This window comes from Quercus lobata, chromosome 2 (genome assembly GCF_001633185.2).
Source record: "Quercus lobata isolate SW786 chromosome 2, ValleyOak3.0 Primary Assembly, whole genome shotgun sequence".
NCBI lineage: Eukaryota > Viridiplantae > Streptophyta > Magnoliopsida > Fagales > Fagaceae > Quercus > Quercus lobata.
In genome coordinates this window covers 2277753-2421931 of record NC_044905.1, presented here as the reverse complement: position 1 = coordinate 2421931, position 144179 = coordinate 2277753, and the positions used below count along the sequence as shown (strand labels likewise).

General features: G+C 35.1%; 9 protein-coding genes across 15 annotated transcripts; 5 read left to right on the top strand and 4 right to left on the bottom strand.

Moving 5' to 3' along the window:
* Window positions 1–164: 164 nt before the first annotated feature.
* On the bottom strand, window positions 165–1175 carry LOC115977890 (uncharacterized protein DDB_G0290301-like). Its single transcript, XM_031099917.1, has one exon. It carries the CDS (start codon window positions 1173–1175, stop codon window positions 165–167), a length of 1011 nt encoding a protein of 336 aa, XP_030955777.1.
* A 46000-nt stretch (window positions 1176–47175) lies between these two features.
* LOC115973843 (homeobox-leucine zipper protein ATHB-6-like) lies at window positions 47176–49721 on the bottom strand. The gene is made up of 3 exons (XM_031094085.1): window positions 49178–49721; window positions 48307–48668; window positions 47176–47791 (listed from the first exon to the last, which is right to left on the bottom strand). The coding sequence occupies exons 1-3, from the start codon at window positions 49236–49238 to the stop codon at window positions 47378–47380; spliced, it is 837 nt and encodes a 278-aa protein (XP_030949945.1). The 5' UTR covers window positions 49239–49721; the 3' UTR covers window positions 47176–47377.
* A 4035-nt stretch (window positions 49722–53756) lies between these two features.
* LOC115973839 (queuine tRNA-ribosyltransferase catalytic subunit 1-like) lies at window positions 53757–63592 on the bottom strand. 2 transcript variants are annotated; one of them, XM_031094082.1, is made up of 15 exons: window positions 63216–63592; window positions 62720–62813; window positions 61597–61775; window positions 60149–60199; window positions 59316–59372; window positions 58317–58437; window positions 57772–57838; window positions 57617–57658; window positions 56616–56721; window positions 56383–56493; window positions 55964–56035; window positions 55763–55864; window positions 55632–55678; window positions 55415–55442; window positions 53757–54080 (listed from the first exon to the last, which is right to left on the bottom strand). In XM_031094082.1, the coding sequence occupies exons 1-15, from the start codon at window positions 63231–63233 to the stop codon at window positions 53979–53981; spliced, it is 1197 nt and encodes a 398-aa protein (XP_030949942.1). In that variant the 5' UTR covers window positions 63234–63592; the 3' UTR covers window positions 53757–53978. The 2 variants fall into 2 exon arrangements, with proteins under 2 accessions (XP_030949942.1, XP_030949941.1); XM_031094081.1 differs by having other exon boundaries at window positions 53987–55442.
* A 7997-nt stretch (window positions 63593–71589) lies between these two features.
* Window positions 71590–85757, top strand: LOC115973832 (protein FAM91A1). Of its 4 annotated transcripts, none has more exons than XR_004087823.1 (12): window positions 71590–71763; window positions 72024–72195; window positions 73416–73533; window positions 73947–74043; window positions 74968–75074; window positions 76035–76157; window positions 76335–76488; window positions 77456–77516; window positions 77653–78032; window positions 81418–83011; window positions 84045–84405; window positions 85333–85757. XR_004087823.1 is itself a non-coding variant. In XM_031094074.1 (11 exons), exons 2-11 carry the CDS (start codon window positions 72068–72070, stop codon window positions 84289–84291), a joined length of 3009 nt encoding a protein of 1002 aa, XP_030949934.1. In that variant the 5' UTR covers window positions 71590–71763; window positions 72024–72067; the 3' UTR covers window positions 84292–84970. The 4 variants fall into 4 exon arrangements, 1 of the variants encoding a protein (XP_030949934.1); XR_004087824.1 differs by having other exon boundaries at window positions 85316–85757; XM_031094074.1 differs by lacking the exon at window positions 85333–85757 and having other exon boundaries at window positions 84045–84970.
* Window positions 85758–93978: 8221 nt separating this feature from the next.
* Window positions 93979–95892, top strand: LOC115973823 (histone-lysine N-methyltransferase ASHR2). The gene is made up of 2 exons (XM_031094064.1): window positions 93979–94129; window positions 94372–95892. Exon 2 carries the CDS (start codon window positions 94483–94485, stop codon window positions 95698–95700), a length of 1218 nt encoding a protein of 405 aa, XP_030949924.1. The 5' UTR covers window positions 93979–94129; window positions 94372–94482; the 3' UTR covers window positions 95701–95892.
* A 3436-nt stretch (window positions 95893–99328) lies between these two features.
* On the top strand, window positions 99329–117863 carry LOC115973814 (isoamylase 3, chloroplastic). Of its 2 annotated transcripts, none has more exons than XM_031094051.1 (24): window positions 99329–99675; window positions 100592–100649; window positions 100905–100973; window positions 101547–101704; window positions 102968–103046; window positions 103897–104133; window positions 104397–104501; window positions 105982–106086; window positions 107369–107503; window positions 107648–107734; window positions 108339–108396; window positions 108760–108823; window positions 109457–109556; window positions 110273–110373; window positions 111910–111961; window positions 113446–113508; window positions 114582–114671; window positions 114759–114831; window positions 115536–115615; window positions 115858–115962; window positions 116044–116142; window positions 116242–116303; window positions 116466–116574; window positions 117237–117863. In XM_031094051.1, exons 1-24 carry the CDS (start codon window positions 99539–99541, stop codon window positions 117348–117350), a joined length of 2340 nt encoding a protein of 779 aa, XP_030949911.1. In that variant the 5' UTR covers window positions 99329–99538; the 3' UTR covers window positions 117351–117863. The 2 variants fall into 2 exon arrangements, with proteins under 2 accessions (XP_030949911.1, XP_030949913.1); XM_031094053.1 differs by having other exon boundaries at window positions 99330–99675; window positions 100595–100649.
* A 1597-nt stretch (window positions 117864–119460) lies between these two features.
* On the top strand, window positions 119461–122748 carry LOC115977943 (BTB/POZ domain-containing protein At5g17580). 2 transcript variants are annotated; one of them, XM_031099975.1, is made up of 5 exons: window positions 119461–119624; window positions 119728–119799; window positions 120005–120157; window positions 120708–120780; window positions 120899–122748. In XM_031099975.1, exons 3-5 carry the CDS (start codon window positions 120123–120125, stop codon window positions 122492–122494), a joined length of 1704 nt encoding a protein of 567 aa, XP_030955835.1. In that variant the 5' UTR covers window positions 119461–119624; window positions 119728–119799; window positions 120005–120122; the 3' UTR covers window positions 122495–122748. The 2 variants fall into 2 exon arrangements, with proteins under 2 accessions (XP_030955835.1, XP_030955837.1); XM_031099977.1 differs by lacking the exon at window positions 119728–119799.
* Window positions 122749–130392: 7644 nt separating this feature from the next.
* LOC115977726 (lysine-rich arabinogalactan protein 19-like) lies at window positions 130393–131187 on the top strand. Its single transcript, XM_031099745.1, has one exon. It carries the CDS (start codon window positions 130483–130485, stop codon window positions 130921–130923), a length of 441 nt encoding a protein of 146 aa, XP_030955605.1. The 5' UTR covers window positions 130393–130482; the 3' UTR covers window positions 130924–131187.
* Window positions 131188–136005: 4818 nt separating this feature from the next.
* Window positions 136006–137518, bottom strand: LOC115973803 (blue copper protein). Its single transcript, XM_031094040.1, has 2 exons — window positions 137270–137518; window positions 136006–136605 (listed from the first exon to the last, which is right to left on the bottom strand). The coding sequence occupies exons 1-2, from the start codon at window positions 137433–137435 to the stop codon at window positions 136214–136216; spliced, it is 558 nt and encodes a 185-aa protein (XP_030949900.1). The 5' UTR covers window positions 137436–137518; the 3' UTR covers window positions 136006–136213.
* Window positions 137519–144179: the final 6661 nt, after the last annotated feature.

Genomic DNA, 144179 nt, shown 5'->3' with positions numbered 1-144179 from the left:
GAAAATATGAGGAAACTACTAGAGCCCAAGGTTGGTTGAAACAAAGAACCACTCTTTAGACTCTGACAGTGAACCACTCCTTACAGCAAAGAAAGAACTGTCCTAAGAAATCCAATGGATTCTGAATCTTCAGACTTCAGAAGGTAACCCTACATTTATAATCATTACAATTTACGACTTGAAGATTCAGAATATTTTACTGTCGACCATGGCCCCTCTTCACTGAAGAAAGAACCTGGTTGAAATTTCATGAGTTGTTGTTCTCCATTATCATCGTTATTGGTATCAATAGGTTCGGTATTGACATTACCTGAAGTGTCGTTGCTATTGGTATTTGCATTGGCACTAGGGTCCCAATTCCACGGAGAAAGAAACGAATTATCAACTTTTAAGAACGATGTCAAACGCATGTAATGTTGCTTCTCTCTAGAAAGTTGAAGGGCCCGTTCTTGTATGACTGCATCATCAAAATGTTCTTTTGACGAGCAAGCCTGTTCTTGTTCTTGCGTTACAGCATCATCAGATTGTTTATTCGACGAGCAAGCCCGTTCTTGTTCTTGCATGACTGTATCTGAATGTTCTTTCGACGAGCAAGTCTGTTCCTGTTCTTCTTGTATGACTGCATCATCAGAATGTCCTTTCGACGAGCAAGCCTGTTCTTGTTCTTGCATGACTGTATCATCAGAATGTTCTTTCGACGAGCAAGCCTGTTCTTGTTCTTCTTGCGTTACAGCATCATCAGAATGTTTATTCGACAAGCAATCATCTTCTTGATCTTGCGTGACTGTATCTGAATGTTCTTTCGACGAGCAAGCCTGTTCTTGTTCTTCTTGCATGACTGCATCATCAGAATGTTCTTTCGACGAGCAAACCTGGTCTTGTTCTTCTTGCGTTACAGCATCATCAGAATGTTTATTCGACGAGCAATCCTCTTCTTGATCTTGCGTGACTGTATCTGAATGTTCTTTCGACGAGCGAGCCTGTTCTTGTTCTTCTTGCATGACTGCATCATCTGAATGTTCTTTCGACGAGCAAGCCTGTTCTTGTTCTTCTTGCATGACTGCATCATCTAAATGTTTTTTTGGCGAGCCCACCATTAGATGAATTGGAAACGTAATCCCAGAAAAAAATCGCGCAGTTAATAGTTCGAAAACTCCATCATTGAGCTTTGTCATTGTGCGGCACAATTAATCAAAGCAATAAACTGTATTATATATTGTTTACGGATAGAGCTTGTGTTTGAGAGCAAACCAAAAGATGAGTAACATACACAACCCACGTGTGTGTGTGTGTGTATATATATATATATATATATATATATTCTTTTAGGAGTTTTAACCAGTCTACTAAAAGAAAAAAAAAATGTACTAGTTTTTTTTTTTGCATTCTAATTTCCATGTGGATAAGATAAAAGCCAACTATCACGGCTTTTCTATTGGACTTTAGATTATTGTGTTCAATGGGTTAGATTAGGTCCATATTGAGGGGATTTTGCGGAGATGGACTTGTAATTATTTAATGATATGGGCCCAATATATTTATGGTATGTTTGGAATGGATCGGAGGAAGATGCTTTATTAAAGTTCTTTGCTATTGCCTTGCTCTTTTTGCTTTATTTTGTTGCGGGTTTCTTCGTAAATTGTGTAAAGCCACAGCAGGCTTAGTGCAGCTGATGGTGGTTCTGCAGAAAGCACTCTGGTGGTGCAGCAATAGAGCACACGACCTGCAGCTGGTCTAAGGAAATTGAGTCACACGACATGTAGTTTAGTAAGGGATGATTAGTGTCAATTCTGGTATGGTTGAGATGCCACGTGTCCTGTGATGATTAGTGATTAGAAATTCTGTTATTCCAAAAGCATTTCCCGCTGAGTTAGAGTTTGTTAGGAAGTTCTCATTTATAAATATCTCATTACTTGTGATCTTATTAGAGGGTGAATCAATAATACAATTCAGAGATACATTAAATTTAGACTTTTCTCTCTAAAATAGCTTGCTTTTCAAATTGCACAAATTCAATTCCTTTTCCTTTTCCTTTTTCTTTTCTTTTTATTTTTCTGACAAAAAAGAAAGAATTAGTATTTTTATAACCTTATATGAACAATGAATTTTCAATTTTTCAATTTTGTCTAGTTTTTGAATCTCTAGTGGGAAAGAATCTTGTAATTTATAGCGGACAAAAGGAATATTAAGAAATTACAATTTTCTTCCCAAACATTTAAAAGGAATTTAAGCACTTTTTTGGCTACAACAAAATCTCATAACATTTTCGTAATAAGCTAATATATCAGCTAACCAAAAGTCAAAATAAATAAATTAATAATAAAAAGATTACACTAGAACTCATCATAGCTAAAAATAATATTGTTGTGAGATTTTGTTGCATTTATATTTCATAAAATTTCTATATCTCAAACGGTTTCACAGGCAATACAGATTTATTTCTTAGACGTATAAAATTATCAATATTATTATTCAAAATTTCTAATAACTTGCATTCCTTTTTAGACTCCAAAATGCAAACCTTTGTAAATAGGGGTGTACATTCAACCCACCAATCTAACAAAATTGGTCCAACTCGATATAACTTTGGAATATGATTTGAGAATATTAAGATAATTGTATTAATTTATTGAAGAAGGGGACTCAACCCACCTACCTAATTATTCCAACCCAACCCGAGTTGTGTTGGTTTCTACAAATTTGATGGGTTTGGTTGGGTTAATTTAAAGAACCCTCCAACTTGATACATGCAAACCCTTGTTTATGAGTATGTAATTTGATTAACTTGCAATTCTTTCCCAAATAGTAATCTCGTGGGCCTTGTTTAGATGAAATAATGGGCTTGGCAGCCTAGGCCTATGACCCCGAAACAACACCTTTAAGTCCTTAGTAGGATTTAGAGAATTGCAGTCATTGTTATTGTCTCTTCTTTCTCTTTCTCTTTTTTATTTTTTTATTTTTTATTATTTAATTTTTTTTTAAAACTAACTAAAATGGTTGGGATTAAGTAGATTCTAATTAGCTAAAATGGAAAAAAAAAAAAAAAATTTATTGACAAATAAGTAATCAAGGATTGAATCCCACTCTATCATATCTATTAAAAAAATTGGTTGAGATCAAAGATAGTAAAGTTTATATTGAAAAGCTTTTACAGCATATTTAGTGATGAAAGATAAATTAGAACAAAAGAACTTTTTCAATGTTCACTCAGCATGCTTACATGATGGATATTCAGTCAAGAACTCGTTTATCCGATGTTTTCTCAAGATAAAGATATGTCGGGTTCCAAACTGCCTCAATTAATAAGCAGATTTTGGCAAAATAAAGGAATTAAAATGTAAGCGAAATGTACAGAAAAGATAATCGAAAGACAGATAAAAAAACTTTTGAATGAAATCAATCAACTTATTTGAATTAATTGAGTTGTTTTTACAATTGATTTTGAGCCCCAAGCCTCATGAATAACTTGGAGATAGTTTTACACTAAAGATTATATGAAATTGTAAGAAAAATATGAGGAAACTACTAGAGCCCAAGGTTGGTTGAAACAAAGAACCACCTTTTGGACTTTGACAGTGAACCACTCCTTATAGCAAAGAAAAACTGTCCTAAGAAATCCAATGGATTCTAAATCTTCAGACTTCAGAAGGTAAGCATATTGCTATCAATTGTATACCATATGGACATATATTGTAAAAACTTCTTGTAAAAAATGGAAGAAAATAAAAAGATGGTTATAATCTATATTTATATAATATTTAAAAGTTGAAGCATAATATTTATTGATTTCATGCTCAGTTTTGTCAATTCGGTCTATTTTGGTCCATTCAATTTATTTCAATCCATTTCAGTTTATTTAATCCAATTCAATCTACTTTGGTCCTTTTGGTCTATTTCAGTTCACTTTGGAGCTTTCTTGTCATGACAATAGAAGTAATACAATTTTATTTGTGTTTCTATACATTTTATTTTATTTTATTTTTTTGAGAAACTCTAGTTACTTGCTGAGATATATCATTCTTATTCTAGTTCTTCATAAAAGCCAAAAGTTAATAGCTTCTACTTAGCATTATTAGTTCTTTTGCAACCCCACACGATGAATGAACCAAGTTAAAAATTACATTGTTGTGGTCCTCCATTACTTGAAGTATTAATGTCATTGCTGGGGTCACAATATATATGCTGATGGGGATCAACACTAAGTATTACTCGTCCTTTAGTCACCGTCTAAAGCGCAACCAAAATTATATCAACTCATCCAATAATACTCGTCCATTGATGACTAGGTTATATAGCATAGGGAGTTCTCTATAGATGAGATGATCTACAGACGACTAGTACATGGACGACCAAATTATATTTGGTGAGTTTTGTGGAAAATTCTCCATTAGATTCACATAAGCAAGATATGACACGTTGCATGATATGTGGAAGGAATTCCACATACAATGCTCCATATAGCCCATTTTCTTTATCAACCGCCAACATTACCCATGATGGTGGTGGATCCAAACAAGTAGACCTACATCTAACTCTCTATAAAAGGATTAAATCCTATTCACCCAAGGTAAGTCCAGACCATTCAATATTTTCTTTCCTTGTGTCTTAGAGAGAAAATTGACTTAACCGTCGGAAGGTCCTTGGCCGGATCACACCGATCACATTTGACAGTTCTTTCTTTCTTTTCAGGATTCATAGCCATTACCATAGCCTGAAGTATTTCAGCCTACTGATTTTTGTGCTTCATCAGTTGGCGCCGTTTGTGGGAAAAGAGAGCGTTTCTATTAACTTTTCTGTTTTCCAAGACAAAAAGGCTGCATGGTTCGAATTAAGTCAATGGCTACTAGTCCAGGACACCAGGAAAGTGGAAACACATCCAGTAACCCAAATTGCACACCACTACCCCCCATGAACGTCCAGCTACGGTTACAGTCCATGACGACAGCAATGGTAGAATTGACGCAACAAAACCAAGAGTTAACTAGAGAAGTTAACAAGCAACGTCAACAACATGGTGGAGAACGAGGCCAAAATTCAGGATGCGAAGGTGTTGAGAACAATGCAGAAGGGGACCAGTCCAGGGGCACCATCACTCGAAGAGTACCACATTTGGAGAGAGAGATGGACCAAATGAAGAGAGCTATGGAAGAAATGAAGGATTCCATGAGAAAAGTAAACCATATGGATGATCTCGTCCAAAGGACAGAATCCGCCTTTGTTGCGTCCATCACTAGTCATCCTTTGCCTTCCAAGTTCAAAATGCCAGCCCTGGATTCGTATGACCGGATGCGTGACCCTTGTGATCACATTACCACGTTCAATACAACCATGCATCTTCAAGGTGTTCCAGATGAAATTATGTGCAGAGCCTTTCCTACAATTTTGAAAAGTCTAGCTAGAGTATGGTTTAGTAAACTACTACCAAACACCATAACTTCCTTCCAAGAGTTAAGTAAATTGTTCGTCAACAACTTTGTAGGGGAACAAAGGTAGAAGCGTTCCTCATCTAGCCTGTTGAATGTAAAGCAAGGATAAAATGAGAGTTTATGCACTTTTATTAGTTGTTTTAACAGAGAATCCTTATTGGTGGACGAGATGGATGACAAGATCCTCTTGACAGCTTTCTACAATGGAGTCAATTCGAGCTTATGAATTACGATCAGGAGCCACAGACGATGGCTGAGTTGATACATTCAACCCAAAGTTTCATGAACGTAGAAGATGCCATTATTGCCAAGAAGAAAAAGAAAGGGGAAAGGTTAGAAAGTGGTTATGTGCACCATTCAAAGCAGGGTCCTTGTCCAAAGAAAGCCAAAGTTGGAGAGAAAAGAGATCTCGATGGCAAGAAGGTAGGGTCATCTTTAAGACGATGCTCTAACTACACTCCTCTGAACACTTCACTTGATCAGGTGTTGATGCAAATAAAAGATGATCCATCTTTGAAGTGGCCAAAAAGAATGAAGGGGAATCCTAGCAAGCGGAATAAAAACACGTATTGTCGCTTTTATCGCGACCATGAGCATGATACAAATGAGTGTTATGACTTGAAGCAACAAATTGAAGTTCTTATCAAACAAGGAAAATTGAAAAATTTCCTTGGACTAGATCATAAGGACGAGAGACAGCCAATGAAAGGCAAGGCAGAGGAATCGATACATCCATCGTTTGGAGAAATAAAGATTATTGTAGAGAGCATGACAACAGGAAGCTCGTCCAGAGCTAGGAAGACCTATCTACGGGAAGTTCAAAATGTTTAGATATCCGGACGACCACAAAGGATGATCAAAGAAGATGAGCTGACCATTGTTTTCACGGACGAAAATGCTAGACGATTGCACCATCCTCATGACGATGCGATTGTCATCACTTTGGCAATTGTAAATTATACGACCAGAAGAGTGTTAATAGATAACGGGAGCTCAGCAGACATCCTTTATTATCCAACCTTTCAACAAATAAGGATTAACAAAGAGATACTTTGTCAAGTGAATGTACCATTGATTGGCTTTAGAGGAATGAAGGTTCTACCAGTAGGTATGATCTTCCTACCAGTTGTAGTAGGCTCTTACTCATGACAAATCAATAAAGAAGTAAATTTCCTTATTGTGGATTGTTCGTCTTCATACAATGCCATCATTGGACGATCAACTCTGAATAGTTAGAGAGTTGCAATGTCCACTTACCACTTGTCTGTCAAGTTCCCAACAGAGTATGGCATTGGAGAAGTACAAGGAGATCAGTTAGCTGCTAGAGAGTGTTACTTAGCAATGCTTGCCATGGACAAACAAATGCAGATGATGAACATTGAAGAAAGAAGAATGTTAGTTGAACCAATTGAAGTATTAGAAGATGTGTTGCTATACGAGTCCAACCTGGAGAAGTTTACCAGGATTGGGACAAGTATGGAGGAGAAGACAAAGCGGGATCTTGTTAGATTCCTCAAGAGAAGCACAAATGTTTTCGCCTGGACCCATGAAGATATGTCTGGGATAGACCTAAACTTGGTTACCCATCGTCTAAATGTATCTTCATCTTACCAACCTGTTCATCAAAAGAAAAGAGTGTTTGCCTCAAGAAGAGATAATGCCATCAAAGAAGAAGTTCATAAATTAATCATTGCTGGATTCATTCGCGAAGTCTACTACCCTGACTGGTTAGCTAATGTAGTGATGGTCAAGAAGGCTAATGGCAAATGGAGGATGTGTGTAGATTTCACAAATTTAAACAAGGCATGCCCCAAAGATAGTTATCCTCTTCCACGCATTGATCAGTTGGTGGATTCAACAGCTAGACACCAACTATTGAGTTTTATGGATGCATTCTCAAGGTACAGCTAGATCAAGATGGACGAGGCAAACTAGGAGAAAGCATCCTTCATCACAAGCCAAGGTTTATTTTGTTATAAAGTTATGCCATTCGAGTTGAAAAATGTAGATCTACCTACCAAAGGTTAGTAAACCATATATTTTGTCCACAGATTGGGCGAAATGTTAAAGTATATGTGGATGATATGCTGGTGAAGAGTGCAAAAGAATCGTAGCATCTGGATGATCTTCAAGAGACCTTTGATACACTTAGACGATATAAGATGAAACTGAACCCAAGCAAATGTGCTTTCGGGGTTGCATCAGGAAAATTCCTTAGCTTTATGGTTTCACAAAGTGGGATTGAGTCAAATCCTGATAAGATCCATGCAATCTTGAAATGGAACCTCTGAAGAATATTAAAGACGTCCAGAGCCTCACTGGACGAGTGGCGGCCCTTAACAAGTTTGTTTCAAAAGCTGCTGACAAGTGTTTGCTATTTTTCAGAGTATTAAGGAAATCGTTCGAATGGACGGATGAGTGTCAATGAGCCTTTGAAGACTTGAAGACTTATCTTGCTTCAACCTCGCTGCTTAGCTCGTCCAAACTAGGAGAGGAGTTGTATCTCTATTTATCAGTTTCTCCCTATGTAGTAAGCTCAGCCTTGATTAGGGAAGAGAGGAAGATACAAAAGTCTGTCTATTACACTAGCAAAGTTTTAAGAGGAGCTGAAGGACAGTATCCACCAATGGAGAAGTTAGCATTCTCATTAGTGATAGCAGTAAGAAAGCTTAGACCTTATTTCCAAGTCCATTTAATCAATGTCTTGACAGATCATTCGTTGAAGAAAGCTATGAATAAGTTGGAGGCCGTTAGACGATTGATCTAGTGGGCAGTGGAACTCAACAAGTTCAATGTGCAGTATAAGCCAAGGGAAGTAATAAAAGCACAAGTCCTTGGAAACTTCATTGTTGAATTTACTCCTGCTAATAATCAGCAAGATGGAGACCAGGGGGCAAAGCCGTGGGTTGTCCATGTTGATGGATCATTCGCACAGCATGTAGGAGGAATTGGGATCATCTTAGAATCACTAGAAGGAGATCATTTGGAGTATGTCGTCTGTCTACAATTCCAAGGGAAGAGAATACAAAAGCTGATGTCTTAGCCAAGACGGCGTCCTTGGACAAGACGGTAGGTGATCAGGTTAAAGTCCAATATGTTCCAAGCATAGATGTTCTGGAAGTAAATCAGGTAGATGGATTTGCTAACTGGACCACCCCAATTGTGTCTTATCTCAAAGATAGAGTGCTCTCTGAAGACGCAGAAGAGGCAAGGAAGTTGAGAATAAGAGCTGCGAAATTTGTCCTCATGGACGAGTTGTTATATAAAAGGGATTTTTCTCAGCCTTACTTGAGGTGTCTGACTCTAGACGAGTCCCATTATGTTTTGAGGGACGTCTATGAAGGAGCTTGTGGAAACCAATCAGGGGTTAGATCACTAGTCCATAAGATAGTTCGTGCAGGGTATTATTGTCCAACCATACAAGTAGATGCAAGGCTTATGTCAAAGCATGTGATAAAATGTCAACGCTACAGCAACATCCCTAGACGACCATCAGAATACCTCACCCCAATGGTGGCTCCTTGTCCCTTTGCCTAATGGGGACTTGACATCCTTAGTCACTTTCCTATAAGGACGAGATAAATGAAGTTCTTAGTAGTAGGGATTGATTATTTCACCAAATGGGTGGAAGCAAAGCCCTTGGCAAAAATCACTCAGCAGAATGTCAAAAGCTTCATCTAGAAGAATATTATTTTACATTTTGGGATCCTTAAGGCAGTCATATCAGACAATGGACGACAATTTGACAACACACATTTTAGGGAATTCTGTGAGTAAGGCTGCGTTTGAATCGACTTCAAAGTGATTCCGGAAATGATTTTCTGGAAAATGCATGCGTTTGGCTGTCACGGAAAAAATTATTTTCCGGAAAATGATTTTCGGTTGACCACGAATTTTCCCTTTGACCACGGAAATCCATTTCTGCCTTCATTTTCACTTCAATTCACTTCCGAGAGAGAGAGAGAGAGAGAGAGAGAGAGAGAGAGAGAGAGAGAGAGAGAGAGAGAGAAGAGAGAGCCCAGATCAGAGAGAGAGAGGGACGATCGCGCCGACGAGCGGCACGATCGACGATCGCGCCGCTCGTCCGACGATCGCATCGCGCCGACGAGCGGCGCGGTGCACGATCGCGCTCGTCTCTCGTCGATCGACGAGAGACGAGCGCGTTCGTCCGAGCGATCGACGATCGACGAGCGCGCTCGTCGGACGAGCGCGCTCGTCGGACGAGCGTTTCGCCGGATTTGATGCATTTTCTAGTAAAATGATTAAATGAACCAAACACCAAAATTAATTTTCCGTAAAATGAATTTTGTGACAGCCAAACACATGAAAACGTTTTCCTTTCCGGAAAATAGAATATTTTCCGGAAATGATTTTACGTGAACCAAACACAGCCTAATTAGGAATTAGAAATCACTATTCATCACCCACCCACCCATAGGCCAACAGACAGGCTGAAGTTACAAACCGATCCTTACTGAAGATCATCAAAACTGGCTTGAGGGGGCAAAAGGGATATGACCAGATGAATTACCCAGTGTACTTTTGGCATATAGGGCGATAGTAAGGACTCCTACTAGAGATACTCGCTTTAAGCTATCATATGGAAGCGATGCAGTGATATCAGCAAAGGTTGGATTAACTAGCTACAGGGTGGCCCATTATAAGGAGGAGGAAAATGAAAAACGGCTCTGTCTAAACCTCGATCTCATTGACGAGATAAGGATGGACACAGAGCAGAGGGTGGCGCGTTACAAGAACCTGATGACAAAGTACCATGATGCATTGGTAAAGCCAAGACAGTTCAATATTAAGGACCTCGTCCTAAAAAGGGTATCCTTAGCCACTAAGGACCCTGCTCGTGGGTCCAATTGGAAAGGACCATACAAAGTTATCAATTCCAAAAGGCGAGGTTCATACTACTTGGAGGCCCTAGATGGACGGAAGCTGGAACACCCATGGAACGTGGAGCATTTGAAAAAGTACTACCAGTGAAAGTAACTTGTCAGGAAGGTCAGCATGGACGAGGTTAGTTAAGAAGTTTGTTTATATTATGTTTCAGTATTTATGTTTTAGAACAGTATGTTATGTTTTTAAGTATTTGAATTCCCTAAAAAGCACTAGCTACTAGCATGTGCTATGGACGGTGTCATGAACTAAGTCCTTTTGTACATAAAGTAATTTAAATTCCCTAAAAAGGACTAAGTATTAGCATGGATGAACTATTTGGATGATGCTATATACTATGTCCTTAACGTCCACGAACGATGTTGTGTGTAAAGCAGCTTGAATTTCCTAATTTGAGTGTTTATGATTTTGTAAAATCAATATCCAAATGAAATGACAGACGTTTAAATCTTTGGACGTAGAGATATCTCATCATAAGCTATCCTTAAGAAAAAGGAAGCAAATTTTCATAAGAAACAATGACCAAGGGAAAGAACAAACTTCCCAATAAAACTCACCCAAAGAAAATTAAAGACGAAAGAAGAGCATGCATGCGACATTTTTCATAGACAACACGTCTAACCAATCCAAATTATGGATAACATAACCAAGTGAAATTCTAAAGATAAGTCTAAGGACGAGAAATATAGACGGAAAATACTTGGAAATCAACAATATGGATAAAGACATTCATAAATAAAAGGATAGAGACTATCGCCCAAAAACCCTTAAGTTAAGCCTTAAAAAGGCAATTGTATCAAAACTTGTCTAAAAGCAAAGACGAGCCAATGTACTTAGTTAAATGAAAATGGTCCAAAACAACGGACCTCATTAACAAAAAAAAAAAAAAACACTATTACAATGAAACAAATAAAAGCTTTAAAATTCCTTCATTAGCTACTAGCATGTGCTATGGAAGATGTTAACTGCAAAGTTCTTCAGTTCATCAACAATGAAGATCGAGAAGCTCCTTGGTCACAAAATCCTTGGTATAAAGACGCAGTAGTTTCTACAGAGAGAATAATGAACTAGAGCAAATTTTGCTTCCGATCACAATATGCATGTATTCTATTTTCAACACCTTGCATCACTTGTGACGGCTCTTAAAATAATCCTTGTATATGTTTATGGTTGTGAAAAAGAAACCCTACACAAATACTCAAGGATATGCATGTAATCAGATTTGGAAAATCTGATTTCGTAATTCTTGACAGATACAGCTTGTGTTGAGCTTCAGCAGTAATTCTCGATAGAAAGGATTCTGTCGAGTTTTAATGAGCAACACATTCTTCACTTGTTTCTTGGTCAGATTTGCATGGCTTCAGTACTTAACTTGAACACTTGTTTCTTGAAGTACTAAACTCATCCTAGATTTACCCAATTACAAGTAAAGTGCGTTTTGTCAAAAGATTAACTAATTACATAAATATGTCCCTAACAGGGGGATTTTCTCCTGAATTAGGGTCATCATGAGCAGGCTAGGTGGTGGCATCATCTTCAATATTAACATCCTCAGAACTCATCTGGAGGAGAGAGCTTGCAGCGCCAATGTTGAGCTTAATAAAGTTGAAATCAACCTCAGGGAAACGTTATACGGCGTCCATTGCAAAAGTCCTCAAAACCAATAGCGTAGTTTTTATCTAAAAGATCAGTGAACTTGTTGAACGCCTTGAAATCCTTGATGGCATCTCCCTGGGCCTTCTCAAGAAGGATGTGAAGCTCGTCATTCCTCTTTTGTAGGTGATCAAGACAAGTGTCTTTTTCAACAGCATTCGCCTTAAGCTCTTCGACGAGGTTCTTTAGCTCCTTCACCTCGTCCATGGCCTTGGCCGCCAACTTAGCTCAACTCCTACAGTCTGCCTACACTTCATGAACCCTTGCTTCTAGCCTAACCCTTTCATGGTCCATCTTAGTAGCCTGCTTGGACGCTGCCATGAACTTTGACATGGCCTATATATACAATTGGTTGGAAAAAATGATTAGACGAGAAATATGAAGTACGATATACGATAAAATAATGACAAATACATAAAAACATAACTTGAAGAGATCATGAACTGCAGTGTGTTCAAATTATTTCAAGGACATGTCATAGCATACAGCAATGTCCTCGTTGATCACAGCCTGTTGAAACCTTTCCCAAGTGAGATTCTCATTTTCAAGCAGATTCATAGGAGCACTTTTGGGAGGCTGAGACGAAGTGGTTACAGCAGGCTAGGACGGAGTAGCTCTAGTAGGGATGGACGAGTCAAAGTCGAGTATTTGTACAAATGGCTGTTTAAAAGCAGGAGAGACAACAAAACCAGGCTTGACGACTTCAGACTTAGACGACCTGTGTTTTGCCTTCTTGTGGCTTCGATGACTTGGAAGATTTCCCAGGTCAATCGTCTTGGACAAGGTCTTCCTCTTATCTACAGCAGCTAGATGAGGTTAAGAATAGGTCTTTTGCATGGTCTCCTCGTTTGCCAAGCCCTTCCCCTTGTTTTCTTTCATAGTTGCTATCCCTACAAAGAAAAAGGATATTAGAGCTTGGGTAAAACAAGTAAGGAAAAATTTTCAAGCAAAAAAGCTTACGTCTACACGTAGTGAGTTCATGAGCTAAGAATTTAGCAGACGGTTCAGGCCCAAGTCCCCAAGTGGCAAGATGCTGAAGAGTGACTAAAGAATGGAAGCTTCCGTCAGTGAATAGTCGATCCTGTTGGACACGCTCAAGATAGAATCTGCTAAGAATCTAGGGTTAAGCTCGTCTGGAATTTGGTAGCAACTTCTAAAGGAAGTAAGTCTTTTTTCATCAATCTTAGAAGGGACACCTACAACACAGCTATAGATGGTTTCTACTTCATCTGGGGTGGTGGACGAAGGAGCGCTGGTGGAGGGACCAGCATGTGACCCAGAAGCAACTCTTGTCCTTAGCTCCTCTTAAAGGACTTCTAAAGGAACCCCAGGAACTCCGAGCATATATTGCTCGTCCGTAGTATTCCCTCCGTTACTACTGTTACCACTACTTCTGCTACTATTACTACTACTAGAGCCACTATCACTAGAGCTATCATGATACTTGTCTCTCTCCCTATTATCACTATTGCTAGATGAAGATATTATGATATCAGACATCTTGAAAAACTAAAGGAAAACCTAAAGACGAGATGGAGAAGATACTTGGCTCTAAACAAAGAAGGCCTAAGGACACAGGAAGACTTCTAGATGAGACGCTAGACGACAAATGCCAAAGAAGAAAATATTGGAAATGTGAAAGGGTAAGAGAGGAATTCTACTATTTATAGGCAACGAAACTAGTCATAGGAAACCACGCGACCAACCAGAAGAAAACATGTGGCGCTTTTCTTATAGGATGAAATGACATGATTGATAAACCTTGGGATCGCGCCGCGTGTCGACACTCGAATATGAAATTCGAAAATTTGAAAATTTGAAATTAAAAAAAAAAAAAATTGATTGACAAACAACATGAGGACATAGGGGCAACTGATGAGGATCAACACAAGTATTACTCGTCCTTGTGTCGTCGTCCAAAGCGCAGCCAAAATTATATCAACTCATCCAATAATATTCATCCATTGATGACTAGGTTATATAGCGAAGTGAATTCTCTATAGACGAGATGATCTACGGACGACAAGTACATGGACAACCAAATTATACTTGGTGAGTTTTGTGGAAAATCCTCCATTAGATTCACATAACCAAAATACAACACATTGCATGATACGTGGAAGGAATTCCACATACAACGCTTCATATAACCCATTTTCTTTATCAACCTCCAACATCACCCACAATGGTGGTGGATCCAAACAAGTAGACCCACGTCTAACTCTCTATAAAAGGAGTAAATCCTATTCACCCAAGGTAAGTCTAGACTATTCACTATTTTCTTTCCTTGTGTTCAAGAGAGAAAACTGATTTAACCGTCGAAGTCCTTGGCTAGGTCACACCGGTCACCTTTGACATTCTTTCTTTCTTTTCAGGATTCTCAGCCATTACCGTAGCCCGAAGTATTTCAGCCTACTAATTTTTGTGCTTCATCGAAGTCAATCAACTTATTTGCATTAATTGAGTTGTTTTGACAATTTATTTTGGGCCCCAAGCCTCATGAATAACTTGGAGACAATTTTACACTAAAGATTACAAGAAAATTGCAAGAAAAATATGAGGAAACTACTAGAGGTTTGTTGAAACAAAGAACCACTCTTTGTACTTTGACAATGAACCACTCCTTATAACAAAGAAAGAACTGTCCTAAGAAATCCAATGGATTCTGAATCTTCAGCAAAAGGTAAGCATCTTGCTATCAATTGCATACCATATGGACGTATATCGTAAAAACGTCTTGTAAAAAATGGAAGAGAATAAAAAGTTGGTTACAATTTATATTTATATAATATTTAAAAGTTGAAGTATAACATTTATTGATTCCATGCTTAGTTTTGACTATTTGGTCTATTCAGTTTATTTCAATCATTTCAATTTATTTAATCTGATTTAACCTACTTTGGTCTGATAGGTCTATTCCAGTTCACTTTGGAGATTTCTTGTCATGACAATAGAAGTAATACAATTTTTTTTGTGTTTCCACTCATTTTATTTATTTATTTATTTTTTTAGGGGAGGGGGGGGGGGGGGGGGAAGCTCTAGTTACTCACTAAGATGTATATCATTCTTATTCTAGTTCTTCATAAAAGCAAAAAGTTAATAGCTTCTACTTAGCACTCTTAATGCATCTGCAACCCCACACGAAGAATGAACCAGGTTAAAAATTACATTGTTATGGTCCTCCATTACTTGAAGTATTAATATCATCATTGGGGTCACTATATACATGCCACAGTGAAAAAAAACAAAATGTTAACATTTAAGAATGATTTATGTAAATTGCATGTAATATCGTTCTTCTTGAGAAGAATTAGAAGAGTCTTTTATCTCTGTGGTCAAGAAATAGGCTTTCATTCCACTCTAAAAAATAGTTTTTTCTTCCACTCCAAGAAAACCAAAAAAATATCCTAATTAACATTTTTTTATTATTAAATAAGAAAATTCAAATTTCTTTCCAAGTCACAATTAGAATTAGAATTTGAGGTAATTTTTCAAATTCCAGCCATGAAAACCAGGTCCATGACAGTGGGGATTCTTTCTTCCTTAAACATAAAACTTTCTTTTATATTTATAAAGAACAATACCACATAAAGGTAAAACTTGAATAAAGAAGTTGTCTTTGGTAATCCAATGGATTGAGGGTTCGTCTGAATCTTTCCGTAAATACATTTCTATCAATCATCATAATTCATACTATATATACAACAGAAAAACTAAAAAAAAAAAAGGTAAATTACAAAATTGGTCCCTATCATTTATAGCATATCTCAATTTGGTCCCTAACCTTTCAATTGCGTCAATTTAGTCCCTAATATTTTTAGTGTCGTGTCAATTTGGTCCCTACTATTATCTCTTTGATGGAAAAAATGACATGTTAAACAAAATAATAAAAAATTATTTTCCTTACCACATCAACTGCCAACTATATCGCCACATTAGATTATTTTATAATAAAAAAATCTAAATTAAAATATGCACACAGTATCATCTCACTAAAATATATTTCTCTCTCATTAGTCCTAGTCAATATCATCTCCATCTCTTTACCCAAGAAAAATCAACTTACAATGTATATATAATTTTTCTTTCAGTTTCTTGGCTGCCAAACACATCTAAAACTACTTATAATAGCTGGCCGCCATGATCTACTTAAAAAACTACACATCTAAAACCCAAATCAAAGCACAAAGGACTTCTTAATTTTTGTGTTTCCAGGTTTGTTTCATGTATAGCTCGGCTAGGATAAGAGCCTCTGAATTGGAAAAAATCAACAAGAAAAGAGCAAGAGAAAAAGGAGAACAAAGGCAAAAAACCGTAAAAGGTTGATATTATTGGTAATCCCATGGCTCTTTTTATAAAATTTCACCTAGGTTTTTTTCCCAGAAGAGCCTCTAAATTGAAAAATAGCAAGAAAAGAGCAAATGAAAAAGGACAACAAGAGCAAAAAACTCAAAAGTTTGAATTTTCTGCTCAAAGAAACAAATCCCAATAAAATTTCCACACCTCATGGCTCCTCGTTAAATTTCAAATGCGTTTTTGTATAGAATTAGGGAAGAGCCTTTAATTTGAAAAATAATGAATAAGAAATAGGCATTAGAACAAAGAGAAAGCCAAAACAGAACCATGAAAAGGCCATGATTTCTTCACCAATAACGATTGGATCTTTGTAAACTAGTTTCTTTCATAAATAGAAACTCGGTTGCTCTCAATTCTAATTCTACAAGAAAAAACATTGAATTGGGAAAGAACCTTAACAAATCTTAAAAACCTTCAGGTCTATCAAACCCAAAACCAACCCAAAGGACTTCTTAATGAGAGAGAGAGTGTGTGTGTGTTAGGGATTTTAGTAAGATGATACTGATTTCAAGTGTTTAAATTTTAATTTGGGTTTTATTTTTAATAATTTGATGTGGTGAATGGTGATATAATTAGCATTTGATGTGGCATGATAATTAGTAATTTTTTATTATTCCATTTGACACATCGGATTTTTTCATCCAATAATAATAATAGGGACTAAATTGAAACGGTATTGAAAAAGTTAGGGACCAAATTGACACAATTGAAATGTTAAGGACCAATGGCAGCTTCAGGAATTTTTTTTAGGGTGTTCCTCAAGAAGCATAAATTACACAATCTAATAAAAAGAAAATTTTATATATTGACAACAACAACAACAACAACAACAACAAAAAACACACACACACACACACACACACACACAAATACATAAAGTAAAACTTGTAGAGTTCAACAACATAAAACTTGTAGAGTTCAGTTATGGTTATTGTTAGTGTTGTTGAATACAGATGGACGACAATGGTTGGGGAGAGTAAGTGAGTTTCTTATTTCCTTTTAGCCTTTAGGTTTGATTTAGTTTTAGTTTAAATTGTTTAATGACTTGTGAATCCGCGAAGCACTAAGGCAATGAGGATTTTTTTTTTTAAATATTTGTTGAATTAAAAATGTAATCATGTTGGTGTTGGAGTGGTGATAGTCTTAGTTTGAGATGAGATTGATCTTTTATTGGGCTTTTCTATTGGCATATGGTTTGGGCTTCATTAGTGGTTTTATTTTTATTTTTTTCTAGATTTTCGTTCAATTTTTTTTTTTTTTGGTTTTTTCCATGGTTTTATAAACTAGTATGGTGAAAAACCGGAAAGGGGACTGGTTACTGGTTTTTTGTTCGAATCGAGATCCGACCTTGATCAGTGACGTCATAAATAATATAATTAATAACATTTTAATTTATATAAATAAAAATATAATAAGTTTATTACTAATAATATGATATCAAAATGTAAAAAAATAATATTTAGTGACACTTTTTGTGTAAATTTAATCAAATTTCCATAGAATGGACAATCACATGTTTAATTATAATTGTAGGGGTATTAGGCCCAAGAGCTCATTATTTATGTATATATTGGGCCTGGGGCCCAATTCGAGGATGAAAGATCATTCGAGGAGGAGTAAACACTGTCAAGGGAGTTCGTGTTAGTAAATGAGAAAGTTAGTTTTGGTCATAAGGGACCAAGAGGGTGGGCCGAGGATGAATGCCTCTTTGGCTGACCAAAGCCGAGGTCTGAAGAGATGGTTTGCCGTTCAGGGGAACATTCTAGAAAATTTTGTTGGTACGGATAAACATTACAAGAACATAGGACAGGGGGGAGTCCTAAAATATCTAAGGAGAAAGCTGCTACCACTGCATTAAATGCTCTGCAACTAACTTTCTTACCGCATTAATGTGGAGGTGATACCTGAACAATGATTTTCAGCCTTACAGCTACTACATAAAGATTTCAGGAAGGTACTGATGGGACAAGTATCAACACCAACCATCTGGCCTACACGTGAAGGGTAAAGACCAAAGGGGAAGAGAGTATAAAAGAAAGAAGAGGCAATGAGAGAGGGGGATCGAGAAACTAAGAGAAAAACATTGTAGCAGTCAAGAACTAAATTTGTAATCTAACGTAAGAGAAATATATAAAAATTGATATCCTCGGACTTTGCTAATGACAATTTTTTTTAGTTTAGATCAGTTTATTTTCCTTTTCTTGTCATCTGAATTCATTTTACTTGTCATTCAACTCATTAAAGATCAGTTTTCTAACCCACCCTCTACAAATTCATTGTATTAGGCTTTTTGGGCCTAAGTCGTCCATCACTTGAGCTAGGGATCCAAATTGCGTCCTTACAATTGACACCGTCTGTGGGAAATTACTGGTGTTATAGTGAGTCTAACGTTCAACGATGGTAGGTTCAAGTCCAAACCAAGCAGAATCTATGGGGTCTCAGCGTCAAGATCACTTCCATGATCTTGAACAAAGAAGGGACCGGGAAGGGAGTATGCATATTACCCATACTAGTAGGAGCCATTCTCGGGGTGGTAGCCACCTCTCTCATGAGAAAAATACCAAAGCTATGCAACTGGAGATTGATCACTTGAAGATAAGCTTACACCATGAACAGCGAAAGCGAGGTCCTTCCAATTCTGACTTCTCTTCCGACGATGAAGAGGATGGTAGCTATAGGCGCAGATCAAGGACCCCTCTTAGTGAGTCTTTCTCGTATGATGAGGACTACCATCATGAGCGCAAAAACAAAAATTCATCTTCGAGAGGCCTGGGAAATGATGCTATGAGTAAAGCACTCAATCAAATTTTCAAATCATATTTCATGCGCAGAATTGAAGGAGGAAGACTTCCTGGTGGTTCACTCAACTCACGTTCACCATGTATAATGGTCGAATAGACCCTGTGGAGTATGTTAGCCACTTCCATCAAAGAATGGTTGTGCACTCCAAGAACGAGGCCTTGATGTGCAAGGTACTCCCATCTAACTTAGGGCCTGTGGCGATGAGGTAGTTTGATGGTTTGGGAGCAGGTTCCATTGATTCCTTTAAAGAACTCACTTAGGCATTTGGATCCCGCTTTAGTATGTGTAGCAGGGTTCCTCAGCCTTTAGATTCCTTGTTGTCCTTGTCCATGAAAGAAGGGGAGACCCTGAAAACGGATTCGGACAGATACTGGGAGATATTTAATGAGATAGATGGTGACTTTGACGACGTAGCCATCAGGATTTTTTAGGTTGGCCTACCTACCAAGCATGGCTTAAGGAAGTCTTTGACTAGGAAACCTGTTACTAGCGTACGCCAACTCATGGATCGATTGATAAGTATAAGAGGGTTAAAGAGGACCAACAACAAGGTAAGGGAAAATGTAAGGTTATCCCTTAGGAGAGGAGGGATTTCAGGTCGGACCACTACAACAATAACAGATCCTGGAGGGATTTTGCTGGGCAATCTGGGCCTACAACTCCTCAAGTAGTAAACACGGTGTACCAGGAGCTAGTACATCAAGTTCTAGAGAAGATCAAGAATGAGCCATACTTCAAATGGCCAAACAAAATGGGAGGAGACCCCATGAGGCGTAATCAAAATCTTCATTGTCAATACCACTAGGAGCGAGGGCATACCACCGAGGACTGCAGAACTCTGTGGAACCATCTGGAGCAGCTGGTCAGAGAGGGGAAGGTTACAGCAGTTTTTGTATCGGCCCAACGGACAAGGAAACCAAGCAAGATCAGGGGCTCAGGGAAATGCTTCTTCAAGGCTCCCGTTAGGCACAATTAATGTCATCTTTGCTACACCCGGGAGAACTGGTTCCCATCCTTCCAGGGTGATGTTTGTAGCTCGACTACCCGCCGAGAACCCTAATTCTGAGCCGAAGAGGGCTAGAGTGGAGATCCGATCGACGCTGAGTTTTTCGAACGAGGATAAGATTAGAACTATCCAGCCACATGATGATGCTTTGGTGGTCACCCTCAGGATAGGAGGGTATGATGTAAAGAGGGTAATGGTAGACCTGGGTAATGGTGCAGAGATTATGTAACCTGACTTGTACAGAGGGCTGAACTTAAAGTCTGAGGATCTGACAGCCTATGATTCACCTTTGGTAAGTTTTGATGGGAAAGTTGTTATCCCAAGAGGTTAGATTAAATTGTCTGTGCAAGCAGGTTCAGAGGTGGTAGAGGTTGACTTTATTATGATGGATGCTTATTTCCCCTACATGGTCATCGTGGCAAAACCCTGGCTTCATGCCTTGGGGGCTGTTTCCTCCACTCTACATTTGAAGGTGAAATACCCGTCCGGGGACCAGATCGAAAAGCTTGTTGGGAGTCAATCCATAGATAGGTAAGGCTTGGTGGCCATAATTTTGCATCAGTCTGAGGCTGAGTCCTCGACCCCTACTGAGAAGGGCTTATAGCAATTAAAGACCCTAGTGTTATCTGTCAATGGGCTGGCCGAGGAGGCGAAATGTGAGGATTTGGAGAAAATTGTTGTGGGTGATGATCCGGAGAAGTTTTTTTAGGTTGGAGCTCAACTGCTTCCTCAGGATAAGGAAAAGCTGATAGAATTTCTCAAGAGGAATATTGATGTGTTCTCGTGAAGTGCTTACGAAGCTCCGGGAGTGAATCCGAGCTTCATCTGCCATTATTTGAATGTCAATCCATCTGTCACCCCCAAAAAGCAACCACCTCGGCGCTCATCTAAGGATCATTCTGATGCTATTAAAGACGAGGTGATGAAGCTCAAGCAGGCTAGGGCTATTAAGGAGGTTTTTTACCCTGAGTGGTTGGCCAATACCGTAGTGGTGAAGAAGAAAAGTGGGAAGTGGCGAGTGTGTGTAGATGTCATAGATTTAAATAAGGCTTGTCCAAAAGACCCCTTCCCCATGCCTCGGATCGGTCAACTAGTGGACGCAACTGTAGGCCATCATCGGATGAGCTTTTTGGATGCCTTTCAAGGGTACCATCAAATACCTTTAGCCTTGGATAACCGGGAGAAAACAGTTTTTGTCACTCCCATTGGAAATTACCACTACAAGGTGATGGCCTTTGGTCTAAAGAACGCGGGATCTATTTATCAGAGGATGATGACTAGAATGTTTGAGCCATAGCTAGGGAAGAACATTGAGATTTATATAGACGACATAGTGGTCAAGAGTAAGTTGGAATCTGAGCACGTTAACGACCTCGGAAATATCTTTGAGATCTTGAGAAGGCATAAGCTACGACTCAATACTTCTAAGTGTTCTTTTGGGGTTGGATCAAGGAAGTTCTTGGGGTACATGGTTACACAATGTGAAATTGAAGTTAACCCTGACCAGATTAAAGCAATCAACAATCTGCAACCACCTCAGAATCCCAAAAAGGTCTAGAAGCTAACAGGGATGACCGCTGCTCTAAATCGATTCATCTCCTGGTCAACGGACAGGTGTAGACCTTTCTTTTAATTGTTGAACAAGTAGAAGAGATTTGAATGGACCGAGAAATGTGTCTTGACTTTCTAGAAGTTGAAGGAATATCTTTCTTGGCCACCCATTATGTCCAGACCCGAGGTGGATGAGGTTTTGTTTGCCTATATTGTTGTGGCTTCCCATGCGGTAAGCTTGGTACTTGTACGGGTTTATAGTGGTGTATAGAGGCTAGTCCATTATGTAAGCAAGTCACTCCATGAGGTCGAGGTCAGTTACCTACCCCTAGAGAATGCCATTTTGGCAGTTGTGTATGCTACGAGCAAGCTCCCCCACTACTTCTAATCACACACAGTTGTTGTCCTGACCTATCTTCCGCTTAGATCTCTACTTTGGAGTGCTGATTACATAGGGAGGATTGCCAAGTAGGGTACGATCCTAGGGGCTTTTGATATCAAGTACATGCCTCGCACCTCTGTCAAGGGTCAGGTCCTCGCCGATTTGGTGGCCGAGTTTGCTAAAATCCCATTAAAAGAAAGAGTAGAAAAGAAAATATGGATGGAAAATTGGTTGGTGCAATCTCCTTATAGGAGCCTTTGTCCTGGAAGGTATACGTTGATGGTGCTGTGAACCACAGAGGATCTGGAATGAGGCTAGTTCTGATATCTTTCGAGAGGATTACAATTGAGAAATCCTTGAAATTGGGCTTCTCGGCCACAAACAATGAGGCTAAGTACGAAACTTTATTAGTAGGGATGGCCATGGTTCAAAAAATGGGTGGAAAAGCAGTGGAGATTTTCTCTGATTCAAGGCTGGTGGTGGGCTAAGTTCGGAAGAGCTGGAAGCTAGAGATCTCAGAATGCAGGAGTATTTGAACCAGGTTAGACACTTGTAGTCAGAATTTGAGTCTTTTAATTTATCGCAAATCCCTAAAAGTAGAAATATACATGCCAGCTCTCTTGCCACGCTGACAATGGGGCTTGGACATTGTAGGTCCTTTCCCTAAGACAGTAGGGAATAAGAGATATTTGTTGGTCGACATGGATTACTTCACCAAGTGGGTTGAACCTGAACCATTGGCGAATATTAGGGACATGGATGCCAAGAGATTTATTTGGAAAAATATTGTCACTCGATTTGGAATCCTTCGTACCCTCATCTCGGACAACAGTCTTCAGTTTGATAGCAAAGCTTTTAGGAGGTATTGCTGTGACCTAGGCATAACGAACAGATATTCCACCCCGGCATATCCATAGGGGAATGGATAGGCTGAAGCTGTCAATAAGGTCATAGTAAGTGGGTTTCAAAAGAGCCTGGATGACACAAAGGGAAAACAGGTAGAAGAGTTGCCACACGTCCTTTGGACATACCAGACTATACCTTATAGGTCCACTGGGGAGACCCCATTTTCAATGATTTATGAAGCCGAGGCTGTTATTCCTTTAGAGACGGGATTCCCAACGCTGAGAATGAGTTCTTTCACTCCGAGCAACAATGATGAGTTGTTAGGAAAGAGCCTAGACTTAATTGAAGAGCGAAGAAAAAATGTCATGGTCCAATTTGCTTATTATCAACACAAGCTCAAGTAAGGGTATGATGCCAACATGAAGCTAAGGCCACTGGTTCCTGTAGACTTGGTGTTGAGAGAGGTTCTGGGTACTGCAAAGAACCCAGTATGGGAAAAGTTAGGGTCCAACTAGGAAAGGCCATATCGCATCACCTTGGTACCTGGAATAGGTGTGTATCATCTAGAAGACCTAGATGAGAATGTTGTACCACGCCCCTAGAATGTAAATAACTTGAAAAGGTATTACTATTAATGAAAGTCTTCCTTGTCACATTCTCGTTTATTACATTATCTGTTGAGCTTCATATTATTGTTATTCCAAGTATCAAACAGAAACTTGGTCATACTTGACTCCTCGAACCATATACCTTGTGTAAATTGATATCTTCAGACATCTTTCTAAGTATTAAACAGAATCTTAGTTATGCCTGGTTCCTCGGACCATATGCTTTGGGTAAATTAATACTTCATGCTATTTTTCTAAGTGTTAAACAGAACCTTAACTATGCCTAGTTCCTCGAATCACATGTTTTAGGTAAATTAATACTTCACACGATCTTTCTAAGTATCAAACAGAAACTTGGTCATGCCTGGCTCCTCGGACCACATACCTTGCGTAAATTGATATCTCTAGACATCTTTCTAAGTATTAAACAGAGCCTTAGTTATGCCTGGTTCCTCGGACCGCGTGCTTTCGGTAAATTAATACTTCATGCTATCTTTCTAAGTATTAAATAGAATCTTAGCTATGTCTGGCTCCTCGGACCACATGCTTTGGGTAAATTAATACTCCCTGACATCTATTTCAGTATTAAACAGAACCTTAGCTATGTCTGGCTCCTCGGACCACGTGCTTTGGGTAAATTAATACTCCCTAACATCTATTTCAGTATTAAACAGAACCTTAGCTATGTCTGGCTCCTCGGACCACATGCTTTAGGTAAATTAATACTCCCTGACATCTATTTAAGTATAAAACAGAACCTCGGCTATGTCTGGCTCCTCAGACTACATGCTTTTGGTAAATTAATACTTCCTATCATTTTGCCAAGTGTCAGGGCAAAGCCTTAGTTATTCTAGACTCTTTGGACTACATACTTAAGGTAAATTAGTGCTTCTTATTGATTACTTGAATGTCAAATATGATTAGCCACTCTAAACAGCAAAGATTTTCACTGTAATAACAGGCTCAAGTGGATGCTCATGAGCATCACTTAAAGCATTTGCAGGCATACCTGTATTTGGTTAAGAATTGATTATCCCCTTTAGCCCTTTAAACTTACTAATGAGTAAGGAGCAGAGAAAGTTTAAACCTGTATGTATGCTACATTACTGTGCATGTTCTTGAAGAAAAAATTATGCTTTGCCGAGATGATGAACTTAGTAGATTTAACCTGTTTTGCTACTAACCATATGAGATGGGGTAACTTTTCTACTACTTATGCAGATTAATGAGAAGATTTTTACCTCATTACTACAACTATTAAACGTTAGATAAGACAGAAATTATATCAATACCAGTATAAGAATCATAGGAAGAAAGAAAATATGCATAAATTTCATTAATTAAAGCCTTAAAGCAAGGCAGATTGGATACAAAGAGGTAACACTAGTTACAAACTTTGAAAATAAAAACAGTAGCTTAAAAAAAAAAAAAGAGAGAGAGAGAGAACTACACTGGAAGTTATTTCTTTTTTATTACAATCTTTTCTTTGGGAAGGGCTTTAATAGGCTGAGCTTCTGAGGCCTCGAGGCCCTTGCTTGCAGGATCAACCTTGGCAGGCAGAGGAAGAGTGGACAAGACAATCTCCATATTTTTAGGAACTTCTTTCTCGGCAGAGGGGTCCTGGGTGGCAGTTGGGGGCTTCATGGCATTAGGGGCCACTCCCTGGTTTGCGTCCTTTTCTTTTTCTGTGACCCTGGGCTACTTAGCCTCCTTAGAGGGGTTGTCATAAAAGGTTGGAACATTGGCTATACTGTCCTTGCCTACTTTTGCCACCTCGGAGGCGGTATCAGTCCTCAAGCCAGAGGGAACAGATGCTCAGATGGCAAGGGGGTAGTATACACTCTCTGCCTTCCTAAGTACAGATGAAGCCTCAACTCCAACTTGGTTGAGAGCTTCATTCCACACTTGGGAGTAGTAGTTCTTATGTACCCCCGAGACCTCAGCCCTGAAGGCTTCCTTGGTCTCTATCACTCCTACATCATATCCCTCTTGTTCGGCTTGATCTCGGGCCCTCTCCGCTCGTTCCCTTCCCTTCTTAGCCTCCTCCAGTTTCTTCTTAAGGGTAACAATTTGTGTTTTGGAGGCGGCCAACTAATCCTCGACATTGCGAAAGAGCACCTGTTGGCCTTCAGCTTGCCTCTTAGTGTTATTCAGGGCAGCTGCAGCACTTTTTCTTTCCCTCTCCTCCTCAAACAGCTTACTCTTGAGCTCTTGAATACTCTTTTTGACCACATTGAAAGCCTCAATAGTGGAGGTGCGCCTTCCCTCCTCTTCTTTCATCTGCCAGTGGCAATAATTGGTTATCTTCTCCACCAGAAATGTGGCTTGAACAGCCTGCCAGGAAAAAAACATAGATTTTTTTTTTTTAAAAGGAAAAAAAAGAGGCTAAGTAAGGGACATACCATAGCGAGGTACCTCTTTAAACTGAGGAAGACCTCGTGTCTCCTCATGAACCGAAGCTCAGCCATGTCCTCAGGGAGCGACAGAGCCTGCTCCATTGCATCGGCCACATAGTCGGCTGTCCCTCCTTGGAAGTCCCTAATGGAAGCATTGGCGGGCAGAGGAGCCCCATCCAGAATTGGGGTGGGGGTCTAGGTCGGAGGTGCAACCTAGGGATCAGCCCTCTGTTCGATGCCTTTCTGCGCCACTTTGGCCTGCTTGGCCACTCTTTGGGCCTCATCTTCTTGGGGGGGTGGGTTTTCCCTCCTTCCACCACCTCCTTGCCCTTTTGCTCCCTTTTTCTTTTAAGGTCGGCAGGTTCAAGACAAAGGGGTTGAACGGGTGGAGGGGTGGGAAGCTTAGTCTAGGCTACCTTCCCAGGAGCGTCTCTCCCCAGTTGGGACTTCAGCAGTTCCTGCAGGGTAGACCTTGGCTTCCGTTGGATCCCTATCTCGTTTGGTATTGGTGTGAACGGGTGACCGAGGTCACTGGTTAAAGTTTCTGGGGTAAAGGTTGATTGAAGACTTCAAACTTGTCCTCGGAGTCAAATACTTCCACTATTTCTTCCTCTTTTTTCTTTTTCTGTGTTGGCAAGGTGAGAAGAAGTGGCCACTCCGGTTGTTTGCTATGGTGGCAAGGCTACCTTTAGTATGCCTTCGTGTATGGGCTCGAAGGTGAGCGTGCCTTCTGGAATGAGGACGGTGAGGAGAAAGCCTGGAGTAGCAATGCTGATCCGATGCAGACGAGGATCCCTGGCTTTGATGACGCACTTCGGTGCCAGAAAACTTTTAGAGATAGGGATGTAGTCCAATATTAAATGGGCTACCTTGAGTTGACCGTCTGTGTGGACGAACACCTCGGCCTTCAAGATCTTGTCCAAACTCGGCTGGTTCACAAGATTAAAGTTGGGAATAGCAGCGTTCCTATCTGCAAAACCATTAGGAAGAACAAAAAATATCATTAGTAAAGAATAATGCAAATCAAAGGAAATTTCATATACAAGTACAAGCAAGAGAAAAAGAAAAGGGGGCAACTTTAAAATAATCATCCTAGGTCTGAAACCCCACCTGATTACTCCTCTCTTGTCGAGCAGGGAAGGCCATCGTGTCATTCCCCTGACATAATTAAGAAGTCCTTATTCAAGCCCTTGTTGGATTCAGGGAGGCATTGAATGAGCCTAAGCTCAAGGTACCTAGATTTTAAGTAATACCTTTATCCTTTTAAGTTGTGGAGGTTGTAAACCCAGTTGATATCATTATGGGTCAACCCTAAGCCCATTCTTTCATTAAGGGAGTCTACACTCCCTAAAATTCTGAACATGTTTAGGGCACATTGGGTGGGAGCTAACCTATGAACCCTAAGGTAGTCCCTGGTTATAGTACCCATAGGAATTCTCATCCCACCCTCTATGAAGGCAATAATTCGGATTACCACTTCTCCCTCTTGCCTCTTCTCGTGCCATTCTCCTTCCTTACAATATCTAATGAATGCTCTTGGAGGAATCCTATACAAAGCTCTAAAACTCTCTATTCCTTCCTTGGAGTCTACCAAATGAGTGAATCTACCCATTCCTAAGAGAGACTTGGAGATACTAAGAAGATAATAAGAAGGAAAAAGAGCCGAGGAGGAAAAGACACAAAGAAAAGAAGAATGTATGGAAAAATAAAGAGTAAACGTTTATGAAGACTTACAAAAAGAATAAAAGTGTCCTCAAACAGGCTTTTGGTATTTGTAAGAGCACGAGTGAGTTGGGAAAGTTTGCGGATTCAGTGTATGTGCGCTAAAACGAAATGAATGTTAAAATGAGATGAGTGATTGATTTGAGTGGTATTTATATCAAGGAGGGAGTTAGAAGCGGGAAAATTCCCGTTTGGTTCCCAGCAAAATCCTCAGCCGTTGGATCCGCATAGCACTGTAGAATGTGGGGAGCATAAAGTCATAAAATTTTAATGAACGCGTGTCTCGTGTGACGAAGCGTCAAGAGTATGCCTTAAGCAATTAAAAAGGTACCTACGCAATCAGAGGTGACGTGTAATGAGCAAGCAATAAGTGCAGTGACATCGAAATCCTCTTTTCTTCCCGAGGAGCCAAAAAGAAGAATCTTAAGGGGCTATTATAGGGGTATTGGGTCCAGGAGCTCATTATCTATGTATATATTAGGCCTAGGGCCCAATCTGAGAATGAAAAGTTGTCCAAGGAGGAGTAAACATTGCCAAGGGAGTCCGTGTTAGTAAATGAGAAAGTTAGTTTTGGTCATAAGGGACCAAAAGGGTGAACCGAGGATGAATGCCTCATCGGCTGACCAAAGCCGAAGTCCAAAGAGATGGTCTACCGTCCAGGGGAACATTCTAGGAAATTCTGTTGGTACGGATAAGCATTACAAGAACATAGGATAAGTGGGAGTCCTAAAATATCTAAGGAAAAAACTGCTACCACCGCATTAAATGCTCTACAGCTAACCTTCTGGCCACATTAATGTGGAGGTGATACCTGAACAGTGATTTTCAACCTTACAGCTACTACATAAAAACTTCAAGAAGGTGTCGATAGGACAAGTATCAACACCAACCATCTGGCCTGCACATGGAGGATAAAGATGAAAGGAGAAAATAGTGTAAAAGGAGGAAGACGCAATGAGAGAGGAGGATCGAGAAGCTAAGAGAAAAACACTGTAGAAGTCAAGAACTGAATCTGTAATCCAACTTGAGAGAAATTTATAAGAACTAATATCCTTGGACTTTGCCGAAGACGATTTTTTTAAGTTTAGATCAGTCTATGTTCTTTTTCTTGTCATCTGAATTCATTTTACTTATCATCCAACTCATTAAAACTCAGTTTTCCAACTCACTATCTACAAATTCATTGTATTGAGCTTCTTGGGCCTAAGTTTGTCCATCACTTGGACTAGGGACCCAAATTGTGTCCTTATAATAATTATAAAAATAAAAAGTTTATTATATACATATATATAAATATAAATATAAATATATATATATAATGAATTAATTGATGTTATATAAAAATTAAGTAACTTTTTTAAGTTTATTCACTTAATTAACTAAAACTACTGTTTTTTTCCTAATCAAAATTATCGAAAAAAAGAAAAATAAAAGTAGTTGTACAATGAAAAAAACTAAATTTACATGACTTTGACCAATTAGTTGTATAATATATTGTAAGGACACGATTCCTTTGCGGCCCATTAACATTTTTGGGCTCACACACGAAAGATCCCTCACAATATGATTTGTAGAGAGTGGGCTTGAAAAGCTAGCCGCTGGTCAAGGGGCGATGCCCGGTCATGGTTTTTAGAGGAGTTCATGTAGAAAAAAGGAGTTGGGCTTGAACATTTAAACCCTAAGGCGTCGCACCCTATGGGATGGGACTCCTCGGAGTTGATCCGAGGACCATTGAGGCCTTATCCCGGTTACCCAGCGACGGACTTTCTTCAGTCAGGTCCGATGTTGTTGAGAGGTTCTCCCCTATGTCGTCTTTCTTTTTTGGAGGTGGGATGAGACTCCCCTTCAGATTTACTTACTTTCTTCTTTTATACTAGCTTGCATTCGCTGTCCTTCGTCCACGTGTAGGGTCAATCTTTACAAAAACTGACATTTGTCCCATCAGTCCAATCCCGGAATTGTTGGGGATGGTTCGATAAAGCTAAAGAGTACGGCTCTGTCAAGGGCAGCTCATTGAATGGCAGTGAGAGCAGCTTTCCCGGATATTCTTTGATTCTCTTTTAAGCTTGGCCCTATACCGGTTTTATCCTTCTTCTTTTGGTGAGGTTTTGGATCTGCCGAGGACTGAGTTGTCCTCGGCTGCACCACAAAAATGTTTGGTGCTCTGCATTGTAGAGCTTGGGCCATAGTTCTCCTCGGCTCGGGCCTTTGGACTCTCTAAGGACAAATGGGCTTGGTCCGTGAATTATTGGGCCCCACAATAGCCCCTCAAAACCCTTCTATCCGACTTCCGGGTTGGAAAGGAGGGTTTTGGCAAACCCGGGCCCTTAATGTGGCTTAATTAGTTCAACCCCGCATTTATGTGAGCGGTTTCCCACCTGTCCAGGAGGTTAGCCGGTTTTCAAGGGATTCCGTTTAATCCGCTCGTGATCTACTCCTACCGCTTGGCTGTCCCAGACGCGCCCTTAATGAATCCCCTTTACGAGGCTCATTTATGTCCGGCGGCTCATCTGATAAGGTGGGGAAATGGAACGGACGCCTCTTTTTTCTTCAGATTCTTTTGGAAACTTGAATGCATTTAATACTCTTCGTTTTGCCCTTCCTATAAGAAGGCAAGCAGGAGGCCATCACTTTCATGCAGACTCCTTTCCTTCCTTTTGAGATCTGAAACCCGTAGCCTCCTTTAGCGTCTGCTTAGCCCGTTTGTTATACACCATATCAGTATACGCCTACCATAACGAACGATGAAGGAACCATGCCCCTCCTCAAGACACCATGTTCTGATAAAGCTTGAAATGGCTCGATCAGGGCAAGGGTGGCGCAGACTTAAGATCTGTCCCGCCTCTCTTTCAGCCAAAATCCGAAGCAGGGGCTCGTCACGTCGAATTCTCGGCGTGACTGAGTCGAGAACACCCAATATCAGCACCACCCGGCTCCTCACAAGCGTACCTAACATGGCACCAGTGTGTTAGGAGTCAGGGCTGAGGCAGGGGCGAAGTGCTTCTGCTTCTCCCTCTCTTTGCTCACTGGTGCCCTCCTCCGCCTTCCTCTTATAGTCTTCCCAGCACCAGTTCCGCCCTGGTGCTGTCCTTCTCCCTCTTTTGCTCTTCTCTTTGTCTCTTCATCTCTTCCCCTCTTCTTCTCCTCCTTCTCTTACTCATGTCCTCCATCTTCTTCATTCATCTCCTCCATCTTCTTCATTGATTTCTTCCTTACTATTTCCTTCTTCTTCATTCTTTTTTTTTTTTGAAGTGAGTTCTTCTCTTAGTATGAGCAGCAATGAGGCAGAGATTGGAGAGACTTTGAAGACAAGTTTAAAAGGCGTTTGACCGTTTGCTTATCTGTACTGTGGATGTTAGTGCTGCTTCGGCAGCCCCTCTTTTGTATAGGCTTGTTAAAGCCCCTTTTTGTACATTGTAATAATTTTTCATATTAATAAAAGTTGTTTCTATTTCATTTTGCATGTTTTGTCTCTGTTTTATAAATTTGCAAGCGCCGCTCGGCACAATAATATAGCATCTAGATCAATGTCAACTAAGACCAAAAATACTTGATAATAAAAAGATGTCGCCATAACTCTAATAAAAATGCTTGGCATAATAAGGCCGACCAGTGAAAAGTAATAATTACCCATGCTAGCCAAGGAGAGAACTGAAGGCTTGATGCCGTGTGAGAAATAACCATTTGAAGACATATCACCCACCAGATGAACAGCCCTCTTAGGGCAATGAATACTGGGGCGTTCTAGCACCTTCCTTACACCTTCGTTGGGCCTAACCCTTTAGGGTGCTTAAGCCGTGGATGAAGTGACCTGACCTTTTATCAAGTAGCCCATCTTGCGAAATTCAAACATTTTCTTATCCGAGTAGTTGGTTTCCCCGTAGGCTTGGGTCCGAGGAACGTACAACGCCTTGGTTCCGTCCAAAACTTGTAGTAATAGGAGTTTTTGTATTTGGTTTCCCCATAGGCTTGAGTCCGAGGACCATACAAGGCCTTGGTTCTGTCCAAAACTTGTAATAATAAAAATTTTTGTACTTGGTTTCCCCATAGGCTTGAGTCCGAGGACCATACAAGGCCTTGGTTCTGTCTAAAACTTTATGCTCTTTTTTTTACTTGGTTTCCCCATAGGCTTGAGTCCGTGGACCATGCAAGGCCTTGGTTCTGTCCAAAACTTATGATCTTTTTATGTACTTGGTTTCCCCATAGGCTTGAGTCCGAGGACCATGCAAGGCCTTGGTTCTGTCCAAAACTTATGATTTCTTTTATGTACTTGGTTTCCCCATAGGCTTGAGTCCGAGGACCATGCAAGGCCTTGGTTCTGTCCAAAACTTGTGATTTTTTTTTTGTACTTGGTTTCCCCATAGGCTTGAGTCCGAGGACCATGCAAGGCCTTGGTTCTGTCCAAAACTTATGATTTTTCTTTTTTGTACTTGGTTTCCCCATAGGCTTGAGTCCGAGGACCATGCAAGGCCTTGGTTCTGTCCAAAACTTGTGATTTCTTTTTTGTACTTGGTTTCCCCATAGGCTTGAGTCGAGGACCATATGCTTTTTTGTACTCCCTTTCCCCATGCAGGCCTGATGATTTTGTACTTGGTTCCCCATAGGCTTGATCCGAGGACCATGCAAGGCCTTGGTTCTGTCCAAAACTTATGATCTTTTTATGTTGGTTTCCCCATAGGCTTGAGTCCGAGGACCATGCAAGGCCTTGGTCCAAAACTTTTTTGTACTTGGTTTCCCCATAGGCTTGAGTCCGAGGACCATGCAAGGCCTTGGTTCTGTCCAAAACTTTATGATTTTTTTATGTACTTGGTTTCCCCATAGGCTTGAGTCCGAGGACCATGCAAGGCCTTGGTTCTGTCCAAAACTTATGATTTCTTTTTTGTACTTGGTTTCCCCATAGGCTTGAGTCCGAGGACCATGCAAGGCCTTGGTTCTGTCCAAAACTTATGATTTTTTTTTGTACTTGGTTTCCCCATAGGCTTGAGTCCGAGGACCATGCAAGGCCTTGGTTCTGTCCAAAACTTATGATTTTTTTATGTACTTGGTTTCCCCATAGGCTTGAGTCCGTGGACCATGCAAGGCCTTGGTTCTGTCCAAAACTTATGATCTTTTTATGTACTTGGTTTCCCCATAGGCTTGAGTGGACCATGCAAGGCCTTGGTTCTGTCCAAAACTTATGATCTTTTTTGTACTTGGTTTCCCCATAGGCTTGAGTCCGTGGACCATGCAAGGCCTTGGTTCTGTCCAAAACTTATGATCTTTTTATGTACTTGGTTTCCCCATAGGCTTGAGTCTGTGGACCATGCAAGGCCTTGTTCTGTCCAAAACTTGTAAAATTTCTTTTATTCGGTTTACTTTTCGACCAGAAGCCCCTATACCAGGGCGGGGAAAGTTGGCTTGAGGCCGGAAGCCCCTAGAGATGCCCGCGCCCTTGGCACTGTAAGGCGTAGCCCCTAGCAGAAACTTATGCTGGAGCAACAACTGTATGTCGCCGGAGTCGGAGGAGGCCCCAGGAATTTCTGCTTGCTAGAGAGCTGACTCCACCGCCACCTGTGCCAACGCGCAAGCCTTCCCACAAACGGCGCCAATTGTAGGGACACGATTTCTTTGCGGCCCATTAACATTTTTGGGCTCACACACGAAAGATCCCTCAAAATATGATTTGTAGAGAGTGGGCTTGAAAAGCTAGCCGCTGGTCAAGGGGCGATGCCCGGTCATGGTTTTTAGAGGAGTTCATGTAGAAAAAAGGAGTTGGGCTTGAACATTTAAGCCCTAAGGCGTCGCACCCTATGGGATGGGACTCCTCGGAGTTGATCCGAGGACCATTGAGGCCTTATCCCAGTTACCCAGCGACGGACTTTCTTCAGTCAGGTCCGGTGTTGTTGAGAGGTTCTCCCCTATGTCGTCTTTCTTTTTTGGAGGTGGGATGGGACTCCCCTTCAGATTTACTTACTTTCTTCTTTTATACTAGCTTGCATTCGCTGTCCTTCGTCCACGTGTAGGGTCAATCTTTACAAAAACTGACATTTGTCCCATCAGTCCAATCTCGGAATTGTTGGGGATGGTTCGATAAAGCTAAAGAGTACGGCTCTGTCAGGGGCAGCTCATTGAATGGCAATGAGAGCAGTTTTCCCGGATATTCTTTGATTCTCTTTTAAGCTTGGCCCTATACCAGTTTTATCCTTCTTCTTTTGGTGAGGTTTTGGATCTGCCGAGGACTGAGTTGTCCTCGGCTGCACCACAAAAAGGTTTGGTGCTCTGCATTGTAGAGCTTGGGCCATAGTTCTCCTCGGCTCGGGCTTTTGGACTCTCTAAGGACAAATGGGCTTGGTCCTTGAATTATTGGGCCCCACATATATATTATAATATTTTTGAGAAAAAGTAGTTGTACAATGATAGTGTGTCAAATAAAGCAAAAATTAAAAGTAAAGTCGTAGAACATGCTTAAAAGAATATAAAAGTATAAGATTTTTTTTACTTGAAAGACTCTAATATATTGTTAAGTTGCTCAAATTATGGACCAAAATTTAATTTTATTAACATAAGGTAGATAAATATAAAATTTTAAATTATTATGTATAATTTTTTTTTTCAAGTCAGGGTGGTCCTGGGACCACCCTAGCCATAAGGTAGGGCCGCCCCTATTAAAAACTAATTAGAGATATGATATAAAATATAGAAACCAACTTTATAATTTATCCAAAAAATAATAATATTATTACTATTTAAAAAAAATTACAATTCATCATAAACGTTATTCTACTCCCTTTTTTCTCCTTTCAGTCCAAAGGAGCCCTAAAAATATGAACTTTACCTATTACTCCATAATCATCTAGCTACAACCCAACATTTATAATCATTACAATTTACGACTTGAAAATTCAGAATATTTTACTGCCCATGGCCCCTCTTCACTGAAGAATGAACCCGGTTGAAATTTCATGAGTTGTTGTTCTCCATTATCAACGTTATTGGTATCACTAGGATTGGTATTGACATTACTTGAAGTATCGTCGCTATCGGTATTTGCATTGGCACTAGGGTCCCAATTCCACGGAGAAAGAAACGAATTATCAACTTTGGAGAACAACAATGTCAATCGATCGCATTTAATGTTGCTTCTCTCTAGAAAGTTGAAGGGCCTGTTCTTGTATGACTGCATCATCAGAATGTTCTTTCGACGAGCAAGCCTGTTCTTGTTCTTGCATGACTGTAGCTGAATGTTCTTTCGATGAGCAAGCCTGTTCCTGTTCTTGCGTTACAGCATCATCAGAATGTTTATTCGACGAGCAAGCCTGTTCTTGTTTTTTCATGACTGTATCTGAATGTTCTTTCGACGAGCAAGCCTGTTCTTGTTCTTCTTGCATGACTGCATCATCTGAATGTTTTTTTGACGAGCCCACCATTAGATGAATTGGAAACGTAATCCGAGAAAAAAATCGCGCAGTTAATAGTTCGAAAACTCCATCATTGAGCTTTGTCATTGTGCGGCACAATTAATCAAAGCAATAAACTGTATTATATATTGTTTACGGATAGAGCTTTTGAGAGCAAACCAAAAGATAGAGTAACACACACAACCCTCGTGTATATATATATATTCTTTTAGGAGTCATAACCTAGATGAACTAGTCTAGGAAAACTTGTTCATATAGGTTAAGACTCCTAGAAGATAAAAAAATGTAATTCTTTTTGTATTCTAATTTCCATGTAGATAAGATAAGAGCCAACTATCACGGTTTTTCTATTGGACTTTAGATTATCGTGTTCAATGGGTTAGATTAGGTCCATATTAAGGGGATCTTGCGGATATAAGAGTTTGGTCTTAAAATATGGACTTGTAATTGCTTAATGATATGGGCCCAATATATTTATGGTATGTTTGGAATGGATCGGAGGAAGGATGCTTTATCAAAGCTTTATTAAAGTTTTTGTTATTGCCTTGCTCTTCATGCTGTGTTTCGTTGCGGGTTTCTTCGTAAATTCCACAAATTCAATTCCTTTTCATTTTTCTTTTCTTTTTAATTTTATGACAATATATATATATATATATATTTATTTAATAACCTTATCTGAACAATGGATTTTCAAGTTTTCTATTTTATGTAGTTTTAACTCTCTAGTACGCAAGAGTCTTGTAATTTATAGTGACAAAAAACCCCTCTATTTAGTATTTACCAAACCAAGTAATCACCTTTATTTCTGAATATTAAGAAACTTCGATTTTCTCCCCAAAAATTTAAAAGGAATTCAGGCACTTCTTTAACTACAACAAAATCTCGATCATAACATTTTTGCAATAAGCTAATATATCAGCTAACAAAAAGTCAAAATAAATTAATTAATAATAAAAAGACTACACTAGGATTCATCATAGCTAAAATTAATATTGTTGTGAGATTTTGTTGCATTTATATTTCATAAAATTTCTATATATCAAATGGTTTCACAGGCACTGATTTAAAAAATAATGACAAAAAATAACACTTAACTCCAAATTATCAAAATAATATACACTTTTGTGTTGGAAAATGATTCTTATTACTTGAGATTTCATAGTTATTAAAGAAACAATACAGATTTATTTCTTAGACATTTAAAATTATCAGTATTATTATTCAAAATTTCTAATAACTTGCATTCATTTTTGGGCTCTAAAATGCAAACCTTTGTAAGTAGGGATGTACATTTAACCCACCAATCCAACAAAATTGGTCCAACCCGATATAACTTTGGAATATGATTTGAGAATATTAGGATAATTGTATTAATTTATTGAAGAAAGGGACTCAACCCACCTACCTAATTATTCCAACTCAACCAGAGTTGTGTTGGTTTCTAAAAATTTGATGGGTTTGGTTGGGTTAATTTAAAGAACCCTCCAACTTGATACATGCAAACTCCTATTTGTGAGTATGTAATTTGGTTAACTTGCAATTCTTTCCCAAATAGTAATCTCGTGGGCCTTGTTTAGATGAAATGATGGGCTTGGCGGCCTAGGCCCATGACCCCAAAACAACACCCTTGAGCCTTTAGTAGGATTCTGAGAATTGCCATCATTGTTATTGTCTCTTCTCTCTCTCTCTCTCTCTCTCTCTCTCTCTTATTATTTAAATTTTTTTTAAAACTAAGAATTGCCATCATTGTTATTGTCTCTTCTTTCTCTTTCTCTCTCTCTCTTTTATTATTTAATTTAAAAAAAAAAAAACTAACTAAAATGTTTGAGATTAAAGTATATTCTAATTAGCTAAAATGGGAAAGAAAAAAAAAAGTCTTTTATTGACAAATAAGTAATCAAGGATCGAATCCCTCTCTATCATATCTATTAAAAAAAGTGGTTGAGATCCAAGATAATAAAGTTTATATTGAAAAGCTTTTACAACATAATTAGTGATGAAAGATAAATTAGAACAAAAGAACTTTTTCAATTTTCACTCAGCATGCTTACATGATGGATATTACGTCAAGAACTCGTTTATCCAATGTTTCTCAAGATCAAGATATGTCAAGTTCCAAACTGTCTCAATTAATAAGAAGATTTTGGCAAAATAAAGGAATTGAAATGGAAGCGAAATGTACAGAAAAGATAATCGAATGACAGATAAATTTTTTTTGAATGAAGTTGCGGGTTCTTGTTTTGGACAGTACCTAGGCCCAAGGTAATCAGGGTCTTGGTACTCCCAAGAAATTATATTTGTTGGTTGGTGGACTAGGCTTGATTCATCACAGCTATATTAGGTTGATTACGAACCAATTTGTGCACAAAACATAGGCCTTACAACACATATACATTCATTCATGCAAACATATACATATTGTAAAATAAATGGCTGAGGAACAGTAAAAATTATCAAAAGAGTGAGTAAGAACGCTAGGGATCCTTAGAAAATAAAGTGACGTGTCATTATATTAAGTTTTAAAATACATTGGACCCTATTTCTTATTGGGATATGCTACAAGGTTCAAATAAGTTCAAAAGTCACAAACTTAGATAGCTCTTTCTAAGTTTCCAAGACTTGTGAGGTTTGAATCCACTTGAATTTAAGTGTATCCTCAAGCACTTATTATAGGATCCTTTGCAATGCCTTTCTTTTCTCTATATTTTTCTGAAGCTTAATGAGTCTCTCTAATGCTTTTTTTTTTTTTTTTTGCTCTAATTAATGGTTGCTGAATGACTTTTACTGATGGCTTGATCCTCCTTTTATAGTACCTTCATAGGGTTTTTAGTATGCCATTAATTCCTTCCCTTTGCTGCCTTAGGTACCAAAGCTAGTGTTGTGTCAACAACATTGATGGCTGATTCTTTTCTTATTTCTCATTGTATTCTTCTTTTGAGATTTCTCTCCAAAAAGTTTTCAGCTGACCTTCCTCTTTTAGGGGGTCCTGATAGGAACGACTTTTGTTTCTCTTTCCAAGACTTCTAGAGAAACTTTTCAGAGCCCCTTTTTGGCTGCCTCACCCTTTATCATTTTTCTTCAAATAGGTAGATTCCTTCCTGTCATGTTGAGAGATCTCCAGCTACCTTCCTTCATAGTTCACCTTCCTACTTTTCCTAATGTACCAGGCTCCCTTCCTCAGGTGCTGGTTCCTAAGTCACCATTTGTTTCCAAAGCTTTTCTTCTGGGTTGTGAGCGGCTGATGGGACATGTCTTTCTTCGTTACTTGTGTCCATAAGCATGCTTCCTTGAGCTATCCAAGTCCCGGCTAATTCCTTCCTACACTTCTTGAGGATCCTCTCCCTAGTTTTAGCAGTTCCAAGGTATCCTAATTTAGCTAATTTCTTTTCTCTGGGTTCCCTAGGAGCCCCTTTTATTGAGGGTTGGGCCAAGCTTCCTTTACTTTTCTTTTCTTTCTTCCCTAAGGCCAAGGGCCTACCCATTCATGGACTTGGGCTTCCTTCTGCCCATTCTAATGGGCCTTGGCTCACGGATTCGATCTTCCTTATTTTTGGAGGCCTATTTGTTTTGATTCTTAACACTTGTAATATTTTGTACCTCAACAGAAGTCAGTCAACTTATTTGCATTAATTGAGTTGTGCTCCTCCATTACTTGTGTAGTATTAATATCATCACTGGGTCACACAGCGATGTAAATTGCATTTAATATCTTATGCAAATTGGTTAAGAGAAAAAAAAATATTTTAAAGGATTTTAATTGAACTTGTAAAAGAAAATAAATCCTAATTCCACTAGAAAAGAAAAAACAACATAAAATATTAAAACTTTTTATTCTCCCTTAACCAATCTACTTCAATATCTCTCTTCTTGAGAACGTTGGAGCTGTTCTTGATATTCTTGCATGCATATTCTTGCATACATTCAAGAAATAAGCTTTCATTCCACTCTAAGGAATAGTTTTTTCTTCCACCCAAAGAAAACGAAAAAAATATCCTAATTAAAAAATATATATATTAAACAAGAAAGCCCAATTAGCTTTTCAAGTCACAATTAGAATTAGAATTTGAGGAAATTTTCCAAATTCTAGCCATCAAAACTAGGTCCATGACAGTGGTATTTCTTCCTTAAAAATAAAACCTTTCTTTTATATATATAAAGAACAATATCACATAAAAGTAAAACTTAAATAAAGAAGTTATCTCTTTGGTAATCCAATGGATTGAGGGTTCGTCTGAATATTTCCGTAAATACGTTTCTATCAATCATCATAATTCATAACATTGGGCATATAACGGAAAACTTTTTAAAAAAAAAAGTTTATTAATTACTATTTAAAAAAAAAAATTACAATTCATCATAAACATTACCCTACTCCGCATTCCTCTCCCCTCAATCCAAACAATCCTAGAAGTATGAACTTTAACTATTAGTCCATAATCATCTGCATTCATTACACTTTACGACTTGAAAATTCAGAATATTTTACTGTCCATGGCCCTTCTTCACTGAAGAATGAACCCGGTTGAAATTTCATGAGTTGTTGTTCTCCATTATCATCGTTATTTGAATCACTAGGATTGGTATTGACATTACTTGAAGTATCGTCGCTATTGGTATTTGCATTGGCACTAGGATTCCAATTCCACGGAGAAAGAAACGAATTATCAACTTTGAAGAACAACGATGTCAATCGCATGTAATGTTGCTTCTCTCTAGAAAGTTGAAGGGTCTGTTCTTGCATGACTGCATCATCAGAATGTTCTTTTGGCGAGCAAACCTGTTCTTGTTCTTCTTGCATGGCTGCATCATCAGAATGTTCTTTCGACGAGTAATCCTGCTCTTGTTCTTTTATGACTATATCATCATAATGTTCTTTCGACGAGCAAGCTTGTTCTTGTTCTTGCATGACTGCATCATCTGAATGTTCTTTTGACGAGCACAACGTTGGAAACGTAATCAGAGAAAAAGAATTCTTAGGAAATAGTTCGAAACCTCCTTTACTGTGCATTGTCATTGTGCGGCACAATTAATCAAAGCAATAAACTGTATTATATAGTGTTTACTGATAGAGTTTGTGTTTGAGAGCAAACCAAAAGATAGAGTCCTAATACACTCGGTCAACTAATTGTTCACCAAAGAACTAACTCTATTAACTTGTTGCACACTTAATAGCGTACACTTCTTACCCATCAAATTCAAAGTTGAGAGCGTCAACTATTGTTCTAAATTAGATCAAAATTGTGAGCGTGAACAATTGTTTTAATCAAAAGATTTAAATTACATAATAACTATAATATTTTTTTATATAAATGGAGAAGATATTATTAAAGAACCTTTTTTTAATATATCATTATTGGTTGACTAATTTAACCATATCCAAGAATATTAAAAAAATATATACTCTCATTCCAGGAAACATATGTAACATGTTACATTATGTTTAAATTGTAATTTTTTTTCTCTTTCGGAATATCATTATAATACCTATATTATTGAAACTTGAATTTTAAGGTAATCTTTTGAATATTTATCATTTTTATTACCTTTTAAAGGCCTGTGTCTCTAATTTCTAATGCTTATTTTGTTTGTATTTTTTAGCCCAAAACTAAAAAGTTTAGCCTAAATAGAATAAAATTTCATAATTTTTATCCCAAAAATAAATAAATAAAACTTTTGAGCCAAAAACTGAAAATGCAACTTACAAAAAAAAATTAATTTAAGGCCCAGTTAGTCTAAAGTTGATTAAATTAGAATGAATGGACCAAAGTGGATCAAAACTAAATATTTTGGCTCAAATAAAATAAAATTTCATGCTTATCAACACACACAAAAGCCCAAGATTGAAAAGGAAACCTATAAAAAAAAATCAATTTAAAGCCCAATTAGTTTAAAATAGATTGAAGTGGACCAAATAGACCAATATGGACCGAAATAGACCAAATGAGACCTAATGAACAGAAGCTGACCTAATTGAACCCAATGGACCAAAGTGAACAGAGATGGACCAAATGGACTAAATTGGACCGAAATGCTATGCTAATAGCCTAATATAGCTCAAAATGACGTTTCAAATTTTAGATGTTATATAGATTTGTAAGACTTATATGTAGTAAAATGTGTGTACTAACTATAGTATAACTTAAAAAATAACTAAGAATTTGTTTATTATGTTGTTGATGTGAAACTAACCAATCATAACATTTTGTAATTTTTTTTTTTTTTAATTTTTTTTATAGTAAATGATATTGTTTAAATGTTCTTTTTAATTCATAAGATGCAGTATTTAAAAGATCTTATTGTTTGATTAATAGTAATTTTTAAAAAAAGTTTAAATAACTTCATGTACAAATATATTTGGACAAAAATAATTAAATTAACTGATTTAGTTATTTGTTTTACTAATAGGTCTTACGATAAAAATGGACCAAAGTAAATTGAAATGCTACGTTAATGTAGCTCAACCAGAATAAGACTCTGAAAGCAGCCAAGAAAGCAAAATCCCTTTTGTAATCTAAATTGCACGTAGATGTGAATTGTGAAGCATCTGATATGATTTGGTACAGGTCTTTTTTTCTTTTCTTTTTTTTGTTGGGCTTTGGATTATTGGGTCCAATGGGTTAACTCCATATGAGATAATAATCTTCGGCTTTAAAATTTTAATACATGCCGTATTAACAATACAGTTCACGTCTCACCATCTAAAGGAACTCTTCTAGCTAGTCTCATTTTGTTTGTCTCCCATTTAAAAATTTTAAATTATTCTTATATTTTCATTATTTTTCTTTTTATTTTTTGTTGACTATTATCTTTCTTACATGTCAAACTTTGTTTCATAAATTAGTAAAGTATTTCCTATTTTACTAATGTTTTTTAGGGTTCAAAACATGAAAAGTGAAAACGATGATGAAGTAAAAGAAAAGAAGAAAAGGGAAGACATACTTTTGATCAATTATATAAAATTAAAAAATAATATAACCCTACAGTACTTTTTAAAAATGGTTATATTTGTTGTTTTCATGAAAATTTTGTATAAACAATTAAATAAACGTTTATTTATTTAGTGTTTTTTTTATGATTAATAATTATTAAATCCATTTTTCTATTATATCGAATGTGTTACCTGCATATGTGTGCATTATAAACTTTGACACTCTAGAGTCAAATCCGGTTCCCCAACTAGAATGCATTGTGAAGATTGTGGAGAAAAGTATTTCACAACATATCTTGAGAATAAAAACCAAATAAATTAGGGCCCGAATTAGGTTCAGTGCTTCCAATGCACTAGACTCGGTCAGATGGTGACATGTGTCTAAAAATTGACATGTGTCATCATCTTAAGGGGTCCAATATTACTGGACGCTAGATCCAAACCGCCCCAAACCGCCCCCAACAAATTAAGGAAGAAAACAAAAATCAATTCAACTATGCAATTTTCCTGAAAGAAAATAGCAGGTGTTATTTTCCTTCAAAAAATAACTCTACAAATCCTGTCCATGGGTTTTCATCTTTGTTGTCATAGGGAAATACATATCCAAGAAAAGAAGAAGAAGATTTGTCATTGATAAATAAATTTTTAGTTCATGAACGAGTATGACGTGGCCAACATTTAAAATCAATGTGACTATGACAAGAACTTATTGGTTGGTCATCATCTACCTTCCCCCACAAACTCACTTTTTTTTCTACTAATGTCACACTCTTGGCTCTTGTAGTATTAGCCACTTGAGCGACATATAGACAAAGACAAGATGTTCTCTTCTCATCCACAAACCAATGGCCCTTTGGGATTTCGAATAAGTTAGAAAGAAAAAAATGTCTTATCAAATTAACGACATCTCTGTTAAACCAGCAAAATCCAACCACTGTCATGCATGAAACTATTACTCAAGTGGAGGAAAAAAAGTTGATTGTGTTATTATGATCAGCTAGGCCAACTTAATTTAGTCCCAAGTTGCGCAATCTGCTGTAATGGATAACTCTGCGTTTGAGGTTTTACCCCATATAATTGTATTTTAGAATAGGGAATTTTTTTTGGGATAAGAAGACCGTAACTTATATAAAGAAGAAAAAAAAATTCAATACATCTTGAAACAATGTGAACTCAACTATATTAAGAGCTAAAGGTCTTATAGTTGAATTAGCACCTCTCCATGCATAAAGTGCTTAGGGATCTAGGGGGGAAAATGTTCGAGTTGCGGGATTAACAGCATATTGTAATTATTTCTATAAAAAAAAACTATATTAAGATTTTCATTTATCTAAGTTACATAAACATCAAACTCTTCAACATATTGAGCCAAAATATGTGTTGGGTGATTGTCTTGCCTCCTCACATGGGATATTTCCACCATTTTAAAACCTTGTAGTTTTTGACGAATCTCCCCAATGATATTGTCAATTACAGCTGGTGGTTCATTTGTCCTATTCCTTATTTCCTTATTGTGCATACACTTTTAAATGTATGATATTCAAATGAATAGAATGTTTGTCTATTAATCACTTAATTTTGTTAAGTAAAGATGGGAGTAAAAGAGTAATATTGGGGATACAATTTCTTTTTAATATAGTGGATTTCAATTAGCTCAACTGGTAAAGTCTCGAATGGTTGAATAAGAGATCTGGAATTTAATCCCTGTCTACACCAAAAACTGATTGATGTTTTCGTTTGATGATAAAGAGTTATCATTAGAAGTGGACACTATAAATTGAAACTCTTTAAAAAAAAAAAAACATATAACTAACTAAAGTGTCAAGTTAAATGGCTCCATTATTAATGTTATTTTCATTATATACTAACCATAATCTATCAAATCAATAATTATATAAAAATATTGTGAATATTTTTGTATCAATAGACTTATTCGAGAAACAAACGCAGAGTCTAGGTCCTAGGATAAACAGAAACAATCAATCAATTGATACAGTTTTTCATGTTTCACTTATAATATTGATATGATCTATTACCATTAATGCATAATAAAAATAAAATCATATAAAAATAGTTTTGCAGGAATAATAATTTAACGTCTGTGAAAAAATTCTCAACAACATTGCTTCCCTAGCTAGGCACAAAAATATATAAAAATAAAAAAATAAAAAATAAAAAGCTAGCTAGGGAAATTGGTGCCTTTCACTACACAGCTTACAGCTAGGTAGGGATTGGCGTTCTAGGAAGGTGGCAAGATTCCATGGTGTATTAAAAGTCAAACATGGATGACACAATATTGGTCCCAATCTCTGACATGAAGAAGACATTAGGGGCAAGAAGCCAATTAGTCACAGCAGCTCTTTTTATCTGTCTTTTTCTTGCTTAAAGTTTGTGTATAGAAAGTGACCCTTGTACTCTTCTCCTTCGTTCCTTAATACATATATCTAGTTGTTACAAAAACTGAAACAGGTGTTGTTATAAAATAAGATTCTGATTAATTGTTAATTAAAAGATGGATCTGTTAACTATTGTCTACTATTTGATAAATATTGGTATAAAATTGTTTAGGAAAATTACAGAAAAAGGTACCTATAATTAGATGTAAGATGTATTAGATAAATATGTGACTTTTTACTATAAAATTTTGCTAAAGTTTACAAAACGAGATTGGAATCCTCTTACTTTTTAAGCTAGCCAAAATGGGAAATCACATCAACTATTAGATAAGCTCCATTCAATAATTCAATGTAACAATGATTATGATGTTAGTTTAACCATGCTAGTAATCAATTTATTTGTTTAAAATTGCAATGAGTTCACGTGTTTGTATGCACGTTTTCTTTCTCGATATATAGTTAAAAGATTTAAATTCTGAATGAAGAGGTGTCAATTTTGCAAACAAGCTAAAGGATAATATATTGAACCAAAGAGGAAACAAACCATTCAACTTGTTCAATTAACTCTATTTTATATACTAGTTGATAAATGAGACCAAATCAGCTGTGGGTCTAAATTACTCTTTATAAGATCAAGAGAGCAAACAAGCACAGTACGCTTTGGAAAAGAAACATTTTAAAATTTGAAAGCCAACAGTTTTGATATTTCATTGACAAAAACATCCAAGTTTTAAAATTTTGTAATTTTTGTAATATTTCAATTACTTTTTTTGAGATAAATAATGAATAAGTTAGGACACTGTAGTTAGTGCAGTAATACACTGGACACATTAGGACACGTGTTGGACACATGTCTACATCCTAATGTATCCAGTATATTGATGCAATAGACACAATCTCGTAAACTATAAATGTCCAAAAGACATTTGATTTGAAGATACGTTATTCATTCAATACTAAAACTTATCTTGATGAGATTCCGTTGAGATGTTAAAACATGATAAGTAAAGACTAAAGAGTAGTTTGATTTGAGAGCCTCCAAGAATGTGCTAGAGGCAATGAATTGAAAGATTGAGATTTATACACGAAGTTTGGTCGTACCATACGACCCCACCTAAAGGGGGCAGCCAAAATGGACTGAACAGGTTGGGGACAAGGGTGTAGCCCCATCCCTGTTGAGAATGGTACCAGTAATAGTAGTCATTGTATTTGCCATGCACTTTGTGAGGTGATGATGAGCTTTGCATCAATATCTACTTTTCACCAACCACATGCGTGGCGTTCATGACTTTATGGGGCTCACCCATTGGGACCAAAACATGGAAAACAATAAAAATACTCTCCTAGGGCTAGGAGTAGTTCTTTGCTTCCAACTTCATCTTCTTGCTGTTGAAAATGAAGCTTGATGCCAAAGTTGTGGTATGTGTGTGTCTTATTAATAGTTCAGCTGAATCTCTTGGTGAATTTGCTTTACTAGTTGATGTATGCTTGAGAAAAAGGGAACAAGTGTGCTAATGTATTTGCGCTAAAAGAGGAGTCAGCAAACTCAAGACTCTGTGGTTTTTGAAAGACCTCCAGCTAATGTACTTTTTTTTTTTGGTTATATCTTGGAAATATGGGATTGTATTATGATAGACAATGTATTAGCGTTCGAATGCACAAAAGAGGAGTCAGTCAAACTCAAGACTCTGGTTTTGAAAGATCTCCATCTTTTATTATTTCTTGACAATTTGGGACCATATTATGATAGACAATGTGTTTAATGTTCGAATTCTTTAGTTTTTTTAGCAAAGGTTCCTTTATTACCCAAAAAAAAAAAAAAAAAGCTAAATTCTGTAATTTACCTTTCTTCCCTTTATTCAACAAGTTAATATTTCTCTTTCACTGACATTTTACAAATTACAAAATCTTCTAATTTTAGAAGCTTATATCTTTTTTATTTAAAAGACAACACATTAAATGATATATTTTTTATATTAAAAAAAAAAAAAAGACTTTCTAAAATAACCCTTAATGCGAGACCATCAATTTTACTTAGATCTATAGTTGATTCTAAACTTTTAGTAAGTCAAGTCAATAATTGTAAAAATAGTTGTGATTGTAGAAAGGAGAGGAAACAGTAATCATGGCCATGCGGGAAGACTTTTGGTAAAGGCTCTGTCCAATGCAAAGTGTAAACCTGCCCGAAATTTTTGCTTTTAGACATATCCCACTTTTGCTTTGCCAACCATGTGCTGTTGCCTGTTGCTTGCCTTTTTAAATTCCCAACTCCCAAGACAGATTCCTAGACTCATGTTAAGGCTACATGCGACGGCATCTTTTCTCAATGATATTCATCAGATTTAGTGCACAACAAATTTTCCACAATTATTGAAATAGTATTTTATGATGGGTTTTGTTAATGTATGGCTAATGACACTGACACGTTTGCTAATGGTTTTTAAATAATAAAAATTGTTATTGAAATGCTATAAAACGTATTTTTACACACTTTTACATTCACATGTATTTTTACAAAACTTAAATAACGTTATTAAAAATCTATTACCAAATTGGCCTGAAAAAGATATTAACTCTTTTGTCAGTTTTTTTAATTTTTTTTTTTATAAAAAACATCTTAAAATAAATAATTAATGTATGCTCTTAATCGGACCCTCTTATGATTGATGAAATCCTATAAAAATACTATTATTTAAACACAAAGTCATCATGAAAATTTATGTGTCATGGGGCATTATTTTACTAATGAAGTTAGCATTTCTAGTAGTAGGATGGCTTATCTTATCTTATGGCCAAAAAGGGAAAAAAATTATAGTAGTAGGGATCATGTTACAGCAGAAATATTAAGATTAAGAAACTACACATTCTGTTTAACCAAAAAAAAGAAACTACACATTCTGAAAATGTGGAACTTGGTCACTTCTGTTGTGCAAGGGCCAAGGGGAGCTTTGTGAAAAAGTATACTAATAAATTTAGAAGTTGGAGCCTGGCTTTGAACTAGTTTCACTGCTCAGGTAAGTACCAATGGAGGGTAGGAGCTTGATCAACAGAAAAGAAATTACAAGAATCCTCTGTACTAAACAAATTCTGCTCTTCCATTTTCACAATCTGGGGTTGGTATGCTTTAGCTGGAACAACCGTTCTGGGATCAGAGAATTGAAGCCTATTCACCAATGGATTTGAATAGGAAGATGAGCCATTGAAAGATAGAGAAAATTTCATTTTGCTTTCTTCCTTCATGATCCCATTTGAGTCGCTGTCTACTGACACTGCCTTGTTGCTGTTCTCTGCACGTAAGTCATGGCCTTTACTTTGCTCAGAAACGTTGTTGTCAGACTCTGATATTGGAGACTGTTCGTTCACAGAGTGGTTGCTTTCTGAACTTGCACTGCAGAGCTTGGATTTCAGCTCTCTCAGCTGCAATCCAGGAACCCAAAAAGGAGAAAAAAATATCCACAATTTAAGTTAAAGTGAAGGACTTTAGCTTTTTGAAATGCAACCAAAATGAGACTTTAACCATATATGTTAACATTTTCTAAAACCTTGGTATTTTGGACAATTGATAATTGATTATGACTAAATGATTAAAATCATTATTACTTTTCAAGGTTCCTTTATGACATTTTGGGGATTTGGTAATTTATCAATATACGATTTCAATTAGTGAAGATTATCGTGTCGTTGTGAGATGTAAAAGTTAGAAATGTTAAAAAAATAATAATAATAATAATAAAAGGTAGAAAGGTAAACAAAATTATCATCCAAGGGCTGAGATTAAAATTGAATTTTTAATTTTCAATCTCACCCATTAATTTACTATTGCATACTGTACCAGATCTAGATCCCCATTTGAAAATGATGCTATTTCATCATAAGAAGTCAGTCAACATTTGTGAAAAATTATGGGTGCTATGATTACTCATATGATATACCTTTGAGGTTAGAGCCTTGTTTTCCTGCTCAAGATTATGGTGGTCAAGCTTTAGAGCATCATAATTAGCTTTAAGAACCCCATAATCCCTCTCCAATTGCTTGGTTTTCCAGCGGGCTCGGCGGTTTTGGAACCATATAGCCACTTGTCTTGGTTGCAAGCTTAGTTCCGCTGCTAATTTTACCTTTCTCTCTGGTTCTAGCTTGTTTTCCACTTCAAAGCTCCTTTCCAATGCCTTTACTTGTTCCAAGCTTAGTCTCCGTTTCTTCCCCAAGACCAGCCCAGTTTCTTCCTCCAAATCTTCGTGCTCTAATCTATTTAGCATTGCATGGAAATCCTCACTGTAACAATAAGTGTTGTTCTCTACATTTACAGTAGTGGAAGTGTTGTGTTAGAAAGAAAAGGTGAAAGAGTTTGCAATATCAGAGAATAGATGTATTCAAACAAAGTTTATGATCATGTAAGTTTTCCAAGGAACCCATAATTCAAAACTTCCACTTGATAATAAGTCTAATTCTAAATTCTACTATAGCTGGGATCAAACAATAATAAATATTCAATTATGAACTGTAATAAGTTTTTGTTTAAGAATAAAAATACACACCTAATAATTCATCGGTTTGTAAGCACAAATTCATTATGATTGTGTTTTTCTTCTCAAATACTTGTGTGCAATTTAGCAACTTAAATGTATAAAAGATAGACTAAGCATGAATTAAAGTTTTGGTTTCTTTGGAAATCCAAATAACAGTGCTGTTAGTAATCACAGGAAGAATCAGAATCTTGTTACAGTGTCTGAAATAATGGAAATATAGCTGGGTCTATATATAAAATGAGCCATCACAGAGATTTTCTACTTGAATTTTGTTTACCTTTAGGTGGACTAATGGAGATCAAAGCAGCCAAGCTATCAGAGCTACTGAACCGCTTCATCACTGAGATGTTTTGGAGTCTTAGAGACCTAGACTTTTTGAAGTCGCTCACTACTTTATAGAGCTCAAGGACAAGAGTCACGCAAGCTTTTTAGTTTGAAAAAACAATGTAAACAGGATCATCTATTGGTAAAAGATGGCCTAATTGGGAAATGTTGTACAAAGGTACAGCTTTGGAGCAACCGTAGATTGTTCCTTGTCTTTCTCCGAGGATTAAAAAAACACAAAGCATGATTCCATGACAAAGTTATGGATCAAGCAAATGAAATGACAATAAAAGAGAGAAAAATCAAAAGGGTTGGTTAGAAAATCATTATCTAAGCAATCTGTGAGCGTGTGAGAGAGAGAGAGAGAGAGAGAGAGAGAGAGAGAACCATAAAAAGTGTTGGATATGGTAACCTTGGTCTTGATGATAAGCATTTATATATACACTGTAAACTGATGTGAACTATACATGAAGTTGGTATCAACTGGCAATTGAAGATCAAAACTTTTTCTTCTTAGCTAGACGCAAGCCATGGGACCATGAGTCACCACTAGATGGTAATGGTTTATGTAACACTAGGATCTACAAGATAGATATGTCGTATGTGGTGTGTCAAACACACATGAATATGCCTTTTAATTTTTAAATTTTTGGATATACCAGAATAAGTTGAGTATCTTACTGTTGCAAAAAAATTTTGTACAAAAGTTTCGGTTAATTCAACTAATAAATTTGAACATAAACATGTTCTACCATTCAAACTGTTAAAACAAAAAAATAATGAAATAAATAGAAATAGAGGGAAGTATACCCTAATGAGAAAATAATTAACAAGATTTTCTAAATAAATTAGACCACGAGGAAAGTTAGCATTATTGCCCTTCGAAATTATGTGCCTGAATCTACAAAAGCTAACCACGAATCAGAGAGATGAGAAAGTGGAATTTTTCAGTAAAAACAAAAAATATATATATATTCCCAGCGATATTCTTTCAAAATTAACCAAAACAAACAAAACCCACCAAAGGAGAAGGTGGAAATTTTTTTTTTATCTGTTTATTTAGACCTAAATTCCACAAGCAAAATTGGCTTTACACTTCAAAAGAGTGATAATATTTTCAAGATAGACTGACGAACCCCACATGACCTAAAATGTTTATTTAATATTAATTCATCTGTACGAATCTTTCAATAGTAATGAAATTTTTCACGGTAGTGTTTTTTATAAGTTGTTGTAAATCATGTAGTGTTGTTCCAAATAATAGATAGATTAATTAACGGAAACCATGCAAGCTCACAAAAAGTTAGGTAAAAATATTCTTATTCTCTTTGTAAAAGTATTCTTAATTAGGACAATCATGCAAAAAGTAGGGCCTAGATTAATTAAGATTTTTATTATATTCTGTTTTAAAATTATATATATTTATATATTTACATATAGAAAAATTTTCATATTTTATTGATGGATTTCTACATTTTTATTTTCTGGTTTAATAATCTTTCAACAAAAAAAGAGAGGAAAATCTACAAGAAAATTCGAGAGTGCTGTTGGTATTAAATTAAAATTTCCTTTAATAAAATTATAAACTTGATAGGTGTATGACAAAGAAATTACGACTGTGAAAGCACAAGAACGTGAGAAGTGATGTGGGAGCATACATGGCAGTTTTTGTAGCAAGTATTAGATCAGGAAAAAAAGTAAGTGGAAGCAATTTAATTTAATCTACCAACTGAAATTGCAACAAGTGTCATTCAAGCATAAGGAAGGAAAGACGTTTATATTATTACTCAGATTAATATAATTTTATATAAGTTTATATTGAAGTTTGATTCAAGAGCTCTATTGTTAGTCTTGTTTAATCTGAAAGATGTTTACGTCGAACCAATTTCATATTAGTGTGAAGAACTAGGCTTTAATCTGTTTACTGCAAACCTTCGAAATCTTTAAATAAGGAGATAAATTAAGCTTCAAATTAATCTATTAACGGTTTAATTTACTTTCTTGAGATTCAAAGGAACTAGAAATAACTTAGAATTCACTATTCAGTCCTTTAATTGTTTTCATATTTTCATTGTTACTTGCGTTTTTTGTTAGAAGTCCTCTTAAATGAAGCATTACCAAACTCCATCTATAAACTACGAAGTCAAATTCCCCATCAAACCGCTTTGAAAATTAATGCATACCATGACCTCACCTTGAAAATTTTAATTGGAATCAAACAAGTACATCTTGGGTCACCCTCACTCCCCACACATCACAAAGTCCTATCAGAGAGCTCTTGCATTTTCTGCTGAATTAGACAAAATGACATGCATATATCAGAAAGTATGTGCTTCACACAATCAAGAATAAGACTTCACAGTATGATTGGCAATTTTGGCATCTCTATGCAAACCTGGATACGGAATCCTAGCCTAGCCTAAAAAAAAAAAAAAAAAAAAAAAAAAAAAAAAAAAAAAAAAAAATTCAAATTGTTACAGCTTATGATAAGTGGAGAATGAAAAATTTGAATTTTAGCTTCTTCTTATTAAAGAAACATGTCAGTGCCATTGAATTTCAAAACTCATAAACATCGTAGATCCTAGTAACCTAGCCTAGATGGATTCTTTTCTGTAACTATCAATTAGACTTTTCCAATTCAACATGGGGAGGAGTTCTCAATTTTTGAATATCATTTGGATACTAATACTTTTTATTACCGTAAAACCTTGAGTCTAATACTAGTAGTCTAGTACCATTATGAATTGAGAGAGATCTAGAGGGACTATAATTGCGTCTACATTTGCTCACTGACTATAATAATTACGCACCAATAATTCATGACGATGATAAGTTGATAACTATGCACCAACCATTTGGAAAAGGAGAGGAAGATTATGCACTAATGACCTGTTGCTGAATTGGTATGAAATTAGATTGGAGCTGGTACTGGAACAAGAATGGTAAGATGGACTTCAAAATTAGTGTTTGAGAAAATATTCTACAAACCATACGAGATCTGAGATACAATTTGCTTAAAAATAATCTTGTTAAAGACTTTGTTTGTATCTGGATTTTGATTATAAGCTAGTTTATTGATTATTTTTCTTATTATTTGCAAATTCCACATGAGTCACTACTTATTTTATTTAGTTTTTATCTTTTACCTATAGTACTTGCAACAAAAATTATGTTACATTAACGTTCTCATTACTCATTAGACTGCCAAGTGCAACCCAATTATTAGCAAATAAGAATCAATAAAGGGAGAGACTAGAGAGCTTTTTTGTGTTAAACGTCTATTTATTTTTACTTTAAAAAGTAAAGATAACTGGATAAGTCCTTTGCAGTCATATTATAAATTCCATTAAAGATTATAATGGATCAAATGGTATCAATTATTGAAGTTTGAACGCCCTGACTATTCTTGAAAGATCTGGTCAAATCCGAAGGAAATTGGTTTGCATGTTTTTGGCATTTATACCCTGTATCAGTATTGAAAAAGATAGCAATTGAATTTAATAAAAACATTTGAAAAGGCGAAGATTTCGTACAAAGAGTATTATTCAATGATTTAACCCAAAAAAAAGTATTATTCAATAAGACAATTAAAATAAATAAAGTTGTAGTCATTGAGAACGAGAAAAGAAAAAGACTTGGTTAGGTTGGGGAAGAAAGAATTTTAAGTGTTTAAACTCCCCTATAAAAAAAGCAACTTAACGATTTATATTTCCGGGACTTTGTTGATTACAACAACCACTAATACAATACAATTATATTTCGACTAGCATATCATTGTTACCATCATTGTTGTAACTAATATAATAAACTAATTTCTTAACTTTTAGGTGTATATATACATAAATATATATACACACACATCCAAATAATAAAAATTTAAATTGGTAATACTGAAATTCCAGTCAAATTAAATCATTGCACTTTGAAAATTCTAAGAGTTTGTCGAATTCTTTATCCAAAATTGTTCACATTGTAGTGTTTTACCCTTTCATTTCTCAATTACTCTTAAATTTTGAACATATTTTCATGTGACACTATGAGTAGAATTAGCATCGTACCGAACTTGACTCATGCTAGTCATATAAACCATGATTGCCTTGATGAGGAAAAACGTGAGCATCACAATTAGAATATCATCATTGAACACAAATTTTCAACATTCGAGACTTCAAGGTTAAAAATTTAAATTGGTAGTGTACTGAAATTCCAGCCAAATTAAATCCTATCACTTTGAAACTTCTAAGAATTTGTCAAATTCTTTATCCAAACCTGTTCAGATTGTGTTGGGTTTTACCCTTTCATTTCTCAAACACTCATAAATTTTCAAATATTTTCATGTGACACTAGAGTAGAAGCATCTAGCACTGTACCTGACGACTCATGTTAGTCATATAAACCACGATTGCCTCAATGAGGAAAGACGTGAGCATCACGATTAGAATATTAGAATCCATCATTGAACACAAATTTTCAACAGTAGATGCTTCAAGGTTGATATCAAGAATAAAATATTTGTCTTGCAATGTGAATAGAAAATAAATTAACATGAAGATTTCTACCCAAAAAAAAAAAAAAAAGTTAACATGAAGACAAATAAAAAAGAAAAGATCTCTAGAATCCTAATGAAGCAGCATATAAATAGGCTACAAAATTTATGCTGCACCCGTATCATTGCCTATAAGTTAAATTTCTTGTAAAATTCTTTCAAGTCGAACTCTATATAAGCCTACCTCGTTTGAGTATCTTTTATTATTTTAATCTTGAGAGGAAGAGAATGGAGAACAGCAGGAAGAGATATCAATTCCGGCAACCTCCATGGCATTGCATACCCATTCAGGGACATCACCTTTAGGAAACTACAAGACAATAAAGTCATGAAAAGGTTCAAGAGTAATACCCTAAATATTTCAACCAAATGACCAAATTCAACAACCACATAAATAAAACTCTGTTCTCCCATAATAGTGACCAATGCAACAACACTACTGAGCTTAAGCTCAACTGGCACTTTCTTCTCCCATAATAATAGGATGGAGGGTGAGATTGTGTCTTCAAAACCTATTGAATGCAATGCATGTGTAACTTACCAATAAAATACACATGAGAAGAGTTTGACGGTGTTTCCAATAGAAGACCTTTCAACCCAGCACAGCAGGATCAAAATAGTAAATAGGTTCATTGGGATAAGGAGGTTTTAATCTAACAGGAATTTGAAAATCTGCATTCCCCCTCCACCCCCCCAAAAAAAAAAAAAAAACCCTTCTCTCTCTCAGGCTGACCCAATTTCGAAATTCATCTGCCACCAAGAACTCATAAATTAGAGACAAGCCACACATCCATGGACCATAGTGGAAATGTAGTAGTACCATTGCTCTCTTTAAAAAAAAAATGCACTTGTGTGTGTGTTTGACATAATTTCTAATGAACTGGAGTCTTGATGGTTTGACCACTATGCTAAGATTAATATCTAAGGCATAAACTAGACGTGTAAATAGAGTCCAATACCTACTGCCAAAAAAAGAAGAAGTAAATAACACCTCCACTAGAGATTAAGACTTATGATACAGGAAGCAATAAGAAGACAGATTTATTATATTTTATTTGATTTTAAGTATCAAGGGCAATTTTGTAATTTCATAAAACTCTGGAATGGGCTATGCCAACAGTCCATTAGATCATCTTTTGGGTTTTATTTAAGTTTGGTTATTTATTTGGGCTTAGTAGTAAGCCTAAGGAGTCCAAGTCCAAGTCTTATTAGGTTTTTAAGAAATCCTAGTTCTACTAGGATTAGGTTTAGTCTTCTATTTAAAGAGTTGTGGTGTTTTCTATTGAGAGGGAGATAAATAATGAATGTTTTCAGAATTTAAGAGCTATGAAGCTTTCTTTTATAGTTTGTGTGATGCAGACTATTCTTAGGTGTGATGCAAGAAATCCTAGGAGTGATTCTTAGGAATTTATCTTTTATTTACTGTTTACGGTTACTGTTCACAGCAACTCGAATCTTGATTTTCACCTTTGTTTCATTCCTAAATCCCTATTAAACCTTGTTTCCCCTGGTCCTACGTCAACTTAATTTTCAACTTAATGTGCGTATACAATGACATAGGATGGGGAATATCCCACCAATAAGTAAATATAATATATACACAGAAAAAGGTCCAATTTGAGTGAAAGAAGTGAAGAAATATACCATTATCCGCAAAAAATTACATACAAACCTACAATAAGACAAGATTGAGAAGAATGTTAAAATAGTCATTACCAAAAAGATAGAAGTGAGGAATTTAACTGGCATAAAGTTATTTACTGAACAAGAATGGGGAATGGCTAATTCAGAAGGACGTGAAAGAAAAAAGAGGAAGAGAAAAGGATTGAGGGGGGGGGGGGGAAGCAAAAGAAAAACATACTCTGGAAACCTTCCCTCGATTATTGACGTGTGTAGATCTCTGCTAAGCTGCAATTTTAAAGAAATTCACTTTCATTTATAGGGAAGAAAAGAAATATTAAAAAAAATTATATGAAAATTTTCTATTTGTACCTTCATCATGTAGTACAGATTGTGATATGAAAGAAGCTGAGATCCCATGGCATCTTTTGTAACAAGGCAATGGATGTAGGCCCTAGAATAGGTCCTGCAGACCTACAGTGAAATAAATACAATGAGGCAGATGTATCATTATAAAATATCAATTTATAATACGATAATAATTCACCCAACATGTTTCGGTTATGACCACACCATACAAGCGCATGTAGGATCAATGGGACGAGCATCATCAGCCATTGCGTTGTGTTTTAGCTTCAGCACTCCCTGCATAAAATATCATAAATATCAGAAATAATCCTTCCACCCACACTGAAAAAGAAATACCATTACATTTTAAGAAGTTCATAGTTATCAGGAGTTGACTGGCAACTAGGTACAGAGATGCATATTTAAGTTAAAGATAGTTCACATAAACAGGTGACCTGCACGTATGTTTCATGTTCATGAGAAACATATGAATGAAGCAAAAAGTCTTTGTATATAAACCATTCATATATAAATTTACTGTAAGAAAAACCGTGTTGGAGATCAAAAGAAGATTAAAAAATTTAAAAGATCAAGAATGTTGTAAAAGTATGGTTCCATAGTTTATATTCACAAGAAGCTATCACCTCAGGTACAAGAGCTGTGCCAAAGCGAGCAGTACGAGTAGGATAAACACAGTCATACATGTCAGCACCTAAAGCACTGCAAACTACAATATCCAGTGGATAACCAACACCCTGAAAAGAAGTATTGAGGAAATATCATGACATGGAAAAATATGAAAAGATGAACCACCCAGTTCACAAGAATTCAAGTTAGTTTGGACAATGTAAGTTGATTTGATGAAAGAAATCTGCACCATAACATATCGTGGTTTGTCCTCAGGCAATGCAGCTGTGCACTGAGCAACAACACGCCAAAATGAATCTTTACTTTCACCGCCTGCAAGACCACCAATAGCATAGCTGTCACAAGAGTAAGCTCTGTTAATATGGCTCCTTGATCAATAAACCATAACACTACTAAAGTAAAATACAGTGATCAATTGTGGATGTATGTATGTGTGCAAATTGGTATAATAAGATAAATCCCTGAAATGTATGAAACAATGTTGAACCGATTGCTGGCTGAAAGACATGAAACCTCACATGTGGCAACTGAACAGAGAATGAAAAATTAAGAGAGAGAAGCCTAGACAGGAAATTATTGAAAACAAAAAACAAAAGGAAAGCTTTGTTACAAATTTAAATGGTGCTTCAAAGGAAAACTTTTCACAATCCTTTAAAGCTCTGAAAACAACTGTAAGCAATGAACTTTTAATGTAAAGGGCATAAATAATGAGAATTATTTATGCACATGTGGCAAAAGATAGCAGCAGAGGGCTTTAAATGCTTTCTTCAAAACCTTAAAGTACACTGCAGAGTTATTATTAATTTTTTTTTTTTTAGAGTAGACACCAAAATTTATTATAAAAAAAAAAATTAAGAAAAAACAAGTTAATTGATTTTTCAAAAATAATATGAAAGCTGTTCCTTACATATGGATGTAATACCTTACATATGTTTTTTTTATAATTATAATAACTTACATATGTATTAATCATATTGTATGCTATAGTATAGAGTCATGATGATATACTTTCTGTTACATGTCAAATTTACTGTTTATCCCCCCCCCCCCCCCACCCCCAAAAAAAAAAAGCAAAAAGTTTACCGCATGAAATGTATCACAGCAAATTGCAAAAAAACTGCAACTGTGGTAGTTGACTACTTATGAGTTACCATGAAAGCAATGAAGTGCTAAAAGTAATGCCAAGCTTACAACTAGAATTATCATTCACTGAAAATAGTATACACATACCCAGGTAAATTCCGATCAACCAGGCCTCTAACACATATATCCCTGATTACAGTATTATGACATAAGATGATTAGTAAAGAAAAAGAATCAGAATTAAAAGATACATAGCTCAACCAAAAAAAAAGGGGAAGATTACAGCTTGAATTGAGATTCACCTTAGCACAGGGTCTAATCCACCTTGTACAATACCAAACAAATTCTGCTCATGTGGTCTCTGGTGAGCTGCTTACAGGATGCAATCCAGTGAGAATAACAGTAACTTAAGTCAGAATAATCCCAAAATATACCCAAGGAAGACTGGTTCTTTGATATAGATGCTACATGGCACAAAAGAACATTATTGGATCATCCATGAAACACTAGGAGATCCAGGGAAAACACTACAGGCCAAGACATCACAGTATCATATTATTGACATATTAGCACTACATGTATCAATCTAGTATAAGCATAACAACTCACTTACCTAGCCATTACAATTATTAAACTCTGCAAAACTTAAAAGCATGGTTTCGACCAAGGCCTGAATAATAAACCTAAGGAAAAGATCTTTTGGGTTAATAAGCCTAGGAAGTTGCAGGTGGACCAAGGATATTGCATTTGAAAACTAAGGTTGATTATGCATCATACAGATTTATATCCTTTTTTTGGTTGTTAGTGAAATTAAACATGAGTGTTTCTGGGTAGCAAATGTAATTACCTGCTATACATCTGTCTATCCATCTAAGAGTGCGGTACATGGCTTCTTCTATTCGTGGACCAGTAATGGTTGTTTTCACTACATCATCAAGAGCCATAATAATATCTGCTCCAATCCTGTTCTGCACAATTTGTTGGGGAAACATAAGGACATGAGGTATTCAAGAAGGAAGTGGTAAAGAAACAATAACCATGCTTTAGCACTCAACCCTTTGGATGTTTGATTTTTAACTTCTGTCTAGAATTTTAAACTGGCAAATTTCTGCAGAGTAGTTCACCTTAAGGTGAGTTCCTCGGGATATTATAAATATGCTATAACAAATCCAAAAAATCAATAGAATATCCATACCACCAAAAGTTTCAAATAAGGCACAAGCTTCAATTTTCCCTTCCCCCCTCTCCAAAGTTTCAAAATACTAATTAGTTATTATGGCCGTTATTGATAAATAAAACTAAAATTTATGCAATGACAATGTATTATAAGGTTGTCAATTGTGATAATTAATTAAATTTCTCAATAATGCATTCCCGTTAACATTTCTAAGCTAGCTACTCATGGAAATCATATTCAGAAAAGAAGCAAATTACAAGAGAAAGAGTTCGATATCTACAAGAGATCAAAGAGGGAAAAAAATCATTAATGAAATAAATATAAATTAATGCAAGAGCCAAAATATAAAGTCGTGTAGTTGCCATGAAAGTCCTCTAAAGAAAGAGCATCCTAATAGCTAGAGAATCCAATATTTGGGTTACACTGAAAAAAAAAAAAAAAAAAAAGGCAATCATAAAAACGAAAACAAAAAAGATATATGCCAAATATCCCATAAATCTGATAAATGCTCTTCATGACATTTTGAGAAAGTAAGCTAACTGATTCTTTTTGATAAGTACTATAACTGATTATATAAATTCAAAGACGTTCGCTACAGAAACCTAGGACTCTTGTAAATAAAATCAAGGCCCCAGATTAACAAGAAACAATCTCAACAAAAGTACCTACTTGGATTTGAATTGATTCTTCAGGTGTTAGGAGCATGGGCTTTCCATCAACTGGTGACTGAAGTAAGAAAATGAAAACTCAGTTACAAGCAATTCATTGAATTTCAGCGTGTAATTATTTAGGACTATTCTGCACACTTTCTGTGTAGTTCAGCTAGTCCTTCGATCTAATAAATTATTTTATTCAGAAAAAAAAAAAAAAAAAGTTACAAGCAACAACAAAACAGTTTAAAACTCCAATTTTCATAACAAAAGATCATAAATAAGTAAAAACAAGAAACTCAAATTATAAATTGGTAGAGTAATATCAAAGTTATACTGAGAATTCATCACCAAAACAAAGTAGAAAGAAAAAATTATATAGAGAATTCAACACAAGAAGCCATGCCATATTAGATAAGAACATTCACTGCTGATACGAGATTAGACTTGCACAATTGCTTATAGAAGAGAAACATGATAGGTTTCTCATATCCTGAAACAATTCATCAGGATAAACAGGGCTACGCCCCAATCAAATGTTAAACAAAAAAGTCAGAGAGAGAGAGAGAGAGAGAGAGAGAGAGAGAGGGAGAACTAAACAATGAATATGATGCACTCCCAAAGCATGCACCTGGGCGCATAAAAAAACACCTACACATATTCTCACTTCTTGATTTTTAATTTTATCAAGTTTGGTACGTATATTCTAGCAAAAGACAAAATACATCTTTGAGTCCTTCGGAAGAACTTCTTTGTACTACAACAACTTCAAAAATAAAAGCTGATCTAGTCAACCATCGCATTTCAACAAGAACCGCGTTACAAACTTTAACCATATATATTAAAAGGTACCTGAAACGTAACACCCTTTTCAGTGATGTCAGCCAAATGCAATAATGACACCTGAAAACATCAGCAAAAAAATTATGAGCTTTAACTGCATACATCATAAACCAAAGTTAGCTATACCATAAGAAGAACAATGAAGGATGTGATTACCAAAACAGTAACAAACAAAGGCTCCATTTGTTTTCTATAGAAAATATTTTGGGGAATATGACTTATTCTTCCTTGTTTGGTTGCAATGTGGAAAATAAACCGAAAATGATTTCTAGTGTTTGCCCTTGCAATGAAAATCATTATGTAAAAATTCATAACGAGATGTTAAGAGACCATGATGCAGCACTAAATACTCACTAAGGAATGAAGTTTGTGATATTAAAAACATTCACAAAAACCTCACCACAACTAAGGGGCTTCTGTCCTTATCTTCAAAATTCGTCATAAATTTTTTTTCATCACTTAGCATTACCTGTTTTATCCATTTTATGCATCCATAAAGTTGATTGTTTCTTTTTAATAAGTTTAAATTTGACTGAATTTTTATTTCAAACAATATTTATACTGTGTTTCTACTAGGATGCTGTCAATATATCAGTTCAATGGCAGGTGTTGGAGACAGTTTCTATAATTCATGTATCTCTTTGTAACTTGTTTACATAATAGAGGAGGCAGAAGATAAGAACAAGGGTAATTATGCTTTGGGATTCTATTAGTAAAATATGAGCTAGGAACAACAAGAACTTTTGTTTCCCTGTGGAACGCACATTCAGCATCAAATGTTGCGCCCAGTTGCATGCACATTAGATGAAAAGTTTATAAACCTTCTGAATTTATCAGTATCTATTCCCTATGTCACCAAACATCATCTAAGACTAGAGCTCATTATTAAACCTAGAGGTTATTGGTAACTATATATGACATTAGAACATTCATTGGTAATTATATAAGAACCTGGAGGTTATTGGACCCACGACCTCATCCTCCACATTTTTCTTATAAGGAGAGAAGATGTCATTAGAGTTAGACCTCATTGCCACCAGTACATTGTCTAAGACTAAGATTCAGTTATTTCACTTTTTTTCACACTCGAGCCCCATGTTGCAGTAATGGATAAATGGAAAGATAATACATGTCCTAAATTGTTAAATGTAACTAACTCAACTCAACAAAGCCTTTATCCCAACTACTTGGGGCTGCTAACATAGACAATTTTGTATAATTGAACGATGCCATATCCTTTTCTATAAATCTCAATGCCTCTCTCACTGCCTTAAGCAACATGGTTTCTTGTCTTCCTCTTTACATATGACAACTTTAATTGTCCCCTACTAATGCATTAGTAATATGTACAAGTAGACCCCAGAATAACTAGGACACCACAAATCGCATTATCAATAGCAAAAGGAAAATACAATTGACTTAAATTCAAATTGATATATCATATCTTAAAAGACAACCATTTGAAAGCCACCGGAATCTGTGAGTAATGCTCTTGGCCAGTTCATGAATTGGTGAAGACCCCCCAATTCATCAATAAGTTCAGAAGTAGGACGGAGCGCCAAATGATATGTATTCCCCAGTATTATTTGGCATCCAATCTCCTCAAGCTGGTTGGTTGCCAACCCTTTAATAGTCCCTGTAACCATTTAAACCTTAGTGATGTAATAAAATCTTAAATAGAACAGAAGTGGGTGACCATTTCTGCATGTATGCATGCTAGGTCAAATTATGAATGCATTATTGTGTATTATAACTGCTCTACTAAAAACATATTAATCAACAACTATATGGCCTAGCCCTAAAAGAACTAACTTCAACTTTTATGGAAGAAGAATACTCAATGTCCAGTGTTTGCATATGATTCATCAATTGAATGAAATGTTAATGAGCACCTTTTTCCTTTTCATATTTAACTTAGGAACAGTACTAGTGATTTGTCAAATTATAAGGTAAATGACAGCCAAAATTTAAAAAGGAAGTTGAAATGAAAATTTATTACTTTCTCCCCCCATTGGAGGTCACCCGGGCCTTTTGGTTACAAAAATGGGAAATAGCCTTCTCCCACCTTTGAACAGTACTCAATCCCCAGTGAATGCATCATTCAATTGAAGTTCATTAGGTAGAGGAAGGTTAAAAATAACATTAATAGAAGCAATATAAAGGGGACATGTCAATTAAGGGAGTAACCTGATAGTATGATTTTAGATAAAATACATGTGGCCGACCCTTCGCAGTTTGTTAAGAATCCATGGCCGACCCCAACATTTTGAAACTATGGTTTGGTTGTTGTTATTGTTGTTTATTTTTTTTGATAGGTAAGAAAAAATATATTCAAAAAACTGCTAGATGCAAATTAGCACCAGCATATCAAAAGTACAAAAAAGATGGAAAAGCAAAAAAACATAAAAAGACATTAATTACAAAGAAAGAGAACTAAGGAATAGAGGAATGCAGCGCCATGATATATTACTATCCAAACTAACTTAATGATCACTTATTCTAATAGAGCAAGGTAAAATAAACAACATTCTTGATGAACTAAAAGTTCCATGGAAAACATAAGATAGTACAAACTCTAACCTTGAGTACCGACGGGCATAAACAAGGGCGTTTGGCACACAAAGTGAGGGAGAGTTAGTTGAGCTGCACGAGCACGATTGAACCTCCCTAGAATCTAAAGGGCAGAAACATAAATAAAATTAAAACAAATTAGCAAATAACAATGTATGAAACAATAAGAAATAGCAATCAGCATTGTTTATAGTGAACCAAATTAGCAAATAACAATGTAACAAATCAAATAGAAACAATCAACATTGTTTATTATGGACCAAAATAGCAAATAACAACGTAACAAATCAAATAGAAACAATCAACATTGTTTATAATGGAACTCTAGTCTGCCTGCAGATTCTACTTTGGACTATACAACACAAATACATAACCTAAACAACAACCTTAAATTAGCGAAACATAAACTACAAAGTTGCCTCATCCTATTGTTTGAAACATGTTTCTATGTGTTAGTGTGGAACTCATAAATTATAATGTGAACAAGGTAAAAAGCAAGGCATACCTCGAAACGAAGAGCCATGGAATCAAGCAATTCCGAACAAAATCCTATGAAACAAGGCGTCAGTGTGTTACAATGTATACGATGTAATCCTGAGTTTTTCAAAAAAAACACGCACTGAGACACAGAGAGAGAGAGAGAGAGAGAGGAACAGAGATAAAAGACTTAAACGCGTTGACGGTGGCGGTGTTAAAATTCAAATAAAAGTTTAACCAAAAAAAAAAAAAAAAGTTTGGGTAAAAAACCAAAAGCAGGGCCAAGTCTAGCAAGGCGGCTGGGTATGGTATTTTGTGTTTGGTCGGCTATGTGTTCTTGTTAGGACTTTACTATAGTCGTGGGAACACCACGAATTAGGGAGTGGTGACTGGTGACTGGTGAGGTTTATAACAGTCTAATAACCAGGGGTTTTTTTTGTTTTTGCTTTTTATGGATGTACATGTACCCGCACTAATGTGTATTTTAAGTGGTTCTTTGACCGGAATTGGGTGGACCACTATGTGGGACTCAAGGGTGGGGAAGTTTGACCTTGGTTATCGGTTTTAAGGCTGCGTTTGAATCGACTTCAAAGTGATTCCGGAAATGATCTTCCGGAAAATAGGTGTGTTTGGTTGGTCCGGAAAATTCTATTTTCCGGAAATTGAAATCCGTTGATTGAAAAAAAAAGGCTTTGACCACGGAAATGAATTCCCGTTCCTATATTCACTTCAAATGAATTCCGGAAAAAGGGAGAGAGCGAGCGTGCGTGAGGAAGGCGAGCTCCAGTCCAGTCTGATGATTGCCGGCGAACCCAGTCGAGCTCCAGTCCGCACCGCCGATTGCTAAGCGTCGATTGTGATCGTGCCGTGCTTCGCGAGATCGCGATCTCGCCGCGTCGATCGCGATCAGCGCAGTGCTTCTCGGATCGCGATCGCGGAGATCGCGATCGACGCAGCGAGATCGCGATCTCAAATCGCGATCACGCCGTGGATCGCGATCTCGCGAAGAAGGCGAGATCGCGATCGCGTCGTATTAAAAGTACTTTGGAGGGTTGAAAATAGGATTGTGCCCCAAGTATTAAAAGTTCGGTTTGTTTATTTTCTATTTTGAACACTGTGAACTTAAGCTCATTTTCAAAAGTTCAAAACAATATTACATGTTCAAGAAGCTTTACTTTTTAATTTATTTAAATTAAACGAAGTTGAGCTTGTTTAGAAGTTGTTTGATTAATGGCCTGTTTGGGAGTTAAAAAAAGGAGGGGGAGTAGAGTAAAGGGAGGGAGAGTAATTCAATTATCTTGTTTAGAAGTTTTTTTAAGGAATGAGGGGGAGGGGTTCAACTACCTTTAACCCCTCATTTTTAATTTCCCCAAATTGGAGAAATTTGGAGGAAGAGTAGAGTAGATAAATTATTGACCAAATGAATTCTCTAATTTACCCTTTCTAAATTAACAAAATTATAAACAGATTATATAAATAATCTTTGTTTGTTTCCTGAGAAAATTTGAGGTGAATAAAAAAAAAATTGAATCTCACTATTTACCTTTGTTACTAACTTTGCAAATAAGGCAACCCAACAAGAAAAATTCAAACTCACGATGAAATACAAATTCCATTAGAAATTGAAACCCTAACCACAAAATCAAAACAAAAAAACAAAAACAAAAAAACAAAAAACAAAAATTAAAAAATTAAAAAAAAAAAGAAAAAGAAGAAGAAGAAGAAGAAGAAGCAAAACGATTCGGATTGAACCTACAAAACGCTATTGCACTAGCAAGTGTTGCCGAAATTTTCGAGACCGAAGTAGCGTTCGCCTTCAGGGAACTAGTCTCTGAGAGCTTTCTCGAGCTTCGATCCCACAGCACCCATGAGAGCGCGTTGCTCCAACTTTCTGGTCTCCATCGACGCAACAAGCGACAACGACGACGAGTACTCACCGTGCTCTGACACGACAGTGGCTCGCTCCAACGAGTTCTCCTTGGGGTTCGCTTTCGTTGGGAAAACCTCTTTCTTTCTTTCTTTTTTTCTTTTTTTTTTTTTTTGGTTAAACTCTTTCTTCTTTAACACAACATAGGTATATACAATAAAGAAAATTTAATTTAATTTTTATTATAATTTTTTTTGAGGTAATAAAAATAATTTTATAATAGTTAATAGTAGTTTTATATATATATATATATATATTTTTTTTTTTTTTTGATGGATAGTTTTATACTTTTATTAGTGGTATTTGATGGAATGAAAATGTTAATTAAATAATTATTTAATCTAACAAATTAATCATAGACCAATGTTGCAAGTCCATTTTCAAATAAGGGTAAATTTGTCTATTTAAATCATTTCCTCTCATTTCCATCCTAAATTTTAAAACATCCAAATAAGAGGAAGGGCTAATTAGTCCATTCCCCCTTACTAATTTTAAAAACATCCAAACAAGGTGGAGGATAACCATTCCACTCTACTCTCATCTCCACTACTCTCCTCCCCTCTACTCTCCTCCCTCTCTAAACTTCCAAATAGGCCATAAGTTATTATTTTTCAATATATAGTAAAACCATAATTATTGGTCTGTTTGGATTGAAGGAAAGAGAGAGGGAATAGAGTAGAGTAGATTTGGCCCAAAATTAGTCTATTTTTAGTTAACTCTATTCTACTCTTCTCCACTCCCCCTCATTTTCCCCTCTATCCAAACGGACCCTATAAGTGTTAGGTTCAATTAATGTATGCCCTTAGGGCATATATTAATAATCTATTTTATGAATCTTTTTATGAAAATTTGAAAAAGCTGTTATCTCATCCAAAAAAAAAAATTGGTTAAAAAAGTTAGTTACTTTTTTCATATTTTTATAAAAACATTTTCTAAAATGGTTTACTAATGTAGTGGGTTATCCCTTTTACAAATCTATGAATATTTATTACAAATGGACTGTTTATATTTTCAATAAATTATAAATAATAATTTGATATCATATGAATTTATTTGCAAATAAAATTATGATATTATATATAGTTAAATTGAACCTCAAATGCATGAGCTTGTCCACAAACACATTATTAAACTTGAGCTTGACTTGTTCGAGACTAAACTTGGGTTTGAGTTTGGTTTTTTTGCTAAACAAATAAGCATAAACAATCTTTTTTTTAGAGTCAAATTTAAGTTGTTCATAAACAACTTGGTTCATTCACAATCTTAGTTGAAAAAAGTTTTCTTTATAACCTTAAATATTTTATAAGGCTTAAGTATTACACAACCAATGGCTTAAAAATAAAACAATACCAATTAAAGGTAAGTGTCACACTCAAAGCTTAAAGAGGTTTGGGAGCAAGGGTTAGTTGTTTATTTTCCCCAAACTAAAAAAATTGGTCATGATGAGATGGATGAATGACTAAAAAGTTAGGTTAATTAATTAGAATGATCATCTAGTCTATGTGTGGGAGTGACAAACTAGGGAGCCCATACCAATGTATATGTTGGGCCAGGGGCCTAACCCAAAGAATAACTCCTCCTCGACTAGGCAAGGCCGAGGACAAAAGGGACGATTTGTCATTGAGAGTGACACTCCGAACCATTCCATGGAAGATGATAAGTATTAAGAAAGAAAAGGACAAAGGGAGGCCTGAAAATATCTAAGGGAAAGCTGCTACTATTACATTAAGTGCTCTACAACTAACTGAACCCTACTTTTCAGCTTTTACAACCACTCCCAACAACTTTGGGAAGGGGCTAATGGGACAAGTATCATCACTATCAACCTAAATTTACACGTGGGCGGTGGGAAATGGGAAGAAGATAGTATAAAATAGGGGAGAAGGACTAGTATGGTGGGGGAGATAGATGAGGAATGAGTCTCCCCGGATCCGAGGACGTCTCTTCCTAGTAAATCTATGTCATCTTTCTTTTTTTATCACCCAGACCTGTTGGTTGATCGTCTGATTCGCTAAGGTCAAAGTTTCTAACTCATTCTCTACAAATTCATTGTATTGGGCTCATTAAACCAAAATTCCATACAATTTGGGCTTGGGCTCCAAAATTGTGCCCCTACAATTGGCGCCATCTGTGGGAACCTAGTTCTAAGCGAGTTGAACGCTCAACCTACCGAGGCAATACAATGACATATCGACCATTGGTGGAGGAGACCATTTTGGCCGTAGCGCATGCCATGTAGAAGATTGCTCCGTACGGAACTATATTGGGGGCTTTTAATATCAAATATATATCTCGTGCCCCTGTCATGAGGCAGGTTCTCACGGACCAGATGGGCGATATAGCTGAACCTTTGCCAATCGAAATGACAGAGGCATAGCACGTAGATGGAAAATTAGTTGGTACGATCTCGCTACATGGAATCCTTTGCCCAGAACTGCGCATGTTGATAGCACTACAAATCAAAAGATGATCCGAAGTGAAGCTAGCTATGACATCTCTATAAAGTGCTTAAACAAAACCTAACGCATACCTGAGTCCTCGGATCATATGCTTGGGGGAAATTAACACCATGACATCCCTACAAAGTGCTTAAACAGAACCTAACGCATGCCTGAGTCCTCGGACCATATGCTTGGGGAAATTAACACTATGACATCCCTATAAAGTGCTTAAACAGAACCTAATGCATGCCTGAGTCCTTGGACCAGATGCTCGAGGGAAATTAACATTATGACATCTCTAGAAAGTGCTTAAACAGAACCTAACGCATGCCTGAGTCCTCGAACCAGATACTCGAGGGAAATTAACATTATGACATCTCTATAAAGTGCTTAAACAGAACCTAACGCATGCCTGAGTCCTCGGAATAGATGTTTGGGGGAAATTAACACTATCACATCTCTATAAAGTGCTTAAACAGAACCTAATGCATGCCTGAGTCCTCAGATAAGATGTTTGAGGGAAATTAACACTATGACATCCCTATAAAGTGCTTAAACAGAACCTAATGCATGCCTGAATCCTCGGACCAGATGCTTAGAGGAAATTAACACTATGACATCCCTATAAAGTGCTTAAACAGAACCTAACGCATGCCTGAGTTCTCGGATTAGATGCTTGGGGGAAATTAACACTATGACATCTCTATAAAGTGCTTAAACAGAACCTAACGCATGTCTGAGTTCTCGAACCAGATGCTTGGGGGAAATTAACATTATGACACCTCTATAAAGTGCTTAAACAGAACCTAAGTCCTAGATGGCTCCTCGGACCACAGGTTTAGGGGAAATTAACTACTCTGTCATCCTTTCATGTATTTAAACAGAACCTAAGTCATGGATGGCCCCTCGAACCACAGGCATAGAGGAAATTAACTACTTCGGACACCCTTTCATGTATTTAAACAGAACCTAATTTTTGGATAGCTCCTCGGACCACTAGCTTAGGGGAATTAACATTATAACATCATCATAAATGTTAAACAGAACCTTAGTACACGATGGTCCCCTCGGATCACTTACTTTAAATTCTACATTCTTTGATGGTTGCATTGTTCGCAATATAGAGCACACGGTTATTTTCCTGATTAGTCCTACATAGTTAACTTATTTAAAGTTAGCAGTCAGGTGCCACTGTCAATTTTGATAAAGTCAGGGTGACAACTTTTCATTACAATCAACAGCATCAATTCTAAGCCCTATTTGAAGGAAAAATATCAACACACCCATTCATGAAACGATTATTACAAAAAATGAAAGACTCATAAAGTAAAAATGTAGTTCTCTTTTTATTAAATAAAGGGAAAGTACATCATATACAAAATGACTTAGGCAAGCTTGTTTCAAAAGCTAACTATAAAAAAGAAAAAGAAAAAGAAAAAAGCTCATAGGAATGGTAGGTCCACAATCTTGTTCTAGCAGCAATCGAGCCAGTAAGGACGGTACCAGCGATGAGAAAGAAGAAGTAGCGGAGACGCTAGATTCACAATCTTGTTCTAGCAGCAATCGAGCCAGTATGGATGGTACTAGCGATGAGAAAGAAGAGAAAGTATGGATGGTACTGGCAATGAGAAAGAAGAAGAGGTGGGAACGCTTGATGGACCCCTCTTCTCCTAGCTACAGGATGTTCTGCTATCAAGGCTGAGAAATGGGTGGGACTCAAATTTTGTCGCACCAAAAATCTGATGTGATCTACACCTGCTTCGGGTTTTGACTGAAGGAGGAGGGATTTCCTTCTTGCTCGGTTGAGAGGAAGGAACGTCTTTGGCCTCTACTTCCCTCCTCTACTTCCCTTGCCTTAACTGCATTATCCTGGGTCTTGGCGGCATCCTTGATTTCCGAGGAGGGCTTGTCTTCCTTGCCCTCACCTTTATCCTTAGCCACCTCATTCCCTAGACTTTGATCATCATCATGGTGGGGTCCTTAGGAATGCCTAAAGGAATAAGAACTTGAGGTTCCTGCAGAACTCAAGAATCTGTGAATGAGGAAAAATAATTTCCCCAAAGGTGTCTTATTTAGAAGGCGAAATCTGGTGGAAATTAATTCGCCTAAGTTTCAAAAAGAGAGTTACGAGTGAAATGAATCTTGCTCAATTTTCAAAGAAGTCTTTAACCGTTGGATCTGCGTCACTTCGTAAATACCTTAATGAAGGCGCGCCTCGTGTACTGAAATGTCAGGAACGTGACTTGGGTAAACTAGAAAATATCTTGCAGTCAGAAATGGAGTAAAATGGGTGTGAAGGGGCTTTTATCATATTGAGATCCTCCTTTCCTCCCAGGGAGAAGAAAAGAAGAATCCCAAGGGGCTAATGTGGGGGTGACAAACCAGGGAGCCCATACCAATGTATATGTTGGGCTAAGGGCCCAGCCCAAAGAAGAACTTCTCCTTGGCCAGGTAAGGCCGAGGACAAAGGGGACAGTCTGTCATTGAGAGTGACACTCCGGACTATTCCATGGAAGATGATAAATATTAAGAAAGAAAAGGACAAAGGGAGGCCTGAAAATATCTAAGGGAAAGCTGCTACTATTACATTAAGTGCTCTACAACTAACTGAACCCTACTTTTCAGCCTTTACAACCACTCCCAACGACTTTGGGAAGGGGCTGATGGGACAAGTATCATCACTATCAACCTAAATCTACACGTGGACGGTGGAAAATGGGAAGAAGATAGTATAAAATAGGGGGGAAGGACTGGTATGGTGGGGGATATAGATGAAGAATGAGTCTTCTCGGATGAAATCCGAGGACGTCTCTTCCTAGTAAATCTATGTCATCTTTCTTTCTTTATCATCCAGACCTGTTGGTTGATCGTCTAATTCGCTAAGGTCCAAGTTTCCAACCCATTCTCTACAAATTCATTGTATTGGGCTAATTAAAGCAAGACTCCATCCAATTTGGGCTTGGGCTCCAAAATTGTGCCCCTACACTATATATTTCCATTCTTAACGTAACTTTGTGTGTTGAGAAGTTCTTACACCTATTGTCTACCATAAATTAGTCAGAATCAAATGCCAGTCACCTTCATCTTAACTATTAGGTATAAGTTAAACAAGATTAAAAAAAAAACATTGTATAATATTTTGATAAAGAGGGTGAGGTGGAATAATATGTCAACATTTGACCCAAATAAGAATCAATAACAACTTGACAACTCAAACTATTATGAACTCTTTGTGTAAAAATAAGGGTAAATTGCAAATTATACTTCTAAAGTTTTGGGATGTTTAGATTTTATACCCTGAAGTTTTAGACTTTTGAATTTACCTCTTGAAATTTGAGGGTGTTTGGAATTTACATCATAAATTTTAAAACTTTAGGGTGTAAAAGCCAAACACCCTCAAACTTTAAGAAGTAAAATCCAAACACTCCTAAAATATATGGGGTAAAATTCAAATTCTGAAGTGTTAGGGTATAAAATTCAAATATTCCAAATTTTAAAGGTGTAATTTGCAATTTACCCTAAAAATAACGTGTATAATCATAATGGTTAGCTGTGTGTGTATATACTAAGAAAGTTAATGACCCCACCAATAGCGTTATTAACATTTGTTAATAGACAATTTTAGGAAAGTTTTAATGCCATTTTTAATATTTTTTTTTATAGAAAATATAAAAAATTATCAAAATTCAATTACATTTTTCATTTCCCATAAAAAGTTCTTAAGAATAGGATTCGGTTAATGTATACCTTTAGAAAATACATTAATTATCAATTTTAAAAAACTTTTTATAAGAAATTGAAAAAACTGTTAAAAATTTTGGTAATTTTTTTTTTCTATAAAAAATTTCCTAAAATATGTTAAAACCCTTAAAAATATTTGCAAAACCAATACTCTCATCCGTTATACTTTTCCCACTTTCATTATAGAATGTAATACGATGTCGTTTCGCATCATTCTGCAATGCACAAAGAAAATTTTGACCGACCGTATCAAACACGGCTCAACCACAACGGGTCGGGGCAAAATCATAACGGGTCCAACGACCAAAATTATGACAACTTAGGCACGCACTGTCGTCGTGACAGAAGCATTGTAATAAATTCCAGCATTTCCGCTTCTTCTTCCCAGATCTCGTGCGCAATTCCATAGCCAAAACCCACCAAATTCAAAAACAAAATCAAAACGACACAGTTTAATCCACGATCAGGTGCTTCATCTTTTCCAATTCTTTCAGTTATCAATTCATTTCCATTTTTGATTTGTACTCTTAACTTAAATAATTCAACTATTGCTTTTAAAAAAATTCATACAATTGTCAAAACACTTTAGCTACATTGATGCCTATGATCTAATTTCAGTTCTGCTACAGCACAATTCTGTCAAATCGTGTTGTTTGTGAGTGAAACTTAGTTGAAAATTTGGATGAATTGGTTTTGATTTTGGTGGAAATTGAATTTTGTGTTTCAGGGAGTGGAATTAGGTTAAAGTGATTTTTTGTGTGTAGAAGAAAAATGCAGCACGCTCCGGCTACGATTGAGGAGCAATTGATATTGAAAGCGATCAAGGAAGAATGCCCGTGGGAAAAACTCCCAAAACGACTTCAAGCAACGCTTTCTTCTAAGGAAGAATGGCATAGAAGGTAACAGTTACTGTAGACCTTAATGCTACATTTTGCGTTTTTCGAAGAAAAAAAATTAGTTGTTGATTTTTTGGTTTTTAGATGGAGAGAAATTATGTGAAAATGATGAAAACTATGGGGTCGGATTATCGATCATCAATAGACTAATCAAGGTTGTTAGTGTGGACCGGGAATTTAAAAGGATTTGATTTTATTGCGTAGTTTTAGAGTGCGTTTGGATGTGGTTTTTTTTTTTTGCTGACAGTTGGATAAAGTATAGTTGTATTTAGAAACACCGCAGTTTTAGAAAGTTGTACATAAGCAAATGAGCTAACTAAACACATACAACTCTTTGATACATTACCTTTTCTAGGTATAGCTGTAATTTTGCTGAACTTATTTTTTTTAAGCTCAACAAGGCAATGAAACTAAGCTAGCCAAAACGAGCACTAACATTTTTGAGGTACAGTTTGAAGTTTGCTAGTGGCAAAGGCTTGAGCTGTAGATACTCTAGGGATTTCTGAAGTTTGTTATCCCGAAACAAATGTATGCACGTTGATATGTCTGGTTAGGTCCATTACCATTTGGTTTATTATTCATTATTCATTTCAGGCAAAGTTTTCTTTCTAAATTGGTTGGTACAGTATTATATGTAGGATTCGGCGTGTATTCTATTCATAACCAATGTTTTCTGGGCATCCCTTAAGAATCAGAATAAATCAGTGAATAACTGAGTGGCAAAGGTTTTGACGTTGAATATATTTTTTTTGGATAAACAACGAGCTTTATTAATGAAGAAAAACTCCCAAGTATGCAGGGGTTTTCAATGGGAGGAATACAATCAACATCTTAAATTACAATACTCTCAAACAAATCTAACAGAGAATAACATGAGAACAATTGTAACGGTCTAGTCCGATCAAGCATAGAATGAAAAAAATAAAAACAATTTAGCTTTGAACCTCTTTTGTAGAAATTGTAAATCCGTTAATGTGAGGAAAAATCAATACACTGACTATTACGGCTGCTAAAAAGAAACTTAAGTTTAATTATTTAAGCATGTTGATAGACATGTTGGATTTTTTAGTTTATAGAAGCTATTCTAGTGGAGTGAAGTTTTTACTTTTGTTACTTTGACAATTCTGCACCATTTGTTTTATTTTATTCTTTTCCTTTTGACCTTCTTGAATGAGTTATTTGATTTTCTTTTGAAATGACCTTTTTTCCTTCCATGAGTGCAGGATAATTGAACATTGCATAAAGAAAAGACTCCTATGGAATACTTCTTTTGCTCGCAAAATATGCAAAGAAAGTGAATATTATGAAGATATGATGCGTTACTTGCGAAAGAATCTAGCGGTGCGTGTGATATGATCTTAAAAAAAAAAAAAAAAAAAAAAAAATCCTCTTGTTGGATTTTTGCTTATTGTAGTGTCCAAAAAAAATTGTTTATGTTGCAAGCTTATGTTACTAAGCCATTGACTTCTAGATCAAATGACACTTCCTCGTATAATAATGGGATGGAGGTGAGGTCATGGGTTTAAGACCCATTGGGTGCATTCATAGCTTATCAATAAAAAGAAATAGCTAATGTTACTGATTCATGATTTAAAAAAAAAAGAAAAAAAAGAGAGGAGGTTTACATGTTGGCTTACTTTGTGCAAATAAAGTCTACCATATAACCAATTAGCTTATTGGCTTAGAGGCAGTGCTATTATCTTCTTCAAAAAATAAGATTCATGCAGTTTACATGTTGATTTTGTTATTTTCAGCTATTTCCCTATCACCTTGCTGAGTATGTTTGCCGTGTGATGAGGATATCGCCTTTCAGATATTACTGTGATATGATATTTGAGGTTATGAGAAATGGTAAGAGTTTACCTTCTTTAACAAATCTGATACAGTTTTGCTGGAATATTTGCTGCTATCATTGTTGTTTGTACTTTTACTTGCTTACAATAAAGGAGTTTTCTCACATCATGTCACATGCATCATTATCAGCCTCCCTTCCAATTAATATCACCTACAACTTCTCATGTACCAATGAATCACTAACTTCATTGATAAAGATTTTCTCACTGAAGCTACATTCGGTGGAACTGATCTGCTAGATTAGTTGTTCATATAAATTTTTAATAAACTTCTGCTTATCCTAAAAGCTTAAACTGTTAGGAAACGGTGAATTTAATTACTTAGCCATATTATTTTAACCGTTCCACTGGAATTACAATTTTTAATCCTTCTATGGGCTTTTACAAATTCTGTATTCAACATTATGTCAGAAAAATTTTGGGGGTGGGGGGAAGAGAGAAAATTTTCCTGCTTGAAATCCTGTTAATCTGTAGTCAGTTTACCTTCTTAGGATAATAACAACAAGCTGATGTGTGTTACACATAGTCTTGGTACTCTTCTAATTATGAGCATCATGATTAGTTTCCTTTTGTGGAGTCAGGTATACTGGAATAGATAAATTTTTCTTTGAGTTCAAATGTTTTTGTTCCCCTTTTTTTTCCAAAATTTTATTTTATTCACCCTTGATCTGTTGGTATATCCTTATACTTTACTTTCCAAATTTCCATTATTAGAACAATAGTTTGAATTGTAAATCTAACTTGCCTTTATCTCTTCATTGTTTTGTTGTCTACTCTTGGTTATATATCATGGTTACATGTGCATATGTGCCTTTGTTTGTATTTATGCATCATATATTTACCTTCCAATTTGCTTATGCCCATTTTTGGAGATACCTGCTTATTATTTAAAATGGTTGATGGTTGTCATTATCATTTGTAGAACAACCTTATGACAGCATCCCAAATTTCAGTGCTGCCGATGCTTTGCGGCTTACAGGAATTGGAAGAAATGAATTCATTGATATCATGAACAAGTGCAGATCTAAGGTAGTGGATAGGTTTGCTTGTATGTTTACGGATATTTGTGTATATACACACAATGTTAATTTGTATCATAAGGTTTCAGTAATGTGCACATATGTTACTAACATGATACAAATGTTACTTTTTACATGAGTTATAATATAGGTTCCTTAAGAGAAACTAATGAAACTCAAAGATAGATAATTCTTTATTAATGCTTTTTAAGTGGACTAGCAGCACTAGCCATAATTATTATGTTCTAAGCTTACTTATCAAAATTATTATGTTCTAAACTTCAACTATCTATTTCACATTTTTCTTCCTCTATAGCATGGATCTCTTTTCATCTCCTTGCAATTTCAGTCTTAATAAAGCTTCCGTTTAAAAATTAATTGAATTTTGATATGGTTCATTTGGATGGAAGTATCTAAAGAGAAGGATTTGGATTTCAATTTTTAGTTTAAATCACTTCAATAAAGTATGAAAGGGATTAATTTTTCTGTTTATGAAATTTATGGATGGATTTAAACTTTACTAATATGCGAATTTGAAATGATTGTCTATAAAATATTATTTCAAATCCATGACATTACAAGTTTTTATGTTAGATCAAAATCCTCTAAGCTTAAATTATCACATCTTGTTAAATTCATATCAAACTATTTATACTACCAATCTTTCTTCAATTCGACTACACAAATATTATGAATGGTTTGTTATTGTAATTTTTCTTCAAATCTCTTGATTTTAAATCCTCATATCCAAATGGAATCATATTGTTTATGAGGATATTTTGATTTAGTTGTGCTTGATTAGTGTTATCTAATATCAGCTAAGTGTATGAATTAAAGATGGACATCTTATTGTGCAAAAATATCTTCAGTTTCATGGATTTTGCCTTATGCTGGTATCATAAGTCATTTGCTTTCAGATGGACTATACATTATTATCTTACCTATTATTTACTGTTTTGGAGCTATCCAGAAAATTATGTGGAAGCTGAACAAGTCAATTGCAAAGGAAATGTTACCTACACAACCTGTAGATTTTGCAATTGAACCATGGTGGGGAGTTTGTCTTGTAAACTTTACTCTAGAAGAATTTAAGGTGAGGTTCTTAATAATCCTTTTTCCTTACTGTTAAATTCTTAGGAATTTCTACCGAAATAAACTCCTTTAATTTCATAGGGAGTTCAGTCACACAAGAAGTATCTCTGTTTATGTGCTTTTGGGGCTAGCACTTGGTGACTGATGTGAACTTACTAACTTTTCCTTCTTTTTATAGAAACTCTCAGAGGAAGAAATGGCAACAATTGATAAAGTCTGTAAGGAGGAAGCAGATTCATTTATTTTGTTTGATCCTGATATTGTAAAGGGTCTCTTCAGACGAGGGTTGATATACTTCGATGTCCCTGTTTATCCTAATGACCGTTTTAAAGGTACATTGGATATATTTACAGTTTTTTTTTTGGTTATTGGTTTCACTAGTTTTTTATACCTTAAGTTCCATATGGATTCACTAACCTGAAGCATGTGCCAAAGCCAAAAGTTATTTAAAATTTTTTTTCTTTCTTTTATCTCTCGAGGCTTTCATTTTATTCTTATTGTTTCTGTTATCATTAATTGCAAGTCAATGACTTGTGAATTTTCTTCAAATTATATAGTAATTCTGGAAGGTTAGCTTTCTGTTGGCATGAAAGTCTTCATCCCTGTGTCTTATATTATAATAAAAGCATGGGTGGCTTGTTATTCGGTCATATAACCTGACCTTCCCCTTTCACATTCAAACTAAGAAATCATGTGTTTTTTTCTTTGGTAGTGAAATCCTTTCTAATTGAGGTAACCAACAAAATATTTCCATAAAGGGCATGGTTGTGTGCACTTCTGGTGAAGCTTAGCTAGCTGAATCTATATATTTTGATGTCTACTTAATGAACTAATTAAATTTATACCTAGAGCTAGCATATACTGGATCCATTTGCTTTGCTTTATGGCATGCTTTCTTCTTCTATTTTATGTAATTTATAATATGTGTTTTTGATAAATGATAACGGTAATTAATGTCTAGATTACATTATTTTACATTATCATAAGTAATGCCAATGACATCTGCCTTATATGGTCATGGGTTCAAAACTCATTAGGTGCATGTGTAAATCACCCAAAAAAAAAAAAAGTTATGATGAGTACTTTCTATGATTTGTACTTAGGCTGTTAGCTGAGACAGTTTGGAAAGTGGGTCAAAGTTTCTTCCTCTTACACTTCTGTAAAATATGTGTTGATTGGAGTGGTGAAATATAAGATAAGTTTAATAATAATAGTTTAAGAACGATTCATCCTCTTCACTTGAAACCATTCTTTGGGAATTTTTGTGAGTCCACAATGTTAATGTTCATGGTTGTTCAGTTTCCAGGCTTGAAGGGTTTGTTTCCAACAGGGAGCAGTCCTATGAAGATCCTATCGAGGAGTAAGGCAGTCGTTCTAATATTCAGATATTCTCTGTCAATTGAGTGTTTTCTGCAACCAGTTATTTTATTTATTTATTGATAGATAAAAGAAATGGGTTATATATGGGATCCTAACACTTGTAATCTCTCATTCAGGTTGCTGTATGCAGTTTTTGTTGTTTCAAGTGAGAATGCAACTGTTGCTGAATTGGCAACAACTCTACAGGCTGACCTTTTGCAGCTGCAGGCTGCTGCATCTTTTGCATGTCGACTGGGATGGGCAGTAAAAGTAATTGATCCAGCATCTGTTCTTCAAGATACAAGCATTGCTAGCTCTCTTAGGGCTACTCTTAGTGATGAAGATGGTTCTAGTGCTAGTCTAGACTCAGCAAACATTTTTGTTGATGGTGATGTTTCTCAACAAGGAGATGTTTTGGAGAAAGAAAACAATGGGCCCATTTCTGCCCATGCTCGTGTTGCTTTTGTGGTTGATGCTAATATAACATCCTATCTTATGATGGGGTCTGTTTCACCAGGTATGTTCATTTTTGTCGTCTTTTTTCCTCCTTCATGTCAATGTCAAGTTCATTTGTCTTATAATCTTGAATGTGTCCTTTATCGTGTTTTTACCCTGAACATTATCAGCTATCTATGTGAAAAAAAAATAAAGTTGTGACACTAGCCCTGTTGTCAGCATGGGAACTTCTTGTAACAATTATCTAGGAGGGACTAGAAATAGAATGGTCATTCTATCAGTTCCCATAGGAGCAGAAGTTCATCTTGAATGATTATTTTATCATTTTCCAGAGGTGCTCTGAAGTAGCAAAGTTAAACATTTAATGTGTTGTCTTTATGCGATATTTCTTCTGCAGAACAACTTCAGTCTGTCTTTCATCAATGATATTTCTAGGTGGACCTACTTCATAACCTTCCCAAAATGTATTCATCTCTATGTAAGGCAAGAGAAAATTCTCTTGTCAAAAGAATCGAAGCATAGTGCTCCCCTGACCCTTTTCTTTTAAATTACCCTTTTTTTTTAAAATTTTTTTTTATTTATGTTAGACTGCACTGTGAAGAGGGAAGCAGCCTTCTTCAGAACTTGAATATGATCCTTCTATATGCTGGAGACAAATTTCCATGAACTCAGCCTCTCATTTTTTTTTTTTTTTTTTTTTTTTTTTGGATAAGTAAGAAGAGATTATTATTAATAAAAAAAAAAGCAAGAGAAACACAAAGAGTTCACGATAGTGAACAAGGGAAAAAAAGAAACAACAAGACAAAAACAGCCTCTAATCTATAATAAAATCCATAAGGGTAGAACAATCTGAGAAACCCCAACATCGAGACCAATCAAAGAGGGTCCTCTGGCAAAACTCTAATAGCTAAACCACAATTTTCCCCTCATCCTCAAAAGCCCGCCGATTCCATTCAGACCAAATAGTCCACATTAAACAGCCTGGGACCAAATCCCAAATATCAGAACTATGCTTCCCAAGCCAATGAAACCAACAAAATAATAAGTTCTCAACTGAACCTGGCATGACCCAATCGATCCCAAACAACCGAAGCATATACATCCACAAAGAATGAGCTATTGGACAAAAAAATAACAAGTGATCCACAGATTCCACATTACAATAGCACAAATAACAACGATTCGCCAAAGGGCGACCACGAAACATAAGATTATCCAAAGTTAGAATCTGACCATGAATGGTTGTCCACATAAAAAAAGTCACCCTTTTAGGAACCTTAACTTTCCAAATGCCCTTCCAAGGGAAGGTGGAGGGAGCTGCATCTCGAATCTTATGATAGAAAGACCAAGTATCAAACTTCCCACTGCCATTAAGATCCCAACAAAGCCTGTCACACCCTCCACCCCTAGGGATTCGTGTTTGGATGAAATGAAGAAGGGAGTAGGAAGCCGCCAACTCCCAATCATTGAATTCCCTCTGAAATCTTAAATTCCACACTCTGTCATCATCACCCACTGAAGGGCTTAGCACATCAGAAATACAAGCTTTCTTATTAGCTGAACACAAAAAAAACTAAGGATAAAGATTTTTAAGAGGGACATTCCCAGTCCACTTATCATGCCAAAAAAGAGTATGAGATCCATCCCCCACCACAACAGAGAAATGCTTAGCAAAAGTTTCCCACCCTTCACTAATACTCCGCCATAACCCACAACCATGGGCCGTACTACAAGCTCTAGTGCACCAACCCCCTTTTCCCTCCCCATATTTCATGGCTATGACCCTTCGCCACAGATGAGAGGTTTCATGGCCATACCTCCAAAGCCATTTCCCTAAAAGGGCCTAATTAAAAGGCGCCAACTTCCGAATTCCTAAACCACCCAACTCACGAGGTAAGCAAACCTTTTCCCAAGCCACCAAATGATGTTTGAAACACTCAACTAATGAGCCCCACAAGAAGTTCCTTTGAATGTGTTCCAATCTAGAAGCCACAGCTTTGGGGATAGTAAAAAGGGAAAGGTAATAAGTCAGAAGGCTTGAAAGGGTACTCTTCAGCAAGGTGAGTCTACCACCCTTTGACAAATGAAGCTGCTTCCAACCTAAAAGCTTCTTTTCCATCTTCTCAAGGATTGGATTCCAAATGGAGGGTGTTTTATACAAAGTTCCCAAAGGCATACCCAAATAAGTCATAGGCAAACTGGCCACTCTGCATTAAAGGATATTAGCCAAAGACTGAATGTTACGCACCTCCCCAACAGGGACAATTTCACTTTTCCCCACATTCACCTTCAAACCAGTAAAAGCTTGAAAACAAGTCAAAGCCAGCCTAATAGACAAAATCTGTTGCCCTATCCTATCAACCTCTCATGCTGCCCTATCCTATCAATTTCTTAAATTTTTAGACAACTAACAATACTTGGCACAATTTTATAGGAAAGTGGCAAATCGAGATGCTGGAAACTTGTCTCAATGCTTTTTCTCATGTATATTGCATTTCAAATGAGAATTTTGTCTGACCTTACCGCTTCCTTGAATTCTGTATTTCCTTTGCCATCATCATAAAAGACACCCATGATAGTCTGTGGTTGCATTAAGTTAAAAAGGTACCCAGAATTGATCTCAGCTTGTGTAGACTATCACAGCAGAATAAATTGTGGTATTATGAGAAGATTTCAGGTTGGATTGCAGCCAATTGCTTCCATGCTTAATAGTTAACTCTATTCAAACTTATTAGTTGTGATTTGGAGAACAATAATCTTGCTTTGAGTGGTATACTTAGTCATCTCCACTCCCCTGCCCCCAAAAAGTAAATAATCATTTGAAATAGTGAACTTTTGACATGGCTGCATTTTGTTTTGAGTAAGTGCATAATGCATCTGGGACAGAGATGAATGAAGCTCTAGTGTGAATCCTCTTTACTCTTTAGTAATGAGAAGTGAAAAAATGACTATATACTGGATCATATAATATAAAGTCATGTTTCTTTAAGAGAAATGGGCTTCTGTTTTAATCAATCCAAATTCTATGATAATGAGAAGAGAAAAAATGACTATAAACTGGATTATATAATTTAAGGTCATGTTTATTTAAGAGAAATGGGCATCTGTTTTCATCAATCCAAACTCTATGATAAGAAGGCCTTGGCTTACTGAATTTTGAGTTGAACAAAACTTTGATTTAAAGTCATAGATGTATACATGCGCCCGCCACATCCCTCCCCCCCCCCCCCCCCCCAAAAAAAAAAAGAATAGACTGACAAAACTTAACAGGTCGCTAGGCTTGGCACTTTCAGTAATTTAATTTCCATCAAAATATATCATAATAAGTAGTAGTGGTTCTTAATGAGAGAAAAGTTGAGCAATCTCATGGATGTTTTACTCCACAAGTAGAATTTATGCAAATTGTGTGATATTAATCATGTCTTTCTGTTAATCTCCTTTTACAGGCTTAAAATCCCATGCTGTAACACTATATGAAGCAGGAAAGTTGGGTCATGCTAGCATTGCTGATCTTTGCAAGGATCTGAGTACGTTAGAAGGAACAAAATTTGAGGGAGAATTGCAGGAATTTGCAAATCATGCATTCAGCCTCCGTTGCGTTTTGGAATGTCTGCTATCTGGTGGAGTTGCTACCGATGCCAAAGCAGAAGAAGTTTGTGATAAGATGGATATGTTAGCTTCAAGCAATGATGAGGCGACTTTGATAGCTGACATCACTTTGACTGACAAATCAGGAAATTCTGCTACAAATGAAGCTAGGCTGGATAAAGATGATTTGGTTAGTTCAGGGATGCCCCATGAGGATTCTATTTCAACTGAACCTGCTACTGGAAGTGCTGATGATGAAATATTTTCTGCTACCTCGAGTGAGGTGTCTAACACAGATCCAGATTTCCAGAATGATGAGAAAAAGATTCTATGTGAAGGGTCAGATGCTGGAAGAGATCCACTGAAGAGGAAAAAGAAATATCGTGTGGATATTCTTCGCTGTGAAAGCTTGGCTTCTCTTGCACCAGCAACTTTAAACCGATTATTTCATCGTGACTATGACATTGTTGTGTCCATGGTTCCTCTTCCTCCTTCATCAATTCTTCCTGGACCGACAGGTCCCATACATTTTGGTCCTCCCTCTTATTCATCTATGACACCTTGGATGAAATTGGTGCTATATTCAACTGTGGCTAGTGGGCCTCTATCTGTTGTTCTAATGAAAGGACAATGTCTACGGTTGCTTCCTGCACCATTGGCTGGTTGTGAGAAAGCCCTTATATGGTCTTGGGATGGTTCTACGATTGGAGGGTTGGGAGGGAAGTTTGAAGGCAATCTTGTCAAGGGAAGTATACTTTTACATTGTTTAAATTCAGTTCTTAAACACTCAGCTGTGCTGGTACAGCCCCTCAGCAGGTATGATCTTGATCGATCTGGAAGAATCATGACCATGGACATTCCGTTGCCTCTAAAGAATTTTGATGGTTCAATTGCTCGTGTGGGGAAGGAATTGGGGCTGTGTGAAGAGGAAAGTTTGAAACTGAACTCTCTGTTAACTGATTTGGCAAACAAGATAGAGTTGTTGGTAGTTGGTTACATTCGCCTATTAAAACTTTTTAAAGAAAGAGAATCTGACCACTTTTCTCCTGATGATGAGAAGTATGAATGGGTCCCATTGAGTGTGGAATTTGGGATGCCACTTTTTAGTCCAAAATTGTGTAACAACATATGTAGAAGGGTGGTATCATCGCAATTACTTCAAGCAGATTCACTTAGTGAGCATCATGATGCAATGCAAAATTTACGGAAAAAGTTGCGTGATGTTTGTGCAGAGTACCAAGCAACAGGTCCTGCTGCAAAACTTCTTTACCAGAAAGAGCAAGCAAAGGAATCATCTCGACAACTCATGAACTATGCTAGTGGTAGATGGAATCCGCTTGTTGACCCTTCTTCTCCCATTTCAGGAGCCTTGAGTGAGCATCAGAGACTAAAACTTGCTAATCGGCAACGTTGCCGAACTGAAGTTTTGAGCTTTGATGGTAGCATTCTTAGGTATGTATCAATCAATACATTGTAATGTTTGCATACTGCTGGTTTTGCTTTGAAATGTTTTATGGCATTAGTCTCTACCAGTTGCTAGTAATTTCCTATGTTAGTAATTTTTAACACAGAATATTCAGTATACATTTTAAAAGTTTTTACTGAAGTACTCTGTATAGATGAGAGGTGGTTTTTTGGAGAAATTTTATATTGGAAGATTCTTTCTTACAATTATCTGCTGATAAGATTTACTATGGAAAGATTCGCAATTCCTAAATTGTGTAATGGTGCCTGGAGGCTGTGATATTGAGTGCAGTTATGGCAGTAGATAAAGCATCATGTATAATCATCTTGCCAAAGATTTAACTAATAAATTGTTTAGGTTTTTCCAATGGACCTAGTTAAGAGCTTAACCTGCTAGACACCTAGAGCGGATCTATTAAGAGGAGTAGTTTTCATGAAGTGTTATTATTTATGTGGAAATATATTGTTGATTCGTATTACCTTTTCCAATTACTCCTCTAATTTAAATATCAGTAAGAAGATGTTTGACAAACCCAGTGGTAGCACCTGGTTAGGTGGCAAGGAGCCTGATTAAGCTTGGTGGTTGCAGAATTATTAATGTAGGTCAACAATTGTTTTTTTTTTTTTTTGGATAACCTAGGAAACCCGTCTAAAGAAGAGCCCTTTGGACTCGCCTCTAGGCAGTAAAACCTATGGGCAACTAACCCCACCAGTCATAATTTTTGGAATAATGGTTACTTAAGGGCCTTTACAAGCTTCAAAACAGCTTTCTGAGGAAGCATTATGAGCGATGCACTGATGCTAGAGGATTTTTGAGACTCTAAATTTTGTGAGGGTGAGCAAAGTTAATAAGGGACACAGCTTTCTGGAACAAAGTCAGGAAGCATTTCGGTCTCTTCTTTCTTTTGTTTTGTCCTGTTGAATATAACATTGGTAGGGAGTGAATTCTTGGTACTCTTTGCTGCTATTCTGATCTGATTTGATGATATCCTGAATATAATTATTGAATGATACTTTGCAGATCATATGCTCTAACTCCTGTCTATGAGGCTGCCACAAGGCCCATTGAAGAAGCACATACTGTGAGTTCAGTAAAAGTTGAACCGGATGAAGTTGACAGCAGAGAAGTAACCCTTCCTGGTCTTAATCTTATTTTTGATGGTTCTGAGTTGCACCCCTTCGATATAGGTGCCTGTCTGCAGGCTCGTCAACCTGTCTCCTTAATAGCAGAGGCTGCAGTGGCCTCTGCATCTGTTACAATTAAATAGGGCTTTATGCTACAAAATTTGCTCCGGAACATAGAAAAATTTGTCCCAATGCTAGCAGTTAGCAATATCCTGTTCTTCATGGCCATCATATTTAGGCTTCCTCTAAGTTCCAAGGTAAAGAACAAACATGATTTATGTCGCCGACAAATTCTTTGTCATTATTCAATCGCTAAGATTTATCTTTTATTCTTCTAATCACTCATTTTCTATTAAACGTGTCATAGCTGCCAGCCTGCCACACAATTTACTCCTGTGGCCTTGAATATGCTAATATTTAAATTGAATTTGTATTTTGCTCTGTGTCTTCATAAAGCATGGTTACTCTGGTGTAGTTTGACACGGGCAAAGTAACTAGGAAATAATGATGTTGGCTGAATGCTTCTTAAATCAATTAGAGGATTTAGTTTAGGCTTTTGCTTTTAATTTCTGGGTTCCTTTGCCTCTATAAATTACTGGTCACTATGGAAAACATGAGTTGAAGTTAGCTGACAGCAGCAACTACAGTGATGCAGGTGATTGTTTTTTCCTTGGATAGAAATATTGAAATTTTTATGCTAATCTCTTTAATTCTTGAAGAAAATAACATATATAGGAAGAGTTCTCATTTTTTTTATGAGGGTAAGCTGCCTGCTCTCACAATCAAATTGTTTGATGATATGAAGGACATTAAAAAAAAAAAGGAAGGATTAAGATCAAACAAGTAGGGTAGTTGAATATTGTAGTCAGAATTGAGAACATCTGTTTCAGTATCACGTTGATAACCTTATGTACATTTTGGAAGGTACATATTGTACTTTGTAAGTGAAAGGAGAAATTGGAGTTTCTTTTAAGTGCAAATTTCTTGATTGATGCCTCAAAAACTGTGTTTGAAATGGTGCTGACGGAAGCAGATTTCTTTCTTGATCATCAATGGTTATTTCTACAATTTTATGCGCATGGCTTTCCTTGCATCATTCCATTCTATTTGATGTAGTTTTGGTTTATTATTTTGTCTTTACATGCTCGGTAACTTATTCATGATTAGGTTTCGGGTTTGTGCAGGTGTTGTTTTCTACTCAACACTGTCAGATTGTGGAACTTTGGTTTATTATTTACAGTGGGGCTATGGTTTGTCCATATATCTTTCTGAAATAGGACATGGTGTCAAAGTTTCACTGATATGCTCTCCATCTTTTAAAAAAAAAAAAAAAAACTTAGCTTTGTGGGCACATAATTACAGGGAGAAGAGTAATACAATCAAATGAGGTGTGTAATGAAGCATATTCATTTGTCGCCCAGTGTTCAATGATGAAATGTTTCTACCTCTCAAGTCATATTCCAATTTTTTTCATTTGATGCTTTTGTGGTGATTCACAATTGTGAGGAAAATCTGCATGATACAGTAACAATTGTCAACAGCTTGTGATATTTTTTACCTGGTTGTTTTTTTAGAGAGTTTCAATCTATGACATCCACTTTTGATGATAGTTATTTATTATCAGACTAAGATACCGATTGGTTTTTTGGTGTAGGTGGTTTAGTATCTGATTGTGATTATTGTTGTTGCTTTCTTTTTTGGTTGGGCCGGCTATTTATCAAACTTTAATGAATACAATTATCCCTTTCTTTTTTGGTTGGGCCAACTATTTATCAAAATTTAACGAATACAATTATCTCTCTCTCTCTCTCTCTCTCTCTCTCTCTCTCTCGTTGTGGTGTGATGCTACTTTAGCCATTACAAGCTAATTAGAACCTGTTGTTCCATTATAAAGCTGTAGCTGTGTTATACTATTCTGGCCCAAAAACAAATGAAAAAGAGATCAGTTGTGTTGTGGATGTGGATTTGGCTTAAGGTGATAATCTGATAAATTTCTTTTACAAGGTCGTTGATAAAGGCTTGATAGTTGAAACCACCACTAAGATATAGGATTTAAAATATAATTTACCATCTTTTTAAAAGTGAAATGGACCGACAAACCAAAATAAAGTGAATTAACTTATTCATTATTTTTGTTGATATCTTTGCATTATTATTGTATATCATAGTTTATAATAAATGATAAAGGACCGTTAAAGTTTAAAAACAAAAATAATATGATATAATCTCTCAAAAAAATAATATGATATAAAATTAAAAAAAGAAAAGAAAAGAAAATGATAAAAATATTTTAATGAAAGAGTTCGAGTTGTAGGATTAACAACATATTATAATTATTTTTCAAAAAAAAATCAACACAAAATTTAATTTTAATAATCTATATATTATCTATATATATATAAAACCGAAACCTTTGCTGGCACCACAATTTTCCACGTCAACACAATATTTAAAAAATAAAAAATAAAAATAAAAACATTATAACACCTCAAAACCCTAGCAACCTTACCCCTCTCTCAAGTTAAGAAATATAAAACCACAATTTCTGTTTCCACATCAGCACAATATTTAAAAAATAAAAAATAAAAATAAAAACATTATAACACCTCAAAACCCTAGCAACCTTACCCCTCTCTCAAGTTAAGATCTCTGCTGGCATCACAATTTTCCACGTCAACACAATATTTAAAAAATAAAAATAAAAACATTATAACACCTCAAAACCCTAGCAACCTTACCCCTCTCTCAAATTAAGAAATATAAAGCCACAGTTTCTGCTTCTACGTCAGCACAATATTTAAAAAATAAAAAATAAAAATAAAAACATTATAACACCTTTAATTTCTCTTTATATTTTTGAGGCTTATATAGAGTAATAGTGAGTTATGCTGATTTGTTTTTTGTGTGTGTGTGTGTATAGATAGTCATAATACTCCGGAATTCAAAGAGAAGTTTGTGTTTTCGTTAATTGAAGGCCTTAGATAGATAAATGTTGCAATTTGGAACAGTAATACAAAAGATGATTTCATTGGCAGCGGAAAGTAATTACTTTGTCTCATATTTTTGTTTTTTGAATTGATTTTGTGTGCTTTTTAGATCCTTTTGGATCAATTTTGTTAATTGGGTGTTTATTTTTTTTGATAGGGTCAATTGGGGAAGGTTCTTTCAAAGGGTTACGACGACCGCACTTAATGTCTGTATACTAATAGTGGGAGGTAAATGCTATAAATTACTAACCCTTTTAAGTGTATAATCTGTTTCTAAAGTTATCTATAATATTTTGTCCTCCAAAAATTTTATCTCTTTAATTTTAGTATATTGTATTTCTTAAGCTATAGACAGATTTTCTTTGTTTCTTATTTTCAATAATAAATCATTTTATTGTAATATCGGTAATTGTTTGAGAAATCCAATATGTTCATATCTCTATAGAATAGAGAATAGTAGAAACCAATTTTATTACAACTACTTAAATTGAGTTGACTTAATTCCGTACAATTACAAAGTATAGCATGAAAGATAATGGAATTAATTGTTGTAATTTTTATTTTCTTTCCATATTTTGAATTTCCATGTTTTTATTGTTGATGAGAAATTAAGAGTCAGTTGCACAATATGTGTAAATTCTTCAGAAGACTACTTTAAATAGTAAGTCAATGTGTCTCTTATATTTGGGTATTAGTTAGAATTATTTTCAAATGATTGTACCAATAAAAGTGAATGTGTATAAATTTTATTTAATTATCCTGTGCATCGCACGGGTTAGCGACTAGTCTATATATATATATATATATATAAAATCGAAGTCTCTGCTAGCACCACAATTTTCCATGTCAGCACAATATTTAAAAAATAAAAAATAAAAATATTATAACACCTCAAAACCTTAGCAACCTTACCCCTCTCTCAAGTTAAGAAATATAAAGCCATAGTTTCTGCAAACTCTCTCTCTCCAAACGTAAATATCAAATTCAACCCCTTTAATTTCTCTTTATATTTTTGAGGTTTCTATAGAGTTATAGTGAGTTATGCTGATTTTGTTTTTTGTGTGTGTGTGTGTGTATAGATGGTCATAATACTCCAGTATTCCAAGAGAAATTTGTGTTTTCGTTAATTGAAGGCCTTAGAGAGATAAGTGTTGCAGTTTGGAACATCAATACAAAAGACGATTTCATTGGCAGTGGAAAGTAATTAATTTGTCTCATATTTTTGTTTTTTGAATTGATTTTGTATGCTTTTTAGACCCTTTTGGATCAATTTTGTTAATTGGGTGTTTTTTTTTTTTTTTTTTTTTTGATAGGGTCCAATTGGGGAAGGTTCTTTCAAAGGGTTACGACGACCGCACTTGGTGTCTGTATACTAATAGTAGGGGGTAATGCTATAAATTACTAACCCTTTTAAGTGTATAATCTGTTTCTAAAATTATCTATAATATTTTGTCCTCCGAAAATTTTATCTCTTTAATTTTAGTATATTGTGCTTTTTAAGCTTTAGACAGATTTTCTTTGTTTCTTATTTTCAATAATAAATCATTTTATTACAATGCCGGTAATTGTTTGAAAAATCCAATATGTTCATATCTCTATAGAATAGAGAATAGTAGAAGCCAATTTTATTACAACTACTTAAATTGAGTTGACTTAATTCTGTACAATTACAAAGTATAGCATGAAAGATAATGGAATTAATTGTACAAATAAAAGTGAATGTGTATAAATTTTGTTTAATTATCCCGTGCATCGCACGGGTTAGCGACTAGTATATATATAAAACCGAAGCCTCTGCTCTCTCCACAATTTTCCACATCAACATTACTTAAATAGATAAATAAATTCTGATTTTACTATAGAACCCTCTCCACAATTTTCCACATCAGTATTACTTAAATAAATAAATAAATTCTGATTTTACTATAAAACTGGTTTTCCACATCAACATTACTTAAATATTAAAAAAAAAAAATCTAATTTTACTATAAAACCGGACAAAATTATTTACTAGGGTTCTAAATTTTCTTTGCGTTGAGTGTGGTACTAGGGTTTGAAGATGGCGAAAGTTATAGAAAAAGTTCAATGACTCTTGGCAAATCTACGAATGAAGAGCAAGAAAAACCTCACGCCATGCATATGTATGAAAAGCGTAAACTATATGTGATTCCTAACCAATATTTGTCTTCCATAATGTTTCAAGCATTACTCTATCAACTTAAGGAGGAGGAGGAGATCAAGGTTGGGAACAAAGAGCCAATCACGTTGCCTTATATACGAACTTAACAACTTATATATTTTTTTATCAATCACGTTGATGGTTAACAACTTAACATGTACATGTGTGTATATTTATTTTTAATGGTCATATATATATATATATATATGAATTTTTATTTTATTTTTGTTCAGGTCGGTTGATAAAGCAAGACTTGGAGGAGTGAATCATCTTTGTCAGTAAGACAAAATACAAGAAGGCTGGAAAGTCATGTTCATGATTAAACAATTCAAGGTACGAATTATATGATTCATGGGCAATTTAAATTTCAATTTGATGATGGATTTTCAATTTTAGAATTATTGCATGTGTTGCAAAACTATATTTAAAGTGAGAAAATTTTACATAGAAAGATCTTTAGAATGATGATTGATTTTATGTGGTTAAAATGAATCTTTGTATATAGAAGTCTGATATTAGTTGACCTGTTACGTCGTTGACCATTGCTACAAAGTACAAACATATACAAAATAAACAATTTTAGATCTAAAATTATTTACTAACCAGTAATGTTGGCCTGTTATACTTATAGTTTATTATTTGCATATGTGAAGAGTTTAAATATAGTAATTGTCATTGTATATTTAAAACTTTTATGATTTGACCTCTTATAAAATGGTTTTTATGTTAAATTATGTATGAACCCCGTACAAACAATCATAATGTTCATCCACATGTCTCTCATATTTTAACTTCTTTGTGCTCATGTAGAGTATGAGTATCATCTAATATTCTAGATTATGGAGTACAAGAAATATATTTATTAAATAAAAAATTATATATTTGCCTAGCAGGATTTGTATATATATTTTTGTTCATCTACATATATTTTAGTAATTGTATATGTAAGGACACGATTTGTAACGACCCAAAACGATATTGGGTTCGCACGTAAAAAGGCCCAAACAATATCATTTGTAGAGCGTGGGTTTGAAAGGTTAGGCCTCAGTTACAAGACGGTGGTTTTCCGTGGTGGTCATACATAATTAAATCGTGTTAGCCCTAGGAGTCTTTCTCCTGGAGGCGGGCTGGGAGGCTCTGATTTTGGCCATTTTTCCCAGCCTCCTCTCTGGATTGCTTACTTTTCCTTTTATACTAGCATGTGTTCTTTATCCTTCGTTCACGTGTAGGATCGATTTTTCCACGACTGATACTTGTCCCATTAGTCCATATCCAGAGTGGTTGGGGATGGTTGTAAAAGCTGGAGAGTATGGCTCTGTCAGGTGCAGAGTATTGAATGGCAGTAAGGGCAGCTTTCCCTGGTCGTTATACTTTCCAGCGTATCCTTCTCTATTAACCTAGATATTTTAGATTTTTTCCAAGCTGCTCCTATACCGTTTTTGCCCTTCCTTCCAATGAGACCTCGGACATGCCGAGGATTGAATTGTCCTCGGCTGTGCTCCAAGACTATTTTGTACTTGTATTACCAAGTCTGGGCTATAACCTTCCTCGGCTCGGGCCTTGGGCCCCAATGAATAAATGGGTCAGGGCCACAAATTATTGGGTCCCACAATAGCCCCTCAAAATCCTGTTGTCCGACCTCTTGGTTGGAGAGGAGGGTTTTGGTAATGTCAAGCTTTTATTACGGCTCATTTAACTCTGTCCTTCATTAATGTTGGTGCCTCTTCATCTACCCAGGAAACATACCGGGCTACGAGACATTCCTCTAAATTCATTCACAATGCGTTCCTGCCGTTTGATTATCCAAAACGCGCTTTTAATGATTTCCCTTTACGAGACCATTTAAATTCGACAGTTATTGACGGTGTAGGGAAGTGGAACGGCTATATTCTTGTTTACCGATTTTCTTGGAAATATGGATAGATTAAGTGCCTCCCGTTTTACCCTTCATATAAGAAGGAAAGTAAGAGGTTACCTCTCTTATACAGAGCCCTTTCAATCCTTTTGAAGTTTGAAAATCCTTAGCCTCCCCCAGAGTTTCCCTTATCCGCTTGCTTACACCTTGAATCGTGATAAGTCCAAGATAGGAGTGGGAATGAAGAGACCATACCCTTCCCAGAAATGTTACGTTCTTGCAAAACTCAAAATGGCTCAGTCAGGGCAGGGGTGGGAGAGACTCAAGATACTTCTCATCCTCCTTTCAGTCAAAATCCGAAGCAGGGGCTCGTCGTGTCAAACATTTGGTGCGGCTGAGCTGGGATCACCCATTATCAGTACCAGCCGATCTCTTATGAGCATAGCTAACATGGCACTAGCATGTTAGGAGTCAGGACTGACGCAGGGACAAAGTATCTCTGTTTCTTTCTCTCTTCCTTCACTGGTGCCTCCTTTTACCTCTCTTTCTTCTTCTTTCCACCACTAGATCCATCCTGGTATTTTTCCTTCTTCCTCTTCTTCTCTTTTCCCACCAAGGAAGGTCCTCCTCTCAATATGGGTGCCACTGGGGCAGAGCTTGGAAAGACTTGGGAGCAGAGCTTAAAAAGATTTCTGTTTGCTTGTTTTTTTTTTTTTTTTTTTTTTTTTTTTTTTTTGTTTTTGTAACTCATTTTCTATATAGGCTTTGTTTAAGCCCTTCATTGTACACTGTAACACCTCTTTACATTAATAAAGGTCGTCATTTCTTGATTTCGTATATTCTATCTTTTCTTTTGAAATAGTTATGCCGTGAATAGACGTACTATCCTGTAACTTCTTTCTTTTTATTTTTATACTATGAATGATGCTTGGGACCGAAATCTCAGCTAATAAAAAGATCTTGCTCTGTGCTTATTGGAACTATCTGGCATAATAATGCCGACTTGAATAAATGGCACTTAGGGCAAAAACCTTAACTGAGAAAAAGGTGTTCATAATGAACTTAATAATATTGTTAGGCACAATAATGCCGACCTGAGAAAGCGATACTTAGGGCCAAAATCCCTTACCAAGATAAAAGATACTACTATGAACTTATTGGAGTTATCGTGTACAATAAGACTGACCTGAAAATGGGTTGTATACCCCAAATTTGAATGAGGTAATGGCTGAATGCTCGATGCCAAGTAGGAAGTAATCATTCGAGGATATATAATCCAACATGTACCCCCCCTGTTGGTCGCTGAGTAATAAGGCGTTTCGCCATCTTCCTAATAACTTTCATAGCCTTGACCTTTCCTAGTATTTGATCCGAGTACTGAGCGACTTAGAATTCTTCTTAAGTAGCTGACTTCTCCATAGGTTTGAGTCCGAGGACCATGCAATACCTTGGTTCTGTCCAAGACTTGATTTTGATAAGTAGTTGGTTTCCCCGAGGACCATGCAATACCTTAGTTCTGTCCAAAACTCAGTTTTTTCTTCTAAGGAGTTGGTTTCCCCATAGGTTTGAGTCCGAGAACCATGCAATACCTTGGTTCTGTCCAAAACTTGATATTGATAAGTAGTTGGGGGAATTAACCCCTCGGCTATGGTATAAGACCTTGGTTTTAGGGGAATTAGCTCCTCGGCCAAGCCCCTAGAACCATCCGTACGGTTGACGCTACGAAGCGTAGCCCCTAGTGGAACTTTACGCTAGAACACTACAACCGGCTGTTAGAAATGACAAGGGAACTGTCTCGACCTACTGCCTATGCCAACACACAAGCCTTCCCCACAGACGGCGCCAATTGTAACGACACGATTTGTAACGACCCAAAACGATACTGGGTTTGCACGTAAAAAGGCCCAAACAATATCATTTGTAGAGCGTGGGTTTGAAAGGCTAGGCCTCAGTCACAAGACGATGGTTTTCCGTGGTGGTCATACATAATTAAATCGTGTTTGCCCTAGGAGTCTTTCTCCTGGAGGCGGGCTAGGAGGCTCTGATTTTTGGCCATTTTTCCCAGCCTCCTCTCTGGATTGCTTACTTTTCCTTTTATACTAGCATGTGTTCTTTATCTTTCGTCCACGTGTAAGATCGATTTTTCCACGACTGATACTTGTCCCATCAGTCCATATCTAGAGTGGTTGGGGGTGGTTGTAAAAGCTGGAGAGTATGGCTCTGTCAGGTACAGAGTATTGAATGGCAGTAAGGACAGCTTTCCCTGGTCGTTATACTTTCCAGCGTATCCTTCTCTATTGACTTAGATATTTTAGATTTTTTCCAAGCTGCTCCTATACCGTTTTTGCCCTTCCTTCCAGTGAGACCTCGGACATGTCGAAGACTGAATCATCCTCGACTGTGCCCCAAGATTATTTTGTACTTGTATTACCAAGTCTGGACTATAACCTTCCTCGGCTTGGACCTTGGGCCCCAATGAATAAATGAGTCAGGGCCACAAATTATTGGGCCCCACAGTATACAATTGTTTAATTTTCCTTTAATGTTTGATTATATTTCAAATGTAATTATACTTTTGTAGCATGCTTAAAGTAAATATGTATAATTTTTGAAAAACTATCCCGTACATCGCACGAGGTAGCGACTAGTTTAATAAAATTTGGTCTCTAATCTTTTGTTAACGTGTCAAAATAATCTTTATCCTGATGATGAGAGAAATATTGATATATTTAATGGTCAAAATAAAATACTATTTTTATGCTACATGTACAGTCATGTCAGCCAATAAAAAATTAAAAAAAAACTGATAAGTATCAAAAACCCTAACCTCTAGCACGAACGATTTAGTGAATCACTAAGCTCCTTAAGCCTTCACTATCCCCTAACAGAGACATCGGTGAATGACGGTGAGGAACGGCAGCGACGCCCGGAGGTGATTCCCGACGGTGATGCCGATTTTGGTATAATATCTCTCTCTCTCTTAGTTGAAATGCGTTTGATCCTAGTATAGTTTTTCTGTGTGAGGAAACAATAAAAAAAAAAAAAAAAAATTTGTAATGGATTTTTATCTGTAAAATTTTTGGGTTTTAGTTTTCTTGTTCATTGCCTGAGTTTAAAGAGCAAGCGTTTCTTTTTCTTCTCGCAACATTGTTTCCGAGTGTTTTAAAATTGATTTTGTGCCCTTTTGCTTTTTTTTTTGCAGGTAATCAACTATTTTTTTTCTGCATCTCCTATAACATCATTCTTACAATAGCAAATGATCACGAGGAGTTGTGGATACAAAACAGAGTTTTGGCAGGCTTGAGAGAGAGAGATGTCGAGTGGGTTTCTGAGGAGGACGGAGATAGAGGGGAGAGGGAGAGGTCTGGTGACGTCTCAGCCACTGAAGGCTGGCGAAATTGTTCTCAGGGACTCTCCCATCCTCCTCTACTCTGCTCTTCCTTTGATCAATCAATCCTCCGTCTATTGTTCCAACTGTTTTAGAACCTTATCCTCTTCTTCTTCTTCTTCTTCTTCTTCGTCTTGTTCCCATCACCATGTATTCTGCAGCCAAAACTGTCTCTCTGCTGCACTCGCATCATCCCACTCTCCTTGGCTATGCCAAGCCCTTTCTCGCCTCCGAGATTGCGCCCCTCTTTTACTTGAACAACCTGTGGAACAACAAGTCCAGGCCCGTTTCCTCGTGGCCGCGTACCATCTTGCCCTTTACTCCCCTTCCCAATTTCAGATTCTGCTCTCTCTCGAAGGCGCCCCTGACGCCACTGATACTGCCACTGCCCAGTTATTGCATTCCCTAATCTCCTCCCTCTGCCCTCCTCCTTCTACTCTTCCAGTTCCGTTCTCGTTAGAGCTCACTGCTGCTCTGCTTGCCAAGGACAAGCTCAATGCCTTTGGCCTTATGGAGCCTTGTTCCTCCCATAATTCTGGCCAGCGTTCTGTTCGAGCTTATGGTATCTACCCGAATGCCTCTTTCTTCAACCATGACTGCCTTCCTAATGCTTGCCGTTTTGATTACGTTGACACTGCTCCTGACCACAACACTGACATTGTTGTTCGTATGATTCATGATGTTCCGCAAGGCAGGGAGATATGCTTAAGCTATTTCCCTGTGAATGAGAATTATGCCAGCAGGCAGAGAAGGTTGATGGAGGACTATGGCTTCACCTGTCATTGCGACCGCTGCAATGTTGAAGCCAATTGGTCTGATCATGAAAATGATAATGATGATGATGAAGATCTTGTCCAGGAAGAGGAGGAGGAGGAGGAGGAGGAGGAGGAAATGATGGATGAGGACAACCATGATCAAATGGAATCCTCTAAAGGACAAGGGGATACCGATTTCCCTCATGCCTATTTCTTTATTAGATATATGTGTGATAGAGAGAATTGCTGGGGCACACTAGCTCCTTTGCCCCCCAAGGATGATGGTACTGCCTCTAACATTATGGAATGTAATGTATGTGGCAACCTCAAGGATGACCAAATGACTGATGCTAGTGGAGTAGAAGACGAGCATTCCATGGATGATTGAGCTATGTTACCTGTCTTTGTTAGCATTACTGTCTTCTAATATCTGAACCTTTTCGTATCACATCTTTTTTCTTTCAATTTTTCTTGCTTTTCCCTCACTTTGAAATCACTTTTTCTTTCAATTACTATGATGTTATTCCAGTTTTTCATGACTTGTAAAATGAATTGCGGCTCTAAGTGGTTCTTGCTAATATATATATTTTTTGATAGGTAGTTCTTGCTAATAATTAATTGCGGAACCCTTCCTTTATATCTTGAATCTGTTAGTATCATAGGGGGTATTTCTTTCAGAACATTGATTTCTAATCATCATTGATATTGTTGTACATAGACGTGACTTTGGAACTAATGATAAGTCTCAAATCATCTTTGGTGTGAACCTTGTATCCGTCATTCAAGTTAGCCTTTCTTCCCATTCATTGCAAGGCAATGTGTTTTAAATTATCACTCGGTTAATTGTTCTTTACATTGCTTTTCTTTTTTCTTAGTCAATATTTTGATTATATTGGTGTGGTTTGTATTAGAAGTGGTTATAATTATAGGTTGTTTTACCATGGTTATATGGTTGTCATCTTTACGCATAGTATGAAAAAGGTGTCGTGGCTAATCATGGAATATGTTCATTTTGTAGACATGTTGGAATTTTTATTTATTTTGAGTTATGTGCTATTATGGATTTATGTTTTCAGTCAACTACTAGTTTGTTTTATGCACTTTGGATGTTTGTTTTAAGTTATGTTGTGTATTGACAAGTTTGATGTGTTGTGTAATTTGACTTTTGAGTACTCCAGATGATTGCCAACAGGTTTGAATAAATGTTTTTGTTTAGTGTCATCTTATGATATCCAGGTTTTTATGTATCATGTATATTTCCTTATTGTCTTTGCGATTTGGTACTTCTTAATGCCAAAAAATATGGATGATTGCCAACAGTTTTGAATAGATGTTTTGGTTTAGTGTCACTAGGTATCCTGTATATTTTCCTTACTGTCTTTGCAATTTGGTACTTCTTAATGCCATTAAGTATGGATGATTGCCAACAGGTTTGAATGGATTTTTTGTTTAGTGTCATTTTATGATACCCAGGTTTTTACGTATCATGTATATTTTCCTTATTGTCTTTGCAATTTGGTACTTCTTAATGCCAAAAAATAAGTATGAATAAAGGTGAAAAGAACAAGCACGAATAATCAAGTCATGTAATTGATTGCCATAGTTGATGTTGCAAACTCAAAATTACCTCATTTGAAAATAGTGCATTAATTGGTCTATAAGCTATCCAACACACTGCCATATAAACTACGGTAGTCTCATTAGTGTGACTCCTCTATCACCTACATCTAAACAATGTACATTAGTCTTCTCTGTTTTTTTGGGTGTAAGTCATTCAAGTCTGCCAACATTCACAATTTCATCTCTTTTAGGCTCACTTTCCACAAACGCACCCAGCATCATTGTTCTGCAAGCTTCTGTATGAGCTACCTGAAGTAATTTTTAATCTAGCACATATATATAACAATTTTGTTTCAAATGAACAGCCATAAAAAAAGCCACAATAACAGCCATAACAATTTAGTTTCAAAGTACAGATTACTAAAATGATCAAGATATCTTTGTTCTCAAAAAAATATTTGGTTATTTACTGCTCTTACCTATTCATCAACTTCAAAGGTGATCTATGAGAACAATAAATTGTACATAATACGCATGCTGCCACCACTTCATTAAATGGTCAGGCACAATGCTATATTTAAAAGAGTGCATTCATTTGCCTCTCATCAACAACTAGATTAGCGCGATTGCATCTGATCTGAAGTTGTCCCCTGGCTGTTGCTACAACTATTTCTGTGTCTAAATCCTGCATTAATAATCGAAAGAAAAAAATATATATATTCAGGACAAAACCTAGTAGGATATATACCTGGCCAAGCAACCTCTTCCAGTTCATACCTACATTCATAAGCGAAGTAAAGGAATCTTTTAGGGTACTCAAGTGACTATTTTTCAGCGTGTATACAACATACAAACCATTACAATTCAGAGAGAGTACCCAAAAAAAAAAAATGTAGAAGAAGATACACTTACTGTATGAGAGAGAGTTGACAAGATCGGTAAAGAGCTGAGTTTCTGATTAATTACTGCAAAAATACACCAAAAAGAAGAAGAAGACCTTTCCAGACCATGACAGTACATTCTTTTGAACTAATTAAATGATGAAACATTGAAAATACGAAATTAAAAGCAGCAAAAGACTAAAGGTCGGCTGAAAAACTGTTTATAGGTGGAAATTAAAAACTGAAAATAATGTAACAAATAATTTTTAAATAAATGAATAGTATTGTGGGATTCAGTTTTAAAAAAAAATTGTTGAAATCTGTACTTATAACTCCCGTGAACAGTACATGAGATCCATACAAAACGGCAAATGTAGCTGAAAATTTCATTCTCAGTGCTATCCAAACTCACACTAACTAAGTGTGCATTTAGGAAATGTTTCGTGTCTACATTTATGTATTTTGCTAAAAAAATATGAGTTTCATAACATTATTCACAAACCTACAAAAATTTCATATTTATATATTTAAAAATCATTTTGTTACAGTATTTTTAGCCATATTTGCTATCTAAACATAACCTAAATCATTCCTCAAGAAAAACAAAAATAAATTGTAATAATTTCATTGAATTTTTAGGAGCCAAACATGAAGTAAGGATGAGGAGGGAGAGGGAGAGATTGTGAGATAGAGAGACTTGGTTCTACCGGAAGAGAGAACACGTTGTTGCCCTCGCTGCTGTCTGCAACTTTGAATGCCAGATTTTAAGGAGGAGGGAGAGGAAATGGGGATGAGTTTGGTTGGTGAGATCTCATGAGTTTTAATTTGGGTTAAGAAATAAAAAACTGATATGTCAGTAGATTTGACAACTGATATGACATAATTTTTTTATTATTATTTTATTTGACCCACCAACTTTTTCTATTCAATTCTTAAAATTTTTTTTTTTCAAAATATAATGTTAGAGATTAAATTGACACAAAATTGAAGATTATGATCCAAATTAAAAATGGTATGTAGTGTCTATTTGACTAGTTTATCTTTTGTTAATTTATTTGACTATTTAATTTATTTTTATTACTATTCATTAATCTTATTGTATTTTTTGATATTATTCATGAATTTTACTATACTATTTCAATTAATATTTACTTTTATTTATCATACTTTTAGTAAAAAATTTTTATTTTCAATAAAATAAGTAGATTCCAAATATATAAGTAATTTACCAAAAATTATAATCCGTATTCATGTGCATAACTGTTAACTATTTTTTTGGGCCCAAAAAAAATATTTAACTATTAACTATTGTAGCATGATTTTGTATAATAAAGTTTACTATGGTTTTATCCAAAAAGAAAAAATCTATTTTTTTCGAATATATATATATATATATATTTATATATATATATTGATCTTGTGACTTGTGAGTGGTGTGGGGTATTTATGATGTGAAGAGGAAAAGGGAAACCAAAAAAAAAAAAAAAGAAAAAAAAAAAAAGATGCACGTGATCCAACTATTTTGTAACCGTTCACGTGGCAGACATAAAAAGGCTGGATATCCCGCTTCCATGCCGCTCTCGAAACCAGAAAATGCTTCCAGAAGATCAACAAACAAAAATGTCTAACTCACTCACTCTCATTCTCACTCTCACTCAATCAAACTCAAACTCAATTTCACACCCCAAAACTCCCTTTCTCTCTCTCTCTCTCTCTCACAATTTCAGATTCGAATTCTAATTCCTTTTGCTTCAACTCAACCTTGAGCGCTTCCAAAGCTCAACTATGCTCCTTCATCTTCATCATCATCATCATCCACTTCTCTACGATTCCATTGCCACCAAAGCTTCTATGATCGCTTCAGTTATGTCCAACAACACTTCTCGTTCTTGCATTGGACCTTCTCATGTCTCCGAAATGAGGTCAATTATACTGTTTATGCATCTGATTTTTTTGTTTTTTACACGTTGATTGCGTTTACGTTTTTTTTTTTTAGAATTATGAGAGTGAATTCTAAGTTCGTAAGGAGTTTTGACTTCATATATGAGTAGTTCTTTGACTTCTTGTGCGATTAAAATCGATGTTACAAAATTAGTTGCGGTTTCGACTTTGATTCATTCTTTTTTTACTGTGTTTACGTTTCTGAGAGTGAATTCTAAGTTCGTATTTGTAAGGAGTAATATATAGGTTAGAAAATTTGATACAGTTTGATTCGTTCTTTTCTGTTATTTTAAATACGTTGACTGTGTATTCGGTTTTAGAGAATTATAAGATTAGAGTTTAAATTCTTAGGGATTCTTGCTTTAAATGTGAGTATTGCTGAATTCTTTTGAGAATTAATAATAGTACGTCATTGTTGAAAATGATCGATCCTCTATTTGAATTGGATTATTTCATGGTTCGGATTAGATATTACAAATCAAAAGGTCATATATACAATGTACAGAATAGGCGAATATATAGGCAGAGTATAGAATCATTAGTACACTGCACAATCATAAAGTACAAGAAGTACAATGGACCAAACTAGGCTTGGGCCTAAGGATATCATAATATAATAATTTCAAATGACGTGGCACCATGAACTGTACTTTCTCAATTTCATTTGAAACGGACAGGATCCTATTCATGTCATCGGCAGCCAGTTAAGTTAGAATACGAGTTGAAAACAGTGTTCATTGGCATAGGAATCTATTTTTCGTCATTCTGTGTTGGCTTGAAGATTTAAGTAGGTAACTAACTAGGAAATCCCCTCAGGATTGTGAGTATTTACCTTATTACATGTCAAAAAAAAAAAAAAAACTAGGTAACTTGCTTGACTTGTGGTTATATCTCCAGCAGATTGAAATTAAGTAAGCAAGCATCAGGTGGCAATGCACCCGGACTTTCCAGAAAGGCAAGTTTATTTTTCTATGGTATTATGAATAGAGTGGTGTTTGTTACACACCTCTTAGCTCATAAACGTACACACATATCACCTTTGCACAGAAATTGTGAGTTCAAGTGAAGTCATGGTTTCAGTGCAAAAAAGTGTGTTTATGTGCGTTAACATGTGTGTAGTAGTAATTTCTTTTATGAATATCAGTTATTCTTGTTATTCCAAACTTTGTGTGCTAATTCAAGATTTGACTGGACTTTTGGCATCAGTTAGACAGGGAGCCATGTAAAGCATTGGACAACAAATGTTTATGGTCAGCGTGCCCAAGAACGTGTACTTGAGGTACTTTTTATTTGCATATGTATGTGTTGACCTTTGTTTTCTATCAGCTTGCACTTTTTGAATATGAAAAGCATCGAGAATGAACAATGGGTCTTACAAAGTGAGAAAGGTATGACTATGACTGAAAAAGTGATAGGTGGAGAAGTACGGTGATACTATACAAAAATCCTTTTGCAAAGTTGTCTTCTAATAAGTGTTAGAGGTCTTGTCCATCATCACAGTGACTTTCACTGGGTTTTTATGAGAATGACAAAGAGAATGTGTTACATTTTAGTTATGATTATATTTGATTTTCTTAATGGATTCTGTAAGGTTTAAAACCTCTTGTTGTGGTAGACTTACCGCTGTTAGTCTTATAGCTGGGAATATTGTAGTCAAAGTATGTCTTTTTTCCCGCCTCTCCTAAACTAAAATAATTGTCAATGTCTTCTCATGTGCTTACATCTTTTGATTCTGTGCTGCTAATTTTCAATTGAGATTCAGTACATGTAGTTTTTGGGGGTATCAGAATTTTGTTTTACACTGAAATGGGAATAATTCATATTGTCATTTATTCACCTTTTTTGGTTGTAGGAAGAAGCCCCTCAAGTGTCTGAGACCACACCATCAATTAAAATTTTCCCAGGTCAAGCATTTCCACTGGGTGTATCAGAAGTTGAGAGTGGGATCAACTTTGCTATTTTTTCACAGCATGCTTCTGCTGTCACCCTTTGCTTATCATTTCCTGAGAGGTGAAAAACAATTTCCTTTTCAATTAATAGGTTAAAATTCAGTTTGGGATGTGCATCTCAGTGTTAAAAAGGGTCAAATTTGCTTCAGGTTTAACCATTTTAAATTACTTAATTTTAATGCATTCTAAACTTGTAGTAAGCAAACTTTGTGATTGAGATTTGAGACCTTGAATTTTATGCATTGATATTCTGCTGATAATTTCTCTTTCCTTTTGGGTATTAACTCATTAAACTAACAAAAGAAAGAGCATTTGAATAAAAAGAAAGTATGGATTTCTTATATATAAGGTATGGATAAGGTCATATATGTATTGGTGATAAAAATATCCATGCATACATGCATAAATACATATATATCATACTTGTTGGGTTGGTGACAGCTTGTTTGTATTATGAGAGTTGGTGATCTGGGCTTAAAAACTTGTATACTTTGGTATGGCTCCATTAAAGTTTAATTATTACTTATGAAAAAAAGAAGAAGCATGGCTTCACTAAAGGAAGTGACATGGAGATTATTGAATGGAATATGAAAGCATGTCTATGAACTTATGGTTAATGAACATGAGCTTTGTAACTACTATATAATTTGGTTACATATATACATACAAACATATTTGTCTGGTTGGTGATCCAGGCTTCATACCTTTGAGATTGGTATGTGTTTACCATGGAAGTGACATGGGGATTTTTGCATGGAAGGTGAAAGCAAGTCTATGAACCTATAATTGGTGAACAAGAGCTTCATAACTACTTTAAATGTGGTTAGCCAAATACTCTGCAGATTTGAAGGGATTGAAAGCAGTAGAATCTTGTTGTAGGTTAAAATGAAGTAAGAGTGGTTTTGGGAAGATGATTGATGTGGGACACAAAGATAGAGACTTGGACATATCTCAACTTGTCAGTTTTATTGTGTAAAATATTTTGGTTTATTCAAGAGTCCCTTACAGATTCTCTGAAGTTGATGTCATTTAGTCACGTTTGCTCTACCTTTTTTATATTTCCTAATTCCTATATACTGCTTCTACTGTAATGGTACTTGTTGAGATGCAAGTGATACTTATCTTTTGTATGCACGAGATAAGTTTTTTTAAAGATGCAATTGAAGTTTCCTTTGTGTGTGCAACTATGTGTGTTTTCTTTGTGAGGGTAGGGGCCTATGTATCAGAATTATTTGTAATTGTCATCTTTTGAATTCTTTACACACTTAGTGTAGGATCCCTGATTATAAGATAAAAGCTCTTGATTGATTGGAAAGTTTGGCAGGTGGGATGGTAAAATGATGGAACTCACTTTGGATCGTCATGTGAACAAAACAGGAGACATTTGGCACATATGTATTGAGGTAGTCTTGCTTTACACTTCTTTGAATGCCTTTGGTCGACATTGATAGCTTTCCTTAACTGTTCTATATCAACTTGCTTTACTATGGGTATCTTAATGGTTTTCTTCATGGCAATGGAAATTTAAGTTTGTCTGCCTATTAGTGGCAGTGTCTGTGCCTGCCTATAGTCTATATGTGTCCATGCGTTATGTTACTACCTATAGTATTGCTTGTTTATATGTGTGTATAAGTCAATTACGATAAATGTTCTACTGCAGGTTAATACATTTATGGTCTCATTTTTGAATTCTTACACCAGCTGTGGTGTACATCCATGTGTGTGTTCTCTTTTATCTTTGGTTTGTTTAGATTAGAAGAGGGGAGAGTGCCAGTCTGCTCCTATTACTAGCTCACCTGTGGACATCACAGTGGTTCCAAAGGAGGTCTTGTATATTCCATTGTCTTCAAGTAAATTACTCTATATTCCTTGGCCAAAATCCGCTGGAAAAAGTTGCTGCTTGAGCTATCAGTGTATAAATTATGTATATGAGAATTTCATTTAAAAAATGATAAGAAATTTATGATGCCTAATCTGTGCGAAATATTTTTCTGGTGCTGAAGGTTTGATTTCTGTGGTTTAGCATGCTTTGGAGTGAACAAACCTGAATGGGTTATTGTGAAATGGGTTTTTGTTGTTTAAGTTTATGAATTTTGGGTTCACTGACTGCCAAGACTGCTTTTATCTAGTCCCATGAGATAGTAATATAATGAATATAATGAAATTTTCACTCATGTAAAAGATATATTAAGATGGTTTTTTTTTTTGGCAATTCACATAATTATTACGTTATTCAGAAATACTTCTCTTCAGGATTTGCCTCGGAGTAATGTTCTCTATGGTTATCACATAGATGGTCCTCGTGATTGGCATCGAGGTCATCGATTTGACAGCAGCATTGTGCTTTTAGATCCTTATGCAAAGCTAGTTGAGGGTCGCCGATATTTTGGAGATGCGAGCAAAAAGTTTTCTAATTTTCTTGGAACTTATGATTTTGAGAGCTTGCCCTTTGACTGGGGAGAGACCTACAAGCTTCCAAATATACCTGAGGTGATAAATTGTCCTATTAGATGACAATCTCTCTCTCACTCACTCTCCTGTTTCAAATTATGGTTTGATAAGCTGTAACTTGATAACTAAATATTTATTTTTGTTTTCACCTTTTGAAGCTTTTTTTATGCTTGTAGCTGAAATCATTATTTTTTCACTTGCTTTAAGTTGATAATTAGACACCCTCCTTTCTTTTGTGTCCAACTTAGATAGTATGTTCTTTAAAATCTCAACCTTTATTATATTTGCTGCTGCTTTTGCAGAAAGATCTTGTTATATATGAAATGAATGTTCGTGCATTTACATTTGATGAATCTAGTGAGTTGGATCCAAAGATACGAGGGAGCTACCTTGGTGTGATTGAGAAGGTAATGGTATATCATTTGAACTGAATAGCATTTTAGTAGATAGTATTTGAATAGATTCAATGATGTCTTTAATTTGAACTTCTAGCAACCATAGATGTTGTAAATGAGAGAATTTTAACAGTTCTATTAAATTTTTTTCTTTTGAAAGATGTCATTCTGCAAGAAACATAATATATCTTTGACACAGGCATGAGTATGGGTGTCCATCATGGACTTGAGATGTTCAAAGCAATGACCAAGCATATATTATGAATATAGGTTGAATTGGAATCATGGTATAATGTTCAAAACAATGACCAAGCATATCTTTTGATATCAAGTTTAGGTTTGGGCCTTTTGTTTTCTTAAAAAATAGTTGACCAGGAGCCTTCTCTCCCTGAGCAATCTTTAAATTTGGGGTTAAATGTAGATAACTATCCTAAACTATTGGAGTTCTGGCAATATGTGCTTCAAACTTTAAAATTCACGGTCAACACCTTAATTAGATCAATGAGGATGCTGCCACCTAAATTAGTATTAAGTTAACAGTTGCATGATTTGCACATGATCAGTGATAGCAAATGACAACACCCTCCTAAACGTCATGCATAGGCACTGCCAAGAGCCTGTTCCTGTGGTGTTTTTTCTCTTTCACTCTCTCATTTCTCTAGTTTTGATTGGGTTTAGGTTGATTTGAAGTTTCGGTGGTTTCTATCGGCAATTTGATGGTGTAAAGTAGTTTTGGGTGAAGGACTCACAACAGCTTGCTTTCTTTGTGACAGCTTGCCAAAGTTTGGTTAGCTTGATGGTTTTTGCTCTAGGGTAAGGGTGGTTTTTAGAGGTGGAGGTGGGGTGGCTGCCAGTGTGAGTGTCTGTGTATTTTTGGGTTTTTGTATCATTGACTAGTGTTTTTGCATATAATGCCTTCATTGTCCTACCTACTACTCAGGTCAAGTACAAATCATGTCACCTTTAACTTTAATATTGATTTGGACAGCTAAGTGCTAATTGTATCAATTGGTTTAATTAGGGTGTTTGTTGCGGCTTTTTAAAGTTTGTGTTGTACGTTGCAAGTTTCCCATAGTTTAGGGTGGTTACCTTTTATAGCATGTGCATGTCTATGGACATTTAACTGCACTTTTGGTCAAAATACTCCACCAATGGTTCAAATTGCATTTATTTGATGAAGCAATTTTTTTTTTCAAACCTTTAGGTGGAGAAACCTTGATGTTTGGGATATTTAATTGTTGTTTTAATAAACTTAGACATTGTCTATAGAAACTCTAGGTTTGGTAGGTCTTTTGTTATCTTGCAAACTACTCTTTCACTTGCCAATTTCCTTTTTTGTGGGAGCAAACCATGCCTGCATAAATCGTATATTGATTAAATGAATGGAGTCAAATAATCTTTTTTTGAAGTTTGGTACGTAAATATTAGTTCTTGTTTGACCATTTGATAAATAATATTTTATGACATTTTCCTTTCTCATTTTAATTTGAAGATACCACATCTTCTAGAACTTGGTATCAATGCAGTGGAGTTGCTGCCTGTCTTTGAATTTGATGAGTTGGAGTTTCAAAGGCGGCCAAATCCTAGAGATCACCTGGTAATTTAAAACCTCTCACCTCATATTCTGTAAGTAGATAGACAGATATAGATCTCATTTTATTGATGTTAATGCATTTGAAAGAAACTATAATTTATAACAATGTTACTAAGTTCATTTTATTGCTTAAGCATTCAAAACTTAATTTATTCATGCAAAGATTTTGGTATATTTTGATTTTGGACTGTAGTTCCACTACATTTGGATCAATGAGGTCGTGGAACACTGGAGTGAAAATTTTTTGTTAATTAATTTATTTTTTTACGTACTTATTTCTATATAATGGATTTTCTGAATGATTGCAAATGATTGCAATGCCATGGTAGCAACATGTACAATTTTATCCATTTGGAATAACACGCTGCTGAGAATATATATACATTTTTTTTTAATGCTGGAAAGTATATTTTGGCGTGTGCACTATCGTAATTTGTATGAACTTCATATTAATTTGTAGGAAATACTTTCTTATCATTCGGTATTATACGTGACAGGAATGCCAAGTCCTTGAGATTATGATTTGGTGTTTGACTGAGTTGACTTTGGAATAACATATATCTGCAATTTTTTAAATCATAGAGATGATATAACTGGAAACACCGACTCAAATGGTGTAGAAAACATTACCATCAATTACTTAGTTCTCTTTGGAGGTTCTATTCATCTCTAAATGCAACAAGTTTCTTTGGATTATTTTAGTTACTAAACTTATATAGAATCCTCATCATTATAATTAGGAGATAACATCAACTTGAGAGTCAAAATAATAATCTTTAGTTAATACTGGAACAATCCTGTTAAAATGAAAGAAAAAGAAGGTAAAGACCTGAATAATCTTTATTTGTGCTTCTTTTGTTTGGGTATTCTAATAGTTTTTTTTTGAATGATAAACCAATTCAAAAGGAATTCTAATAATTCTATTAACAAAGAAGAGAATAATAATCAACTAACAAAGAACCGCTAAGCATATTTAATTTAGAAATTAATTCTAAGAGCTGGTTCTGTGTGACCACTAAATTTAAGTCAATGCCCCGTGGACATATAGGAGGGTAACAAGTGGGATGCACCACAGGGTACCTTGAGACAATAAAAGCTGGTAGCAAAGCTGTAGTGTAGTTTTCTAAGTTGAGTTTTTCCCCCTTCTATATTTTACTTGATTTGTGGAAGCAAATTGAACATGAATCTTAATCTTAGTCCTTTTTTTTGGGTGGGGAGGGAGACGGATTATATGTCCATAGCATTTTCTCATGACAGTATATGTTGGGGACTCTTGTTTTTGAAGATCAATACCTGGGGCTATTCGACAATAAATTTCTTTGCTCCTATGAGTCGCTATGCTAGTGATGGTGGAGGACCCCTTAATGCTTCCCGTGAGTTCAAAGAAATGGTCAAAGCTTTGCATGGAGCTGGGATAGAGGTATATTGTGTCTTTCATTCTCCAAAAAGTAAAATATGTAATATTGTTAGTTGATGGTAATTTTCTTTTTTGTTGTATCCCTGTTTAGAAGTCTCAAATACTTGTTATGACAGAAGACTGCATTGAGGTTTTTCCTTTCTACAGGTCATTTTGGATGTTGTTTATAATCATACTAATGAGGCTGACGATGCCAACCCTTATACCACTTCGTTTCGTGGCATAGATAATAAGGTGATTTGCGTTTATGTTGTGAGGTTTTACTAGTCTTGCACTATCATGTTCCTAATGTTCTGTGATTACAAGCACTTGGATGCTTTTATGTTTTACTACATGTTTGGGATAATTTCATGCCTATTTTATATATGGAGAAATTATTCAAGGTATTAATTTATAATATGATTTGATTACATGGCTACTATTACCTATAATATTATTAAAAAAAAAAAAAAGAAGAAAAATTACGTGGCTAAAGTCATGTACCAAGACATAACTAGTTATTCATGCTTAGTTTTCTATAGAACAATTGAGGTAGGAATTTTGTGAATCGTAAGATAACTTCTATTATTGGTGAAGGCCATGAACCAGTGGCTGAAATGAAGACAGATATTATTTGTATGTAATTGGAGATGATAGGGGGACATATAGTATCTCTATTAGATTTTTGCCAATGAGTTCTAGCTCAAAAGGCACTTCCTCCCTACATAATGAATGGGTTCGAGGATGAGGCCGTGGGTTTAGGATCCAATGGATGCATGTGTAACTTATCAATATAAATTAAAAAATATTTTATTTATTTATCCTTTTTTTCTATAATATGGCACAAATTGATCTACAGGTTTATTACATGCTGGATGTAAACAACAATGGCCAACTGCTGAACTTCTCTGGCTGTGGTAATCCAAATGTCTTTCTTGGCTCTTTTCTTACTCCTTTTCCTTATGGATTTAAATTTCAACATATTACAAAAAGTAAATTATAACTTTCTTTAGATTCTTTGGACTATGGTATTCCTTTTTGGATGCATACCATCTTTCATTGCTGTGATTTGTTCTCTACTTCAAAGTGCACAGTGGCCAGCTCCATTATGTTAAGCTGTGTTCTGCTTTGAAGAACAATATTCCAAATTACATTTTACATAAAATTGTTGTGTCGAAAGCATGATATGCATTCCTTTGCTACTTATTTCCAACAAATATATAAAATTATTCTTGTGAACATATAAATTTCTCTCAGTGCAATATTGTTTTGGTCTCCAGGAAACACATTAAACTGTAACCATCCTGTGGTCATGGAACTGATTCTTGACAGCTTAAGACACTGGTATGCAAAATTTTACAAAGAAATGATTTCGTAGCACATTTTTAATGGCATATATTTTGTTTTATTGGAAGAATTCAACTCCTATGTTGTTATCTCTTGAAGTCATCTCCTCACCAACCATTTGACAACAAATTACTCTTATTCTTTGGTTGAACCATATCTTTTATTGTTTTGCTCATTGAAGTGTACCATGTAGTACTTTGTAGCAACTTGTTAGCATAAAATGGCACTGTTATCCAGACTTGTTATCAGAGTTTCTTCTTGAAGCTTGTCAAGTCCATCTAGTAATTTGGACTAACCAGTAGATGAGTTGAATACTTGATTTAGTTTGATCAGTATCCTCCAGTCATCCCTGAGAACCTCAGAATCTTTTCTTTCAATATATTAAACAAAGAGGTGATCCTCCTCCATTCTGTCAACAATTTCAAGAGGATTCTGTTGTTACTGTTATCTTAAGCCAGAATAAATTATTGGAAGTGGGAAATAGTTAATATTTGATTAAACTGACCCCATGCTTCTTTTTGATGGACATATTGTTTTCTGCTGTGCATGTGTTGTATTTGTTTGTTGATTTGCCTACCACTGAATTTCTACTTCACATCTCAAGTTCATAATTCTTTCACCAATTTGCAGGGTTGTTGATTATCATGTGGATGGATTCCGGTTTGACCTTACTAGTGTCCTTTGTCGAGGAACAGACGGTTCCCCACTTAATGCTCCCCCACTAATTAGGGTAAAAAATTATATGAATCTTTATATATATTATCACAGGGAAGAATGCAACACCGCAGTTTTATGAAATTAAGGATACTTTAAGGAAAGATGTAAAGTAGTGGAAATTTCTCTACCAGAAAGAAAATTTTTTTGTGATATCTCAGATACATTTTCCATATTATCATAAACGTTATCCTGAAGTAACTTTTTTTTCTGGTTTTTAGAGTTTTTGTATCTTATATATACAGAAGAATTCCAGACAACAGCAATAGGATGCAGCTGTAAATACCTAATTGCATACATTTCAAAATCGTTCTTGTGGATATCACACATTTAGACATACCATTTTTCATAAAAAATGATTACTATATTTCAATTACTAATTGTGTACCTCAAATTATGCTTTTTTGATATACTGATTTGATTTTTTCATAACTAAATCTTCAATTTAAGAATGCTATGTACTTTTGAGTTCTGATTAATAAAAAATTATCTAAATTCTTTACATCTTGGTGAATGTGAATCCCAAAACAAATCCACGGTTGTTTGTCAGTTTTTACTTTGTTGTTCTCTTAAATGAATGCATTGTATATGGCAAGTGTACAGTTTTTCCTTCCTACTCTTAACAGCACTGCACAGTGTATGCAGAGTTTCCTTCTACATACTCTAGTAGAACTGCATAAAGAGATGGTATCTTGGTTTAGTAACTAATCCTATCATTGTTTATTGGGCCAGGCAATTGCCAAAGATTCTGTCCTATCAAGGTGTAAGATTATTGCAGAACCTTGGGACTGTGGAGGTCTCTATCTTGTTGGAAGATTTCCAAATTGGGACAGGTAACTTACATCTTTTTAGGAAAAAAAAAAAAAAAAAAGGTTTGCAAGAGAGAGGGGGGGGGGGGGTTGGAAGGTATTTGTCAAATGTGATAAACTGGCATAGTTCCTAAAAGTTTGGCCTGTTAAAAAACAGTGAATTCAATCATTTAAACCATTATTGTAATATTCCCTTTAATAAGTGAGGCCTAACACATGAAATTTAACTTTTTAAATGGGAGGTAGAGTGGATTTAACTTTATCTGCCAATGATCCAAAAAACTTAAGCTATTAGGAAAATATGAATATAATCATCAATCATTATTCTAACAAAATTAATAGGTATTCAGAATCTATCACTACATTTTGAGCAGATGACAATCTGTTGCTTTGTTGAGGTCCAACTTGTGGAATTTTTAACTTTTAAATGGGAAGTAGAGTGGATACAGGGTTTGAATTTAAGAATACTTGCTATTTATCCAAAATGTTAAGTTGATAGGTGTTAGACTTATGGTTAAGTGATTAAATTCACTATTTCCTAAGAGCTTAAGCTTTTGGGACAATTGGTAGTTTAACATGGTATCAGAGTAGGAGATCCTGAGTTCGATCCCTAACTTTAGTCTACCTCCCATTTAAAATGTTAAATTCCCACTTGTTGGGCCCCCACTTATTAAGGGGAAGTTTAGGCCCACAAGTGAGTGGGAGTGTTAGACTTATGGTTAAGTGATTAAATTCACCATTTCCTAAGAGTTTAAACTTTTGGGACAATCGGTAGTTTAACAATAGGAAATTGTGGTTTAATCACTTAACCTTTATTTTAACACAATCGTTTTTGGATAACATTGTCTCTATACATCTCCTTCATTCTTGCAAAATATCAATGTGATTAGGATTTATAAATATTTCATCTATAAAATGTTTAAATTTTAAGTTTTCGTATTATATAAAATATAAGTAGATCATTAATTTATAGATCATAGGGTAAATAGCATCGTATTGATACGAAATTTGGAATGCATATTAATTACAATTAAAACATGAATCCAATGGTGGGGTTTTCAAAATGTTAATTGAATAAAAAGTTATTAAGCAGTATGAAATGAACAAAGAGTTACACCAAATGTAATTGAATTTGACCTAAGTTACTGAAGAAAATTTGTGAACTAGGGCTAATCACTATCAGTATCTGAACTGTTTACTCCTGGAATGTGTTCAGATGCACTTATTTTTCTTATAAAACAGGGAACCTTTCTAAAGAAGAGCCCTTTGGACTCACCCTTGTCACTAAAACCTATGGGCAATTGACCCTACCCTTGAGATTTAGTTGCTGGGTAAGCCAGTTGACTGGCTAAGCAAGTTATGCTGACGCCTAAGAGCACAAACATTGGTGATTGTTCTGAGTAGGGTGACACCTCCTTGAGTAATAAATAGTATAAATCAACATTTGACTCGGATCTTCTAAGTTTGGAGTTGTTTCCCTACACCAAGATTTGTATGCAACTGTGCCTTACTTATTGGTACAAATATTTGACGTCCATTATTTTTGAGTTTCTTATACAGATGGGCTGAGTGGAATGGGAAATACCGTGATGACATAAGAAGATATATTAAGGTAATGCTAAAAGGGAGTAATTATCCTATGTAGATGAGTCTATATCTTGTTGTCCTTAGTTTTGAGAATAGTTTTAAAGTAACAATGAAATGTAAACAGCTGATATCAAAGTATGAAATGTTTGAAAATGAATAGTAATTCAATTATATGATTGAAAGTATCTCCTAGTATCAATTGCAAATTCAAACAATGGGTTAATTTTCTTTAAAGGTTTCAGATTCAAATTGATTTTTTTGATGAGAAACTTAGAAATTTCGTTGCATAAAATCAAGGAGATTCATCAGATTCAACAATACTACCCAAACCGGGTGGGACCTTTTCTAACCTAACAATTTCAAAAGGTATGTTACACGCCATTTGTGCTAAAGTAGTAGCAGCTCTGTTTGCTGCTCGTGGAACCAAGTGGACACTACAGATTGCAAAAGTCTGGAGCTCTAGCTTCAGTTTTTCCATAATGTGGCCCAAAGGTGATAGATCCTATGCTATGTTGTCTAAGCCAGTGATAACGTTCTTTGCATCACCTTCAAAGCATACATGGTGCAGACCAATCTCCTTTGTGAAAAGAATAGACCTCTGAGCTGCCAAAAGTTCAGCTTCTGCAGCACTTCTCTCTTGTCTTTCCTTCCTACTCAACGCCGCTATGGGGAAATCTTCAAAATCTCCCACCATAATACTGGATCAGTTAGAATACCCTCCACCCGTGCACGGTTGCTGTAAAATAGTCTGTCTCATCCCTTGTCAGGCGGCAGAGTACCTGTTCCACAGTTGTTAAAAATCTTGCTTCACAGATGGCATTTTGCCTAAACCCAGAGAACTAGTCGCCCAAATAACTTGTGCCCGAGGACAACCCCATAAAGCATTCCCCACAGATTCAGATTCCTTGCTACATAAATCACATAGAGGATTTGATACAACTTTCTTCATGACCAGTGATAGCTTGGTAGGCAAAATTTTGTGGCAAGCCCTCCACATGAGCTCTTTAACTTTGCAGGTTACACCAGAATTCCAGATAGATTTCTATAAAGACTGTCTGTCTAGACCAGTGGAGCTCTCTGCTTGGTATGTTTGCACATTTTGATTAAAGGCTAGATGATATGCATTACAGAGAAATCACCATTCCACATTAGTACCAACTCGACAATCATCATGGAGAAGGGAACTCAAATTGATTTCAATGAAATTGTTAGATGTTTGAAGCCACAGCTTTAACTAGTCTAGACATGGGTTAATTTTATCACTTATAATAGTACCATATGTTATTAATTGTCCTATCTAGATGGGTCCTGTAATCAGCCTCTCCAAAATTTGGGGTATGGCTGTCTTCCAATTACTTCTCCCAAACCCTGTAAAAGTGGGAGCCTTGTACGCTAGGTATGACCTTTTAGCATACACACGATAAAGTCCAATTAGGAGAAAGAATAATTATATCATCAACATGTCATTGCTCCTGTTTTCTAATTTTTTCTCTGTTGTACATAATATAGGGTGACACTGGTATGAAGGGGAGTTTTGCAACTCGTGTTTCTGGATCTGCTGACCTTTACAAAGTAAGCATCATTTTGTTTGCATTTATTATTTTCCTACTTGTATGTCTAATTCCATTTTCTAGTTTTGTTTATTAACTTTACATGATTGATCTTTCTGCAAAATACGAAACTGATGAGTGGCATTGACAAGTCACAGAATTAGGCCTAATTTTTCTTCCATCATAATGTCATATTCTTTTAACAGTAAGATGTTTATTAAAATTGGGCAAATATAAGCACTGACGTGAAGAACTTTATTTCCAGTATTGGTGTTTGGAGGCATATTGAAATTCATTTCTATGCAAAATACTCTCAAATTCAAAGAACTAGCCTACCCTTTTTTTCCCAAATAGTATAAATTTCTTTCTGCAAACTGTCTTGATGAACACTGTCACCTTAATATCTATAGACTGCTGAAGTCATAGACTAAATACTCATGACCACAAGGTCTAACACACTGCTACCCATGCTCAAACAATTGATTTTATTTAGAGTCAAAAGGCCCTATTTGCTATAATGATCAAATTGTCATGATATTCTATGACTGATTTGGGGGAGATTTTTTTTTTTTTATTATTTTGTTTCTATAGTATCCCTGGTCATGCAACTTGTTAGTTTCAATTTATAACTAAATACGGGATGTCCTCATTGTGATATGGGGCCAAGATATGGCGGAATTTAAAAAATATATATATATATATATACATATTCTGGTCTTGGTCATAGATATTGTTTTTGTTGAGCATGGATGGGCTTTTTAGTTGGTGCTACTAGCTATGAATATTATTAGGAATTAGACTACTTTTGTAGTAGTAGTACATAATAATATTTTTCCCCATTATAATTACTGTAAAACTGAAAGTTAAGTGAAATTCTAAATTAGTTTTTTCCCCCTCGGCTCAAAATTATTCTTTTTAGTGTTAGTGTTAGCGTTAGAGTGTGTGTAAGCTTGGTAGATATCATTGGCTCACACACTGAATAGCTTGAGCTTTTAGGAGATGGTTTTTACAGTTCTTTTATGAAAATTATCTTACTGACTATACTTAAATCAAGCTGTGGCTACTGTTCTTATATTTTTAAGCTTGATTTTACAGGTGAATAAGCGCAAACCTTATCATAGTGTCAATTTTGTCATTGCACATGATGGCTTCACACTGTATGATCTTGTTTCATACAACTTCAAGGTATCTTCAAATTTTCAATCCATCAGTTTATTTTCTATCGAATCCTATAGCATGGGGGTATTTTCCTTAAAATTTTTGGTTTTTTAGCACAATGATGCCAATGGAGAAGGTGGAAATGATGGAGGCAATGATAATTTTAGCTGGAATTGTGGTTTTGAAGGTAATATAAAAATTTGATGCTTCTTAATATTAATCATTTGTTGTAGTTTTGACTTCTGAATATAAAAGTGATATGATAAGAGTCCACATAGTCTCTCTTTTGTCTATCACACCACTACACAAGCATACATTAACTTTCAAAACTACTGATCATGTTTCAATTGTTCCAAGAATGGTTTATTACTGCAATCATGTTTCATATATCTCTTACCGGAGATGCTTTGTTGTTTTCTTAACCTGCCCATATTCTATTTTTTTGGATACTGCAACCAGAGATGCTTTCTGGTTTTCTTGACTAGTCCATATTGCTATTTTTTTGGATACTGCAACTGGTTCATGTTGTTTTCTTTGTATTGACTAGCATTGCTAAATGTATAAATTTTCATTATTACTTTTAAAGGGTACTAGATGATTAAATTAGAGTAACCAATTACTACTGAATCTGTCTTTATCGCAATTGGCTAAATGCACTAACATCTGTAAATTTGATTTTCAGAGAGATAGAGGGAGGGAGGGGGGGTGGCAGGTGGGGTCAATTATGGGCCCTGCATCTTGTGTGTTAACTAACAGTCTAACAACAAGGGTCACCTCCACTAGGGTTATTCAATTGTCTAACATAGAACCTATCCGATGATGTTGTGTGATATATTAGATTTTTTTTCTTTATTTCTAGATTCACTGTTTTGATCTTTGTTGATTTGATAGGAGAAACTGATGATATCAGTATCAAATCTTTACGCTCCCGGCAAATGAAAAACTTCCATTTGGCATTAATGATATCTCAGGTAAATATATTTGAAAGTCTTTTCATTTGTCTTTTCTGTATGTCTTGGCTATTTATTTGTTTCTTTTTTATGCTGATTGTTGTGTTTTAAATAAATTTTGAAAACCCCCGTCCTCATCCATTTTTTATCACTAAAACATCATTTTTGGAGTTTAGCAACTTTGTTGCGAGTTTTCTATGGTTTGTTTCATGCTAGCAGTAAATCTGCAGCAATGATATAACTGTATGAGTGCATATGACTAGGGAACACCGATGATGCTAATGGGGGATGAATATGGGCATACTCGCTATGGAAATAACAACAGTTATGGGCATGATACTACTATTAACCATTTCCAATGGGGACAGGTGATTTTCTGTATTATATTCTTTCTTTTTGATAGCCTCAATCCAGATGGTGACTAATTATTAAATTATTTGGTAAGACAGTTGGACACACGGAAGAGTAGTCTTTTCAGATTTTTTGCAAAGGCCATTCAATTTCGCCAAACACATAATGTATTTCATCGGGAAAATTTTCTCAACAAAGTAATCTCTTTTCTCTCTTATATGAATCAAGTTAATATTGTCCATTTATATTTAAGTACTTGGTTCTTGTGAGGCTTATGGAACACTTATTGTATTTAGGGTGATGTGACGTGGCATGAAGACAATTGGGACAACTATGAAAGCAAATTTCTCGCATTTACGTAAGAAATTATATGCATCTTTTGTGTAAAATATGTATATTAACATCAAATGACTTCATGATACACAAAAGAATTTAGTTGGCTTTAGAAACATACACCTATTCCATATTTCTAAATTGAAACATGACAGAGAGAAATTTTATTTAAATATTATTGTTGCAGGCTTCATGACAATAATGGAGGAGACATCTATTTGGCATTCAATGCTCATGACTATTCTGTTAGAGCCTCGATACCCCGACCTCCAGTAAACAAGAGTTGGTTTCGTGTGGTTAGTTTTCCGCCCCTCTGGTGCATATGCCAAACTTTTTACCGTTGTGGATTGTTAACTGCATATTTTGCAATATTGTGCTTTGGAAATGCACTTCAAAATCACCAGATTTCCATTTGTTGTTTCTAACTATCATGCATGGGATATCTACTTGCTAGAGTTGGCTGCCAATTCTATAAATTCGTTAGACATTGTATTGCAAAAACAATTTTGCATGATGGCACTGTGATTTCTCACCAGTTTACATGTTCTTGTTGTTCCATTCGTTTCTGTGAATCCATTTTTGAACCAATTGATCTTCAGCACATCTAGACCACAAGTCTACTTGACTGCACAGTAATAGTACATTAGTACTTGGAACTTTTTTTCACTTACTTGATCCCTAATTGTCTATTCTTCCATCTGATTTAATTTCTTTTATTTAGTATTTAATATATTTATGTCTTTGGGGACTCATGAAACTTTGAATTAGATTTTCTGGTTTATGGAATCTTATTGGCTTTGATTCAATGAAAGGATACTTGTATTAGAGGCAAATCCACATGACAAAGCTATGCTGTATAGGGGTTTTATATTTTTGGGAAGATTATTTTGTAAAAATTCTAGGATGCCTTAAATTAATGATTTTATATTCACTAATATTCCTCGTTGTTGACTTGCAGGTAGACACTAATCTTGAGTCTCCTGATGACTTTGTCACTGATGGCGTCCCAGGCATTGGAAGCACCTATAATGTTGCTCCCTACTCCTCAATTCTTCTTGAAGCAAAGTTATGAGATGATATCAGGAGCTACTTGCTAATGAAGTTCTCAAACAGTCTGTTCTGATCTGGATGTCAATTGGTACGTGAAGGAAGATTCAGGTTCCATGCATCCAGGACATCGTTGGAACTAAAGATGTGGATGAAACAATGCCATGGAAGGAATGCAGGCATGCATTAATCCCAAAGCAGAATTTTCAGTAAGCGAGCATATAGTTCGTAATTGTATTATACTCTTCGAGAGGAAGAAAGTATAACCTTGTACCAAAATAAAGAAACAACTTAGAACTTGGCAAATCTTATTTAGGATATAACCTTGTATCAACATAAAGAAACAAGTTAGAACTTGGCAATCTTACTTAGGATACGCTTAATTATGTTGATACACCAATCATGACTACCAACATGGTTGGTTGGTCTAATAAGTTACACAAAATAATCAACATGGTTGGTTGGTCTAATAAGTTATACAAAATTATAAGTGATGTATCTTTCATATTTCATAAATTACTGCAGACCATTTCTCTTCTCCAGTGCTTGCTATGTTCATGAAATGAGCTATGGAAGGAATGCCACTCAACCTTGCTCTACAAATTATTGAATCTGTAATTTATTGAATTTGCGAAGACAATGACCCTAGCGGGCACCCATTTAATGCTAACTCTTTGGGCCATTGATTTGGGTAGCATTGGATTCACAGTGAAGGTAACCTCTAAGAGAGGAGTGGAGTTGGGCTGCCTTCTTTTCTTTCCTGAGCCCCATTGAATCTGCATCTTTATTTCGTTGTACCAGACCCATGTCTCACATGAGACCCGCGCACGAGATACTTTCTTGACTTAGAACCACCAGCATTAGTCAATTATGGTATGGGCAGGGTGATACAGTATCCCTTTCCTTTCAAGTGTAAGAAGGGAGTGAAAGACATTCTTGGTTAGAAAGAAATGAGACATAACTTCAATGTCATCTTAGAAAATGTGTTATGAAGAAAATAAAGAAGATAAGGAATTTAATGCATTTGATGTGGCTTAGCCTTAGAAGCCTATATTCACATGGACTCATCACTTTTCTTTCACCAATCACAATTAGCCACATAAAAAGTTACGGTAAAAGTTGTGCATTTTTTTGTGGTACTAGACCTTTTTTATCCTAAATCAGTAAATTGAAGGCTTTTCCAGTTTTCCTTCTCTTCTCAATTTGACCTACCATTTTTATTTTTTTAAAACCTTTTATTTTAAATTCAAATTTTAAAACATCCATGTTTTATCCTAAATTCTTAAATATTTTTTTGAGAAGATAAATTCTTAATCCAAACACTCATATCTCTTCTTTATATATTAAGAGGATTCAGAAAGTTTCCCCTAATCTAATTAGATAATCCTTATTCTTTAAAAATAAAAAATGGGGTTAAAATTATAATTTAATAAAATTAAAAAAAAAACTACCAGTGAAAATTTTTTCCTAAAAATTAGCACACTTTCTATCTAAACATATCTCATGCATGTTTGATACATTTTTTTTTTCTAAAAACTAGCACACATTAAATCGAGCAGTTTACTCTATTTCAAATCCTAAATATTAGTTTAAAAAAAATCTTTTCTTGTGTAACCTCACTAACAATTGATAAATTCAAATTGAAAAATTACATTAAACTCAAAATAAAAAAGAACCTCATTGCATGTGAGAAGTGCATGTGATAAGGCTAGTTTATATATATAAATAAATAAATAAATAAAACAACAACAACCATGTTTTCTATTTCTAAATTTTATATTAAAAAATTCCATCAAAAAAACCTTTTATAAAAAAAAAATTAATAAAACCCGCATTTTCTAAATGTTCTAAAAAAATCTTTATTAAAAAAAAAAAAATCCAACACCCATGTTTAACTAGAATTCTTAAAAAAAAAAAAAAAAAAAAAAAATCATTGCTCTTTTTTTGATCCGGGACATTAAATAAGATAAGTACTAAAACCAATCCAAATTCAAAATTTTTATTTTTTATTTTTTCCAAACAGTAAACCAGTAACAAAATCCTATATTTTAGGTCATTTTTAACTTATTTTTCGGATTACTACTTCAAAAGTTTCAACCGTTGGCAAGTTTGCAACCTTACACTCTTCTCGGTAATCCATTAGCACACATCTCCATTCTTGTACTTGTACAAATCACTCAAAAAATTTAAGATTATCATAGATTCATAGTCATTCACATACTCGAATGCATTACCTTTGAAGCTTCATCGTGATCATCGCTATGATTCCTGCTCTCACTCAACCTTCTACTTTTACTTGGTGGGTCTTTTGGGTTCTCAAAGTTTTCAACTTCTGTATGTGGTTTTCTGCTTTCTGATTTAGTTTCTCTTATTGAGATTATCATTGTTTGATTTTGAAACAGAGCTTATAATTCAGAATCATACACATCCTCCATCTCTCTCTATCTCTCAAGTCTCTACAGTACTAATAGTAGGTAATGCATACCTACTATAACCTTGAAAACATTAAATATTAAATATTTGCAAGACATACAATTGCGTTGTAGTTGCTATAAATTTAGAAGATATTAACTCTGCACAGTGCATGGTTTGATGTCCCATGGCTTTCTGGATATGAATGTATATACTAATAAACCAGAACTGCTCAAGTTTAGTGTTTTTTTTTTTTTTTTTTTGAAGGGTTGGAGATAAAGGTCAATTGTGAAGGAAACACAGCTTATTTCATTGCCAGCAGTGCTTACTAAGAACTCTCACAGGGATCGGCTTTGTTAATTGTAGTATTCAGTGGTATCACAAGATGTTCAACAAACAAAACACAGCTGAATCATCTCGGTAAGGATTCCCCCTCCCTTAGAGCATTCCCATTAGCTTCTTTAAAAATATATGTATTTTGCACTACCAAAACACATTTTATTTATTTTAAGTTACCACTTTAAAAACACACCCCACATCCTGTTCTTTATTTTACAACCCATCACCGGAAAATGATATATTTTCTTTCTCTCTCTCTCATACTTTTTTATTATTATTTTCTTCTTTTTGGAAGAGAGAGAGAGTATAAAATAATTTAAAAAATCAAATATATTATTGTTACAGTATTCTTTATCTTTAGATATTACTGTTGCTACAGTAATATCAAAAGATGAGCTGATGTATTGAGTTTTAAGTGATTTGTTTGCATTACCCAATGAAAATGCTTTTATAATCAATATTTCATTCAATAGTATGATGACACAAGTTTCATAATTTTTTTTCACAACTATTGAGGTGATAGATTGTGATCGGTGTATAACAAAAGTGAGCATTATTGCTCCGTCTTTTTATTTGCTAAACTCGTTTGTAATATTCTCTGTTTTGTCCCCCCGGCCCTTCTTATTCTCAGGTTGTCCAAGTCTACATCTTCAAAAGGTGTCCAGCTTCTTCATGTCCATGGTGTGCCTTGTACTTTGGACATAGTGAGAAAAATATCTCTCTTTTTTTTCCCTTCATTTCTCTACACTTATTTTATTTCATGTTATCTTTTTGTTTTGATCATGATAAAATCCGTAGTGCTCATAATTAATATTTGTGTAGGAACTTCTTGCTGCAAGATCAGGCAAAATAGCTGCATTTATTAAAGAGAACTCCCATGAAGATCTTTGTCATTTCCTCGAAGACATTCCAGCTGACCCAAATACTTTTGAGCTTATTGCCAGATTCTGTCATGGGTTTGAACTGCAGATTTCAACCGAGAATGTTGTACCCCTCACTTGCCTTGCTTACTACTTGGGGATGAATGAAAGTCACAGCAAAAATAATCTCTTAATCAAGACTCTTACCTTCTTTGAGCAAAGAATCCTACCCAGCTGGAATGAAACCATTAAGGCTCTCCTTGCTACAGAAAATATTTTGCAACAAGCAGTGCATTTTGGCATAGTTGATGCCTGTTTAAAGTCTATTATTGAAAAGGCAATTGTTGACCCTTGCCTTCTTGGTGAACCTATCAAGAATTTGACCCATGCTGATAACAATGAGGACACTGATGATGTGAATAGGCCAAATGCAAGGAGAAGGCTATTTGGATTTGAAGGGAAATCAGAGGATTTGACAATGCTGCCTCTCCAGCTATATGAGCCCATCATTGTTGCAGTGAAAAGGCATGGAGTCCCATCAAAGTATGTGGTTGCATCCCTTTGTAAATATGCAAAGAAATGGGTTTTACACAAATCCACAGGATGTGAAGAAATGACAATTCACAGGGAAGTCATTGAAACCGTGGAGAGGCTTCTGCCTCATGAGAGAGGACTCATTCCATGCACGCTATTGTTTGACATGCTTCAGTCTGCAATTGTTTTGGAAGCTAGTGCTGATTGTAGAAATTGTTTTGAGACTAGGATTGGAAAACAACTAGATGAGGCAACAGTCAAGGACCTCTTAATACCTTCTCAAGGCTATGCTAAGGAAGTACAATATGATATTGAGTGTGTGAGGAGGATACTGAAAATTTTCTATACAAATTACACTTGTTCAGACGTGTCAGGGCTAATCACAGTGGCGGAACTCATTGAAGAATTCTTAGCTGAGGTTGCAAGTGACATAGATTTGAAGCCAGACACATTTATTTCATTAGCAGAAATGTCAATTGCAGCTTCATTGGGAACTCAACGAGGCGCTGATGGAATATACAAGGCTATTGACATCTACTTGGTCAAGCATAGATACCTAACAGAGGCAGAGAGGGAGGAAGTGTGTCGGGTTTTGGATTGCCAAAAGATGTCCCCTGAAGCTTGTGAACATGCAGCCAAAAATGAAAAGTTGCCGCTAAGGGTTGTGGTGCAGGTTTTGTTTATAGGGCAATTGAAGCTACGTGACACAATCACACAGGAGATGCAGGCTTCTTATGACAAGTTGAGAAAGGAAGAGGAGGATCTAGCAAGGCTAGATTGTGGTGAAGAACAAGCAAGGACAGGAATGGAGAAAATGAGCAACAAGGTGATGGAGCTAGAGAAGGAATGCAATATGATAAGGAAAGAGATTGCGAGTGTATGCAACCATAATGTGAAGAAAGAGAAGGGTAACATGTGGAGAGAAATGAAGAGGAAGTTTGGATGTGTCACTACCATGCATCATCCCAACTGCCAAATAAAGAAGATGAAGAAGGTGAATCCAAATATGGAGTATGACCTTTAGATGGTTGTTCCATTTCTTATTTCCTTTCCAAGTAGTTAGGCTTTCTTTCCCTCCCTCATTTTAGCTTCCATGGTTCCTTGAATAACATGACCGCAGTCCTTTGTTTAGTGCCAATAATTTCTGCAGTTTTTGAGTTCCTAGTACTCTTTTAGATTTTTCAGTATGATCATCAAATTTTATATCTAAAATTTCAAACTAGTGCGACTAATATTTCACTAGTGATGATTATGGAAAAAGCTATGGAAGCTTGGAATGAAAGTTTTAAGAACATGTTTACGAGAATGAATTCTTTGAATTAAGCATGAAGATAAACATACAAACTTTTCCCAATTTAAAAATCATTATAACGTTAAACTTTTTCCCCTTTTTAAATAAGACATTAAAAAGCATTATAATGTCAAATTAGTAATCCGCATTCACACAATATTTACCAGTCGCATACCCTTTTTTTTTTTTACAAGAATTTTTACTCTAACTTAATCTACGTGTATATATGTGTGAAGTTTCTTCCTAGAAATTTGAACCCTAACCCTTGCCCCTTACACCCACAAACACTTATACTTGTGTGAAGTTTCTTCCTAGAAATTTGAACCCTAACCCTTGCCCCTTACACCCACAAACACTTATACTTGTGGAGTGACTATCGCATCAAGGGTGTATGGTGGTACTAGTCGTATACTTGGGTGTAATATAATTTATTTTATAAAAATATAATGTAAAATTTCTTGGGTATGTAAGGCATGTGTTATTTAAAATTATTTTCTTTATTTTATAAGTTTTAGGTAATGAAACATATAATATATTTTGCATTCAACAACGTAAATGAAAAAGGTAATTTAATAAAAATATTTAAATTACAGAATTATAATATTATTTTATATAAATTGAGAAAATGTTATTAAAATGACTTTCTTAAAATATACTAGCCTCTGAGCACGCGTGTGCTCAGAGGCTTTTCTATTTTTTGGGTAAAAATTAATAATTTGCATTTATTATAATTTGGGATTTCTACTTTTTCTAATAAAAAAAAAAAAAAAACCCTAAGGGTGTAATGAAATTTAAAAAAAAAAATTGAAAAAAAAAGAAGAAGACAGAAGAAACAAATACATTGTGATGAAGTAAAAAAAAAGAAAAAAATGAATACGTGGAGTGCGTTTTGTAGATTTGAGGAGTTTTAAAACTAACAAAGGAGTAATTCTATTTGGTATGAAGTTAGTGAGTAGAAATAAGAATTTAAATCAAGGTAAAAGTATGAGTTTATTAGAAGCAGAAAGACATTTCAACGTAGAAGTTGGAATTTATTATTTTTGTCAATTTACCATTTTAACCCCATTTTTAAGTTTCAGGTAAGGGTATTTTTGACAGTAAAAAAAACAATAACTAACTTTATTTTGCCAATTTACTATTTTAGCCCCATTTTTAAGTTGCTAATTAATTAATTTAGGAGTATTTTTGACAGAAAAAAAAACAAAAACTAACTTTTTGAATTCTCTTAATATATACAGATTATAATCTGTTGACTAATTTAAACACATCCAAGAATATATATATATATATAATTATATATATATATATATTTTTTTTTATAAAATGTACAACCTCATTCCATTGAACACATGTTAAAAGTTACATTAAGTTTAAATTATTATACAAGTATAATGTCTATATTATTGAAATTTGAATTTTAAGGTAATCTTGTGAATATTTATCATTTTTTAGGGTCCATATCTCTAATTTCTAATGTGTGTGTATTGTATTTTTTAGCCCAAAACTAAATAGTTTGGCCCAAATATTTTAAAATTTTCATACTTTTAAACTCAAAAATTAAGGAAGAAAAAATTGAGTTCAAAACTTAAAAATCAACTTATAAAAAGAATTAATTTAATGCACAATTAGTCCAAAATGGACCAAATAGGCCGAAATGGACCGAACTAGATCAAATAAACTGAGGTAGACTGAAATAGACCGAATACACCAAAATAGACTGATTGGACCAAAGTGGACTAAAATATTGCAGTAACAATAAATTCTACGCTTTAACTTTTACATATTTATATATATATATATATATATATTAATTTCTTAAATATAATTTTATTTAATAATAAATGGTTGCTAGTTATGTATAATTCATTTAAAAATTATATAATTAATAAATAAGTCACAATTGTCTATACATAGATGCTGATACAACTATTGATTACGTTATGAAGGATTTTTTCAAACAATAAGTACTTCAATCAATTATACAATCAACACGATATTGACTATTGAGCATAATTTCCTATATATTCTTTTCTCTAAAAAGAAGTAAATCAACCATTCAATCAAAACAATATTGAACAAATTAGCCATTTCTTTTCTTCTTGAGAAACAAGTGGCCTAATTTTATTTTTATTTTTATGTAAAATTATGTTCAATTTATGATTGGAAAATAACATATTATAATTAATTCGATTGTTGTGAATAACGGATCAAAGCTACCTCCTCAGATTTCTATTGAAGATTGAATTGGGTCAAAGCTACCTCGCCAGCTTTTCTATTGAAGATTGAATTAGTACGCAACACAATAGAAAATTTTCATTCAAATGGGAGTTATAAAATAAGCTTAGGCCTTTTGGTTTATAATATCTAACACTTCTAAAAGGAAAGAATGCCAATTGGTTGTGGCTGACTGGTAAAACAAGCAAAGACCAATTTGTCGTTGATGTGGTTGATATTTGAAATGGTAATGAGTGCTGTATAGCCTAGGCTATAGTGAAACATCTCATCTTTTAATTTGTTGTTTACGTTTGTACCTGTTTGGTACAAGTTATTTTTCAGCACTTATTTTTCTATCATTAAGAAAATGAGATTATTTGAAAAAGTGCTGCTTAAACCACTTTAACAAATAGGCTCGTGGTTTTATATAAACAAACCACAAGATAAGCACCTATATGATTGGAGATAATTAAGTATGCTAGCCCATAATGATTGAGCTCAAACGAAAATTATCACCGAGAGTAGTGGTTCAATAGTCACTAGAGATGCTCCTAAAATGGTTTGGTGGGTATTAGATTTTGGGTTCAACTCTTGCAATAAGAAGCGCTTAGTTATCATTGATGCTTTGGTAAAGTCAGGATAGTTATGACTCACTAAATCTAAAGAGTATGATGTTACTATGATCATGCTTAGGTAAGAAAACCACCTTAGCTGCCCCTATTACCAAAAAAAAAAAAAAAAAAAAAGATTGGTCTCTCTCTCTCTCTCTCATAGAAGCTTTTTTTTACTTCTCATTAGGCCCATTTTGCGTGAATGTGAGTGGAAAGTTCATGGTTGGAACTTGGAAGATTGGTCTTTTCTTTTTTTGTGTGTGCGCGCTTCACGTTGGAAATATTTATAGCAATGACAGGCGTGTAGAGTAGTAGTGATGAATAAAAATCTCAAAAACATGAAGATGGACCCCAAGTCCAACCCTAACATCGTGACAACCAAGCACAGACAACAAAGATACTTCTCCCACAAGCAAACATTCTTTCTTTCTTTCTACCTTCATAGCCACAGCTTTAAACAGACGCGAAGTACTCTGTCTTTTTTTTTTGGTAAACACCCTCTTTGACCATACACTATTAGAACTTTTTTACTCTCTTATAGTGGAATCAAATATTTCTTTCCTCCCGTGATTACTTTTCTACATCCAACAAATTAGCTTCAACTGTCTTTATCATCTCTGCTTCAAATACACCACAATATAGACGTGTGGAATAATATTCAAAGTCAAGGTCTCATAGGACTAAGAATAGAGAATTGTTGGTTGGAAATTGCATAAGATCTTATGTTCATAGGAAGCATCACAAGGCACTTAGGCAAAACAACCGGTCAATTTCACAATTAATGACTCCAAAGATTATATATTTATTAGGGTAAAAGGTGTTACACATGTTTTCTACTCACATATTTTAACAAATAAGAATATTTAGATCTTTTTGAATATTTGACTATTTTTTTGAGCATGTGCAATTTTTCATTACATGCACACCGAGTGTATTGTACAGGCGTGTATATAATAAACACCACCTTATTTATTAACCTCTCTCACCCCTCTTCCAAAAAAAAAAAGAAAAACACATTTGTATTCATGCTCGAGTAAGATCTCATTGTATTTCAATTATGGCTCCCCATTGCCGGCAGTCTACAATGAGTTGTTTGTATGAACTATGAAGCAAGGGGGGTAAAAAAAAAAAGGTACAAAACTACTCACTTCGGTCATCCAAAAATTGGGAACAACAGGGTCCCAATGTCCCATATCTTATTCCAAATGTCATATATGCCTGTTCTGTTCTAACTTCTTCTAATGCTATTCTGTTTTATACTTTTTATTTTTCTTTTTTTAACTTTGTTTGCCGTGACTTTAAGCTGTCAATATTTATTTGAAACCTTAAAAAAGCATCATGATTCATGACCCAAAAACCCCGTCAAATGCGTTTTGCTTCCATTTTGAAGAAATAATTCAAAATGTCTCCCAATAAACTGTAGTGAAAATTGAAAAGCCAAAAAAAGCCACCTCCCATTGACTAGTCTATAGCTCAAGTATCTTTCAATCCCAAATCTCAATTAAGATTAACAATTTTGTACGGGGGTGATTAACCTCAAGGTCCTCAACAACTGTGGATTTGAAAATCAAGTTTCTTTTTAATGTAGAGTTGGGCTCAGAAAATTTGGAATAGAAAAGACTGATTGCAACTAGAAATTGGTTTAGAGAAATCTCCTTTTTAACTCTTTTAACTCAATACATGAGGATTTATAAGACTATTTAAGTATATTATTTAAAAACAAAGTTTGGCTACAAAATTAAGACTACAACTTAATTTTTTTTTTATAAAATTAACATTACTATATATTTTGAAAATTTAACTGTTAGATTGCATGTTCTTTACACTTTTAACATACATGTCAAATTTTGTGCCAATAAGAAATTATTTGCTATATGATCCATAAACGTATTTTTTATGCATAATTTTAGACCATAAAAATTTGTAATTTAAACAATTGATTGATGACATAGTTATTAACTTTTGATCTTTTAGAAATTTGTAAGCATGAAATATATAAAAAGAAAATGTAATTTAAAGGTGAATTTGTTAAAATTCACATCCAATAAGAATATATTGAATGAAGTTATAGTTTTAAACTACAACTAATTTTGTAGTCAAAATTTGTCATTATTTAAACCAATCACATAACTCATTAAACATCATATGATGAAAAATACATATAAATAGTCATTTTTAATCATCATGTAATGGTTGGAGAAAATTTCATCCAAACTGGTTTGGAGGTAAACAATTTTCATATGAAAATTGTAAACTCAAAATCATATCCAGTTCAGTTTCAAGATATTTTGGATAATCTTTAAAAAAAAATGCTATGTTTACAATATTTTTACAATAAATCTTAAGTAGTAAGTTGTTATTGGTTGTTATGGATGGACACAAAAGTAATTTTAAGTTATAGATTCAAATTACAAACCAATAACTACTTGCCATATATAATTTGTTGTGAGAATGTTGTGGATGTAACACCTCTCAATTTTTAATTATAAAGTCAAATTGCACCTAAACAATATGCCAACTCACCCACACAAAATTGGAAAGTTTAATTTATGATGTAACTGCGAAAGAGCAAGGGTCTTTTGAATCAATCTAAAATTAACCATTCTTATTTTGCATTATAATCTAATCGCATTCGAATCAAACAACTGCAGCAAATGAACTATTATTATTATTAAGAAATCATTAATTATAATTGAAGTGGGTAAGACTAAAACCCAGGATTAGCTGGATATAATCATATATCATTGCAGTATTCATCTGGGGTGGTTCCTATGTGGATCATAAATAAATTATGTTGGGGGACTACAATTTGGCTCTTTATAATTACTTTAAAAATAGGTCTACGCAGTGTAACGTCGAATATTATAAAATATTTGAGTGTATCTTTCTCATCACCAATTAATTTTGAGGTGGAATGACATAACTCACGATCCCGACAAATTATTTAATGAATTATTGAATAATTCATTAAAAAATGAATTAAAACAATTTAATATTACCCTTAGCACAAGCTACAAGCTGTTTAATTTCTTTATTATACTTAAGGCTGAGAAGGACGGTGGTTAAATACGACAAGTAAATTGAAGACAAAGGTCAAGGTGTGATCTGTACGTCCCAGAATAAGTTGAAAAAGGTCGTCCATTACTGTTAATTAAAAATTGAAACAAAGAAAGTGCACAATAATATAACAAAGCATAAAATTCCGGTTCATAATTTAGAATTTTAGTGGTAGGCATAGAATTCTCAATGCCCCAATAAAAACCCATCGCAATGTATCAGTCACCGTCCAATCTTATGACCTACTAATATATTTTCAAATTTAATTGAATTATTCAATAAACCATTTCTTACTCTTTCCTTAATCATTGTACATCTATCAATGTTGACCATAAAACGTGTTGGCTTGTTATTTTTCTAAGGTTTGAACAAAACACAGATAGGAGAAAATTCTTTCTAAGGTTAGGCGAGCATTCAATACATCATTTATGTATGCTTTTAATTATGTATATTTTATTCAGGGATTATAGACTTGGTAAATACTAGCTCATAATTACTTACCAACAAAAGAGTAAATAGTTCATCATTAATTATCTATGGTCAGATTGATGATACGTGGAGGATTTCTACATGGTAAGTACTTGAATCAACTATGACTGATCCCCTAATTAGATTTTTCTAATTCCCCTCCATTGTTAGCTCGATGTGTGATACATAGCATTATTGAATTTTTAAATTTCATATGAGTATTGTATCGAAATAAAAATTGAAAGAAAATGAATGATTCAATTAGAGAAAATCTTAACCCAAGTCGACAATTAAATCAAAATGATATTAAGTTTCCTATTTCTCATACTCTTTAAGTATAAAATAAAAAATCAACTATTCAATCAAAACTTCAAGAGTTTTGTAACTTAATTAACATTTTATGATGTTTCTGATGGAGATGTTCAATATTCAAATTCCTTCTCATTTAATTATCAAAATAATAATAATAATAATAATCAAACTATACCAAACAAATTGTCTATCACTTCTTTTTCCAAAAAACATCTGGACTATTTTTGGTTAAATTATGTTCAATTTATTATTGAAAAATAACATACTAATCCTTTTTTTTTTTTTTTTAATTTGGTAATTACAATTGGGGTGGAGAAATTTTAATTCTAAATATTATGGACACCAGGAAGTGCTAGCCAATTAAGGTATAAAACTATTGACAACACGTTAATCTTTTAAAGGAAGTGCCAACTGATTAAGTTATAAAACTATTGACAATATATTAATAATCTTTTAAAGATTGAACTACCGCACAACATATTTCCAAATGGTTAGACGAAAATTTTATTAGTCCAATAAAAATTGTCTTTTAGTTTACTTGTGTTAATTTAAAAAAGAAAAAAAAAAAAGAAACTTAAATAGTTCAACTTCAATGAGATTATCCCAAAAAGTTTGAGCCAAAATTTCCTTATCTCACGTATAATGAATTTTCATTATTATCAAAACATGTTGATACTTTTAATTTAAAATAGAAATTTATTATATTCTAGAAACAATCTTAAAAACTTTGTGTTGCAAAATATTGAAAAAAACAAAAAAGAAAAAGTCCATGATAAGTTCTACGAACCCCACTCACATATCTTATTAGTTATTACCCACAACACTCTTTTGCTTTATAAGAAATAGTACACCCCATTATTTTTAAGTTTTTAACCGACTTAAATTAATAAGAATTTTAATAGACAAACACTTCTCTCTCTCTGAAGGAAGCTTCTCAGTACTCACCTCTCTCTATATATATATATATAAACCCCTTCACCACCTTCTCTCTCTCACAAACCCCAAACCCTAACTCACTCTCTCTGTTCTCTGTAGAGGCTCCTCTGTTTTCTCACAACAATGGCTTCGTCTACTTGGAAGACTCTCATGATGGTTCTCATGCTTCTCACCTTGCTAGCCACCTCGGCTCTCGCTCAGGGTCCAGGATCCGCACCATCCTCATCACCAACCAAGTCTCCATCTCCGACTTCTTCTCCTCCACCAGCCTCATCTCCTCCACCGTCTCAGGCTCCCGCTCCCACCACCAAGACACCAACTCCCTCTTTGGCTCCAACTCCATCCGCCACCCCTCCGCCGTCGCCTTCCTCCTCTCCGACAACCTCGCCTCCGGCTCCTCCCACATCGCTCGCCCCAGCCTCCTCCAAAGCGCCGGCCGGTACTCCCCCCTCGATCAGCCAGCCTCCGGCTTCGGCTCCCGCCGGTAACGGTGCCGGTTTGAACAGAGTCGCCTCCGCCGGATCTGTCGCCTCAGTCGTCTTCGCGGCGGCTCTTTTGCTTTAGATCATAACATCGCCGGAGTTCGTTTAGGGTTTGATTCTATTTAGTACTAGTTTCTATTTTTAAATATTTAGGGTTGATGGGTTTCCTTTTTTATTTATTTGTTTTGGTTTAATTTAATTATCATCATCATTATTATTATTAGGTCGGTGACAGTGGTGGATATATGTTCATGAATATCACTCGGGGGTCTATGGTGCTTGATTGGATTGCTTTCTATTATTGTTGTTATTATATTATCATTTTTATTATTATGGATTCTTTTTTTATAATTTTTTTTCCTGCTTTATATTTGTTTGTGATTAGTGTCATATATTTTGTTTAAAGTGGATGCCAAGTCTGAGAAGAGTTACATTATATTAACGATCAGCGTAAAATTTAATCACGGGTTGAAAATTCGTAATTAATCCCAAAATTTTGGGACTAAGATATCGAACATTGGCAAATAACCTTAAAATTTTGGGATTTTGAGACTAGGATTTTGTGGAAAATAACCTTAAAATTTTGGGACTATAATTTTGTGGATGTGTATGTTGTATCAGATTTTGTTTTATACATGGGATCTTTGTAAATTATGACTGTGTTATTTAGTGTGTTACAACCTATGAGAGTGATAGTGATTACTGATTTGAGTGACAAACAAAGTGAGACTAGTGATTTTTGGCTAGAGAGAGAGAGAGAGAGAGAGAAGGGAAGGTGTGAAGTGGTGGAGGTGTTTTTGTCTTTTTATGATTGGAAGATAGTGTGGGTTCTCAGAGGGGGACAGCTGGAGAAGAAGTGAGAAAGTCATATGAGTGTGCTTTTCCTGTTATAGTTTTTTTCTTAAATTAAGTAATGGGTTGTTTGGTTTGGTTGGAAAAAAGTTGAAGACTTCTTTACCTGAGTCACATGCTCTCACAGCTGTCTTTAGAAGCCCCATGTGCTTTTGCCACAGACACGAGAGAGAGAGAGAGAGAGAGAGAGAGGCAGTAGACTACTAGTCTTTCTTTTAGAAAGAAGAAAAAGTTCAAATAATTCTTTTTATTTCTTTTAGATTATAAATTATGGTATATCTTTTCATAAAATTGCGTTAATTTGGTCTCTATAATTTTTCAAATGAGTTCTTAAAAAAAGACTTTTAGAAAAAGAAAAGTTCAAATAATTCTAATTTTTTTAGATTATACATTTTATTTTTCTCATTAATCTAAATTTTGGTATTGTTTTAATAAAATAGTGTTAATCTGGTCTCTTATGTTTTCTAAATGTACACTTATCCTTTAAAGCACTGGCTGGCCTTTTTTCACAATCATAATGATGTAAATGACAGACTTAAAAGAAAAGACATCAGATGTGTTTAGATATCATTTATTTGTTGAAAATTTATTGTTGAAAATACTGTAGTAAAATAATTTTTAAAGACGTGAATAGTGTCGTGAGACTTAAAAATGTATTAGTATACGTTTTTTTTTTGTTTGTTTTTGGTTGGGTTGTGAACAGTATCATAAGACCCAATAAAAAACGTAAATGCTGCGGAAACGTGCAATCCAAACGCACACCTAACAATTTAAGTGGGGATTACTTACTCATACGACTACTAGCCTTAACATTAGAATTGTTGTTGACTCATTACTAGTCTTAGTCTCTCTTTTCTTTTCAGCAAGTCTGAGTCTTCCATTATATGGTCAAAAGTCTACCCATGTGAGGGGGAGGACTCATGTTACATGTTTGAAACATGATGTATTTTATCGTTAAGAGGAGGGAGAAGGATATTGAAATATATATTAATTACATTTTTTTATTGGTGAAGAAAGTAGGATACTGTTAACCGTTGTTCACCCTTATTAAAGACCGCTTGATACATGTTTTTCCTCACAAAATGTGCGAGTCTATAGCTGTGTGGGCTGTAGAAGGCAAGATACATAAATCTATTTAATTTATCTAATACATGATGTACCGAAGCTTATGTTTAAAAGGTATGGATATTGTCTACGAAACACTCAATTTTAACAATACGGTCCTGCATCATTAATTCAACCATCTTTCAGCACTCTCGTATATGGTCAAAAAATATAGGAAAATGTTGAATCTATTACTTGAGTCCGTAACCTCTAATAACAATAACTGGTTTAATCGTGTGACTATCAGAGAATGCTTTGCTACAGTAAAGCCATGCCTTGAAAATACAGGTGCATGTTAATGGTTAACCTATTGTGGTTTTCTCAATCTGGTTAAACAACAGCAATCGCCACTAAGTTTACGTTTCAGCAAAAACAAAAACAAATGCCACTAAATCTTAAAAGGAATTAGACCATTCTTCCAATTAAGGAGAATAATTGAGTCCATCACGGCTTTAGCACATCTGAATTACTGAAGCTGGCCCATGGGTCAAGGAATTCATGTTAGCAGCCCACTCTTACATAATGCTGATTTGCAAGCCCAGCAAGCTCGCACCCTTGAGTACTTGACTATTACATATGATAGGCAAGAGAGAAACCTTAAAGCTTGATCTTGTCATGAATTATGATACAATCTATTGAACCAAAAAATTGTATGCAACGATGTAATAGGGGTTTGAATGATAGCTTAGTGTAAGTAACAGCACCCTCTATGATATTCAGTTTCTATGGTTCAAACCTTATCTTTTTCCTTCCCCACTATACTTACCTAGCAAATTTTTTTACAAGCAACGCTGATTAGTCATTCCTAAATGGTGGTACATAATTTGAGGTTATGCTACCATGTGTTCAAGCCTTCAAGGATTCACGCAAGTCTCATTGATACTAGAGATGATAGAAGCGTAAATTGCTTCTTTTAAGTAACAGTTGCGATGCACTAGCCACTTCTTTGCCAAGAAAAGAAATAGCTTCCTTTTTTTTGGGAGGGGGGGTTGAACTTGAATGTGTTAATAGTTCATTCACAATAAAGCTAAAGAATGATATAGTACATGATATTGATGAACCGAAAATGACACAAGCGGCAATATTTCCACTGCAAAACACATGGGCTGTAGCCTGTAGCTACCAAAAACTAAAAAAGACAAAGCTGCATTGCTGTCGCAGAACACAGCCATAAACAGCAAGATGTCCTCTACCTGCTACAAATCAATTCCAGCTCTAATAATATAAACCAATGGCCCATATGACCTAATACTATTCTCTGATCTGTCCCTTTATGTGGGTTAGGTCCAAGGTCGATTCCCATCGCTTACATTATTCAATCAAACCAATTCAGCTGAGCCTGTTAAGCACAAACTTAATACTTGCTACCATCTATCAGGGTGAGGAAAAAAAAATTGCTGCCACTCTTGATGCAGGAGCATCTTCTAAGCTGTTTTAAGATGTCTTTGTTTGAGTTCTAGCTAGCAGCCTTAGCTATTGAGAATAGTTAGTTACAACTATTTCTGTGTCCAAACAAGAGCCTTAAGGCAGTTAGCTTATATGGCAGTTATTCTTATTTGAATTAGTTAGTCTTGTTAATGAGTTAGTTGTTTGTATTAGATGTAACCAGTGTTAGTTTGACACTTGGCAAGATACTAATGGTTGTTAGTTGTAGAACAAATTGTATAAATACTCTTGTACTCTCATTTTGTAACTAATTCTTGAGAATTAGTGATTTTAAGCCTTTGTGTGCTTTTCTTTGGAACTTAGTGTTCTTGTAAAGGTGTCTAATCACCTACTAAACGTTCTAAGCAACTCTCATTGCTAAACAAACCCAATACAGTTCAGCCTACACACATTCCTTGCATCAACTCTTCTGATGAAAGACTATTCATAAAACATATGAGCCTGCATTCCAAATGGTTTCTTTATAATAAATGATTACCATTATAATTCCATTTGGCAATAATTATGTGCATTTGGATCTGCTTATTTTTATAACATTATTTTGTTTATTGCGTAAAAGTATAGTTGTACCTTGAAAAAAGTGATATCTTTAAAAAGTTATGCATTATTTTTTAGGATGAATATAAGTTCAACTAAATAGACCCATACATAGAGGGATGTTGGTAGCTAGAAGTAATTGAGACTGTTAGTAATTTTGATCTTTGATTTATCCTATTAGTTCCCCATGCTGTTGATTTTATAATGGATCTTCATCTGAGCTTACAAAAGTTCATAAAGAGTTGCTCGTTGAATGTCAAAAGCGAGCTGATTGCGACACTGAAACATATGTTCTATTAAGGTGAGGAAAATGAGTGGAAGTACAGTGTTGGTGGAAAGCCTTCCTGTTAGAGTAGAAATTGAGATTAATTAAAGTTGCTCTTTGAAGATGATGTTAAAGCAACCATTGAAAGTCCAAAAGGGAAGGGAGTGGTTGAAAAAGCGATAAAGTGAGCTGCAAATTTGTTTTATTCATGTTAGGAGTCTTTCTCATGGATGTAACTTCTCATCAATTAGTTAGGTAAGCTCTTCATATCAGGAGTTAATGCTCTAGTTAGAATTATCATCAAGGAAAATATATAGGCTTTCATTGGTAATTTTTCGTGTTGTTTTCTAAGAAAATTTCTTAATCTGTAAGAAAAATGAAAAGAAGAAATATAACAGCAGAAACTGACACATGGCGTAAACATTATTAATCCACTTTTGCTAGGTAATCAGTCCAAAAAATCAATTAAGTAAATATAATAGGGAGATAATTTTTTTTTTTTTTTTTTGGGTAAGTAACACACAACTAATCGGTCTTGATTCTTGAACCCACAATTTAACCCTCAACCTAGAACGTATAAGGGGATGAGATGCAATTGAGCTAGAGCTCATTTGGAAAGCGGATTTGAATTTAAGTTTTTCTTACGAGAAGAATCAGACAATTCAATTGAATTACGAAGTTTTTGATAGAATTATATATGAAGGTGCGGCATTAATACGGAAAACTCCTTAATAATCTGTAGTTTGTCACTTATTTAAATTATTCCTACTCTCTTGACCTGGAAATATAACAAAGCTGCCTTGCATGAGAATACCAACTTAGCTTCCCATTCATTTCAAGTCTAATTACCTCCTTTAGTAACTAATTTTTTCTAGTGTTCTCATCAATTAATCGTACATTAACAATCAAGTGTATGGATTCGCACCTAAAAGTACCGTGTTGCTTATTGTGAGTGTGCTGTGATTCCAAGAAATTAATATAGACTCAGTAAACATGAATGAACCTCAATGATCCATCATGGTATAACATACCCAAATACTCTACCGTAATCTCTGAATTTTACATAACCTATTCATTCATAAAAAGTAAAGAAAAAATCTCAATACAAACATGACTGACACCAAAAGAAAGAAAGAGCACTGCCTCCAACCTGGCTAGAAGCCTAGACTTAAGAGAGAATCAACAAAGAAAAAGCAAACCAAGTCATAGCCAACAAAGCCACAATTGGAGAAAGAATGGTCACTGAAGATGAATTAGTTGAGGTAGTAGCAGTAGTAGTAGTAGGAGTACGAGTAGTGGTTGTGGGTGTGGTACTTGTATTAGTACTTGGTGTTCCAGCTGCTGGTGTTGTGGTTGATGCTTTAGCAACTGTTACAGCAACCTTCATGCCACTTCCACAATGGCCAACAATACCACAAATGAAGTAGCGAGTCCCAGCAGTTTTTAGAGGGATGGTGGTGGCTCCACTGCTATCTGAGCTAAGAGAATTGCCCACAGTGCAAGTGCTGTAGTCACTAGAGCTCACTTCATCAACAGTGTGCCCACTCGCATAGTTGAACACTACAAGAACAACAAAATCAACCAAACTTTATGTAATCTCAAAATTCGAAGTTGTTTATGGATCTCAACAAACCAGTCAAAATTGAACGGTATCACAGTAAGATTTTGGAAAAATGTAAGTTTAATCTTGGTTCAAAAACTGTTTTTATCTTAAATAAATTTGTCTTTTTGATTTGTTATTTGCCTGTCTTATATGTCAAAAATACTAACTACAACTTCAATTTTGGGATTATTGAATTTGAGGTATATAAGGCACAATTAATTATTAGTACTTGTACAAAAATATGTTTCTTCTTCCTCTCACATAATAGTCAGTCTTATTATTTAAATTCATAATGAAATTTATCATTTATATGAGGATAGGAAAAAGCACATTGTTATATTCTTAAAATATCTAATAAATTTTCATAAGACATTTTGATTTCTTTAATATGTGTCATCTATTTCCATAATTGAATACTATATTGTCACATAAAAATTTGGAAAGGTAACTATTGAACTTTATAGGGCAATATTTCACGTGAAATATTGTGCCTAACCCAATTAAAAGTGTCACATAAAACAGTTCCTTTTGAAGCAGTTAGACAAGGAAATTTCAATTAAAAAAAAAAAAAGTTAGACAAGGAAATTTTGTGTGTTATGGGGCTGAAAAATAAAAACTTACCAAGGCTATCGCCAACAACAAACGTCTTGCCACTAGTCCAGGTGGTATAATCATAATTAGTGACCCAACCATTGGTGTCTCCAACAGTGTAAACAGTGGCCAAGCTTGGCACGACCATACACAAGGCTAAGAGTGCACACACAATTCCAGCATTGTAGCTAACCATTTTTGTGGAAGAGAAGAAGATAATGAGGCTTTTTGGATAGTAGTTGAGGAATGGGGTTCCTTATATAGTGCTATTAAGGGGTCGGAGTCAGTAAAGTTTGGCCTGCTTTTCATGAGTAAATTTCATGATAGGTAATTCTGTTCTATGGGGTTACTTGAATCATACCTTATACCTAATGCTTAAGTTAGTGGGCCCTCTTTTTTTTTTCTTCTAGAAATAAGGGTGTCAAATAAAGTTATTCTTATTCCATTGTTTTTATGTTTTTGTCATAAACGGCTTCATATTATGATTATTGTATAATAAAAGTGGGGTTAATAGTAAATTCATATAAATATAACGTTGTTCTAATAATAACTTATCGTCTAAACAAATTGTAAAAAAATAGTTATATTGATAATATTCAAGTGGTTTTTTTTTTTTTTTTTTTGGAGAAACAATTATTCAATGTGGTTAACTCTTCATTGCAATGTCAAATTCATATTTCACAATTAAATAATTGAAATTTTTTTTTTTGGAGAAACAATTATTAAATATGGTTTAACTCTTAGGGGCGGCGCTACACTATTCTTAGGGGGTTCAAATGAACCCCCTGACTTCCAAAAAAAAAAAAAAATTATATATAAAAATATATATTTTTTGTTAGTTTAATACTATAATTTTTTTCTTAAAAATATGTTTACATCCGACTTAAATTTTACACACCCTTATTACAGGTATTTCCAACTCTAAGAATAAAAAGTAAGTGTTGTGAAATGTAAGAGTCAATATTTTTTATAAATTTATATTATGTGTGTGAGTGTGTTTAATATTGATTGTGTGAATTACTTTTTGTTATAATATTATTTGTGTGAATTATGATGTGTGTGGATGTTTGTGTGTACATTATAATATAAATATATATAATTTAATAATTAGGAAATAGATATGGTTTGTTACATGTGTGTATATTGTTATCATATTAATATTATAATAACTTTTTGTTATAAAGTTAGTAAAATTCAAGAAAAAAAAAACGTAAAGTTAGTGATTGTCCAAGCATTTGATTGGTTAAGTAGACACTAGTGTATAATTTTATATATGAACGAGTGTGGTTGTATGCGTCAATAATTAATACAAAGCCAATGAGTTGAGTTTAGTCATTTAGTTTAAAATATTTTTATAAAAACAATAACAAATAGATAATAAAAACTATATAAAAATAAAAATGTTAGATAAACTTAACAAAATAAAATGATTATAGGCTCATAACTACTCACATTGGTAATAGATATTTATAATGAACTATCATATAACAATTCAAAATTTGAATACTTGTGGAAAGAAATTGTAAAACTTCATGTATTATTTTTTATTTTTGTTGTCGGTAACTCGATATATTCAAGTTCTTTTTTTATTAAAATTTTTTTAATGATCACCCTAAACAAAATTCTTGGAGCCGCCACTCTTAACTCTTCATTGTAATGTCAAATTCATATTTCACAAATAAATAATATCAATTATCAAGGCTACAAGTTTCCTCTGGCCCAAAAAGTTGGTTGTCTTTTTTACTTTTTCCATAACCAAAACATACATTATCCTTTTGTGAGCAACCCTTTGGTTCATGAAAGGAGAAATTAAGCAATTGCTTATTTCTTTCTTGGCATTCTTGCCCATTAATATTTATAACTAAAATTTGTTGCATTCGATGTTGCTGTTATGGTCGTAAAACTGTAGAGAGTTGATGATAGACGCCTCACAATTGGTTGGAAGAGTCAAGAGATTCTTAAACATCATAATGAGATCGACATTATTAAGCTCGTGAATTAGATAAGATTATAATATGTGCTTGGAATCTACTCAATGTAGTGAATAAGTTAATGAAAATGTGAGCTGTGAAAGCATAAGGACATCGACTTCTTTGTTAAAATAAAGCCTTCCATGACCAGCCAGGGTTGTTAGGTGGAGACATTGTATACATGTAAATGGGAACTATAATTCTTTTTTTGGCAAAAAAAAGGGAAGATCTTAATTGAATGATATCTCTCTCTGTTTTTATAATTAGGGCAGTCAAGCTCACCTCTTTGGAAGGTGTCTAAGAAGCTACTAGATCAAGAGGCCTTTGACAATTGTGATGATATAATCTGTGACTTCAACTAAACAGCATGGAAAATAGTTTATTTTAAGCTATCAACAGCCATAAGGGGACTGCCTCTAGTGTTGTTTACCAAGTTGCCAAAGAAGATAGATTTACTTTTAAATACAAGATAAAAAAGATATTAAGAAATTAATTCATCATATTATTTATATGATATTAGACACATTTGTCAATTCATTATTGCCTTATTTTGTAAATTTTTTAGAGTAAAATTACCCGTTATAAATTTTGATTCACCATATTAGAGATGATATTAAGTTATGGTAGGTCTATATGTTAGAGGCGTTACATCCATTTCCGTTATGCACATAATTTTCTCATTAGTATAAAGTGGTCTAGAAAATATAATAGTCATCAATGACATCAAGAGGTGAACTGTGAAAGATCTCATGGATCTCAAAGCAAATATAAGTTGAACTACTTGGGTTAAAGTTGAGAACAATTAGAAATTAAATTTGGTGGAATGCCAAAAGCAGCCGATAAAAGTTGGCGAGGCACTTAAATTAAACAACAATAGTTATAGTGGGTCTAGAAACAATTACGATGGGTCACTGCCAAAGAGTTTTACCTCACTTCCCTAATAATGATATTTCATCTCTAATCCTTTCAATGGGATTTGGCGGATGTCGGCAACAAGTAGTCGAAGGCATAAAATTTATATATCTGAACTGTGATAATTTTTCTTCCACGTTGTAACTTCAAAAGAGAGAAAAATATTGGGCTCTAGTTTGTTAAGTTTGTCGGATGTGAGAATTTGAGATCAAATATCACCAGCATAAAAATGAAACCCCTGATGGTAAAAGGTAATCATCTTAAAGTGAAATATAGTAAGTTTAAATCCTATCGTATGTTAAAAAAAGAAAAGAAAAAAGTGTTTGATTTATATATTTTTAAATTTTTCCTTTTTGTGACTAATTTTGAAAAAGGTCTCTACACTTTCGGCTCAGACCAAATAAATAATAAGTGGCAGCCCTAAAGGGACTTTTGAGGAAATAGATAAATCCTCAAAGGGCCACTTCTTGATGGACAATGCTGGAGAGCAATACTTTCAATATCAGGGTCAGGGCCAGGGGGTTAAGCATTTAAAAATAAATAAATAAATATATATATATATATATATATAAATTGGAGTGTTGAGGATTCTTGACACGAATGTAAAATAAATCGGGTTAGAATTTTGTTTAGTTTTTTTTCTATATCCTTCAATTTTCTAAATTTTATATATATTATGGGTCAAGTGGCACAAATAAATTGTAAGCCCATGTACTTGTAAAATACTAATATTAATCTTAGGTTAGTCTATGATTAACCTAGGTTAATTGAGTATTTTTAGTATATTGATCTTACATTAGGTTCATTGTAATATAAGTACTTAAAATAATATGTAGCCACTAGGGCTTTATTACTATGGACACTAGACATAGGCCGTTAAATTGAACCACGTAAACCTTTATGTATACTCTTTCTTTTGTGCTTCCACTCATCATTAAATTATCATACACAATCATGCAACAACTTTCCAACTAAAAATATTAAAAAGAGATCAAACATATTCAAGGCATTCACAATTCGCAACATGTGTGTACTCTTTCTTTCATACTTCCACTCATCATCAAATTATCACACACAATCATACAACAATTTTCCCACTAAAAAATCTAAAAATATTAAAAAGAGATAAAAGATATTCAAGGGCATTCAAAATTCGCAACATATTAGAATCAATCAGCCCATAAAAAGCACGTACAACATATGGCATAAATTGGTAACATCAACATGAGAATTGAGATTTGATTAATCCCTTTAATTTGAAGCCAAAAGGAAAACAAAGGCAATGAAATTGGTTAGTGCTAAATTTTATTATTTATTAGTGGAATATATAGATTGAAAGGTGGGATGTCCCAATTCTGATATAACTCCTACACCTAACCAGTGATGAAAAGTCGTAAAGTACATCATGTTTTGAAAGTGATAAAGGTAAAACCATTGCATAATTACTCAACCCAACCCGAACTAATAAGTGGGTCTCCACCACATTCCAAAGCCAAAAACCAACGAAAGCAAAGCATACAAAAACATCTCCTAAGTCCCAATTGAAAAGGTGGATATGTTATGGGTTCGACAACTTTAGAATTTGGTTGGACCCTTTGGGGTCCGTCATATTCTGACCAGCTACTCTGTTGGGTTAGTCCATTTTACTCGCACCAACCACTTCCCTTCATAGGATTCCCCCAAGGAAAGAGGGGAAAAATATAAAATACACAAAAATACACAAATAAAATAAAGATGGCAACGGGATGGGATGGGATGGGATAGGGATATGTCAAAGGCTTGATGATAGGTGTCCCATCTTCGTCCCGTTCTCTCGGGCTAGGAATGGGCTAAGTTAAAATAAAAATATTTTACGATCCTTAATGAGGCAGTTCTAACAGCATTGAGAGAAATGAGAGGAACAAGATAGTCCCGGTTGGGACATTTTCTTGCCATCCCTTAAACGATGCAGCATACCTTCTTCTTCATGTGAGTTATCTTCGATCGTGTCTTATTCCTGCAATGAAGCTTAAGGCAACGTAGTTTTGTAGTTTCGTATTGAACAAAATTGAAAGCTAACAGCGTAATTCAATTTTTTAATTTAGCCAAAATATAATTACTAGACTACTTAGACATTGGCCATCAAGCTTGTTAATATCTCACAGATCTCAGCTGGTTATGACGTGTTCGAGACAATCATACAGTTCACGCGTAGACCACACATACGTATTATTGTTCTGTTAGTGGGTCAATGTCTGTTTGTAGATTAAAAAACAAATAAAGTGAGCAAAAGCTTACGCACCTAACACGTCAATAAAGGGTTATGTGGCAACTTGAATTGTATCCACTGCAACTATTAATAATCTTTCAATGGAAAAAGGGACCTGGGGGTTGTTGAAGATATAAAGTATACAAGAAAATAATGATGATAATAACATAAAATGATAGAGAGAGTGTGTGAAACAAAGAGAATTATCATGGTTTGACATGATAGCCAATGTTTGACAATAGAAAAGTCTTTAAGTAACTGTATCTTTCTTATTTGAATTGTGTGTTACAATAAACACAATGCATAATATATTACAAAACCATAGTCTGCACATGTAGGAATATATAGAAAATCATTATTTACCTATTCTATGATAGTGTCTTTAATATATTCTAGCAGAGATAATAAGGCTTTACGGGGAGGATGTATTATCAAGTTGGATTTTTTCAAATCAAATAGGACTTGCATTCATATTTGGATTTGGTGATCTGCATAAATCTCTCTTTGTTTTTCAGGGATTTAAACTGTTTGTAACTTATAAAAGAGACCAATAAAGAGGTAAAGGATAAAAAATAAAAGAAATTGCAGATTGACAAGAGACCAAAAATTCCAAATGGGTTTTTCCTCATATGCAAGTCACCCTTTTACGCAACTATAGGTATGGCTTAGTAGCATTGCAAAACGCGTACTCCTAATTACGCAACAGCCTGACAGAACAAGTAAACTAACTAAACACGTGAGTAGCATGAACCTGTACTTACTACGAATAATTTGATCAGAAAAGGCGTACAAAAGAATATGGTATGCATGAATATGATGTCTTCAAAGCTATATGCCTATATCTAATCCTTAGGTAGAATTTCAACATCAACAGGATCTTCTCTTCTAGTTTTCTTTCCTTTTATTATTTTTTAATTATTTTGTATTCCAAGAATAATATTTCCTCCTCTCATATTACCAGTTGATCCCGTTAATTAAATTAACAGTAGAATACTCCATTCATGTAATAGGTGGAAGCTTTGCTCTACAAGTATCGAAATTTTTTCCAAAGATATAGGTCAAAAGATTTAGCGTATAATGTCATAATAGTAGTGTAGTGATTTCACTTTTTGCATGCATAACATTTTATGAAAGAAACTGATAAAATAGAATAAATTCAACAATCACTTAAACTAAGAAGACAACCCAAACAAAGCATTCTCCCAGTCCCAGCTATCTAGAATCAGCTATGGAAATCTCATTTTGTCATTCTATTCTCAGGTTTTAGCAGTACAGCACAAAGTTGCCTATAAACTATTGCTGCACCTCTTAGTTTTAAAAGGCAGTGGGACAATATCATGTATTATTCAATGTGCTACCTATGTTTTTTGAATAGACATACAACTTTTGTCATGAAAGATGAAATTAAATAGAGAAAAAAATGCTTAAGCAATTAGGAATATCCAGAAAAATCAAACAACTATAACACTCGAATGAAGGGATAGGGTTCATAGATCTGACAAGTTCATTATGCGGTTATACAATAACATATTATACTTAAAAAAAATAATTAATAATTTTTTATCCACCAAGATTTTTTAATGCCACTAAGTGATAAAACTCAAACTCTTTATACTTAAAAGATTGATAATGGTATGAATATTCTCTCTTTTTACAGCAACTACTCTAAAACACTTCTAGCTATGCTCCCATGGAACACAGGCATCTACATATTGCCCCCAGTGTGCAAGTGATTTGTGGCCAACATATCTTCAAAACAGAAGTTGATACGAGTTGTTTGCAAATGGGTAATTAACATCCAGTGTATATG

Bases quoted from the DNA above. Each gene is read 5' to 3' on its own strand.
- LOC115977890 (XM_031099917.1), bottom strand. From the start codon at position 1,175: ATGACAAAGCTCAATGATGGAGTTTTCGAACTATTAACTGCGCGATTT.
- LOC115973843 (XM_031094085.1), bottom strand. From the start codon at position 49,238: ATGAAGCGGTTCAGTAGCTCTGATAGCTTGGCTGCTTTGATCTCCATT. The intron at 48,669-49,177 runs GTAAACAAAATT...CTGTAAATGTAG, and splicing joins CTCCATTAGTCCACCTAAAG to AGAACAACACTTATTGTTAC. The intron at 47,792-48,306 runs GTATATCATATG...CCTGGATTGCAG, and splicing joins ACAAGGCTCTAACCTCAAAG to CTGAGAGAGCTGAAATCCAA.
- LOC115973839 (XM_031094081.1), bottom strand. The intron at 57,839-58,316 runs GTAATTACATTT...TCCTGTAAGCAG, and splicing joins GATAGACAGATGTATAGCAG to CTCACCAGAGACCACATGAG. The intron at 56,494-56,615 runs GTGCAGATTTCT...ACTTCTTTTCAG, and splicing joins ACAAACCACGATATGTTATG to GGTGTTGGTTATCCACTGGA.
- LOC115973832 (XM_031094074.1), top strand. From the start codon at position 72,068: ATGCAGCACGCTCCGGCTACGATTGAGGAGCAATTGATATTGAAAGCG. The intron at 76,489-77,455 runs GTACATTGGATA...ATGGTTGTTCAG, and splicing joins TCCTAATGACCGTTTTAAAG to TTTCCAGGCTTGAAGGGTTT. The intron at 78,033-81,417 runs GTATGTTCATTT...CTCCTTTTACAG, and splicing joins GATGGGGTCTGTTTCACCAG to GCTTAAAATCCCATGCTGTA.
- LOC115973823 (XM_031094064.1), top strand. From the start codon at position 94,483: ATGTCGAGTGGGTTTCTGAGGAGGACGGAGATAGAGGGGAGAGGGAGA.
- LOC115973814 (XM_031094051.1), top strand. From the start codon at position 99,539: ATGCTCCTTCATCTTCATCATCATCATCATCCACTTCTCTACGATTCC. The intron at 103,047-103,896 runs GTAGTCTTGCTT...ACTTCTCTTCAG, and splicing joins TTTGGCACATATGTATTGAG to GATTTGCCTCGGAGTAATGT. The intron at 113,509-114,581 runs GTAAGCATCATT...TTGATTTTACAG, and splicing joins GATCTGCTGACCTTTACAAA to GTGAATAAGCGCAAACCTTA.
- LOC115977943 (XM_031099977.1), top strand. From the start codon at position 120,123: ATGTTCAACAAACAAAACACAGCTGAATCATCTCG. The intron at 120,158-120,707 runs GTAAGGATTCCC...TCTTATTCTCAG, and splicing joins AACACAGCTGAATCATCTCG to GTTGTCCAAGTCTACATCTT. The intron at 120,781-120,898 runs GTGAGAAAAATA...ATATTTGTGTAG, and splicing joins TGCCTTGTACTTTGGACATA to GAACTTCTTGCTGCAAGATC.
- LOC115977726 (XM_031099745.1), top strand. From the start codon at position 130,483: ATGGCTTCGTCTACTTGGAAGACTCTCATGATGGTTCTCATGCTTCTC.
- LOC115973803 (XM_031094040.1), bottom strand. From the start codon at position 137,435: ATGGTTAGCTACAATGCTGGAATTGTGTGTGCACTCTTAGCCTTGTGT. The intron at 136,606-137,269 runs GTAAGTTTTTAT...TTGTTCTTGTAG, and splicing joins TGTTGTTGGCGATAGCCTTG to TGTTCAACTATGCGAGTGGG.